At 34.8% G+C, this 113,545-nt stretch overlaps 14 protein-coding genes, 1 long non-coding RNA gene, 2 other non-coding genes and 1 pseudogene across 25 annotated transcripts; 12 read left to right on the top strand and 6 right to left on the bottom strand.

The window, feature by feature from the left end:
- Positions 1-3,437: 3,437 nt before the first annotated feature.
- LOC100251152 (uncharacterized) lies at positions 3,438-5,448 on the top strand. Its single transcript, XM_002272667.4, has one exon. It carries the CDS (start codon positions 3,771-3,773, stop codon positions 5,283-5,285), a length of 1,515 nt encoding a protein of 504 aa, XP_002272703.1. The 5' UTR covers positions 3,438-3,770; the 3' UTR covers positions 5,286-5,448.
- Positions 5,449-7,744: 2,296 nt separating this feature from the next.
- On the top strand, positions 7,745-11,550 carry LOC100259620 (probable serine/threonine-protein kinase WNK11). Of its 4 annotated transcripts, none has more exons than XM_002270732.5 (3): positions 7,745-8,486; positions 9,490-10,095; positions 10,912-11,550. In XM_002270732.5, exons 2-3 carry the CDS (start codon positions 9,592-9,594, stop codon positions 11,311-11,313), a joined length of 906 nt encoding a protein of 301 aa, XP_002270768.2. In that variant the 5' UTR covers positions 7,745-8,486; positions 9,490-9,591; the 3' UTR covers positions 11,314-11,550. The 4 variants fall into 4 exon arrangements, with proteins under 4 accessions (XP_002270768.2, XP_010657424.1, XP_010657422.1 ...); XM_010659122.3 differs by having other exon boundaries at positions 8,242-8,486; positions 9,536-10,095; XM_010659120.3 differs by having other exon boundaries at positions 8,258-8,486; positions 9,471-10,095.
- A 2,044-nt stretch (positions 11,551-13,594) lies between these two features.
- On the bottom strand, positions 13,595-14,463 carry LOC104880918 (uncharacterized). Its single transcript, XR_787015.3, has 4 exons — positions 14,386-14,463; positions 14,202-14,290; positions 13,993-14,108; positions 13,595-13,918 (listed from the first exon to the last, which is right to left on the bottom strand). It is a non-coding gene; the product is annotated as an uncharacterized LOC104880918 (long non-coding RNA).
- Positions 14,040-16,605, top strand: LOC100254502 (BTB/POZ domain-containing protein At5g48130). The gene is made up of 4 exons (XM_002270766.5): positions 14,040-14,134; positions 14,230-14,299; positions 14,418-15,581; positions 15,677-16,605. Exons 1-4 carry the CDS (start codon positions 14,040-14,042, stop codon positions 16,370-16,372), a joined length of 2,025 nt encoding a protein of 674 aa, XP_002270802.2. The 3' UTR covers positions 16,373-16,605.
- Positions 16,606-17,192: 587 nt separating this feature from the next.
- Positions 17,193-19,431, bottom strand: LOC100852993 (thymidine kinase). The gene is made up of 4 exons (XM_003633300.4): positions 19,000-19,431; positions 18,558-18,702; positions 17,895-18,016; positions 17,193-17,727 (listed from the first exon to the last, which is right to left on the bottom strand). Exons 1-4 carry the CDS (start codon positions 19,155-19,157, stop codon positions 17,448-17,450), a joined length of 705 nt encoding a protein of 234 aa, XP_003633348.1. The 5' UTR covers positions 19,158-19,431; the 3' UTR covers positions 17,193-17,447.
- Positions 19,432-23,991: 4,560 nt separating this feature from the next.
- Positions 23,992-30,722, top strand: LOC100246008 (heterogeneous nuclear ribonucleoprotein 1). Of its 4 annotated transcripts, XM_010659118.2 has the most exons (5): positions 23,992-24,453; positions 24,544-24,651; positions 24,985-25,210; positions 25,559-26,759; positions 30,105-30,722. In XM_010659118.2, the coding sequence occupies exons 3-5, from the start codon at positions 24,989-24,991 to the stop codon at positions 30,116-30,118; spliced, it is 1,437 nt and encodes a 478-aa protein (XP_010657420.1). In that variant the 5' UTR covers positions 23,992-24,453; positions 24,544-24,651; positions 24,985-24,988; the 3' UTR covers positions 30,119-30,722. The 4 variants fall into 4 exon arrangements, with proteins under 4 accessions (XP_010657420.1, XP_002272993.1, XP_059596956.1 ...); XM_002272957.4 differs by having other exon boundaries at positions 23,992-24,651; XM_059740973.1 differs by lacking the exon at positions 30,105-30,722 and having other exon boundaries at positions 25,559-26,952.
- A 1,875-nt stretch (positions 30,723-32,597) lies between these two features.
- LOC100249395 (uncharacterized) lies at positions 32,598-35,000 on the bottom strand. Its single transcript, XM_003633299.4, has one exon. It carries the CDS (start codon positions 34,060-34,062, stop codon positions 32,839-32,841), a length of 1,224 nt encoding a protein of 407 aa, XP_003633347.1. The 5' UTR covers positions 34,063-35,000; the 3' UTR covers positions 32,598-32,838.
- A 1,557-nt stretch (positions 35,001-36,557) lies between these two features.
- On the top strand, positions 36,558-36,638 carry TRNAL-CAG (transfer RNA leucine (anticodon CAG)). Its single transcript has one exon. It is a non-coding gene; the product is annotated as a tRNA-Leu (tRNA).
- A 359-nt stretch (positions 36,639-36,997) lies between these two features.
- Positions 36,998-37,078, top strand: TRNAL-CAG (transfer RNA leucine (anticodon CAG)). The gene has a single exon. It is a non-coding gene; the product is annotated as a tRNA-Leu (tRNA).
- An 803-nt stretch (positions 37,079-37,881) lies between these two features.
- On the bottom strand, positions 37,882-39,431 carry LOC100253083 (cytochrome b561 and DOMON domain-containing protein At2g04850). Its single transcript, XM_002262625.5, has one exon. It carries the CDS (start codon positions 39,385-39,387, stop codon positions 38,023-38,025), a length of 1,365 nt encoding a protein of 454 aa, XP_002262661.3. The 5' UTR covers positions 39,388-39,431; the 3' UTR covers positions 37,882-38,022.
- Positions 39,432-41,718: 2,287 nt separating this feature from the next.
- LOC100240921 (GCN5-related N-acetyltransferase 9) lies at positions 41,719-63,553 on the top strand. 2 transcript variants are annotated; one of them, XM_010659117.3, is made up of 7 exons: positions 41,719-41,867; positions 57,857-58,072; positions 58,173-58,244; positions 59,499-59,586; positions 60,565-60,697; positions 60,938-60,976; positions 63,286-63,553. In XM_010659117.3, exons 2-7 carry the CDS (start codon positions 57,898-57,900, stop codon positions 63,364-63,366), a joined length of 588 nt encoding a protein of 195 aa, XP_010657419.1. In that variant the 5' UTR covers positions 41,719-41,867; positions 57,857-57,897; the 3' UTR covers positions 63,367-63,553. The 2 variants fall into 2 exon arrangements, with proteins under 2 accessions (XP_010657419.1, XP_059597206.1); XM_059741223.1 differs by lacking the exon at positions 41,719-41,867 and having other exon boundaries at positions 57,796-58,072.
- Positions 63,554-63,692: 139 nt separating this feature from the next.
- On the bottom strand, positions 63,693-65,004 carry LOC100263177 (cytochrome b561 and DOMON domain-containing protein At5g47530). Its single transcript, XM_002273203.5, has one exon. The coding sequence runs from the start codon at positions 64,439-64,441 to the stop codon at positions 63,875-63,877; it is 567 nt and encodes a 188-aa protein (XP_002273239.1). The 5' UTR covers positions 64,442-65,004; the 3' UTR covers positions 63,693-63,874.
- A 10,654-nt stretch (positions 65,005-75,658) lies between these two features.
- Positions 75,659-77,803, top strand: LOC100258038 (cytochrome b561 and DOMON domain-containing protein At5g35735). The gene is made up of 3 exons (XM_002273234.4): positions 75,659-76,766; positions 76,908-77,162; positions 77,259-77,803. Exons 1-3 carry the CDS (start codon positions 76,158-76,160, stop codon positions 77,577-77,579), a joined length of 1,185 nt encoding a protein of 394 aa, XP_002273270.1. The 5' UTR covers positions 75,659-76,157; the 3' UTR covers positions 77,580-77,803.
- Positions 77,804-78,142: 339 nt separating this feature from the next.
- LOC100261371 (putative MO25-like protein At5g47540) lies at positions 78,143-83,811 on the bottom strand. 2 transcript variants are annotated; one of them, XM_010659115.3, is made up of 11 exons: positions 83,538-83,810; positions 82,212-82,373; positions 81,813-81,931; positions 81,435-81,509; positions 80,979-81,072; positions 80,739-80,798; positions 79,789-79,857; positions 79,277-79,375; positions 78,961-79,005; positions 78,767-78,845; positions 78,143-78,678 (listed from the first exon to the last, which is right to left on the bottom strand). In XM_010659115.3, the coding sequence occupies exons 1-11, from the start codon at positions 83,667-83,669 to the stop codon at positions 78,593-78,595; spliced, it is 1,020 nt and encodes a 339-aa protein (XP_010657417.1). In that variant the 5' UTR covers positions 83,670-83,810; the 3' UTR covers positions 78,143-78,592. The 2 variants fall into 2 exon arrangements, with proteins under 2 accessions (XP_010657417.1, XP_002270949.1); XM_002270913.4 differs by having other exon boundaries at positions 78,146-78,678; positions 78,767-78,869; positions 83,538-83,811.
- A 6,101-nt stretch (positions 83,812-89,912) lies between these two features.
- LOC100256277 (threonine--tRNA ligase, chloroplastic/mitochondrial 2) lies at positions 89,913-94,690 on the top strand. The gene is made up of 8 exons (XM_002270952.5): positions 89,913-90,420; positions 91,125-91,271; positions 91,399-91,546; positions 92,013-92,266; positions 92,422-92,799; positions 93,309-93,617; positions 93,863-94,063; positions 94,172-94,690. The coding sequence occupies exons 1-8, from the start codon at positions 90,085-90,087 to the stop codon at positions 94,430-94,432; spliced, it is 2,034 nt and encodes a 677-aa protein (XP_002270988.4). The 5' UTR covers positions 89,913-90,084; the 3' UTR covers positions 94,433-94,690.
- A 138-nt stretch (positions 94,691-94,828) lies between these two features.
- LOC100251116 (exopolygalacturonase-like) lies at positions 94,829-97,170 on the top strand (annotated as a pseudogene).
- Positions 97,171-97,765: 595 nt separating this feature from the next.
- Positions 97,766-99,500, top strand: LOC109123473 (exopolygalacturonase-like). The gene is made up of 4 exons (XM_059741233.1): positions 97,766-97,968; positions 98,058-98,366; positions 98,479-98,994; positions 99,094-99,500. Exons 1-4 carry the CDS (start codon positions 97,840-97,842, stop codon positions 99,328-99,330), a joined length of 1,191 nt encoding a protein of 396 aa, XP_059597216.1. The 5' UTR covers positions 97,766-97,839; the 3' UTR covers positions 99,331-99,500.
- Positions 99,501-101,116: 1,616 nt separating this feature from the next.
- On the top strand, positions 101,117-102,788 carry LOC132254742 (threonine--tRNA ligase, chloroplastic/mitochondrial 2-like). The gene is made up of 3 exons (XM_059740971.1): positions 101,117-101,413; positions 101,566-101,943; positions 102,453-102,788. The coding sequence occupies exons 1-3, from the start codon at positions 101,132-101,134 to the stop codon at positions 102,771-102,773; spliced, it is 981 nt and encodes a 326-aa protein (XP_059596954.1). The 5' UTR covers positions 101,117-101,131; the 3' UTR covers positions 102,774-102,788.
- Positions 102,789-113,545: the final 10,757 nt, after the last annotated feature.

Here is a 113,545-nt window from a genome sequence, read left to right as displayed (position 1 = left end):
GGGGCCCGACATGGGATTTTCTCATTGATTGATTGATTCCTATGTTTGATTGGTTTGCCTCACTCTATGACATGTATGCGATTATCATGTATTTGTGTACTAATCTTGTCTCTTATGATAACACTCAACTTGTGATTAAGGTACACCTCGTACTCGATTGTGTTTATCTATTTACTTGTTATCATGCGTGTTTTGCTTTCACATCTTTGATCATTGTTCGGTATCCACAATTAATCAATCAATTATCACGTTTGTTTCACCTTATTAGTATAGACCTATTTTAGGGACTTAGAGGGGTGCTACGGTCTTTACCGTACCTTCCCAATAAGTAACCTGACCCTTGAACACATATTTGATTTTTCACAGACCATATTTTCCAAACAAGGAATCACACTTAGAGTTTTCTTTAATATTTTGTTTTCCCTTTAAAAAATAAAACAAAAATAAGTGGCGACTCTAAGTCATTTCAAAAATCATTTTTCAAAATAATAAAAGGCGAGTTCGCCATCAAGTAGAAACATATTAGTAGAAATACGAGGTCCACAATATGATTATACAAACCCAATTTCATGATATTCATATTAATATTTTCTTTATTATTTAATATTATTATATTATATTTATATTAATTTTATATATGTATATAAAATCAAATCTTTAATGGTTAAATTCATAATTTATAAAAACAAATTATATTCTAAATGCAGTAATACAAATAAAAGTTAATTTAGGAGTGATTCATTGAGGGTATGTTTAGTTCTGAAAAGTAGTAAAGAACAAAAAAAATAGTTAAAAAAAATGTTTTATATATATATATATATTTGGTTTTAATATAGAGAGTATAAAATAAAATTAAATATAATTAAAATTAGTAAAAAATTTATAAAATTTTAAATTATTTAATATTTATATAATTAAGAAAAACAAGCTAAATGTATTTAAAGAAGTATATAAAAATAATTTATTAACTTTTTTTTTTCCTTTTACTTTTTTTTTCTATTTTCTTTATCTTGCATTTTTTTTTTTTTGTCAAATTTTCTTTGAAACCAAACATAACCCAAGAGTTTTAAATATTTCTCAATGTTTTTCTTACCATTTTTAGAGTAGAATAATATATAAAATAAAAAATGTGATTTCTTTACTAACATTGGGCATATGTTATGCCAATAGAAACTTTTTATATATAGGTTATATATATAACCTATTATCAAAAATATTTTTTTATTTATATGTAATCATTAAGGCTACGTTTGGTTGACAATATGATAGGTATATTTTAGATAACATATCATATTGGATAGAATATGAATATCCTAATATATGATTTCTAATGAGATATAATATCATTGGAATGAATATGATATTTTAAGGTAGTATATCAAATGTGAGAAAATAAAGGTTAGTCTTAAATGAGAAGTGTGAATTGAGTTTTTAAAAATTCTTTTTGAACACAACAAATTCAAGCACAATAGAATCAAAGATAAAGAGATAAAGTTAGAGAAATCAAACTCAGATTTTATAGTATTTCGGTACTTCCTTGCCTACGTCCATTCTCTTCAAGCTCTTAACCAAGTGAGGGTTCCACTAACTTGAAGTTTCAACTAAGCTTCTAACCTCTTTTATACTTGGAATACGACTCCAATGGGTTTTTACACAATCTCTTCAAGATTCAACTCATTTGAAGGCTTTAACACTCAATTTTATAAGAATGAATCTCTCAACCTAGCTCAATAATAGCTCAAATACAAATCAAAGTTAGGATGGATCACAAAGGTACACTAAAGGATATGCAAGTGAAGATTTAATGTACCAAAAAAGAAATGAGAGTTTTTAAAGCAAAAACAAGTGAGTAGACAAATTAATGCAAATGTTTTCTTGTTCATAAATGAAGTGGAGCTCTCTATTTATAGGTTTCTAACCTTGAGAGCCAAGAAAATAAAAAAATTAACAGCCTCAACCGGTCGAGGTAGGGGTCGACCGGTTCACTAGTTGTTGGAGCATTTAATGTTTTGGTAGGCTATCATTGCTTCAACAGGTCCTCGACCGAAGGTTAACCGGGAAGCAAGATACCTCGATCAGGAAGGAAAGACTACTGGAAGAGAGAGTGTTTTTTTTTTTTTGCATTTCTCGACCGGGCAAATGGAACCGGTTACCCTAGCCGGTTGAGTCAGTTGACTAATGCCTCGACCGGTTCACCATTTTGACCTCGAAAACCTATTTTTTCTGATTTTTTCTCTTCTAACACTTAAGCAAGGTCTTTAGGTAAATTAATATGCCAATTTTGAAACAATTTTCCTAAGGTACATTTGATAAAACTTGGGTTTTAATGAAACAGTAATAAAACTTTAAAGAATAAACCGAGTTTTGAAAGATGCATAAAATAATATGTAAAACTTAAGTGCACCCAGGCATTCATCTTACATTTGTTTCTTATTGTTAAAGGTCTTCCAAACGTCTTGATTTTGCATCCATTAGGTCATTTGATGTATTTTCAAATTAATACTTGATATTCTTTACAATTTAAACCAATTAGTAACTTAACCATGATTTATTATCATCAAAACCTGATTAGGAAAACCCTTGCGCTCACAAAATGGAATATGTTATATTATATTAATATTTAATTTGTGAAATGAATAAAAAATAATATAAAATATATATTATTTTCAATATTTAATATAAACATTATATCACATTCAAATGTTTTTTATTTAAAAAATGAAAATTTTTGTTATATTTAACAATATTCATGATTAGAACGTTTAAATTTTACAAATATTTTTTTATCTATCATGTTATTTAATATATAAAAATAATTTATGTATCACATATTAATATTATTTTATAAATACTTTTTTTAGTTTTTATTTTTTAATCATAAATTTAATTTATAATAAAAAAATATTTTATAAAATGAGTACATTAAAAAATAAAAAATTGATAAAAAATAATTTTTTGATACTTGAAATATTTATCTCATATATTAACATAAAATTAATGAATAAAAAATAGTAAATAATATATCTCATCACTTATCTCTTATCTCATTTTTGAATATATAATTTATTCGATTCCATCACCAATCAAACATGGAATAAGATATAATATTTCATCTCTTATTTTATCACATATTATATCCCACCAATAAAAAACATGACGTAAGATATGTTTGATTAATACAAAACATTTGGAAAAGGAAAAAAAGTACGAAAATTTTAATTTAATTTATTCTTTTGTTTAGTTTTATCATGAAAATATATGAAATAAACTTAAATATAACTAAAATTGTTTAAAACTTATTTATTTTCATTTTAAAATTATTTAATATTTATACAAAAGAGTTAAATAAGTAAATTCAATTTAATCCGATCTTTATCTAACTTGAATTTGATAATAATATAGTCAATTGGGCCAAATTGAGTTTGACTCCATGAGTCAGTTCCGTCGTCTGTCCCACGCGCTTCAAAACGCGGTCTAATAAAAAAAACCGCAACCAATCTCTCCCTAGTCCCTTCGAACCCATCAGAGTATTCCTTCCTTTTCCAATCTCCCCGTTGTTTAACCAGTCTCACAAATCCTAACCCTAGCCCTAATCGTCAACCTCGCGAGCCTTTCTTCTTCAGAACGGCATAATCAATTCTAAATATTCAATCTTTATTTCATCTGCGATTTCGGAACCAATTCCAAACCTGAAACTAGCCCTAACCCTAACCCTAAGTTCAATCTCTTGCCCTTTCTTGAATTTCTGAACCCTAATTCAGTTTTCCAACATGCTTCTATCTCCGGGCCACTCTCCTCGGCACCTTTCTTCGCCTTCGCCTTCTCTCTCAGAGAAGCCTCAGCAAAACCGTAATTCTTCTTCTGTTTTAAACGTTTCTGCGAACCCTAGGAAGGAAGTAACAGTTCTCGATGAGGATACGTACGTGGCCGCAATCGAGAAGATCGTTGAGCGCGACTTCTTCCCCGACATTCCGAAGCTTCGCGACCGCCTCGAGTGGCTGGAGGCTGTTAGGTCCGGTGACCCTCTTCGAATTCGTGATGTTCAGTTGAAGATCAGGGATCGGCGGGGCCGGAAGGCGTTGAACTGCGCGGAAACGGAGAGGAACAGATCGCGAACACCTGGTTCGACTTTTACTAGAACTTTTACTCCTTTTGAATTGGATAAAACTCCTGATGTTTCGAATAGAGAGTCGTCTGTTGCTGGGGAGAGTGCAGATGATGATTCTGAGGCTTTGCCGTTATCCCTCGATCAGTTTTTCAGGAGGTATACTAGTGAGGATAATGAGAGTTTTTCGAAAATTTTGGAGAAGGCTAATAGGAAGAGGAAGGAGAGGTATGAGTTTTTGACGGAGGGTGAAAAGGAGGATGTGAAATTGATCGAGGATGTGAAGAGGGATCGGATTACAGACGGGTATGGGACTTCGGATCAGCCGCCGAGTACTTTGGATGGGTGGAAATATACAGCAAAGAATTTGTTGATGTATCATCCTGCTGACCGAGGTGAGGCCCCATTGACCGAGGAGGAACGGGCAGAGAGGCTTAACGGTTTGACAAAGGAAGTTAACCTCACAAACACTAGGTTTCATGGTAAATTGATGGATTCTAGGCCGAAAGATGAGGATACTGTTGCAGTATTGTATACCCCCATTCCAGGTGCTACTCCTGTACCATTATCATTGTCAGAGAGGGAAGGGGATAAGTCTAAGAAGTATGATTTAGAGGATTTGAGGAAGACGCCGAATCCATTTTATGTGGAATCTAGAAAGAGAGCAGATAATGGGTATAGTTATGTGAAAACGCCCTCACCTGCACCAGGTGTGGATGAATCACCATTCATTACATGGGGAGAAATAGAAGGGACGCCATTGAGGCTGGAGCCCGAGGACACACCAATTGGTATTGGCGGTAGTGGTGATGGTCCCCATTTTAAGATTCCATGTCCTCCTTCTAGAGATTTGAAGGCACATTCATTGTCAAGGGAGGCTGCTCGGAAATTGAGGGAGAGGTCTAAGATGTTTCAGAAGCCACCATTGCCATCGCCAGTTCGAGGGGGAAGTGCAAGTCCAAGTGTAAGAACGCTTTCTCATGCAGCCCAGAAGTTTGTGAGGAATGCAATTGCCAAGTCATCATGCTCAGTTGATGAATCCCTTCGTGCTAGTTACCGAGGTGCAAGCCCTGGTATCAGTACTCCAAAAAGTGGAAGGAGTATGTCGAGGTTCGGAAGAGATGGGAGCACAAGTACCAGGTCACCCTCTGTAAGAGAGGGTTCTAATCCTCCTTGGTGATATGAATTTCCTTTTTATAGTTTCATTGGTCTTAGCAATGCTGCTGTATGTACGTGAGGGCTAGAACAAAGCCTTGCTGTTTTTTCTGTATACTTCACAATGCTTATGTTTTATTTTTGGGAAATTGAATGAAATGCAGAAAATATCCAATGTTCCATTTGAAGTTTCTTATGCTGGTCCTTGAAGTGTCTCTTCAAATTAGTAGTTCTGCCTGTATGGATGAGTTTCTTTCCTTCCTACTCATCTAATGTAAAATGAGATTGCAGAACTCAAATTCTAATTCTTTTGGATATCTATGTGGTGGATACTTTTATAGGTGTAAAATCAACATTTTTTTATTTGCATGGTTCTAGATCTATTGATTCATTCATCCATTTATGATCTGAGTAATTTAGGGGTGCTTTCATCTATGCCATTGTTTTAATGTCTCCAATACGATAGTCTGGTTACACTTGTTGGTAACATTCTTGGTGGGAAAGTTAAATTAGTTTTAATATACCAATTTGTTATCTTTACAATTTTACCACTGCACAGTCAGTCTTAAAAGTTATGGTTGCTGGGGTTGTCACTGCACAGTTTATGAACCTTTTGCATGTATCTTTACTGGTTCACTTCATTGTTCTTTGTGTCCTGCAAGCTGAGGTTTATCAGACTCTTAGTCCTCTTTCTTTGTTTGCATTATCTCTCCTTTTGGTGAGAGGTTGGATTGCTGTAGCATCAGAAATTCTAGTTTCAATAAGTGGAATGGTTCTTCCCCAAAATTGGGATTTTGATATAAGTTACAAGAGGAGGTAATTCCATAATGGTTGCTTGAAATCCTTCTTACTAGTAGTATGCTTGGCACTTTAATCTCTCTTATTAAATCTGGAAGGAGAAGAAGTTCAGGAAGATTCTATGTTGGTTAACAATTTCATTGAACAAAATTCTGGGGCCAAAATTTTAATGTGGATGGCATTTAGTGGAATCTTTTGTTTACTCAACAGGGACCCAGGTCTATGGGGTATATTTGCATGGTTCTTTAGGTCTTCATCTGTGTTCTTCCAGTGGTCTTATGGCCCCAGATATAGCTGTTCTTAAGATACCCTTCACAATTGATCAACCATATCATTGTGTAATAGTTCAGTTGTGCTAGATACATAAAACCATTTCATTTTCTCAATAGTTTAGTTGTGCTAGGTGTATTGAGTTGAACTCAGCGAAATCCTGCTCCTCATTTTTTAAACTGGTGCCTGGTTTACACTTCCCCTATAACCAATTTTGGTGCATGGCTTGTTACATTTGTAGAAGAATTTGGAATAGGTTTTATTACCTGGTCACTGTTTTATAACTTCTTAGTTAATGTATCGATTTCTGACCTAGCTGAGGCATCTAGAGTTCAGCTGCAGGTGAGCGTGTCATTGAAGTTTCCCTCAATGATCCTTCACATGCATTCACATGGCTTACCTTTAAGACTTTTGGCAGGAGCCCACTTAAAGTCTCATCCATGTTCCTCCTGAGTTCTAGTGAATAGTTAAAGCAATGACTCATTCTGATTTAAAGCTCCTGGTAAGAGTCATACACCGGTCCTACATTTTTCCGCCCTGGTGTGATTCCTAATTTCCTAAAGCTGTAAAGGGTGCCTACTAGATTGTTTGAACAGCAAAACCATGTAGAAGAGGTTTTCCAGATTCAGGGCATGCTGGAGGTGACCCATATCCAGTGGATCTCACCCTGCTCTATCCAGACATTTAATTCCCAGGCACAACCCAATGCTACACCTTTAGATGTGGAATGATCCGTTTATGTTGCCATGGCTGTTGCCAAACCCATTTTGTGTTATTTCATTTGCTTCTCTACTGCTCCTAGGACCATGTTCAGTGACCAAATACAGATAGTTCATAGTTAAAGTTAATGCTTGTCGGCAATATGTTCGACAGCCAGAAGTTTTTCCATCACCCAGAGCTTTGAGTACGACTTGATATCTTCTCCATGAAGCACCCCAGACTGTCGCCATGTGAAATGTTTCTGTACCTGAATTTTCTTTCTGTGTGTTGTTTGTTAACTGTCTCCATTCACTTTGTTAGCAATTTTTACTGAGTTGGAAGCCACTTTTATCACATTTATGCCATGAATATCTTTATGGGTGTGATTGGATTCAGGGCACGGGTGTTTGATGAACTCTTCGAAATTATTGAGGCTCATTTAGTGTGGTTCCCTTCTTGTGGGTCTCTCTTCCTTTTTCTCAACAAGCCTAGATGCAACCACCCCCTGTATTTTGATGTTGCGTGATTCAACTATATCTTGTTGACCCTTTTCATTTGATTGATCAGATCTTTTGTTGCTCTTACCTGGCTGCCATTGATTGACTGGTTTTCAAGTATCTTTCGAAGCTAGAAAAAGCAGTCAGCCATTGATGGCTTCACAAGATTCTAAAGACCCACCTCAAAAATATCTCTATTTTTTGGGAATCTGTGGCTTTTTATTTTTACTTTTTTTTGGAACTTAATATGAGGGTTAGCTTTGGATTCCAAAAAAGAAAATATAAATGAAAAGGAGAAGAAATAAATAATAGATTTAAAATTAATAAATTATTTTTATATAACCTTTGATATAAATATTAAATAATTTAAAAATATATAAATTTTTTAATAATTTTAATTTAACTTGTTTCCGATAAATAGAATATTTTTTTGATTATTTATTTACTTATTTAAATAAAATATCTGAACATAAGTAAAAGGTTTTTATAAGACTCAATAGAGGACTAAAATAGTGTGTAAAACATGATGAAAAATTAATTCCATTTTTTAATAATAATAAATAATAAAAAATGGATTAGTGAAGGAATTTTAATTTCCTAATTTTCATAGTTCTGAAATTTTGCTACCACTCATTCTATAACAAGTGCTTTATTTCCATCCAAACGACGCCGTTTCAAGGGCAACATACTTCCGATTTAACCGCAACGCGGCAATCCGCCAATCCGCCAATATAAATATAGCTGCCAAAGCGCCGCCTTTGGCATTCCACGCTTTCGCCGTAGAACACATTCGGGAAGCGGTTTCCGTGTTCTGTTTTCTCCTTTCAAAACACTTTTTGGAAACGCTTTTCGGAAACATTTTCTTTTCCCTTTCTTCCTCTTCCATTCAATTCGCAGAGATAAAATGGAGAAAGCATGGTGGAGTCTGGTTCGTGCTTCTGAGAATAACTCGTAATCTCAAGGTAATCTCTTTTGTTTAACCTGCATCGTTGATTGGAGGTTTGGATGCAGCATTATCCGAGCTTCAATTTGAGCCGTTTCTCCTCATCTTTGGCTCCGATTTGCTCATTTGAATCTCCGTGTTGTCGTTTTGAGTTGTGGTTCTTTTTTGAGTGCGAGTTTTTGTTGTTTTCTCTGAATTACATTGAAATTTTTGATATTTGGAGCTCGAGTTTCGGTTTTAGGTGGTTTTCTTTGCACTTCGATGCAGGTCTGAATATTGAAAACATACGTTTTGATCTGAGCTTTAGTTATGTTATCTTTGTTGTGTTATCATTAGGATTTTTATTTTTATTTTATTTGGATCATTTCTTATGTATGTTGCCTTTTTCTTAGTTTAAGTTGATGGAGGTTCTGACAATTGAAATTTTTGTTTGGATTTAGAATTTGCAAGTCTCTCCTCTTCTTGCTGTTGCTAGTTGTAACTGATGAAGATGTTGTTTCAGCCTCTGAATTTGAGATTCTAAGTTTGGATTGGTTCTCTTGGACGTCACAAGTCTCAACTGGAAAACTGGATATTTTAAACTAGGCAGAATCAAAGGGCTACAACTTGTGTTAGAACCATTTGTCAGACCTTCAGTGTGTGTTAGCTTTATTGATTGCTTTGAGTCAATTAAGTCTGTCACAGCATCTTCTGAACAGTAATCTTTAAGATGCCGAAACTTCTCATGAATTTTTCATTTTTCAATCATATTGGAATCTTGATAGTTTAAACCATAGATTTGAATTTGTTACATCCCTCTGTCTTCCTTGATCATGCCATTTTATCATATTAGTTTGAATTTTCTGTACCATTTTTCTGCTTGGAGTACATCTCATGAAGTTTTTATTTTTCAATCAAATTGAAATTTGCTAGTGTAGTCCCTTTAAATTTAGTATGACCAGAGTGTTTTTATTTTCTTCTCAAGTGTCATTTGATTAATTTGAATTTCTTGTACAGTAATCAGAATTGTGTTCCATTTATAGGCAATTGTTTCCAGCACGGGAGATTGGATCTTGACTTGTCAAACAGGCTGCGTTGATTTCTGGCTTTTGTCAGTGAATAGTATTTCTTCGTCATCTTCAAAGATGCCATCGGCAAGTCTCAATTCATCTGATCATGACACAGAACCATTTGTTGAGGTTGATCCCACTGGTCGATATGGCCGGTACAGTGACCTGCTGGGTCATGGTGCAGTGAAGAAGGTTTATCGGGCATTTGATCAGGAGGAAGGCATTGAGGTTGCTTGGAATCAGGTCCAGTTGAGGAATTTCAGTGAAGATAAGTCAATGGTTGACCGACTTCACTCAGAGGTTAAGCTGCTGAGCACATTGAAGAATGAGAGCATAATTGTGTTGTACAGTGTTTGGAAGGACAATGAACATAACACATTGAACTTCATCACTGAGGTATGCACATCGGGGAATCTGAGGGATTATAGGAAGAGGCATCGCCATGTGTCCATTAAAGCCTTGAAAAAATGGTCAAGGCAAGTACTTAAGGGTTTGGAGTATCTCCATACTCACGACCCTTGCATCATTCACCGAGATCTCAACTGCAGTAACATCTTTATCAATGGAAACATCGGTCAGGTATATACTTTTTGCCCAATTTCATGAGTTTTTATTCCTCTTTTTTCCTGCCTGAATTCCTTATGATTTTTGTTGAACTTTTTGCTTTTGTTTGGATAAATGTGTTTCTCCCTTTTGCTTCTCCAAGCTTACATGACTGTTCTAGTACCATAAATTTTTTTTTTTTTTTTTTTTTGTGGAGCCATGGATTCATTTTCTGTTAAAGGTATCTTATAATTTGATCCCTAAGTGGCTGTTTCAACTGGTAGGGTTTCAACTGAGACACTTTGGTTGAGGTGTAGAAAATGAATGATAGGATAGAAATAAAAAATTTATTAGGTTACTTTTGTTTCAATTAAAAATATTTTTTGGGGTATTTCCTTGAAGTGAAGGGGGCAAATCTTGGCATAAGATATTTTTCCTCATAGCTGATTGTAGAAACACCATAAATTTTCCCATGCTTCAAACAGATCATGGTTTCATCAAGGTGGAATTCAAAGAAACAAAAAAGAAAAAATTCCCATAATTTTTTTTCTGGTTGTTTTCTCTCTCTGAAGCTAATTAGAAAGACATGATAAACTTATTCCAACTTCATGATAAACATCCATAAAGAACAATGGAGTCCTACGATCCATTTGATCATGCTCCATTTCTCTCTTTTAAATTCTGAGAAGCAATTGGGAGATCTTGTTTCTTGTTCAAAAAACTTTTTAGGAACTAATTAGCTGTTGAACTGTTGAATCAAAGAGTGTCTAAGTTGACAGAATTTCAAATTCTCAGTTTGGTTTTCTTGGTCCTTATGGTTTTCAGACTTTGACTATTTCATTTGCTCCATAGGTGAAAATTGGTGATCTGGGGTTGGCAGCCATTGTGGGGAAGAACCACTTAGCACATTCAGTACTGGGAACACCAGAGTACATGGCGCCAGAGCTGTACGAGGAGGATTACACTGAGATGGTGGACATCTACTCATTTGGAATGTGCTTGCTGGAGATGGTCACAATGGAGATTCCTTACAGTGAGTGCGACAACATTGCCAAGATATACAAAAAGGTGACAAGCGGAGTAGGGCCCTTAGCCATGAACAAGGTGTCAGACCCAGAAGTGAAGTTCTTCATTGAGAAATGCATAGCCCAGCCAAGGGCAAGACCTTCAGCCTCTGAGCTCCTCAATGACCCTTTCTTCTCTGAACTCAATGATGGAGATGCTACCATCATTGATGGACAAGCTATCCAGTGAAGTATCTCAACCTAAAAAGTTCCAAAAGGTAATCCTTTCTCCATCCTTCTTTCAGATGGAAATATATCCCAAAGAAATTAATGAAACCAATCATTTCTCCACCCCTCCTAATATCCCATATCCCATGTATCCAGTTCAGTTGTTGCATATCTGTAATTGGTTTCTAACAATAATCAATTCCACAAGTAGAAATTATCCAAAGTGAATTCAATGTAGACAGTAGATATTATCACTTCACTTCAGTGATCCTCCATCTGGGCTTCATCTTCATTATTCTTTTTCTAGCTTCATCTTTGTGTGCCTAGATCTCCATCAAAAATAGCAATGATAAATGTCAAGTTGTGCAGTTAATATGAAGCCCCTTTGCAAGTTGGGATGAAAATTAATGCTCCATTTTGCCTGAAGGGGACAACTTGCTCAATTTTTACATCATAGGAACATTTTGACTGCAAGCAATAATCCATTTAGGGTCATATGATTGGCTTTTCAGAAGTCATTTTTTTTTATTTATTATTATCATTGAATGGTGAAGAGTTTTTGGGTTTGAAAAAATGATCAATATAAAGCGTTAATATAAAAGGTGAGTATTCAGTACTGAATCATGTCCTTATTGAATCTTATTCTCATTTGAATACAAAGTCACGGTACCTCTTTGGTATTATATAATTTTTTTTTAATATAAAATCAATAATAATTTGCTTTTAATTTGTTTGAAATTATAACTTCAACCAAACAATCAAGAGGGTTCTTATGAAAAGTTGAGAATCTATCTCAAAAAATTATTGGAAAAAAAAAGGGTAAATTATAAAAAATAGGTATAATGAAAGAAGGATCAAAAATCAAAAATTAAAAAGAAAAAAAAAAAGGAAAGAAAAAAAAAAAAAAAGGTTAGCATGGATATGAAGCACCAAAAGAATATAAAAAATGCACAAAGTTGAAGTGATGGAGAATGAGAATTCGGTGGAAGCAAGCAAAGCCAAAAGTCCCCACTCCAAAGCGCCCGAATTTTCAGAAGCCGTGCCGTCTTGGGTGAGCGCTTGCTTATAAAAAAAAAATCTTAAAAATAAAAAATAAAAAGCAAACAAAGCTTCATCTTCACTTCATCTCCCACGACTTGTCTTGTATTTAATTTGTTTTTTTAGTAATATTTTTCACATTTCTCTTTTCCCATTTTCCAAGCCTTTCCTTTTCTCAATGTCACTCTTTCTACACCAAACTTTTCAACTGCTTACCCACGCCCACAATCCATGCCTTCTTTTACGTGAATTTTGACTACAAATCCATGAAAAACTGTCGGTGACATTCAAGTTTTCGATCAAATTCTTTTCTTTTTTTTTCCTTTTTTATGCTATTTAGTTTGATATTAATTATAACTCTTAGTAAGAAGTGTTGCAAAATAAATTCATACTTAGGATCCCATTTTAATAATGAATAATGTTTTTTAAAATTTACAAAAAAAACCTTTACAAAATATTTATACAACTCAAATCTCATTTATTTATACTAAAATCTCATTTGTTTGTACTATATATAAATCTTGTTTTCTTATATATTAGAGCGTGTTTGATAATGATTTTAAAAAATATTTCTAATATTCCTAAAAGTTCATTTAATAGTGCTTTTTAAAAATATTTTTAACCTTAAAAATACTTTAAAACGTTTTTAAGGTATCAAAAAAAAAAAAAAAAAAGTGTTTAACAGTATTTTAAAAAACACTATTAAAAATTTAGAAAAACAATACAAGTATATTTTAGAGAAATACTTAGGAGGTGTTTATTTGTAATAAATTTGTTTAGTTTATTATAATATTTTCTTTTTATAATAAATATCCTTCTTAATAATTTACTATTATTAAAAATCATTTTTATACTTATACTATATATTATCAAAAACACTATTAAAATCACTTTTTCAAATTCTCATCAAAGCGTTTTTTATAAAAGTGTTATAGAAGAAAACAATTCATTTAAAAATAATATCAAACAAACTCTAATACTTGAAAGATAAAAATAAAACTAAATATTTCTTAAAATCATTATCGAACCCACTCTTAATCTCATATATTCATTTCATCATTCAAATTTCACCGTTCATTTCTAATCACCCAAATATAAAATTTCATAGATACTAATTTGATACCTTATAAGGTAAATTGGTAAATATAAGATCATGATGAATTATTATAGATCAAATTTGGGTTTTTTTTTAAATAAAATAAAATGAGTTTCACTTCAATTCTAATCAACATGAACTAAAATAATTTGAGGAATATTTTCTGGAATTTTAATTTATTTTTGTTGTTATAAATACTGTACTAGTGGAAAAAGCCTGGCATACAAGAATCACATGAAAGAGAGTTTGAAGAGCTCACCATTTTCAAATGTCCGAGGCGAAGAAAATTTGCATCAGAATTCAACTTCTCGACAGTCGAGAACGTTTTTGAAGCCTTAAAATGTGGATTTTTAGGCAACTCGTGTGCATTTGACTAATCACTAGAAAAATACTGCACTTGTATTCTCAAACCACCTCTGCTTTCTCCTTCATTCTCTTCAATTCCCACTGGTTTTTCGGTTTCTAGAACCCCTTCTACTCCTCGCATCGATCCCTGAACCGGGTTTCGACCATTTATGAGCATGAAAAGATGGAGAAATGAATTCAAAAGCTTGGGTTGAGCTTCACCTTTTTAGTAACTCTAGTCTTTTGAGTTCTTTCCATGAGCTATAGCTATGGAAGTTGCAAGCCCAAAATGTAGTTCAGTGGCCTCAAGTCCTTTCTCTTCTCCAAATGTTAGTGCCCTGCTCAAGATTAAGATCATTTCATGGTGAGTGGACTGGTTCTAAGGGTCGTTTAATGTGTTGCTTGGCAAGCCTTAAAATAGATTCACATACCTGGTTTTTTCTGTGGATGTTTTTGCAGGAGCCAGGAGACTGGTCTGCCAGTGTCGGTCTGCGTTCGGGTTGGAAACAGGGCCTTCAATCTGCATAAGGTAAGATGGCCATGGATTCTGAATAAAAGATTTGAACTAAATGCTTTAGGAATCGATGCTACCGTGAGTTGAATCATTGGACTTACATTCTAGTTCTCATCTGTTTTTTGATTTGCAGTGCCCATTGTTTTCGAAGAGTGGATACTTCAAGAAGAGACTGAAAGAATCAAGTGAGCTTGAGCTGCCACAAGACTTCCCTGGAGGGCCTGAAACCTTTGAGATGATTGCTCTGTTCATGTATGGTTCATCCACATTGATCGATCCGTTTAATGTTGTAGCCCTGAGATGTGCAGCAGAGTTCCTAGAAATGACAGAAGATCACTGCATTGGGAACTTGTGTGAGCGATTTGATCTCTATTTAAACCAAGTGGTCTTGCAAAGTTGGGATGACACCTTGATTGTTCTCCAAAAGTGCCAGAAACTGCTTCCCTGGTCTGAGGAGCTGCTGATTGTTAGCCGCTGCATTGAGTCTCTTGCTTTCATGGCCTGCATGGAAATTCTTGATCCAGAGAGGAGACGGGACCAGCCAGTAATTACAGTGGAGGCTTTGGCTAATCAAACTTGGAGCAGTGGAACAGTGAAGGAGATTGCCATCCAGGATCTGTGGATAAAAGATCTCATCGCCCTGCCATTCCAATTCTTCAAAAGGATAATTGGGTCCTTGAGAAGGCAAGGAATGAAAGAAAAATATGTGAGCCCCATAATCGTTTTCTATGCAAGCAAATGGGTGCTCTCCAAGAAGACACGCCAGTTCTGGGAGAACTCTGGAGGGAAGAACAAGGACAAGGACAAGGACAATGACATTAATAACAAAGTTTCCATCATCCTACAAGGGGTTCTTGATCTGCTGCCCATGGGAGAAAAGGCTAGCAGGGTGATTCCTGTTGGATTTTATTTTGCATTGCTTTCTAGATCTCTTGAAGTTGGTTTAAGAAGCGACAATAAGGTAAAGCTACAAGATCAGATCGTACCTCTCTTACACTTGGCACAAGTGGAAGATCTTCTCCTTCCAAGATGTGGAACAGACTCCATTTCTTCCAGCATAGAGCTAGCTACAATGGAGAGGATATTTTCAAATTATGTTTCGGCTAACATGGATGCAAAGCATACTCCATCAGTAAACAACTGCATTGTTGCAGAACTATGGGATGTATATCTTTCTCTAGTAGCTCCTGATCCAAACATGGGGCCTAAAAGGTTCATGTATCTCATTGAAATTGTACTAGTATCTAGCAGACAGACCCATGATCACCTCTACAGAGCAATGAACGCCTTCTTACATGTAAGTTTTCACAAACTTCATACCTCTAGATCCAATGCAGCTTTGCTCAAGTTCAGAATCTCTTATCTGTAAGTGGCAATTTTCTGTTCTTGCAGGCACACCCAAATATATCCCAAGAAGAGAAAGGAATGGTGTGCAAGTACCTCGACTGCCAGAAACTATCACAAGAGGTATGCATTGAAGCAGTGCAAAATGAGTTGATGCCGCTGCGCTTGATTGTCCAGGCACTTTTCCTTCAGCAAATGAACACGCACCAAGCCTTCAAAGAATGCTCAGACTCATTTAGGTATGCACATTGTGGAGAATTCTCTGGGAGCCTCTCAAGCTCGAGGTATCCAAATTCCAAAAGCCAGAATCTGGGAGAGAGCCCATATATGGATGGGGAACCAGGCAGTAGACCCTTGAGCTTCTTGCTACAGAAGGATCCTGTAATGCAGAGATCTGAGTTGTCAAAGAAGGATTATGAATCCACAAGCTTCAGGATTCAGAACCTTGAACAAGAACTCATGTCATTGAAGAGAAACCTTCAGTGGCAGAGCATGTCAAAGAAAACAGAACAACTTTCAAACAAATCACAGAGCTTGAAATCATATGGTTTGGATGGAAAAACACTGAGTAAGAAGAGGAACACACTTGGGCAAGCGACTGGTTGCATTGGTGCTGTGAATTTTGCTTCCCAGAGAAAGTATGCCAGTAGGCTCCTGAAGGTCTTTAGGAGGATAACCCTGTTTGGAAGAGGAAAATCAAAGAGAAAGCCAGGTGCCCCTGGCCTATGGCCCAAGTCAATGTAGCAGAATAGCCAAGGACTGAATAAATATTCCTACCTCAAATTTATTCATGTGAACAAAACACAGATAGGCAACTTATGCCTCGACCTGTGAAGACTTTATTTCAGTCACTGAAAACAGAGTATATAACAACATATATGCAAAGAAATATGAATGTACAACCATGCACACAACAGCATGAATGTATATTTGAAGGCATTTGCAATCATGACAGCACGCATCAGTGTATGTGCATATATGGGAAAGCATTAAAAGATAGTGAAATCTATGGAAAGAAGCTCTAGGTTATGTTTTTCCCACATACACCAGTTGAATGATGTCGTGGATGCTAAATGTGAAAAGTGGCCATTAACACCAACACTAGCTAGGCAGAGGCCAGAGTTGCTTCAACCCAAGGCTACAAAAATAATTCCCCACAAATGTAAATCAAACCCTTAACACTACAATGGGTATGTGATGATAACTGATAAGTTCCTGTACATTTAAGTGTTTCATCATCTTTCATGTAACCACACAAGACATAGTCGCCAAACTATCAAATCACCCTGTTTGTAAACACAAGATCGGACTTTGTAAGAACTAGCCAAATAAGAGTAGATATAACTTTGCTAATGAATTCCAAGAATTGATGGCAGAATCAATATACAATAAATGGATCCCCCATTCTTTTGGCCAAAACAATTTGCTCCTCAACTTTTCTCTCCTTGAATTATCAAGTGTTTAAAACTTTGCAGAGCAGTTTTACATCATATGAAGTCTTAATTCACTGTGATTCAGTTTGCCTCAGTCTAAAATCATCTTTTGCAGACATAAAAGAAGGTACTTAAGTGCCAACGACAATAAATCTCCATAGACATCATTCTATTCACAGAACAAGTATACAATATATAACTTCGTAAGAAACCATAGTAGATCCAAGTTCAGCATATTGTACAGATAACTGATGAAAACTATCACCAGCCCAAGAAGCTAGGCTGTAAACAAGCAGGAGATGATATTTGTGATCATCCATCACACAGGAAAACAGTGAAAAACTGAAAATATATATATATATATATTGTAAAAATAGCATTCCCTATTAGATAAATGCAGCTGCCTCCGGATGTGGGTCACTCTGAACTTTATCTTTACGAGACTCCAGGGCATTCCTTGCAGCTTCAATAACTGCTTGTCCATTGACATAGTGCTGGCGACAGACAGGCATGTAGATGTCAGCACCACCAATAAGTTCTGTCTGCATCTCTTCAATCTTCCTCAAAGTAAAGAAAGCCCGTTTGCCACAGAGTTCACATCGAGCTGTCAACTTTGTTACGGAATCAGCTAGGGGTATTACGTCAAGCACTGAACCAAAGCTCCTCCTGCCAACAAAGGTATCCTTTCCCATAAACAAGTTATAATATCCAAAGGGTTGAACAAAGAAAGAATATTGAGTACTAGGTAACAGGCACGAAGCAGTACAAAAACAAAATACACAACAATTGCAGAGCAATGTAAACCTAATCAAATAATTTGTTAGCAGCAGCACCTCAAGTAGTCACCATCCAAGCCAGCAACAATTACAGTTTTCCCATCATGGTCAGCGACCTCACAGCAAAAATCATAAAGGTCTTCAAAGAATTGAGCTTCATCAATACCAATCACCTCCAGCTGTAAAGATGTTCCGAAAATCATAATTAACAAACAATATACAAAAACAAACGCTGTGTGCAGCAAACTATGAACACTTACTATAACAATATGATAAACCATAAATCACAGCCAAAAGATACTCTGCAGTACTTCATATTGTTCTCCTAGATTACCGTACATGAACAGTATACCACAAATAACCCTCTGATTGAACTGCAGAAATCAAGGATCTGGACATGAAAGCCAAGTGCATATTATGCAAAATTTGGGCCCAACATTTTACATATAAAATGTATAGAAAATAAACCCATTACCCAAGCTACTTCCTTATCAAATGAATCTTCATTCAAAGTTCATACCCAATGTTGGGTCCTGACAATTGGGTTAAAGACTTAGTATTTGTTGTTGATAAATCTTTTTTCCCATAAATCCACAAACATTATGACAGAAAAGATTTAGTGAATTAGTGATTAAAGTGATCCAGTACACAGTTCGTACTGATATTCAAACAGAACAGAAAAGCGACCCAGTATAAATTCAAATACCCAACAACAAATACCTTTTCATAAGCCTCGGCCCCAAATTTCTGCCTAAACGATGACAGATCGGGCAAAGCCCAGCATGGAAATTTCACTCCATCATGTGTCACAATCGAATCTGTCGCATATCTCGTATCCTTGCTTGATTTTATCATAGCCACATTTCTACACAAAATTGAAAGGAAAAAAGAAAAAGAAACCAAAGAAAAACAATAACTTTTTAAGTTCTTCGCACAATTCAATTTTAATTCCAATTCAAACAAACTGTAATATGTCTCAAAATTTATGCACCATATGACCATTCATGACCTCGAATTCACATCAAATGCCAGAAAGTTAAATTCTTGAACATAAGCTTGAACTGTTAAACCATAAAACCCATTCTAAATCTACGGAATTTAAGAAAAAAGCACCCTCAACTTTTCGTTAAAATTACAAATAACCACCAAAAGAAGCCAATACCTGCCATTATTGCTTTCTGATTTGATCCGACGGAGGAGTGCGGTGGTTTTTCCAGCAAACATAGGGCCAACGATGACGTGAACCTCGCCCAGAGCGCGATGGATCGACCCAACTCCACCGGTGGAGGTAAGTGAAATTGGGGATTTGAAGGAAGACATCGAGGACACCAAACCAGGGCCTTAGAGAGATGAGAATTTTGGAATTTTGATGGGAATTGGGGAAAGGATTTGAGTTGTGAGAAACACTGAAACACTGGATTCGAGGGTTTAGACGAGGATTGTATATGTAGATGTAGAATTGTGCAGTGGAAGTTTGAACTTTGAAGGTTTTACCTTTTGGGTTTGAATGCTTTCAAAGTTTGGAGGGAAATCCAGAGGTTTTTTCAAGGGTTTTGAGTTTTGGAGGGAAATCTAAAGAGAGAAAAGGATGGGAGATGGGTGGGCAAAGGGCCCACGAGAGCGCTAAATATATAAATATTATAAATTTTGATATTTTATTTTATGAATTTTTTTTTTTCATTTTATATGTTTTAAAAAATTAATTAAATTATTTTATATTTAATTATATATGTAATTGGTCAATACAATACTAACCCAAGTTTTAACATCATATAAGGCTTTTAGATTTCCATGATTAAAAAGTGTCTTGACCTAAAGAATTTGACACCCTTCAATAATCTTCTTTTTCACAAAAATTAATAAAAAATAATATTAGCATTCGGTGCATATAATAAAGTTGAAGAATATAATGTTTTGTTCGAGAATTGACACCCTTCAATAATCTTCTTTTTCACGAAAATTAATAAAAAATAATATTAGCATTTGAAATCACGACATATAATGAAGTTGAAGAAGATAATGTTTAGTTCGATAATTGTTTCGAAAATAGTTTTATGATATTTAATAGAAAAAAGTTTATTTGGAACTTAAAATATATTTAACTTATTTTTAATATTTTTAAATATATTTTAAAAATAAATTTTGTGTGTTAGTATTTTATTTTTAATTATTATATATGTTTATATAATTATTTTTTTAAACAATCAAAAAACAAGTGAAAATAATTAAAAATAATAAAAAATATTTATAAAAGCACCATGTTTTTTGTTTGTTAGAATATAAAACTAAAAATAGTTTTTTTTTTTTTTTGGTTATTATGGCATGTTTGGTAATTGTTTTTAAATTTCATTTTTAAAAATTGTTTTTGAAACTGTTCTATGATATTTTATAAAATAAAAATCTGTTTAGAAACTTAAAATATTTTTAATATGTTTTTAATATTTGTAAATATATTTTAAAAAATAAATTTTATATTTAATATTTTATTTTTAATCATTCTACATATTTGTATAATTATTTTTTAAAATAACCCTAAAAAAAGTGAAAATTAAAATATGTTATCGAAAAACACTCTATTTTCTTTTTATAGGAACAAAAAACAGAAAATAATTTTTTATTGTGAAACGTGTTTTCCTGTTCTTTTATTTTTGGAAAAAAAACTATTTTAAAAAATAATTATCAAATAGAAGCTTAGACGTGTTTTCTAATTTTTTTTATTTTAAAAAATAAAAAATTGTTTTAAAAAACAATCATCAAACAAATCAAATTTTCTCATTATTTTCTAAGTAGGTTTTGTTAAAACAAAAAATAAAAAGGAAAAATAGGCTGATATATGAAGAGATTTGAATAGAGCAATCAAAGTCGTCGTACTATAAATTGCAATTACAAGTAAGCTAGCAATAATTATTACAACAACGACTATTCTCTCTCGCCCCTTTATCTCCCTCTTGATTTGAAGTGGAAAATGAGAAATCAAGGAAATGAAATATGAAATGGGCACGAAGGTGGGACGTGGGAGAGATGAAGATAAAAGAAGACGAGATTAACGTTAAGCTTTATTTTTTGAATGGATGTGAGTGGAAATGGAAAGGGATAATTATGTAATTTTACATAAATGATGGAGTTGGAAAGGAAAACAAGAAAAATTTTGAGATTCCAAGACAATTCCCATAACAACAATGTTATGATACATGATTTTAACTTATAATATTCTTCTCATGTTTCCGCACCCATCATTTAACGATTAAATAAATTAATAATGGTTTTCGAAAATAATTTTTTAAAACTATTATTTGATTTTATAAAATAAAAGTCTGTTTGGAAACTAAAATATTTTTAATAATTTTAAATATATTTTTATATCTAATATTTTATTTTTAATTATTTTACATCTTTGTATAATTATTTTTTTAAAAACTAAAATATGTTATTTGAAAATATTTTATTTTCTGTTTTTAATAATAGAAAATAGAAAACAGTTTTTGATTGTTAAACGTATTTTCTATATTTTTTTATTTTGAATAACAAAAAACTGTTTTAAACAACAGTTCCCAAACATACCCTCAAACATTATTCTAAGTATAAATCATTAATTCAATTTTTTTACTTACGATGTACCTTTTATGATATACAATATTCTAAAATGATGATGTAAATGTATTAAATTCTTACACCATATAAGAAAGGTAAAATAATGTAAAACTTTTGTACATCGTTAGGTAATTCGGAAAAAAATTTATAATATCATAAAAATATCGTATCTTCATCTTAAATATTGAAGGTTTAAAAACCAATCTTAATCATTAAATTTTATCTATCAGATTGATTTTAACCATATTCCGAGCCCGGAAATTGAGGTATGTTATCTTTATTATACTGTCCAATGATGAAAAGACGAAAAAATTATACGATTAAGATTAAGGGGAGATAAGAATTCGACCTACATTATTATATTGCATGTGATGTATTTGGCCGTTTCACCAACCCCAACTATTGGAAGGTTGCAGAGGCCGACCACGTAACCCACTAACACTAAGGGCATAGACTATTGTTGAAATGACGAAAATGCCCATCCCAATCATAATTTAGATGCCCTTTTCTGTTAAGAGTGGAAGGGTATTATGGGTAAATTTGTATTATAAGCCAGCTAGCCAGTGGAAAGACCAAAGTACTTTTCGTGGGAAGCACGAAGAAAGATGCTTAATTGCTACAACTCATTCCAAAGTCCAAATAAATTTACCTACTTTTATACTCAATCTAAAAATGGAAAAAAAAAACTCCAAATATGAAGAAAAATACATAAAAAAATATAAAAAATAAAAAATTTATGGGGCATGTTTTTAATGGGAGAATTGAGGAAATGAGATTTTTTGGAAGTATTTTCATTCTCCATAATAAATACAATTATATTTGATTGGAAATGTATTTGACATAAATTTTTATTTTCTTTTATTTGAAATAATTATTGCTTGGATTTTATTTTTTCCTTTCAAGAGAAGGAGAAATTCTAGAAAAAAAATGAATTTTATTTTTCCTTTTTCCTAATTCATTTTTAGTAAATTTTAGCGATTATAATGATACCAACACCCGTGTTGTTGAAAAATGACAAAAATTATAATTATAAAAATAGGATTTTGGGCAAAGAGGAATGATATTTTAGTAGGTAAATTAACATTTTAGATGACGTGAGAATCATCATACCCCAAAAAATAGATTGTTATGTGTTTTATTTGGCTTTCAAGTTCCCGTTTTGAAAAATTAATAATAACAATTTACCCAAAATACCGTAAAAAATCATAAAATTTTAAAACCTGAGAATTAAGGTTATGATTGTTTTGCATAAATTTGAAAAACCCTAATATGGGATATCAGAGTATATAACTTATGAAGTGCAGCTTGATTTATTTATTTTTTATTATTATTATTAAAAATATAAAATATATATTTATTGGTAAATTTTGAAAATATTGTACCATGCCTTCCATTAGGGGAGATCCATAAGATAATGTCAACTTAATTAGGAGAAAATAATGTTCATAAGAGTAGGTGGTGTTGGTGAGGCCTAAAAAATTGCTCATATGGTCAAGGGCTACACAAACACTATGGAATTATATACAAGAAAGGCTTAAATAAATGTGAGACCAACCATTTTATTCTATTTTCATCCACTTGCTCCATAAGGCTTATTTACAAATCATTTATTCATTTATGTTTATTTTCAAAAATAAGTAAATATATATATATATATATATATATATATATATATATATATATATAGTTGTACAAAAGTGGGCTAAAAAAAGGACAATAATCAATATAAGGTCCAAATGGAATGGATCACAAGCAACCCAAATCGAAATGTGGCACATACCACATCACACATTGTCAATGCAAAAACCTAAAAATTGGAAAAATATTAAGTCAATGCCAATCACAATAACTATTTGATTTTAAATTGCATGATTTGAAAAATATTTTCTAGTTTTTATTTGTTTAATCATAATTTAATAAAAGTGTAAATATAAAAATTGAGAGGGGTTTGAAGGCAAAAATATTAAATCACACCCTTTAAAAATGTAAAAAAAAAAAAGATGGTTTTTTTTTTAATGAACTTAAAATAAAGATATAAAAATTTGATTAAAATGAAAAATTGGGATGATTTTTACTAATTTATACATTTTTAAAATAAATTATTTACTTTATTTTATTAAAATTATTAATTGAATCAAATTTTATGAGTGTCATCATGAATAAATAAATAAAAATATATTTAAAATATTTTTATCGTGAATTTGTTACATTTAGTAACAAACAAAAACTTTGATCTCGAAATGATTTTAAACCTTTATTTGAATATCAAAATTATTATATAAAAAAAAAAAATTAAGTAATGTTAGGTATGGAAGACTCTCATCCCACCTTCCAAAATTTCTAATTTAAGTACAATCAATCTTTTTGATAAACAAAATTTCCATTAATGATCATCAAAATCACATGGATGGTCAACAAGCCAAAGTCAACAAAATAAGAGTACAACAACTCATAATCACCACACTGCAGCTTGATGAGGAATCATGAGAAAAAGGTATTCAATATCAACGGCTGAGAGTTACCAGAAAATCAGTGGGCTCAGCCATGGTGTGGGGCTCAGACACCATGCATGCATGCAGATACACAAACGCATGTAATGCATTCATACAAATGGATTTCCCCAATATGTATATAAGGAATGAATGGGAGGACAAGCCAATCCTTCCCATTTATCAGATCAAAACATCATTCATTTTCATTTCAAATTTCCTTTTTCCTTTTTTTTTTTTTTTCATTCTTCTTTTTCCCATGAACCAAACACTCCCAGATATTTCAAATCAAATTACATGCTATAATAAATCAAGAAAGGTGCCTCCACACATCGAAGCTGCTTTAATTCTGTGTTGTTTGGTGTATCTAAATTTGCAATTTGTTATCAAATCGGAATAACAGAATTGAAAGAAGAAAGCCGGGGAAAATCTGTGGGGGGCTATTGAGGAGGATGAACACGCCCTCAGTTCTTATTGTGCCTCCTCTCAGATCTTAGCTTTTTTGCAAGATTTGGCATCTGGGTGTTGTTGAATTGGTGGGTTTGGTGTGAATCTGAAACTGGGTCTTGGATCTTAGCTGAATTGGCTTGGGTTTCGGGGCTGAATTCATTGTCGGGGGTTTTCAGGTTTGTTGTTTGATCGATGAAGGATGCGATTTCGCTGAATTGAATCTGGGGATATCCATTCTGTATAGGATTTTGAATTTGTGGGGTTTGTCTAATTCTTCAAATAAGGTTCGGTTCTTACTGTCTTGTGTTGGTGTTTCCTATTTGCATTTCAATCCATTCGATAAACAACTTATGGGTTTTGGTGGTGTTTTGAAATACGGCACATGCATTTCATTCTATAGCCTTGGATTTTTATCCTGAACAAGTGATTTAATTTTATGATCTGTTTTTTTAGTTTCTGATGATTTATGTACTGTGGATTGGATCCACCGCAGAAAATGTTATTCTTGTTGAGATGAGTCTTTGATTCCAAGGAATGCTATCTGATTTGTTTTGAATTAACTACTTCATTTTTTTTTTTTTAACTTTAATTGATGAAGGATTGTTGTTGATATGTAGAAAAATGCAATCCGATCTTGGCAAGTTATTTATCGGTGGAATTTCTTGGGATACAAATGAAGATCGTCTCAAGGACTATTTTAGCAATTATGGGGAGGTGGTGGAAGCAGTAATTATGAAGGATCGGACTACCGGTCGTGCTCGTGGTTTTGGTTTTGTTGTCTTTGCCGACCCAGCTGTTGCTGAGAGAGTCATTAAAGAAAAGCATAATATTGATGGTAGGATGGTGAGTACATTTGGAATTTGGATGAATCATTTTATTATTGGGGTGTCTCTTTGAATAGCATATAAGAAAAAGAGCATTCATTTTCCCTCTTTCCCCCCTTAAAATCAGTGTTACAAGCCTACAATTATAATTGCAGGAATTTGTTTTAATCCGGTCTTTTGTTCAACTAAATCTCAAATTGATCCATAAGTAAATCATGTATCTCCCCTTTTTTCCAATTACTGCTTAATGATATTAGTATTTGTTCATGACTTGTCATTTTCTTTATTACCTTAGTTCGAGTTCAAGGAGTTGATAGCTGTCTTACTCTTTGGGTTTGATTTTCATTATTGAGTTCTGAATTCTCAGGTTGAGGCGAAAAAGGCTGTTCCAAAGGATGACCAGAGCATTCTGAGTAGAAACAGTGGTAGCATTCATGGTTCTCCTGGTCCAGGACGGACAAGAAAGATATTTGTGGGAGGGTTAGCATCAACAGTCACAGAAAGTGACTTTAAGAAGTATTTTGATCAGTTTGGGGCAATCACAGATGTTGTGGTGATGTATGACCACAACACGCAGAGGCCAAGAGGCTTTGGGTTCATTACTTATGAATCGGAGGAAGCAGTGGATAAAGTGCTGCTCAAAACTTTTCATGAACTGAATGGTAAAATGGTTGAGGTGAAGCGTGCAGTACCCAAAGAGTTGTCGCCAGGTCCAATCCGGAGTCAACTTGGGGGATTTAACTATGGTCTGAGCAGGGTTAATAGCTTCCTTAGTGCCTACAATCAGGGATATGCTCCAAGCACAGTTGGAGGCTATGGAGTTAGGATGGATGGTAGATTCAGTCCAATAGCAGGTGGTCGAAGTGGGTTTCCTCCTTTTGGTTCTGGGTATGGAATGGGTATGAATTTTGAGCCAGGTTTGAGCCAAAGCTATGGGGGCAGTGCAAACTTCAATAATAATCTCAACTATGGACGGGGATTGAACCCTTATTATATTGGTAATACAAATAGATTTAATAGTACTATTGGGTATGATGGGGGTAATGGAGGGAACTCTTCCTTTTTCAGCTCGGCGACTCGGAATTTGTGGGGTAATGGGGGCCTTAATTTTGGAACAAACTCAGCAACTTCCAGTGCTTTCACAGGATCTGCAAGTGGGACCACCGGAGGAGGTGCCTTTGGCAACAGTGGAACTAGTTGGGGGTCTTCGCTGATTTCAGCTCAAGGTGGAGGAAGTAATATTTCTAGCAATAGTGGAAATCTTGGTTATGGAGGTGGTGACAGCAGCTATGGTTTGGGAGTGGGAGGGTATGGAAGAAACAGTGGAACCAGTGTAGCTCCAACCTCATCATATGCTGCATCAAACAGTGGCTATGACGGGGCCTTGGCAGAGTTCTATAGTGGTGGTTCAGTTTATGGGGACTCAACTTGGCGACCATCAAATGCCGAGCGAGATGGATCTGGTTCCTTTGGTTATGGGCTTGGCAATGCTGCTTCCGATGTTCCGGCTAAAAGTTCTCCTGGTTATGTTGGTGGTTATAGTGTTACTAAAAGACAGTCAAATAGAGGTAACAGCTACACATTCAATATCTCGATGAAGCCATTTGTGAAAGATCTATCTCTAATTCCTTGCTGAGATTTGTCTAGATAATGAGCATATCATGCCAAAATTCAATGGTTATACAGAATTTAATATTTCTGAAACATAACCAAATTATCTTTCAATAAAGAAAACTACTGTGGCAACACTCATTTTTGGTATCCAACAATCTAGATTCCTTACCTTGCACTTCTGACTGTTTGTCTCCATGGAACATCCAAAAGACTCGTCAACCTTTTTGTATCTGTGGAGCAACTATTGCTTCCATTGGAAATCCAAACCATCTTATAACAACTTTGTTTCTGGGGCATAAATTGTGATCAAGTTTAAGAATCATTTTTGAGCATGTAGCTCAATTTGAAGGATCATGTTCGTGGATATAGTGAAATTGGGTTGTTCCAAGCTTTGACCGCGGTTGCTGGTCCACTACATCTTATACAGCTAAAATGGATCTTTAGAAAACTATTGTGAACTTCATGAATGAGGTGTGGAAATCAAACAATGTAGATGACTAGATTTAAGTAGGTCATTAAATTCATTAGCAGAGCATGAGGTTGCAGATTTGACTCGTGGTGCATTGAACCTCCAACACCTGGTGTGCTTATGTTGCTTAGCATTTTAGGAGCTATGTTCTCTGAAGTCAATGTTACTTAGATGACCATTCCTATCTCCAGGCTTGTTTTTAATAAAATAGACTACAGAACCCTCTCTTCAATTGTTCTAAAGGATTGCCACTTGTTTAAGATTTTGGAAATGTTAGAAACTTAGAGCTCTTTTTACAATTGTTATATGTAGATAAATATGATAATTTAATATAGTTACAAACTGACGGCTTGTGTTGTTATGAAAAGGGGTGGAATACCATTCTTGTCTATGAAGGTTGTTTTGGAATATTGTGTTTGAATATATTGACTCATTCGCTCACTTGCCACTGCACTGAACCCTAGAAACCCTCAAAACCCTACCATGCGTCACTTTAGGTCAAGGCATTGGAAGGATATTATCTTTTGATTGAGTTCAGTGATCCAGGGAATCAGTAAAATTTGGCCAGCTGCATAGATCCTTTTTTTTCTATGTATGGCTTCAATGCTGGTCGTGTTGTAGTCTATTGCAATTACATATGTATCTGCCTCGCCCCTAACAGTTTGCATGCTAATTACTCCTCCTTGAGGCCATTGGTCAAGTTGATGGATCTAGTAGACCCTTTCTTTCTTACCTAAAGCTGGCCACATTATCTTTACAAGACTACTTTTTATAGGTTGATGAATATGATCTGCATATCTGATAAGAAAAAAGTGAGTATAATCTGGGTAATTTTCTCTTTTTCTCTAAACCTTCCTATCAATCTCTCAAGTTATAAATAGATTTCATGGCCAACTTTTTGTTGGGATGAACCAAATTGTTTGTCTTATTTCTTGCCTCATGTCTTAATTTTTCTCTCCCTTGAGTATCATCGAGTGCCTTGTCAGTCCAATATCACAAGTCCACAACACTCCCTGGTTGATGCAGCTTCAAATGTCACCTTTGTTCCTATGCATACTTGCTCACACAGGAACTTCAATGACACAATAAATCCAAGTAACATTTGCTGCTCTAAGGTTCCTTTTCTTACTTTATGATTTTCCCACTTGACTCCATGGCCACACAGGACCTAATTATGTTTTGATTTTGGTGCCCTCTGGCTTCTGCTCTACTCTATAAATTGTCTTCTTAGCTTCCTCACAGCTTAGGTTCTAAAATCAGAACAAGAAAAGAAAATACAGGGTGTAGACATTTGATATTGTGTTTATTCTTTAGCCATGCAAATTCAAATTGAGGTTCTGTCACTAGGAGTGGTTCCTTAGCTTGTATCTGTTGAGTGTTTGCCATCTTAATATACATTTGTTGACACATTATCCAAAACTCTTTAACTTTTGGGTAAAATTGTAGATTTTTTTTTTCCCTTTTTCCCTTCTAATCATAGTATGGTCCTGGATGTTTTGAGTTCAAGCTTCCTTGTTTGTTTGTTTGTTTCTCAATTTGTTGAAATTGCGAGCAAGAGGAGGTTACATATGAGGTGGGATGTTATGTATCGATGGACTTGGTATGCATTTATGGTTCATTCCTTAATAGTTTAAGTTTTTGGGGTAAGTAGTAGTGTTGCGATATTATATCACGGTATGGTCTAGTTCCAGTCATTAACATCGAATCCCAACTCGTGGCTTGTGCCACTTCTTTGCCATCAAAATTTCTATGTGTAAATAGGAAGACAATGCTTCATGAGTTAGGCAATGTTACCTTGTTTTGAGTTCGGGGATATAGATTTGCTTGGGTTTATCATTTTAGCACTGAGTGCCTCCTGAATTATGTGATGTTTAATTTGTTGTGGGTTGGGCAATATAGGTTTGCTTGGTTTGTCATTTTAGCATTCAGAGCTTTGGGATGTATTGATCCATTTAACTGTGTTTATCATTTTTATGTCTTGGAATGTATTGATCCATCTAGCTTGGTGGACTCTTATCTATATGCTAGTTTCTCTCTCTCTCATGTATTCTTGCTCTGAAATGCTGAACTTTGTAGTTAGTGAGAAACACAAGTAAAAATAAAAAAATAGTAAAGGAGTACATTGCAGAGATAATTGTTTTAATAGCTAAAGTTTCATTTTGGGAACTTAAAGTTCTGGGTTGGAATCTCATCAATCTTGAAGCAATGTTGGTAAGCAAGTCACACCCCAAAAAAGCAATGGCTGAAACATTCATTAGTTCATTATTTCCTTTTCTATTATAAACTCTGTCAAAGAAACATAAGTTAGGCCACTAAATTTGATAATATCCTGGAACCTTGGGGGTTAAGTAGCAAAAAATTTGAATGGTTGTCTAATGCCTTCTTTGGATGATCCTTGGGTTGTTGAATGTGTTTCATGGTTTTTGAGTATCTAAAATATGCATGTTCCCTATGCCCCACTTCTTATTATGGAAGTCATTTCCTGCAGAGGACTTTAAGTTCTTATTGATTATGTCATTATGCAAATTGCTCATCAGCTAATCCAAGTGGCAGCTTACACCAAAATATTCCATGCTTTCTAGTGTTTAGAGGGAACGATCTCATTCATTTAGAACAAAGTTGTTTATACCCTCTGTGGCAAATTCAACGCAATGCAGTTTCTTTTTCTAAATATGATTTCCATAACAATAATTTGGAGCCTGAGTTCCTTTTTTTAGTTTATTTTATTTTTTATTTATTCTTTCTTTTTATCTTTGAAACATGATGACTTTGTCCCATAGTATGCGTATATCTCATGGTATTTACAAGTTACTGTTTTCACTTGCCTCAGGAATTGCTGCTTAGGACGATCATCATTGGATAGCAGGACTTTGTTGTAGGTGAAGAAAATCTGGTGAAGCAGGTGAAAAATGTGAATTTCGCACATCTCCGCCGTTAATATATTTCTGTTCAAACATGAACGAGAAAAAAGGAAAAAAAGAAAAAAGATGTCAAAAAAAAAAAAAAAAAAAACCTTATCTAGAGCTAACTGGAGTGTGTGCTTTGAAGAATTAAACTTAGAGATAGAAGTTACATGGGATTTTGTGTTAAGGATTGAGTTTTTTGAGTTACATTTTAGGTTTTTCTCTTTTTGTTATTTGAGTGAGCTGTAAAATCAGATTGCGGGATATAGTCAGAAATGTATCATGCATCTCTGGTGAGGCGGCGATACATAAAAAAGATAGACTATGATTTTTTCCTTCTTTTATTTTGCTGTAACGTCTCTGGCAAAGTTGTGGGTTATCAAGAGGAATGTTTTGTTTTGTTTTTTTTTTTCTTTCCCTTCATTGGGTTTTGTTCTTCCTCAGATTGTACCAGAGGTCTTGTTGATTTACTAGTGTGAAACGTTTGAGGGATGCCCATCTAGGGTCCCTAATAATAAGTTACCCCAATATGCTGATTCTTTTCCCATTGGAATTCTGTGTGCAACACCATCAACCTTTATTTTTGTTTTTGTCCAAATTGGAATCTCTATCAAACGATTTTCCTTTGCTCAGAATCGATCAAGGTGCCTCACACTTAAAATTTGTTGATAAAATCTCCCTAGTCATTCCGGTGCTGGTCCAGGCTCACCAATTGGTAACCTGCCAATAATGCAACTTCAGCCTTCTTGCTGAATTCATCGTTCAAATGTAGGATTCAATAGGTTTTCTTAGAATGATTCAGAAAATATTATTATTGACTGGTTTGGTGTTTGGCAAACCTAGCTTCTCAGATCTGAAAGATATTTACTATGATTATTCATATGGTGTTCCAGATCACTTGATCTGGAAAATGGTTGAGGAAATTTACTATAATATTGGGTATGTGTTATGGAGAACAGGAAATGGTTTTGGTGTATCTTTTAGGGATGCAGGAAGCAGAGTTGGGGCTTCACATTCCTTCATCTAACAGGGGCCAGACTGGTTGTCTATATTGTATTTGTCATATAGCATTTATGTCCCGTGCTGCAAATATACTTCAATCACTAGTGTCACTCAACAACATCAAGATTTTGATTCTTGTAGGAGAACAAGAGGAGCCTATGTGCTTTTAGCTCCCAAGTTCAAGCTAAGGGAATCCCTCCCACAATATGATGCTCCTATGTGCTCCATTAGGGGAATCACTCCCACAAATATGATGCTTTTGTTCGCGCTGTTAAGGGGAGACCTAATATTATGCGTATTTCAGGATTTTAGCATCTCAAGACTTATAGTGGGGTACATGATACACATACTCATCTTAGGGTTTTACCATCGAAAACATCCACCTTAGGGTTTTACAAGTAATACCTTATAGTGGAGCTTAATCATCTCCAACCTTATAATGAAGTTCAACCATCTTGGACGAGCTCATTTTTGAGGAGGGACATTATTATTACATGCAACAACACGGCCAAAGAAAGGGCATTGTATTACTCGAAATAGCATGATAGATCATCAATGATGAAGCCCTCAGTGGAAATAGAGGACTGAATTCGATTTAGAAGCCTTTTGTTTTCCATGATAGAGATGCCTCAAAAGTTAAAAGAGGGGCCATCTTGCCTGCTGCACTCAAGTCTCACTTTCTCCTTTATTTGATTCTTTGATCTTTCCGATTGGAAATGGAAGATTTAAAGGAGGGAGAGACTGGAATTTCAAAGACCCAAAAAGTTCGAAAGAGAAAAACAAAGAAAGATAAAAAGGGGATGCATTGGAACATTGCTTTTCTTGCTTTTCAGTCTCTGTGAGGTGGTTGTGATCAATCCATTCCACCCTCTTTACAGACTGTAAAACATTGCTATAATCCTGATCCTTCCCCATTCTAAAGAAGGCCTGTAGGTGATGTAATCAGAACCGTTCAATCATAGTGATTTGACTACTGAGACTAGCATTGCCCTCTAAAGAATCAGCTAAATATGTAGAAGGATGTGTGCCACTCAAGACATGACCCACAAGGAGTCAAGAACCTCTTCATCTTCAAAAATCAAATGAAATCAGTGAAAGCTCACATCAAGCTTTCAAGGACAGCATTCAAAAAGGTGTCTTTTCTGGCTGGGAAAAGGAAGTATCCATGGAGAAATATCAGTACCTTCAAATAGTATTCTCTCTTTTCTGAAACCTTGTTTTCTCCTTCTACCTTTTCCAACCCACATCAGATGCTAAATGTAAGAATGTACTGTAAGCAAGGGGCACATACAGGACAGCCCTTTCAACATTAGAGCAACCCAATCCTTGGCACTGTGAGAGTTTGAGCTTGTGCTGTCAGATAACTTGGGAATATGGTGGATAAAATATGAAAAATGGAGATGTAGGAGTGATTCAAGTTTTGCTTAACCAGGATTTCGATGTTATTTCCAGCTAAAGGATGATCATTTACATAAATGCAGTAGACAAGGCAGAGGGGCAATAGATTTATTTGCATATATACTAAGAGAGTTGTGTGTTTTACCCATTATTTAGAGAACCCCAACATACAAAAGGGAACACCTCAACACTATCCACTCCAAGAGTTGAGACCTGAGATTCTACAGCCTTGAGTCACCTCTGTGCTGCCCAACCACCAGTTCAGAAGAAAGCTCTACTCCCATAAAACACTCTTGGACTGTTGTCCTTCACTGCAGGCAAATTTTCATCCATGCTCGAGTTTTCTGAATTGTGGGACTCATTTTTGAGGTCCATAGGAAGCTTCATCTTTGCCAAGGACTCAGTGAATTGCTGCATGCTCTTCAGGTACATATCCACGATCTCTTGCTGAACCACCTTTTCTTCTGCCTCAATGTTTACACTGACAACAGGGTGTGTAGTTGCCTTTCTGGGGTCTGCTGAGAAGCCACTCTCAGCCTCTCCAACAGCTTCAATCCTTTCCTTTCTCGATGAAACAGCATCAAGATTCTGAGACTTTGCTGCTTCTGTAGTATCAGAAAAAGATTGAGAACTTGCAGGAATTGAAGTAGAGGGAGACCCATCGGTTGAAACACTCCATGGGGTAGTTTCGCTCTTCAGAACTTCAAAGGCATCATCATAATCTGTTGAGAGAACACCGGTATCTGAACCACTTTCAGAGCTTTGCAAGTCTCCTTCAGCACATTGTATCTCAAAATACTTTGAAACCATCATTTGATTTTCATTCACAATCTTAGGATCTGGGAACTCAATCTTCTCAAATTCACATGGAACTAAATCAGGTACCTCTGAGTCTTGCCCAGCTGAATTGGCAGCCAAGGAGGAGCGCAGCACATGAACTTCCAAGACTTCAGGTGAAGCTCCAGTGTAGGTGAGAGACAACTGAACAAACCCAGCTGGAGTATGGAACAACTCAGTTGAGGATAGAGGAAATTCATGGGCTAATTTTCCATTCCCAATGAGAACATCTGAAATAGGCACCAATGCAAAGCCCAGCAACTGATCTTCAAGATAATTCCTAATCCTACTCAACATCCATATCTCACATCTCAGAGATGAGTCAATTTTCTGCACATTTATCTGAATTCCCTCATTGAAGACAGGGTTTTTCCCTCCTCCATTGATGATCTGAGTTGAAACTTTTGCATCAGGATCACTGGTCAAGCAAAACTTGGCATATACATCTTGTTTATGGTATATGCATATGTTGTGGATGTCCCTTGCTTGATGTATATAGACCTCAAGAGACCCAATAAACGATTCATTGTTTCCCAACATAGTTTCCTTCCTACAAGCCCCAAAATCCCTCACTAGTTCGCCTTTCTGAACCAGGGAATCAGGTTTTGGTTTTGGAAGATGGGCGACAACATGGGTGTTTGACAACATATTAGCTGGTGAATTCCTATGATAAGAATTAATAACCCAAGTGAATTAGTATTCAGAAGCTTTTAGTAAAACCTAGAACCCAATACAAAACTACAAATTGTGATGTACTTTGGACCCCAAGCTCAACAATTAAAGCCAAAGCCTAGACCCAAAGTCTAAATTTGAGCTGAAACAAAGAGAAGTAATAAAAACCCAATACCAACACATAGAAAGTCTAATTAGAGCCCAGGATCATAGTCAAGAGGGTGAAGTCCTTGAACACCAAAAACTGCAGCTGAAGATCCAAGATTGAGCTCAAACAGAGGTTGATTATCAAGACCCAGAGCCAAACACCTGCAAAGTTTTGGTAAAAACTTCAACCCAAGCCACAGGACTGAAAACATTAACCAGAAACCCTTGGAGCAAAGATGCCAACTTGAGTTGAAACACACAGAAGAACTCGACCCAAAAGCCAAAGGCCTCTATATTTGGGACCTTTGAGATGAAATTGGGCTAAATTCCATATACCAAGTTCAAAAATAAGCAAAACCCATCAAGGCCTAATCAGAGATATGCACAGATTTCGACAAAGAAGCACTACCCAGAATTCAAGGAAGCCAATCAGGAAAAAGAGGGAAATGAAGCAAAATCCTTCCAAATGGCCAGATACTTTGAAGAAGAGAAAAAAGTGAGATATAGAAGGAAAAGTGAGTTGGTCTCTTTTTTCTTTGTCTGTTAGTACTGAACAGAAGAAAAGAATTGAGTTGAATTGATTTTTGCGAAACCCCCACTCCCCACTCTCCACCCCCTAAATCTCTGTTATCCTGAATGGAGTCAGGTGATTGGCATGAGTTTGGTACAGGCTTTAGAAAAATCTACGGAAAGAATACACCGAAACAATCTGACTCCTCACCTTCTGGAGCTGTCTGAATTTTGAAATTACAAAAATAAAAATCAGTTAAATAAATTGAAGGAAAGAAGAAGGGAGAAGGGTGTGAAAAATCGTCAAATTAAAAGCCTAAAATTGAAAATCCAAACGTAGCATATTAGTAAAAAACTAATTTGGCTTTCCGCACTTCTTTTCATTATATAAGTATCATCTTGTACCACTTTTAATAATCCAAGTGGTACTATATTTTAATTTTAGACGGCATAACATTTGATTTATTTTTTTAAAATTCTTATTTTACCGTTAGTTTCAAATGTGTATGAAAATACATATTTTTCATAAAAAAAATTAAACAAAAATACTCTTTGATGTTATATGTAAATGAAAGTATGAAATATGGATAATATATCATTTCGATAAGAAACAAAAATACTTTATTTTTTTAAATACCAATTATGTCTCTCTATATGGCTCACACCCAACCCCTTTTTTAAGAGTAACCCACTAGCCAGAAAATGGAACAGCACTAAGCCACTAAACCAATTCATTGAGTTCTTTCAATGTCTAAGGCTGTATCATCAGTGAGAAATAGGGCTTAACCTGTTGAAGATTGTTTTCAATCCTAAATGCCCAAATATATAAATGAAAAAAAAAGAATTATTGAGGTGTTAAAAAGTGATTTTAGGAGTCAGAACTCAATGATAATGAACTTGCTTAGAACACCCAAACACATCTCTAAAAATGGGGTTGTTTTCAGAATGATTTGGCCTAGTGTTTGAGGCCACAGACCCAGTGGGGAGGAGTAGAGTGGGTGGGTAGATGCTATGATTTCAGCTTTGATTCTCTTTGTAGAAAAGAGGGGAAAGGTGAGTTGGGGGTATAGATAAGGGAATGAGAATTTGGTTAAAGTGTGAGTACATCAATGTCCTATGTGGGTGCTTGTTGACAAATTGAGATGTTGAAGGCATCAACTAGTTATTGTTTGCTTATTTTCTGATTCTTGGACTTATCTTTCAACATATGCGTGCACAAGGATGACCATTGACACATCATTTTCCCCTTGTGATATGCCACCTAGACGAGGGTAAGGGGAGTTTTTCTACTACTTGAGGTTAATAGCAGAAAGCAGATGTATTGTCTCATCTTAATTCTTTTCAAATTTTGAAAGTGAGTGTTTGGTGGCGATTTCTGGAATTTACATCCCCTGATAGGTTTTATTAGCATGGGATTACAGATTAGAGTGTTGAAAATTATTCTTATAATATTTATCGAAAAGTCATCGTCAATAACATGATATAACACATGGAAATCAAAATTTTATTATATTATATATGAATTTCATTGTTTTGTACCTTATATATAATTTCATTATTTTATATTTCGATCTCATCACCACTAAGATTTGCAAATAGCCTAATCTACTACTAACCCAGTGGAAATCTAGTGAAACCAGTAAAGTGAAATCCACTTCAGCTCTCATGTCAAGGGTGAAGATTTTGAGTTACTACGTTTAGACATGAGATTTGATGGGTATTATCATTTTGGACCGGAGTTGTATACACACGATTTCTTTCCTTTTTAAAAATTAATACTATATGAAAGATTTTGTCCACTTTCATGAGCATCTGTCAAGATGGCCGAGTTGGTCTAAGGCGCCAGTTTCAGGTACTGGTCCGAAAGGGCATGGGTTCGAATCCCATTCTTGACAATCCAAAATTTTTCCCAAAAGGATTTTTTGAGTTCTTGATAGAAAACCCAGAATACTAAATGGATTTTCTTTTATTTTCTTGCCATTTCTCTGTACTTTTCTCAGTAACCAAATGAGTTGGAAAGTGTCTGCCAAGATGGCCGAGTTGGTCTAAGGCTACAGTTTCAGGTACTGGACCGAAAGGGCATGGGTTTGAATCCCATTCTAGACAATCCAAATTTTTTCCCCAAATTTTTATGAGTTCTTGATAGAAAACCAGAATACTAAATGGATTTTCATTTCTTTTCTCGCCATTTCTCTGTAATTTTCTCAGTAACCAAATGAGTTGGGAAAGAGAAAGAGTTTCTCGATAGGTATCTGTCAAGATGGCCGAGTTGGTCTAAGGCGCCAGTTTCAGGTACTGGTCCGAAAGGGCATGGGTTCGAATCCCATTCTTGACAATCCAAACCCTTTTCCCAAACCAAGCTTTTTTGAGTTCTTGATACAAAACCCAGAATATTGATTGGATTTTCATTTATTTTCTCACCATATTTCTTTACTTTTCTCAGTAACCAAATGGGGTTGGGAAGGAGAAAGAGTTTCTGTGATGTTGGGTTCATCTGTTAGTGTAGGCTTGAGAACGTGTCTTATTTGCAACCTTGATGGCAGAAACTTCCTTGTATGATTAGTGAATAAATTGTACCTTATTTGCTTAAATTCTTACTTGCAAGGCATTGATTGAAGAGTATGATTAAGAATTTGTGGAACAATTTTAGTATTCCATTTCTTTTCTCACCATGTTTTTTTTATTTTCTTAGCCACCAGACGGGGTTGGGAAAGAGAAAGACCTTGTCCTGTTGCAGTTTCCACAACTGTGGCGTTGGGTCCATCTGCTGGAGTAGGCTTGAATATGTCTTATTTGCAACTCGGATAGAATATTTCTCCTTGTATATAATTCATCATTTGTGGAGAAATTTTACCGCAAAATAGCAAGAAAATCAAAATTTAGAAAAAGTTTTTAAGTTTATAATACCAAACCTTGTCAGCAAGCTGGGACAGCTCTCCAACCCTTTTGTCTTAATCTGCTTGAAGTCTCATTTGCAAGGCATTGATTGAAGAAGTTTCCTGGTATGATCATTAAGAATTTGTGGAAGAGTCTCACCTTAAAATAGCAGAAATTTCAAATGAAAATACTACATTTTATTGCATTTAACAGATTTAAAGGATGAACATAGGTTCTTAGAAATTAAGAAAAGAACAAAACTGGGTCTAAAAACCAACACATTTTTTTGGCTATAAATATGATCCATGAAAATGTGAAATCAAAATGAACCTCACACAGAGGCATATATGAACAACTCTGTGTTTCAATACAATTACTGATAATGATTTCTCAATGATCAACTCAACCCATTCTTCCACTTCCTTTCTCTGATCCCCCAATTAGTCCTTCTCTTCTCATAGTCTCTTCCTTGGCTTTTCTACAAAAAATCACCCAACTATTCACCTCTGAAGCTATACAGATTCCAATCAATGTCGCCAGACTCAAACAGTAGGCTAACTTAGCATAAGATCTGCTTGATCCCATCACCTCAAACCCCTGAAAAACATTCACAACTCCCAGAACCACACAAGCATACCCCACAAAATGGTGGTATGATTTCCAGTACTTCCTGAACTTGTTGGTAGTTTTAGGCCTAAACAGTAGAGCAAGTGTCTGAAGGCCTCCCAAGCAAAATGCCCCAAACCCCAACTTGCGGTGAAGCCCGTAGACCACTCCCGGCGACATCTCCCCAAGCTTAATTCCAATGGCGAACCCCACTGTCCCAAGGAAGAATCCTGAGAGCTGCACCCCAGCGTGCGCGTAAAACCAGGACGGCCCCATTGACTGTATGTGCCTAAGGTAGCGGGCAGAGAAGGCGCCAAGGGGGAGTAGAATCCCCCAGGATATGGCATTGATGATCCCATGGGCGATCTTCAATGTTTGGATGTTGTCATGTGTAAAGCCAGTGGAACCAGAGAGGATATCAATGGTGGCGGTGGACAGAAGGTCGTTAATTGTAGTAGGATGGATTGTCGGCGAGTAGCCTTGGACGTAGAGGCCTCGGTTCCAGACATGGTGTATTTTGGTTCTATTCGGTACGAGCTTGAGCGTAGCGTAGATTTGAATGGCGGCGCCGTTGTGGACAGTGGCCATTCTGCCGCCATACATGATGGCGGAGGAGGAGAGAAGGTGGAGATCAAGGGGGCGAGAGAGGAGAGGGGAGCGTTGGAGCTTAACAGTGGGGTCTAACACATATGGCAGGACAACAAGCAGGCCCGTGTTGGGGTCTGGATAGGCGATCAAGGCATGGGTACCAGTCATTTCTGCTGAAGTTGGGTTGATGCCCCATCCAACCCAGCCAGTGGGTGAAATGAAGGAGCCAAAGAAGACAAGGTCTAGAGTGGCATTGTGGGGGTGAAAAGTCCAAGCAATGGAGGCTTGTTGGGTGGGGAGTGTCATGCATTTTTCAAAGGTTTTTGTGGCAGTGATAGTGGTGCAGTGGGCAGAAATGGCCTGCTGTGGCCCATAACAGATGAGAAGGAAAAACAGGTAGAGGAAAAGCATTGCTGCCTGTGGAAGAAGAAGAAGAAAAAGAAGAAGAAGAAAGAAGAAGAAGAAGAAAGAAGAAGAAGAAGAAGAAAGAAGAAAGAAGAAGAAGAGTGTGGCCTTAAAGGAGGAGAGGAGGTAGCAATCTTTTGTTAACATATATGCGTGGCTTGTGGGCATGTACTAATGCTGTTTTTGAATGATGGGTGAGTGAGGAGTGAGTGGAAACTATGAGTGATTGTGTCATTTGTATGTGCTTAACTTTGAAGCCAAGGCAATATGGAAGTTGGGGTTGGTGGGTGTGGAAATGAATAGAGTAGAAGTTTTAGGGTTTCATTGTGTATATATATATATTGGTGTAAGGAAATCATGGAATCTTCGGCTGTGTTTTTAAAAGCATTTTTCTATTTATTAAAAAAAAATAATTGAAAAACATGTTTTGAAAATTATAAAATAATTTTTTGTTCTTAACAACATAAATTATAGTGTTTTTAAAAAATATTTTTAGTTGTTTTTAATGGTTTTCTAAGGCCTATTTTAAAAAATAATTATACAAATATAAAGAATAATTAAAAATAAAATATTACATATAAAAGTTATTTTTAAAACACATTTGAAAATATAGATCACAAATTAAAAACATTTCAGATTCTTCAACAAACTTTTATTTTACAAAGCATCGTATGATAATTTTTAAAAATTATTTTAAAAAAACACTTCCTAAATAAATCTGTAGGACCTATTTGATAATTGTTTTTTTAAAATAATTTTTTATTCTTCACAAAAAACATTAGAAAACTAAAAAAAATAGAAAATAGTTTTTAATTCTTAGATAATATTCTTTAATTATTTTTCAGTTATTTTTTTAATCATTGTTTTAAAAAATAATTATACAAATATAAAAAATAAAATACTGCATATAAAATTATTTTTAAACCATATTTAAAAATAAAGAAAACAAATTAAAAATATTTTAAGTTTTCAAACAAATATTATTCTAAAGAACATTCGAAAATAATTTTTTAAAACTATTTTTGAAAATAGTTATCTAATATTACTTAGGTTTCAATGTTTTTTTCTTTTGGCATATGCAAATCATGGAACCTTCAATTTCATTTGATTTGTGTTGTTTTTTTTTTTTGGCAATTGGAATATTGGTTAGTTTGGTGACTAGGGTTTGTGCTTGGCTTTGAAGCTAAGTGATATAGTAAGTGATGATCCCATGATATTGTCTACTTCCCACTACAAAGTAGGTGATTTTATCATGGATGAGTACCAATCTAATAGATATTCTCCCACTAATGCCCTTTTTTTTTTAAATTTTTTTTTATTATAAAAGATTATTAAATTAATATGACATAAACTTATGATTACATCTTAATATAAACAATAAACTTAACTTTCTAGTTGCACCTTAAAAGGATATCAAGGAGTGCACTAATGTTATCATTTGGAATAAACAATCATCACCCACAGTCAACCACATTTTTCAAAATTACTTTGAAGTTCTTTTTCTTTCCTTCTCAACCAAAAGCTATAATTTATCTCAATAAGTATGAAATAAGCCCCATTTAGAGTTTATTTCATTTCATTTTATTTTTCTTTTAAAAAACACTCTTAAATTACAAAAAATAAAATAAAATAAAATTGAATAGTACAATAAAAGAAAAGTTTGTTATATGAAATGATATATGTGAAAATTTTAATTTGAATCGTAAAATTATGTCCCATACTAGACTGAAGCATAAACGGATCATATCAAGTTGAATAGTACAATTAATGAAAAGTTTGTTATACGAAATGATATTTGCAAAAATTTTAATTTGAACACTTGAAGTATATGGTAAAATTATGTTCCATACGAGACAGAAGTATTAACAGATCATATTAAGTTACAAACATATGATATTAAGGTATAAAAAATGGATTATGAAACAAAGCAATGAGAACAAAATAGAAAGCAATAATGTATTCTTCGGTGAGATCGGGAAAAGGATTAAAACTCCTTTTTAACATTCTTATTAATTTAAATACATGTTTTTATATATTATTTTAACTAATATTTTTAATAGGTTTTTAATCATTTGAAATTTAAAAGTTATTAATTGTAAATGAAATTAATAAAATAATAATTATATTAATAACTTTTATAATTGAAAGTTTTAAAGAAAGAAAATATATGATTAAAGGAATAAGGTAATACTTATTGTAAACCCCCGTTTTTGGGTTACATTTGCAACTATTCATTTTTGCCACGTGTTAAGATTTTGGATAGTCACGTGTTGCCCCAAGATTGGTCATTGGGAATTATTGTAGTGGGTTGAAGGAAGTGAGGGAACGACACGTGTTATGGGAATATTCAGAAACGTTTTTGGAGATTTGAGAGAGGGTAGGTTGTTAGAGACAGAGGAGCGTTTTTGGTTGCGGGAAGGGAGGGTGCTTGAGGGGCGAAAGAGTTTTGAGCAGAGAGGAGAACATGAGAGGAAGGAAGACCTAAGAGAAAGAACCGGAGAAAGAGAGAGTTGCAGGCAGCTGAGGGAGAGAGAAAGATTGAGAGAAAAATAGCTTGGTGGAAGAGGAAAGAAAAACATCTAGAAAGTAAGAGAGGATAAAGAGGCGCTTCAGGTTGAGCAGAGGAGGAACTTATCAGTTCGGTCAAGGTATGATTACAACATGTTTTATATTTTCTCATTTCAGACTTTTATATCCTGTTTCCTGCTGATTGTGGGTTCAACTTGGTGCATGAATGTCAAGATTGATTTTCATGCATTTTTGTTGATTCTAGGCTGGCTTCTTTAGCTCCATTTATAAATAACTTGTGCATTCCTCTGTTCATGAACAACTTGAATATGGATCCATCACTGAATCTGATTTTCGGAGATCATGCTCTTGCTTCCTTTTGATTCCACTTATAGCCAGCCCATTGATCTTTATGAAATAGAGCTAGGTATAACAATATTGTTTTCATTTGTATATGCTCTGCTTTTCTTCACATTCTCCTCTGTTTCTAGTTTTTTTTTTTTTGGAGTGTTGGGTATCATGTTTGGACTGGCCATCTTGATCGGGGTGTCTCCGAGAGAGCTCAGGTTGGTTCAATGGGTTCAACTGTGTCTCCTCCCACTTCTACTTAGTCATCTATTTTACTAGTAGTTGGGATTCCCCTCTCGCTTCCAAGGTCAAAGCAGTTGGCTCAAATCCTCATCGGTTTTCATTCCAAAAATCTTAGCTTGAATACCATAGTGTTTGGTAAGGTTATATTTCTTGAGTGGGTGATTGAGCAAAAGCATCTGGAGGTTAATAATGGAGATGATAGTTTTAAAAAAGGGCATCAGGTGGATTGGGTTGTTCAGTTGTTGATATTTGCCAGGTAAATTCAAAGAAGCGTTTGTGGGTGCATGAATGGTGTTGGGTTTTCTACTCTGTATTCAACATGCACCAAATTTGTCTACTTACACACACCTTACTGCAATCCTGCATTGTCAGATGAGTTGATCATTCTCAAAGCTCATGCCCTGCAGAGAAATCAGAATTCCCAGTAGAGTCAGCATCGCACACCATTGTGGTAAGTGAGGTCCCATGTTGACTTGCTTGATACATATACCTTGAAGATTGAGTCAGTGGACCCAATTGGAAAGACCTGTCTTGTACAAATGAACATAAGCCAAGGAGGCCTCCACTGGACTTACCTTCATTGCTTCTCCGTGGGAGGATAGTTTGCATTGGCACGTCATTGGGGCCCGCTGTCATAGAGCTCGTCATTGCAGAATTAATGTACCTGTAGGAGGGTGATCCCATGTTAACAGATGGAGTTTAGGAAGCACTTGTAAAATCTTTTGCCAATCAAATGAAGTTTGCTTCCACTACATTGAGTTTTGTCTAGGAGATATTTACTGTAGGGTACTCACAGCTATTCTCCATGATAGAGAATCTTCTTAAAAGAATTTCTTGTGACATAGAAGTCAAGGGGGTTATATCAACCATCAATTTAGAAGGAAAAGATCAGATGATTGTTGCCATTGAAATCTTCTAGACATCTTTCTTGGCCCTTTGTTTGGGTCGCCCGTTAGATCTTGTCAATACTGTATTCCCTGTGCCCAGTCGTGGAAGTGTTCATTCCAAAGGACATATTGCAAGAATTATATTACGTATTTAAGAAGAGATTGAAGTAGTCCAGTTGGATGGTCGTTTGATTCTTTGTGTCTTACGTGAAATTGGCAAGGCTTTGTTGCTACTTGCACAAATAGCTGAATACCAGGCATCTACTAGCTCCGAAGCACGCCAAGTAATTGACTCTGCAACTCCGTTCACCACTCATATCCCTAATCCGCAATACCCATCCATCTAACCCATCGCCACACTTTCACCTTGAACCTCATTCACATGCCCAACCAGCTGCCCCACTACTCATTTCTCACTCATGCACGCAAGAATCATGCATCCATGGCCACCATTCACACCCACCGAACCTATCTCCACTTTTTTCACTACCCATAACTCCATTCAACACCTATCCCTATAAACCCGTTTCTTCCATCACCCATTCCATTCATTCTCTATTCATTTATTTTCTATCTTCCCACGAACATGGAGTCTTATATGAATAGCCATCCTCACCTCTCTATCCTTCATACCTACCAAATTCATAATCATACCCATTTTTTCCATCTTGTGTACTTATGAAACTTGATACCATGCTCTCTAGCTTCAACTTATTCCCCACACCGCACCCATTGATATCAACTCCTTATCACCATGCTCGCCAACCACCTTTCAGGGTTCAAAGTATCGGCCGAGTCCGGTACAACTCGGCCGAGTCGTATCCGCCTCGACACATGCTGCGACGAGACCGATACCAGATACAGTATAATGCACGAACTCAGCTGGGAATCGGTAAAACTCGGCTGACTCGTCTGAGTTTCCGAGTTAACTCGGTTAGGTTATAGAGAATTTTCAAATTTTATTTCCAATTACAATAAAACATCATAACATTTTCATAAAAAAAAAAAATCAAAGATTACCCTTTCAAAAGCAAGCACATATTCTGAAATTTTAAACCATCAATGAGAAGATTAAAGAAGACGAAGAAGAAATAATCCAACCCATGACCCGTTCGAAAATAAGTGGAGAACCATCGAAGGATGAGGGCATGATTTAGGATTTACTTACCTGATTTTCCTCAAAATCGAGCATTACCAGAGGGTGGAGCTTTGGTGTTGACGGTGGTGACTCGTCAAGTGGACTGGATCTTTCACCGGCGACGTCGACGAGACAACCCCTTCACAATCAAATTGCTTCCCCTCCCGTGTTGGGTCTTGCATGGTTGCAAATTTGCAATTGCAGGTGGTGTTGTGGGTCTTGACGGCAATTTCTAGGGACGGGATGATTGAATGCGTTTGTCCAGGCAAATATTAGGGCTACATTCATTTGGCTAATTATGGGCTGAGCATGGGCCAGCCCATTTTTTAACTATTAGCTGTAACTGGGCCGTTCTCTGATTTATGTCATAAATCTCTTCATCTTCATCAAATTTTATAACTCGGAGATTTTTATTTCACACTCCATTTAATAAAGTTTAAGTAAGTTTCAAGTTTCACAAATTTAATTTTTAAAAATTATATATTCTATATATATATATATATATATATCTTCTTCCCTTTTCTTTTTTTAAGTACAAATTATTTATCCTTTTTATTTTCATTTTAATTTTTCATCATATTTATTTTTACAAATTAAGTAAAATGTGTCTCAATTATATATTAAAAATGTTATTTTTTAAAATTTATTCTAAATAAAATATTATTAACAATTATTTTTGTAAAGTGTTATTATTTATTTTTAACAAAAGAATTAATTACACTTTCATAAAGATATCATTATCCATACAATGTATAATAATCAAATTAATCGTATGTCATTTAATAAAGTTTAAGTCGGTTTCAAGTTTCACAAATTTAATTTGAAAAAATTAAATTAGAAGTTATTGAAAATGACAAATAATTTTGAGCTAAATGTGAAAAAAAAAAATTGTTTTATTAATTTTTTCAACTTATTTAATTATATCTATTTTTTTTAATTTATATAACATTTTTTATAATTTTTTGAAATTTCTAATTATCTTATTTTGCGTATCGCCCGATACCGAACCGAGATGCCGAGACCGATATGCCTCGTGGCCCTCCGAGTCAATGACCGATACCGTGACTTTGAACCATGCCTTTCACATCTCTCATCTTTTATGCCTACCAAACCCAAATCTCATAGACTTACCCAACCAGGTCCCTCCACCGTTCATTCCCACTTATTCATTTTCTATCCTACCCAGCGGCTGCATCTCCACAGCACAACCTTTCAATGGCTTCAGAGAAGGAACTCTCAAACCTAATGAGAGACATCAAGGTTTAGAAGCTCGTCCTTAACATCTCCATTGGTGAAAATGGAAATCACCTCACTAGAGCAGCTAAGGTGTTGAAATGACTTAATGGCCAAACCCTTGTTTTCTCTAAAGTGAGATACACTAGGTAGTAGGCCAGATGAAAATTTGGGCTGATCTCATGGATGTTCTTTTACATGCACTCAAAAGAGTTGTTCTACAAGGAACTCTAGAGGTGGTGGAAATCTCAAGACTAAGAAAATATTTGTTGGAGAGTTGCCTCCTACCCTGATTGAAGAAGGATTTCATCAGTATTTTGAAGCTTTTGGTCATGTGACCAATGTAATAGTAATGTATGACTAGAGTACCCAGTGGCCTCGTGGGTTTGGATTCATTTCCTTTGACACTAAAGATGCAGTTAATAGGGTTTTATACAAAACTTTCCATGATTTGCATGGTAAGTAAATGAAGGTTAAGCGGGCCCTTCCCAAAGATACCAACCCAGGTGGGGGAAGCCGTTCCATAGGCGGTGGTGCAAGTGGGGTTGTAGGAGGTTATCATGGCTATGGTGCTCCTGGGGGGGGGGGGTAACCCAACTACATATGATAGTCGAATGGTTATGTACAACACCCAAAATTGTGGTATCTATTTGTGGGATACAAGGACAAATTCAAATGCATGGACATTGAAAATAATTCTTGAGGAAGATTATGTGTCTTTTTTAGTAATTAGTCCATGTGGGAACTGGTTTGTATCAGGGTCTTTAAGGGGCGTGCTTACACTATCATGCCCTAAGACTCACTCCAAGGGCATGACAGTCATTTTACATCTCAAACTCGAAGGCTTAAAATGTAGCATGACCTAAACAATCATATTGTAACTGGAAGTAACCAATTACCAAATACCTGTTCAGAGTAGCGAAACAAAATTCTAAAATCTTCAAACTTAACTTTAAAACTAAGCATCCATAAACCAAAATCCATTATCCAATAGATTGCAAACTCAAATAATTCAAGTGCTAACAAAATTTTCATAATCTCCAAATCTCCACTTCAAACTATCAAAAAAAAAAAAAAATTTAAAAGCTCAATATCTAAATAGCTTTCAAAAAAACAAATAATCCAAATGAACATAAACTTATAAGCTAACAATGTCCAAAAATAACATCCTAAGCAAAATTCTAATGATAACCATTTCCTGACCTAGCCATCACTCCTTGCTCGAACTAAGGGTACTTGAAAAAAATTATCAATAAAGGAAATGAGCTCAAAGCCCAATAAGGAACATTGATGCAGTCCATGGATCAAATATTTCAAGTTCACTTGCAAAATATGAGATATTATAACTAATTATTTTCATAAACCTTTAAATCAATTTTTCCAATACATTCAAAACTTTTAATTGTACACTTTCATTTCTGAATCAAACATTTTCATATCAAATTCAATCAAAATATTCAAATTATTTATTTACTCTGGTCATCAAACATCAAATGGTGCCCAATTAGGTGGGACTTTTCAAATAGGTGGTTAGCCTCAAATTGTTCCTTTAAGGTGGACGAAACCAAACATTACTAGTACTGGTAACCTCTAATCAAACCCTTAGAGGTCGGGGTCCAAATCAATTATATTCCCCACCAAGAAATGTAAAAGTAAACTATTATATCCCGTTGACAAGGGCCAAACAAACCAGAGTCAAACACTTATTTCAATTATTCAAATTTGCAAAACATAATATTTCCACATTTCTCTGTTGTAAACAAAATATAAGGTTCTAACATACTTTTCATGCAAAATATATTTGATCCATGCATAAAACAAATAATAACTCAAAATGTTTCCAAATGATGTATATAAAAATTTGTTTCTAAAAAAAATAATAACTACATTAATTTCCCTTACCTTAAAAGAAGTCTTCAAAAACTCTGGAGAAAAATAATCCTGAAAATCTACTTTTCACCTAACAAAATATAAGAGAAATAATCATTACTATTTATCTAAAATTATAGGTTTGACAATCCTAAAATTTTAGGTATTCAAATTAATGTTTTTAATTATGAAGGATAATTTAATCTATTCCTATTTTAAAAAAATTAATAAATTTCTAATCCATGTAAAACTTAAATTTTATTTTCAATTTATTTCTTGGGACACAACATAATTTAATTAAACTACAATTTATTTCACTAATTAAATTTTATGCTACTTATTAACTTAATATTTATCATTAATCTAATTATAATACTATAAGTTTAACTAAATTGTATTTCACTTTGTTTATTTATACATAATTTATTCTACCACTTTCATATTTTCCAAACACAACTACCATAACACTCACACAACTATCATTGTAATATATCTGTACATACCATCCACCCACTCACACACTCCACATACATGTTTTTTATTATTATAAATATTATTATTTTACTCATTCCTCTATCTTTCAGTTCCCACACATGCGCAACTTTTTTTTTCCACCATTCTTCTATCTTCCAGTGCGCACGCGTTCTCTTCTTTTGTTTTTTTTTTCACAATTTTTCTATTTTCCAGTGCACATGCGTTCCTTCTTTTTTTTTTTTCACCATTTTTCTATCTTCTAGTGCACACACATTCCTTCCTGTTTTTTTCCCCTAATATTTTCTAATCTCTTCAGCCACAAATAACAATATATTTATTTACTTTTTTTTTATAAATAAAATTAACCCTAACCTAAAATCGAAACCTTCTAAATTTTTTTTTTTTTCATCTAAAAAAAAACTTAAGATCTCCCAATTTCCAACAATAAATCAAAATCTTAAATTTTCACTATTTTGATATTAAAACAATTAAAAATAAAATAAACTAACCCTAATCTAGATTTGGGTTTTCCAAAAAATATCTAATGTGCTTGAAATTAACTAATGAATCTAAAATATTAATTTAGGGGTTAGAATCTTACCTATAGAGATCTGTTCTTCAAACCTTGAAATCCGACTCCAACCTTACGTTCTCTAGAATTCTGCGAACAGGAACGCTATTCAGAAAAGAACAGGAAGAATATAATTTTTAATTTATACCTGTATTTATTCGTAAAATTACATTTTTACCCATTTTCCATTTTATTAAATTAATTAATTAATTAATTTAATTATTATTAATAATTTCCTAAATTACACTTAAAGAAAAAAACTTTGGCGTTACATCATCCCCTCCTTAACAAAAGTTTAGTCCTCTAAACTTGACATACCTAAGTCTTGAAATAATTGAGGATGCTTTTCTTTCATCTCTTCTTCTAACTCCTAAGTGCTCTCTCGGATACTATGATTGCTCCACTGGACCTTTACCAACTTGACAACAACATGTCGTAGTACCTTATCCATCACATCCACAATTTGAACGGACACCTCTTTATAGGTCAAGTCTTCAGAAATTTGAAGAAGCTCCAACTCCACAACATGAGAGGGATCATAAATATATTTCCTCAAAGTCGAAACATGGAATACATTATGAATCTTAGATTGACTTGGGGGCAAGACCACTTTATAAGCCAAAATGCCTACTCTTTCTAATACCTCAAATGGTCTTACAAAACGAGGACTGAGTTTCCATTTTCTTCCAAATCTCATTATAGACTTCATAGGTGAAACTTTCAAGAAAACATGATCATCCACCTCAAACTCCAAATCTCGTCTGCGATTATCAACATAACTCTTCTGTCTACTTTGTGCTACTTTTAATATTTCCTTAATTAAAGAGACCTTTTCAACAGTCAATTGCACAAGTTTAGGCCCCAAAAGTTTTTTCTCTCCAACACCATCCCAACAAATAAGAGATCGGCATCTCCTACCATACAACGCCTCAAAAGGTGCCATCCCAATGCTAGCTTGAAAGCTATTATTATAGGCAAACTCCACTAAGGGCAAATAATCATCCCAATTACCTTTTAGGTCCAAAGCATAAGCTCTCAACAAATCTTCCAAGACCTGAATTACTCTATTTGATTGACCATCAGTTTGCAGATGAAAAACAGTACTAAAACTCAACTTAGTACCTAATGCTTTCTGTAAACTATGCCAAAATCTAGAAGTGAAACAAGATCTCTATCAGATACAATAGAAATAGGTACACCATGCATTCTCACAATCTCCTTAATATAAAGAGAAACCAAATGATTCATAGAAAAATTAACTTTCATAGGCAGAAAATGAGCAGACTTTGTCAATCGATCAACAATCACCCAAATCGCATTATTGCCCCCTAAGGTTCTTGGTAACCCTGTCACAAAATCCATAGTAATATGTTTCCATTTCCACCCAGGAATAGGAAGTGGTTGCAAAAACCCTATTGGTTGTTGATGCTCAGCTTTCACTTGTTGACACACCAAACACTGAGCCACAAATTGCGCAATATCTCACTTCATACCTGACCACCAATAATTCTGTCTCAAATCTTTGTACATATTTGTTCCTCCTCGGTGGATCGCAAGCCTAGAACAATGATCTTTCTCCAAAAGCTCTCTCCTTAAGTCCCTATCATTTGGGACACAAAGGCTAGTTCTAAACCTCAAAATCCCATCATCTGATAAAACAAAGTTAGGCTTACTGTCCTTTTTAACCTCTTCCATAAGTAGCACTAAATTCAAATCGTTCTTCTGTAAGGCCTTAATTCTCCCAACTAAGTCTAGTTGTACTCTAAAGTTCGTCACAAGAGCTCTCGAGTCCAAAACTCTCATATGGATTTGTAAACTCCTCAAATCTTCCAATAATTGCCTCTGACAACCTCTAATAGCTGCTAAGGAACCAATAGATTTCCTACTCAAGACGTCAGCCACAACATTCGCCTTCTTTAGGTGATTCTGAATAATGCAGTCATAGTCTTTAAGTAGTTCAATCCACCTCCTCTATCTCATGTTCAATTCATTTTGGGAAAATAAATACTTCAAACTCTTATGATTTGTGAATATCTCACAAGTTTCACCAAAAAGAAAATGTCTCTAGATCTTAAGTGCAAAAACCACTGCAGCTAACTCCAAATCATGAGTAGGATAATTTCGCTCATAAGACTTCAACTGTATAGAAACATAAACTTTCCTATGTTGCATTAGAACACAACCCAAACCCTGACGAGAGACATCACTATACACCACAAACCCTCCTGTGCCTGAAGGAATAGTCAAAATAGGAGTTGTCACTAATTTGTTCTTTAACTCTTGGAAACTACGTTCACAATCATTAGACTACTCAAACTTAACCCCTTTCTGAGTCAACCTGGTCAAAGGTAGGGCGATCTTAGAGAACCCCTCAATAAACCGCTTATAATAACCAACCAGTCCTAAGAAACTTCGAATCTCGGTCACAGTATTAGGTCTCCTCCAATTTGACATAGCATCTACCTTTCCAGGGTCAGCAGAGATGCCATCTTTAGTCACCACATGCCTAAGGAAAGAGACATTGTCTAACCAGAATTCACACTTATTTAGTTTAACATACAATTGCTTATCTTTAAGAGTCTGCAACACAATACTCAAATGGTGCTCATGCTCCTCCATACTCTTTGAGTACACCAAAATATCATCTATAAAAACCACCACAAACTGATCTAGATAGGGCTTGAATACCCTATTCATTAAGTCCATAAAAGCAATAGGTGCATTAGTCAAACCAAAAGACATAATGAAAAACTCATAATGCCCATATCTAGTTTGAAAAGCAGTCTTGGGTACATTTTCACTTCTAACCCTTAACTGATGATAACTAAACCGAAGATTAATCTTAGAGAACACACATGCACCCTGAAGTTGATCAAACAAATCATTAATCCAAGGAAGGGGATAATTGTTCCTCACCGTCACCTTATTCAACTCTCTATAATCAATGCAGAGTCTCATAGATCCATCATTTTTCTTTACAAATAAAACAGGAGCTCCCCAAGGTGAAACACTAGGCCTAATGAAGCCCTTATCTAACAACTCCTGAAGTTGAATCTTCAACTCCTTAAGCTCCATAGGTGCCATCCTGTAAGGGGCCTTAGAGATAGGAATTGTCCTTGGCGCCAAATCAATGGTGAACTCCACTTCCCTCTCTAGTGGTAAGCCAGGCAGATCCTTTGGAAAATGGGTATGTCTTCCAACTTTAAATCATTTTCCTCATTCACAACATAAGCCAAAAAGCCTTTACAACCTTTCTTGAGCAAAAAACTAGCTCGTAAGGTTGAGATCATATGCAGTGGTTTGTCCACATGCTTCTCCTCAAACTAAAATCAGGTTGACCATGAATGCTAAACGTCACTCTTTTCCCAAAACAATCAATAGATGCATGGTATGAAACTAACCAATCCATCCCAAAAATCACATCAAAATCTTGAAGGTCAAGAAGTACTAAGTCAACTGTCATCTCTCTATACTTAATCATCACACAACAATCTCTAAGTATTTTATTAACCACAACAAAATCTCCCAAAGGAGTAGCAACAAATAAATCAAAGTCCATGTTATCAAACGACATACCTAACAAACCAACAAAAGATACAAAAACAAAAGAGTGCATTGAACCAGGATCAATTAAGGCTCTAGCAAATAAGGTGTGAATTCAAAAAGTACCTGTCACTACATCAGAAGTAGCCTGAGCATCTCTATGAGTCATAGCAAATACCCACCCTTGAGCCCTGGGTTTCTGTTTATCCTATTTATTCTCCTCCTTAGGCTTCCTAAATACAAACTTCTTACTCTCTGGACAATCTCAAACCGTATGTCCCTATTTTCCACAACCAAAGCAAGCTCTTGTCTCTCTATAGCATGGCCTACCCCCATGCTTCTTGCCACAAGTAGGACAAATCCCATCTAAATTTTGTGCCGCTTTTCCTTTATTCTGATTTCTACTTGGAGCAGACATTTTCTATGCTTGGTTACCATGAGCACCATCATTTTTATTTCTCTTCCTTTGTTGTTCCTTATACTGGTGAAGTTCTTTATTATCATTCTCTGTAATAAGGGCTCTGTCTACCACCTCTGAATAAACATTAAGCTTCAAAATTGATATCTTATTCTTTAGATAAGGCTTTAGTACATCCTGAAACTTCAATGTTTTTTCCTCCTTTGTAGCAATCAACTGTGGGGCAAAACGTGATAGTTCAGTAAACTTAGCCTCATACTGGGCCACAATCAAATTCCCTTATTCCAAACGGACAAACTCTTCCACCTTTTGTCGTCGAACACTACCAGGAAAGTACTTCTTATAAAAAGCCTCCCTAAACTGACTCTAAACAATAGGCCTCTAATCCTCCAAAAGCCTCTTAGTCATGCGCCACCAATGGTCTGCCTCTTTGTTTAACATAAATGTTGCATAAGAGGCTTTTTGCTCATCAGAACAATCAATGACATCAAAGAATTTCTCTATTTTCATAATCCAAGCCCTGCCTCTATTGGATCTGAAGTACCAGAAAAGTAAGGGGGACCCAACTTCTTAAAGTCGTTAAAGGAGCTACCCCTAGTAGATGAGGATTTTCATTGACCATTACTTCCAGTAGCTCTAGCTTGGCGCTCAACCAAGCCAAATAAAGTTCCTAAGTATCTATAAAGCCCTTCAGTACTCATAAGGGGCAAAGCCTCAGATGGAGGAGGTATACCATCATTAGCCCGACTGTTTTGGGAAGATGCAGGTCTCCTTGGTGGCATGGTGTCCTATACAGCAACAGGTATAACTAAATTAGTCACTAAGACGCCAAATAAGCAAATCAAAATTATAAAGAATAAAAGGAATCGAACTAGATGAAGTTGAAACTTAAACTAATGCATCTCTCATCTATTCCCAAAGGTAAACTAAACAAGTTCTCATCAAGATCACAACCTAGTGCTCTGATACCACTTTGTCATGCCCCAAGACCCACTCCAAGGGTATGACGTTCATTTCACACCTTAAACTCGAAGACTTAAAGTGTAACTTGACTCAAACAATCATATTGTAACTGAAAGTAACCAATTACCAAATACCTGTTCAGAGTAGCGGAACAAAATTCTAAAATCTTCAAACTTAACTTTAAAACTAAGCATCCATCAACCAAAATCCATTATCCAATAGATTGCAAACTCAAATAATTCAAGTGTTAACAAAATTTTCATAATCTCCAAATCTCCACTTCAAACTATAAAAAAATATATTTAAAAGCTCAATATCTAAATAGCTTTTAAAAAAACAAATAATCCAAATGAACATAAACTTATAAGCTAACAATGTCCAAAAATAACATCCTAAGAAAAATTCTAATGATGACCATTTCCCAACCTAGCCATCACTCCTCGCCTGAACTAAGGGTACCTGAAAAAAATTATCAACAAGGGGAATGAGCTCAAAGCCCAATAAGGAACATTAATGTAGTCCATGGATCAAATATTTCAAGTTCACTTGCAAAATAGGAGATATTATAACTAATTATTTTCATAAACCTTTGAGTCAGTTTTGCCAATACATTCAAAACTTTTAATTGTACGCTTTCTTTCCTGACTCAAGCATTTTCATATCAAATTCAATCAAAACATTCAAAGTATTTATTTACTCTAGTCCTCAAACATCAAATGGAGCCCAATTAGGTGGGACTTTTCAAATAGGTGGCTAACCTCAAATTGTTCCTTTAAGGTGGATGAAACCGAACACTACTAGTACTAGTAACCTCTAACCAAACCCCTAGAGGTTGGGGTCCAAATCAATTACATTCCCCACTAAGAAATGTAAAGGTCAACTATTATGTCTCGTTGACAAGGGCAAAAAAGTCATTAGTCAACTATTATATCCTGTTGACAAGAGCCAAACAAACCAGAGTCAAACACTTATTTCAATTATTCAAATTTGCAAAACATAATATCTCCACATTTATCTGTTGTAAACAAAATATAAGGTTCTAACATACTTTTCATGCAAAATATATTTGATTCATGCATAAAACGAATAATAACTCAAAATGTTTCCAAATGATGTATATAAAAATTTGTTTCTAAAAAAATAATAACTGCATTAATTTCCCTTACCTTAAACAAAGTCTTCAAAAACTTTAGAAAAAAATAATCCTGAAAATCTACTTTTCACCTAACAAAATATAAGAGAAATAATCATTACTATTTATCTAAAATTATAGGTTTGACAATCCTAAAATTTTAGGTATTCAAATTAATGTTTTTAATTATGAAGGATAATTTAATCTATTCCTATTTTAGAAAAATTAATAAATTTCTAATTCATGTAAAACTTAATTTTTATTTTCAATTTATTTCTTGGGACACAACATAATTTAATTAAACTACAATTTATTTCATTAATTAAATTTTATGCTCTTTATTAACTTAATATTTATCATTAATCTAATTATAATACTATAAATTTAACTAAATTTTATTTCACTTTGTTTATTTATACATAATTTATTCTACCACTTTCATATTTTCCAAACACAACTACCATAACACTCACACAACTATCATTGTAATATATATATAAATATGTACATACCATCCATTCACTCACATACTACGCATGCCCCTTATTATTAATAATATTATTATTTTCATCCACCCACTCACACACTCCACATGCATGTCTTTTATTATTATAAATATTATTATTTTCCTCATTCTTCTATCTTTCAGTTCCTACACGCATGCAACTTTTTTTTTCTACCATTCTTCCATCTTCCAGTGCACACACGTTCTCTTTTTTTTCACCATTTTTCTATCTTCCAGTGCACATGCGTTCTTTTTTTTTTTTCCTAATATTTTCTAATCTCTTCAGCCACAAATAACAATATATTTATTTACTTTTTAAAAAAATAAAATTAACCCTAACCTAAAATCGAAACCTTCCAAGGAATCTTTTTTTTTTTTCATCTAAAAAAAAAACTTAAGATCTCCCAATTTCCAAAAATAAATCAAAATCTTAAATTTTCACTATTTTGATATTAAAATGAATTAAAAATAAAATAAACTAACTCTAATCTAGATTTGGGTTTTCCAAAAAATATCTAATGTGCTTGAAATTAACTAATGAATCTAAAATATTAATCTAGGGATTAGAATCTTACCTATAGAGATCTGTTCTTCAAACCCTGAAATCCGACTCCAACCTCACGTTCTTTGGAATTCTGCGAATAGGAACACTATTCAGAAAAGAACAGGAATAATAGAATTTCTAATTTATACCTAGGGTATTTATTCGTAAAATTTCATTTATACCCCTCTTCCATTTTATTAAATTAATTAATTTAATTATTATTATTAATTTTCTAAATTACCCCTAAGAAAAAAAACTTGGGCGTTACATAGACTTTGGGATTTGAGGTTCTTGGTATCTGTTAACTCCTGGCAGTATTTTCTTGTATGCCCCATAGAGGAAATATGCCTTTTTGTTCCTCCATGTCACCAAATGCAAAGATGGCAAAGAATATATTCTCTTGAGAACATGCCCAACATTTCCTCAAATTTACTTGTGGCAATGGCTTCACAACTTTCAGAGGCAGAAGAAAATGAGCATGTTTTCACTAGCCATGAATGTTAGAATCAGTTGCGTTCAATGGGAGATACAAAAAGCTTGCTTCAATATATGTTCAATTTTGTTGCGGACACAAGGTGCCAACTATGGGGGAAGGAATTAGAAATCAAAGAACTGAAAGAACTTGTAAGTCTGCTACGACAGAGTGAATTACAAAGAAAGGAAGTCGAGAAGGAGCTAAAATTGAGAGAGCAAGATGTTGCCATTGCACTGGCTACACAAGCTTCTGTTGGCAATGATCAGGGGAAGTCGTAGAGCTCATTGAAACACTTTGCTGATGAAATGAGTGGTCCTTTGTCCCTAATGTCTGTTCCAGCACAGAAACAACTTAAATATACAATTGGAATTGCTAATGGTTTGGTCAGGGAGCGGGCAACTTTTATAGATCATGCATGAAAAAGATGGCACAAATTGGACCATTGTCAATGAAGAAACTAGTTGTAATAGGACAAGTTGGGAAGCTATGGATATGGAAAAGAAGTCATTACCAGTGGCTATTACAGTTCAAATGGAAGTGGTAGAAACCATGGAGACTCTCATAATGGATTAGGCACAGTGATGAAACAATCATGAGGGCAAGGCCCCGTCCACAGGTTCTGATAAACAAGCTGGGAAGCCATGGAAATGGAAAAGGAGTTGTCAACAATGGCTTTTACAATTCAAACGGAAGATGGCAGCTGCAATCACCAACCTTACAGAACAAACTCAATGGCACCTCGGGCCCACAGGCACAATCCCAGTTTACATGGCTATTCTTCCTAGGCCCATTTTCAAATCCCATGCCCTTCAAAACTGATTTTTGAAAATCCAATTTCTAAATAATTCAACTCTTCATTCTTCTTTAGTGTTTTAAGTTCTAAAAATTATATTTTCAGTAAAATTGGTTGTCATTTTCTCTTTGGCAAGCCTTTTTAACATCTTCCATGATTTTAAATGTTTTAAAATAAGCGTAAATAAATTTCATAATTTAAAATAGTGGAATTCATGAAATTAATTTGTGCAAAAATAAATTGGGCTTTGGTGGGGGCCCAACATGCGTGATTTTCTCATTAATTGATTGATTGATTGTCATGCTTGATTGATTTGCTTTGTGACATGCATGAGACTATTCTGTGCTCGTTCACTGACCTTTGTTTTCCATGAAGCAATCAGTTCACTACCCAGGTACACTTTATGCCTTTCTCGTTCATTTGATTATTTTTAAATTGATATTCATTTGGTATTCATGTTCAATCAATCAATTGTCATACTTGCTTCATTTTTATTCAGTAGAGACCCATTTTAGGGGCTTAGAGGGGTGCTACGGTCATTACCGTATCTTCCTGATACGTAACTTGACCTCCGAACCCATATTTGGTTTTTCACATACTACATTTTCCAAATAAGGAGTCGATTTTCTTTCTTATTTTGTTTTTCCTAAAAAAAAAAAAAAAAAAAAAAAAGTGATGACTTCAAATCATTTTCTAAAAAAATAAATCTTCTTCAAATAAAAAACGAGTTCAATATGGGGTCCACACTTATATTTGAGAAAATAACTTTTATAAGACATTTTAATTTAAGATAAAGATTAAAAAATTATTGAAGGTTATTTTTATTTAAAATAAATTATATCTAATATTTTTAAAAGATGAATATTATTTTAAATTGACATTTTGAATATCCCTTTTAATAAAATAAAAAAAAGCTTGATTATTGGATTTTAAGGCGAGTCAAAGCCAAACCCACCGAGTCCATAGCTTCCGGCAATAACAGGGTCATTTCAGGAGCAACTCAACTCGGTGAGGAAGGGCGAGAAAGAGAGAGAATGAGAGCCTGTTTGGAGGGGAAAAAAGTGATACTGGTTCCGTACATGAAGGAGCATGTCCCCAAGTACCACCAATGGATGCAAGACCCGGCTCTCCTCCAAGCCACCGGGTCGGAGCCCCTGACCCTGGACCAAGAGTACGAGATGCAGCTCTCCTGGACCCAAGACCCCAACAGTTCCATCTCTTTCTATGTGCTCATCCTTTGATCTTTCATCAGATAACCTGAATTGGGTTATCTCAGTTTCAAGGTTTCAAAATGGGTTTTCTTTTGCAGAGCGAACTTTCATTGTTTTGGACAAGGAGATGGTTGATGGAGACTTCATCCAAGGGCATCCCCACGTGGAGGGTCAGTTAGATTTCACATACTTTACCTTCTAGGAATCTATTTTGTTTTTCAGGGTTTGTCCTGTTTTTCTGTGTTTGGAATTGTGGTCATTTTTATGGTGTTTTTGCAGTTATGATTATTGGTGCTTGTAGTAGGGATTATGGATGGATTTCAATTGGATTGGTTTTCTTGTGTCATGCTTCTTTAGAAGTTAAAACAGTTTAAGAATCTTGGTGTTTCCAGTCTGATCCGTATGTGCAATTTTGTTTGGTGAATTTATGTTCTAATAAATGTTATGGGTTTGATGATTACTGTGTGGAAGTTTTCTTCATGCTTATAACTCACTATTTCAACATTTGGTGGCATTTCAAAGCACTAACCCGAAATTAAGAAGTAGAGACCATATAAAAATTCAAGTCGGAGAAAACTGCAGAAAATATGGAGGGATGAAAATTTCATTTTGAATTTAGCTTAGGAGCTAAGAAATTTGACAATTCTATGCTTTGGAGATACACACAAAATGGGGATTACTTGCAATATATATAACTGGAATCACATGGAACAAGGGAGAAAAATGAACGTCAACTGAGGAAAGAACTACTATGGCACAGAGTACATGTCACCAATGAAGTCCAAAAATCCCCTCGTAATTCCATTCACCCTGAGATACAGAAGCACAAACTACTGAAACTCCAAATGGTTTTTTAATAGGCAAAGATCAAATGTAAAAAAAACACCTAACAAAAGAGCTCACAAAAGTATACACAGTATATTCAAAGGTGCCAAAATGCCATATAGAGCGAAGAGAGACACAAAAAAAAATACTCTTTCCCTACTTAGAGCTCAGCTACTGAAACACTGAATGTTATCACTCTCCAATATGTCCTGCTCCTTTCCTTCCTAAGTGTTTAAGGGAAGCATGATGGAGCAGCTCTCTACATCTCTTGCTGGCTTCTAGTTAGAAACTTTGTACACCATCCAGATAACAAACTCTCAGTAATGCACCCCCACCAGCTGAAACAAAAGCAACCATAAATCTGAGGCTACCAAATAATGCAAAATTAAATGGTTCACTGTCTTCTCATCCCTCTGGGGCATGCAACCCCAGTCAGTGAGGGTATTATCTGAAAGTTTTTTATCTTAAATTGTTGTGGTTCTTGTGGACCATGGATGCCCCAGAGAGCCAATAATTTGGCATTTTTTTTGGGTTAAACTTTCTTGTAATAACATGCTATTTCATCTATCATAATGGACTAATAATATGCCTCTTTTCAGCCATGGTTGGTGATGTCAATATATACATGAATGACTTGGATGATTCCCAAATGGCAGAGATTGAAATCATGATAGCTGAAACCAAAAGGTAACTGCCCTTTCATTTTGTTTGATGATATGTAAATGTCCTCCTGGGAGGCCTGCTTCTTGTGTCATTGCCAGTTTGTATTTTTTTTCTTTTCATCATTTTGATGTCTATACAAAGCCATTTTTATATGGAAACACTGACTTCTGAATTTTTTTTGTTCCTGTCATTAGTTTTGTTTTATTTTGAACTTAGTGCAGAGGAAGTTATAAAATAAATTTGAATTTATTTAATGAACTCAAAAAAGCAGCAAGTTCAGTTTATCAAAATTTATACTCGAGCTTAGACATTTGTGGTTGCGAGCTTCCCTGTTATTGCACTAGTCTGTCTAAAGCCTTTCAAGTGAACTGCATGTTTTATGTTTCTGTTACATTTCTTGAAATTTTTTTTTTTTTTTTCCCTATGAAGTATGCTTGGTCCCATTTTTTTGGTTTGGAAAACTTCGTTGTTTAATTTGAATACTGTGGTCAAACAACACTTTGAAAGTGCATCTGTGTTTTCCACACCTGCCTCTAGCTTTAGTGTCAGCATCATTCTCAATGCTTCTTTCTTATGGATGATCACACCAAACTGTTGAAAGTGTTATTTTCCATTTTGTGTATCTTTCAGTCAGGAAATCACAACAATATTCACTTTTTCTGTAGTCCTAATTTTGCATCCAACGTATCTTATCTCGGTCTCAAACATTTTTTAAACCTTATATCCTAATTCATCTTTTTGTATTTCTGATTTTACCTTAACCCTTTCTTCAATTTCAACTTACATCATGTAATCTGTAAGTAGTTTAGAAGAAGGTGCCTGTGGTGTAAACAGCCCATTCATCTATAGAGGCTGGCTCAAACATGATATATCATATATTCTATTGTAACTGAAAAGAAGTCCTTTTGGCTAATCTCTCTTTTTTCGTTTTTAAACTTATAAGCACTCTTGTATATAGTTCCTTAAAGCTAATTTTGTTATATCTTACCCTTGCTAGCATAGCCGTGGCAAAGGACTTGGCAAGGAAGCAATCCTGATGATGATGGCCTTTGCAATTGAAACCCTTGGAATCCACGTGTTCCGTGCTAAAATTGGAGAATCAAATCAAGCTTCTCTTAATCTGTTTAGAAAATTGGTCTCTCTCTTTCTCTGTCTGTCTATCTATCTATCAATCTATCTCTTTCTCACACACACTCTTTCACATGCACATATTCTCATCTCAACATGTTCATGACAATGTTAGTTATTAATTAGATTGAAAAGGCTTCCATGCTCTTGTGGGCAGGTAAGGAGGCACGTAAGTGCTTTTATGCATCCATACTTGCATCAACTTCTTGTCATTATGTTGACTAAATGCCATGTATGGTTTGTGCAGGGCTTTGAGGAGGCTTCCTACAGTGAAATCTTCAAAGAGGTAAGCATAGTTATTTTATGGGTATGAGAGATTGTAGCCATAACATCAATTGCACATTCTTTTGTGTTAATGGGTGGTGGTCCATGTGGAAGTGGGAGATGCCAGACTCCCTCACTAGATCTAATCTAGAAAGTATCCTCACCTCAAAATCAACCTGAAAATTGTTAGTGGCATTTTGTAAATGGGAGTTTCTCCTAGGGATTAATTTGCATGCAGAACAAGCTGTCAGCCTATACAATTTATTTTTTTTAGATAAGTGAGTGCAAATATATTACTAGGCAAAAAACCACAAAGCATACAGGAAGTATACAAAGAAGCCTAAGCAAAAACAAGAGAACAAACACTCACCACCCCTTAGGGAACGGCAAGCCATTCCAAAAAACCTAAAAGCGAAGAGGACTCCTCTCCCATATACACCCTAGCCCAACTCCACAAGTTACAAACAAAAGAATTTTTTAACTTCTGAATAGCTAGAGAGCCCCCCCTGAAAGCTAATCTATTTCTCTCCTTCCATACCGTCCAAAAAATACACAACGGAATGGAAGTCCAAATCATTTTCCTCTTTCTCCCCACAAAAGGGCCCCTCCAACTAACTAACATCTCTTTGACTGTCTCTGGGAACACCCAATTAGCCCCAAACAAGGCCAAGACAATCTCCCAGAGAGCCCTTACAACTATACAGTGTAAAAGAATATGATTTACATTTTCCTCTTCACAACCACACAAAAAACACCGATTTGGAAGATGCCAGCCCCGTCTTTGAAGCCTGTCCAAGGTTAGGACCTTCTCCCAAGTAGCCTCCCAAGCAAAATTGTATTGTATAGTCAGCCTATACAATTTATTAAGTTCTCAATAAACTCATGTTAAATCAAAATGAAGAAAAGAATTAAGATCCAACATCTAATGGGTCCCATTTAGGAAGTCAAGCTAATTAATAATCAACTCAATATGATGATTCCAGTCTTAGTGAGGATGCAACTTGTGTCAGTTGGGTTGGTTTGGTACCAACCTGCCCCAACCCAAATGAATAAACGATTAACCTGAACTTAACCTGACCTATTACCCAAGGTATTCAACTTCAGCTCAACCAACCTGATTTAATTTCGGGTTGAGTTCAGGTTAGGCTTGGTTATGGGTCAAATTCAGGTTAAGTAGGGTTCCATTGGCCTGGTTTGAACCTGCCTGCATTGGCTTTTTTAACTTTATCTTTAATATATTTATATCAAAATTTAAATCGTAAATGACATTATTTCTACATAATAACAAAAAAGAAAAATAAATCTATTAACTTTGACATTTTTCCTTTACTTTTCTTTTGAAAAGCATATATATGAAGAAACTTAAATACATTATAAATTTTACAAAATATTAAATCGGGTTCAATTAAGGCTTGGGTTGCCCAAACCCTTTGCTCAAGCCCAACCTGAGTATTAAAAAAGCTTGCTCAAACCCATCCAAGTAGATCAAGTTGAGGTTGGGTCGGACCAACCTGTCCAATATGCACCCCTAACTCATAGGTATGATCAACTTTTAACTTTTATGATAGGTTATATTTTCAGAATGCATTGGAAATAGAATGTTCAGAGAGGTGGTTAAATGCTTCAAATCAAACTGTGTTTTTAGTGCAATGTAAATACTATCGGCATTTATCAAATCCATAGTTTTAAAAGGTGCAAGGCACATCTAAGGTGCAAGGCACATCTAAGGTGCAAAAGTCTCCAATAGCTTAAATGCAAGGCGCAACACAAGGGGCGACTGAGTGAAGTGAAATGCGACCTATGATACACGTCAATTTTGTAAAATATGATTCATAAGCTAATCCGATCAATAAAAAATTTAAGATTTGAAACATTTAAAAGAATCATTCAACAAAAAAGTAATGAAATTATATAAATTTCAGTATATAATTAGAAATTTCAAGAATAAAAGTGTTTAAAAAGGAAGAGTAAAGCTGACAAGGCACACCTTTTCAAGAAGGTGTGTATCTTGGCAAGCAAGTTGCTATAACTAGGGAGTGGTGGCACCTTGAGCCTAGGCGTGCTTAAAGTGCGCCTTTTAAACTATGATCAGATCATGGATACTATTTTTTTCCTTTATATTAACATGAAATGTGAACTTCATGACTTGTGCATGCTGGATTTATATGTAAGTCAAAACTCGCCTCAAACCATTGGCCTTGTGATTCCTGATGATCCATAAAAATAAACTTTGCTGTTAATAGATCTTTAAGGTCAGATGGCATGTAGCTCATCTGTCCTCTGCATAGTTCTATTTGTTTCCCATTTCTTTTTACTTGTTAAATTTGACAGGTAACGCTGGAGTTGCCAATTACAAAGCCTAAGCATGAGGAGCTGCTGGGTTTAATTGGTAATATGGTTACACATATGTAGTCCTCGAAAGCCCACACTATCATGTTATGTATCTGTATTAAAAGAAACTCTTCTCTTCATTTACCTTATTTGCTTATAAAAGCTGAGTTTATTGATACTGAAACAATTTTCCCTTCAACTTGAATGTAAGGGCTTTAAGTTACTTCTGAAATTCACGTGAAAAAGCATCACAGTAGTTTGTCTTTTACAATGTCTGAGTACTCCTTCTCATCTTTTTCTTTAGATGATGTAAATAGGAACAATTGTATAGTTTATAGGGTAACATATTATTGGAAGAAGTGCTAGTAGTTCATGGTGAGACGTGGAAGAACAGAAAACACAAAATATAATAGCCAGTCACTTGATATAAAATCCACATAAACATTGATGATGCTGATGATGATACTGATAATGATAGGGATAATTGAGATTTATATGAAAAGACAGGATACACATGATCAAACTAGTGGAATATAAGGGTGCCAAACTTGAGCCAGGGACAGTAAAGTTCCTTCTCCAGTATTTGTTCCTATCGTGACAGAAAATCCAGTTTTTCCATTGATTGAATATTTGGCCCGGATGTTGAATGCATCTGAGGGATATTGTCTGAAACTGAATTTCCATCTTGCCAGACATGGTTAACAGTAGTTCCATTCTTCAGTGGGCCGACAATGGCAAAGATAATCATCTCATTGGTTGAATATTCTGCTCTGATGTTAGAGACCTCAAAGCTGAGAGCTCTTGGTTGCATTGAAGGGTTGTAACTGTTTATCTGTGTGGTGTAAGCAGTCATGCTTCCATTAGGGTTGAGAAAAGCAACAAGAGCCTCTGAGCCAACCATGCCTGTTCCAGTTGGGTTGATCGCCCATGCAATCCATCCTGGAGAAGTTGGAGTTGCCCTGTATGCAATGTCAACTTTTCTGGTGGATGCAATGTAGTTCCAGTGGAGATGGGCCTGCAGATATGGAAGATCTTTGCATGACTTGAAGATTTTGGTCCCTGAAAAGGTGTAGTTTGAGCAGCTTTGAGCAGAGGAGATAAGGAACAGGGAAATAAGAATGCAAAATAGCAAGATGGTTTTTGATGTTGTAGCCATGAGATATTGAGTACCGTTTGGATATCTAAGGCTTACGATTAACCAAACTTTTTCTCAGTTGATCAGGAAGGGGAACTGGAAATTTGGGGCTGGTTTCAAAAGACACTTGAGCCAAAACAATTTATTAATGCTGAGTATGCATAAAAAAGAACTAATGTCAGCCCTTTTCTTTTGGTAAATGGAAATGAGTTCTAAGGAGGCTGGAAGGTATAGAAATTCCTGTTTGAAAATCTGATTCTTGGGTGTGTTGAAGAAGAGTACCCACAACCCACAAAACTAGTAACTCTATGGGTAGAAAAAGGGCTGCTGGGGCTGTGGATGAGATGATAATTTTTGAAAGTTTTTTCAAATGATCAAGGTATGCAACTCTCTTCTTGGTTAGAAGAACGCTTCTTCTGCGTGTTCCTGAACTAGCCTAATTTTGAGGGAAGAACTTAAAAGGACTTCCGAAAAGTCTAACTGTGGGTAGGGATGTGAATTGCAAGGAAAGTAGAGAAATACACTGTGCCTTTAATAAGAGAAATAGTGACTGGGAAGCTAGATGAAGTCTGGAGTTGTTAATTGGTTCAATATGTTCTTTAATATCACAGCAATTTTAGCATAGGCAAAGGAATTCAAAGTAGAGTAGTCATGAAAGTTTGCTTCTTCATGGTTGTAATGGGTAAGTTTTGCATGACAGTCTTTCCTTCTTTCCTTTCTCCTTTAATCTACTTTTCCAACCTAATACCAATTCAATAGCAAAGCCCAGTCCAAAAAGTCAATAGTTCTAGATGAACCAACAAGAAACCCTCAGTGATCATCCATTGATTCTAGAGATTCAGAAGAATTTGTTTGAGTAGCTTGTTCACCCAGGGATCATCTTTATCTTGTAATCTCTGTTAGTCACATAGTTAGGTTTGATTCTGAATGGTTTTACGTATAAAGGAGTATCATACATCCTATTGAGATTTGGATGCTCAGAAACAAAAAAAATTGAATTCAAGCATAAAAATTATATAGCTAAAGTTGTAAACTATATTCCTGTGTTACAACCTAGTCATTGCTTCCTCCATTGACCTTAGTCTGATCAAATTCTATGATTTTCGTATGTTCTAAGGTCTTATGAACACAAATAATGTGATTAAGGGAGATTGAAACTGGGAGCAACTGATTGATGACAAGTATACATGTAGCTGATAGGCTAGAGAAATCTATAGGACGTTAGGTGGTATATTGAAGAAATTATATTTATGGTTCATCTTCAAACAATAAATGAACAAGTCAAAATAATAAAAAAGGAAGCTTGTAAGAGCATGAGATTAGGTGAGACGCATAGAAAAAGGAGGTGGCTGATGTTTGAATGCTTCAGACTTGGGATTGTGACGGTGGAAAAATTATTTCAATTTTTTGGGTACTTGTGGCTGCCACAAGCCTGGACAATGCTAAAAAGTCTAGAAAGATGGCTGAGTCCCTTGCTAGGTTCCATCACCCATGCCGGTTTAGTTTGGGCTGGTATTGTAGAAAAACAGCTGATTTTGGACTTGAATAGGATTCTTAATTCAAACTTTTATTTAAGCTTGCCACGGCAAATGGGGAAAAGTGTGGCAAAATTGGTTGTTTACGTGCATATTTTCACAACTTTGCCCGGTTTGAAATGTTGAATTTTGGGGAAAACAGACTGACTAATTGAAAAAATTGTAAAGTTCTGTGTTCTTATTCTAACAGGGATCAATGATGCAACTGGGAAGACAGGAAACCAAGCAGGAAACTACTTTGCTGCTGGGGGAAAATGGAGTCTGCAGATGAAGTCTTTGTTACGACCCGTGAAAGGTGGATTGTAGTTTCCTGAACATGATTGCAGTGGTGAAATACAAGACCTTTGGGACGTGACAAAGGCAGGCGACCCACAAGCTGAAATTTGGAAATTTTGGTCATGGTTGGATGGGACTTGTATGGGAAAGTAGGTGTCTCCATAGAAGTTTTATAGAAGAAGATGCTTTCTTTGCGGGTTAAGGTTGGTGGGAATGGATTAATGGAACTTTTATCTCTTTTTCTGGGTAAGAGAATGGGCGCCCCTTTAGGCTTTAACTGGACTTATTGTTTGTGCTTTTCATCTTCCTTCTTTAGGAGAAAATCTCCTTAGCTAGTCTTCTCTCTTTTAGTCTCTTAGACACTGGGCCACTCCTTGGGCTGGTGCAACCTCCAGAAGCTACCTCTTTGTGAGGATGTGACATGGGAATCTTTATCTTCCCGACTTGTCCCAGTATAGGAAAGGGGCTTTTGTATCTCCTCACAAGGCTTTTGTGCACCGGCCTTAGGGAGCTATACGTACAGAAAGAGAAATGCTCACACTGCCGTCTTGTAGATGGCCAATCGTTGCCTAATCTCTCGGTCCCCTTCTAAAGCCCCCAAGACGCAACTCAATTATAGTGTCCTCAATATTTAAGTGGTGTAAGGTAGAAGAACGGACTCGTATCGCCCGGGATTTGCTATATCTGCAACCTTTAGTATCATGATTAAAGGATAATGAAGAAAATGTGAAAGGGAAATCTTTTTGTTGCTTTGATGATTTCATCCTCTGATCATCCAAGACCAAACACAATCTGGATTCCATTGCATGGTTTGTGTGTGGGGTTTTTATTTTATTTTTGTTAGGCCATGAGTTGGGCATGATGGAAGCAGAGGAGCAGTTAGGGTTCTTTATTTTTATTTATTCTTTGATTTAGGCTGGAATCCATGAACCCCACGTATGGGTCATCGACTCCTGCCCAAACGGGCCAATGTCCCTGAAATACTGAAATGTGGCAGCCTCGTGAGGGCCCGTCGACCTCAACACTAGCTAAAACCAAACAGACCCTAATTTCTGTGGTGGTTGAACTCATAAAAAGCAATATTACATATTCCAAAGTGATTGAACGCGCAAAGTCCTTGAACTTACAAAGTTATCTTACTTTATTTATTTATTTATTTTATATATATATACTTTTATAATGTTTGAAAATCAATATTAATCGATTAAATTTAATAATAAAAAATAAATTTTAAACCAGATTTAAAACCCGCCATATTATAGAGTTTTATTTTAACGCACCCATCAAATGTAAGATTTGTTATGGGTTAGTGAAGGTTGGTAAGATCCCATGTTAGACTCCCTCATAGCGTTTGTCATGGAAAGCATACTACAATGAGTCATCTCAAAGAGAGAAAAAAAAAAAAGTATATATATATATATATATATTCAACTCATTAAAGGGTTTGAGCAAGTGGGGCTTGGACTGCACATTATATATATTTTTTAATTTTTAATTTTATTTTATTTTTAGGGTTCTGGCCTAGACATGTGACACGTGGCATGAGTAAATAATTAGGCCACAATCCTTTTCTTATGATTCAATTTTGTTTCATTCCAAAGATAATGACATGAGAACCTTCCCATGGGCTGATGCAACCTTTGCATCATGCTTGCCTAATCACAAAAAACGACGTCGTTTTACATCAAACTCCTGCTGTTGGCTTAAGTTTATGAAAAATCAAAATCATACCTCACGTAATATATACCATTCCACCATGTGGGTGGCTTGTAATAGAATATGGTCATTTTTAGATCTCTGAAAAAGTCTAAGAAAAAGAAACCAATAAAAAAATGGAAATGAAGAAAAAAAAGAGACGTAATTCTTTGTTTGAAATGTTTTAAAAATTCGTTAGATGATGATTTTAAAAATAATTTTTTATTTTTATAATATTTAAAAATAATATTTTTTAATAAAAATTTTCAAGTATTGAAAATATTGAAGAAGACTTTGAAAATATTTTTTAAAGAATTATTTATTAATTACTTTTTCAATAATTATTATTAATAATTTTTAAATTTAAAATAAATGTTTTCTAGATTTTCTCAAATGTTTTAATTCATAAAACACCTTTTTGGGTTAAAACTACTTTCTAAAATTATTGGAAAACCACTCTTGCCTTCCTTTCACCCACAATCTCTCACACCCAAACCCCCTTTTTACATGAGAATACTTGCTCTATCTGTCAACACTTGCAAGACATATATAGCATCTCACCAACCACCACCCAAAATATTGGAACACTGATTTGGGCATGGCTTCAGATCTAAGTTTCAAGACTTCAGAAATAAGTTGGAGATTTTTTATTAGCTTTTATGCATGATTTTTATAAACTTATGATATTTATCACAAGCTAAATTTAAGGTTCTCCTTACAATGAATCCTAGAAGTAAACAAACATTTCTATACAAAGTCTTACTAGGACACAAGTTCAAGCACGGCAAGTGGAACCCCATTCATTCCACTAGACTTATAATATATTACTTGGAACTTAAGGGTTTGGTCTGCATTGGCATTTGGAATTTGACCAAACCCAAAAGCGGAAACAACCAAAAGGAAAAGGTCTATTCCCTCACCAACTTACAAGGCTCTTGTCAGGGCCTTGAACATCTTCTCATTTTTTGGAAAATGTTAATGGCCCGACTTGATCTGCCATGGGAACCCACCTCAGTCAACACGTTCATTTTCTATCATTTGTTTGTTTTGAAGGAAAATTCTCACATTTGACATTTGTACTTTTTGAATCGTACGTGTTTCTAGAATATTGATTCCACTTTGTTGGACCCACATAGATTTGTGGACAAAATTGGGTTTTAAGTCTTTTGATTAGGACGGCAACGATAGTATTTTGTACATGAATCGATTATTATTGTATTTTTTTTTATTGAAATTAAACACAATAATTTTCTGCCAAAATTGATCTAGGTTGATGGGAGATGATGATATAATATTTTGTATCTAGATTAATTATGGTATTTTGTAGTGACATGGATATTTTTGTATTATTTAGGTTCAAGATAAGATAATGATCAAATTTTGTATTTAAATCTATTTTATATTTGAATGAAGGTTTTTATGTTAAGATTATCTCGTGGTCGGGCATGATGACTTTTGTTAATTTTTTTTTTCTCTTTTGTCATCGATGACTACATGTTAGGAAAGGAATTGGGATTGAGATATTACATGATGATATATTGTATTAAAATCATGATAATATCTTATACCTTTAAATGATTTTGTACAAAATGAATTTGACTTCTGGTATGACGTATAAATTTTGTTGTTATCAAATTAAACGAAATGATAGTATTTTATTGTTAAATAAATTATGTCAAAGTTAATTTAGACATCAAACTTGACAACTTCATTATTTTCTTTATAATAATTTTCAATATAGAGTTAATTATGTAACTTTTTTTTGTTTTTTTGCCTTCATTTATCATACCCCATTACCATCTTTTCTATTATGTTAGAAAAACCTAAACCTAGTTAATGATAAGAGTAATATTTGTATTTAATTTTGATTTTGCATCAAAATGGATTTGATTCAACAAATTAATAGGAATGATATTATTTTATATCTAAATGAATTTATCAAAAGTTATATGGGTGTATGGTGTGAAGACTTTTGTTTTTTTTTTCTCTATTTTTCTCTTTTGTTATTTATAAGTACACGTTTTTTTTTTGTTTTTTTTATAATTATTTGTTTTTTCCTCTCTCTTTCTCTTTTGTTATTTCTCATTTATTATTGTATTTTTGTATTAAATAAATGTTAAAAATAACATGTATTTTGTATTTAAATTGAATATAATATTTTTCCATCAAAATCGATCTAGGTGATGGGAAATTATGATGATATTTTGTATCTAATTAATTATAGTATTTTGTAGTGAAATAGATATTTTTTGTACTATTTGGGATTTAGGATAAGATAATGATAGTATTTTGTATTTGAATGAAAGCTTTTGTATTAAGATTTTGGGTGTGATGACTTTTGTTGTTCTTTTTTCCAATAGTTTTCTACTTATGATTGATTATATAACTTTGGTTTTTTTTTTTTTTTTTTTTTTTTTTGTCATTTGTGACTATTTGTTAGGAAAAAAAAATTAGGTTCGAGGATACTAAGATGATTGTATTTTGTATTAAAATCAATGATAATATCTTGTATATTTAAATGATTTTATATTAAAATAGGTTTAAATTCTGACGCTAACAAGTTAAACAAAATGATAATATTTTGTACTTGAATAAATTTGTATCAAACTTGATTCAGGTGTATGGCGTGACGAATTCATTATTTTATTTGTGATAATTTTTTATATAGGTTTGATTATGTAACTTTTGTTAATTTTTTTTCTTATTTATCATCTATGGTAACATACTTTTCCTAATATGATATGAAAAAACAAGTTACTAATAATAATATTATTTTGTACTTCATTGAATTGTGTCAAAATAAATTTGGTTCAACAAAATTAACCATGATATTATTTTATATCTAAATGAATTTGTAACGAAACTTATATAGGTTTAGGGTGTGAAGAATCCAGTTTTATTTTTTTCTCTTTCTTTTTGTTACATGTTATAAAAAAGTATGATATAATATTTTTCAATCAAAACCGATCAAAGTTGATGGGCTATAATGATAGTATTTTGTATCAAATTAATTATAATATTTTGTAGTTAAATGGATAATTTTGTTCTATTTCAGTTCAAGATAAGATAATAATAGTATTTTGTACTTAAATATATTTTGTATCTTAGTAAATACATTTATACTAAAATTGATTCAAGTTTAAGAAGTGACAAATCGATAGTTTTCTACTCGTAATCGATTATGTAACTTTTGTTATTTATTTATTTTTTCTCTTTTGTCATCTATGACTATATGTTTGGAAAGGAATTGGGATACATGATATTACGATGATGATCGTATTTTGTATTTAAATAACTGATAATATCTTATATACCTAAATGATTTTGTATCACAATTTGCATTGGTTCATTGTAAAAAATTATTTGAGTTTAGAGCATGAATCAAAATTTTATTTCTTTTTTATTTTATTTTAGGTTTTTTTTGTGTCTTTTCCACCATTTCTCTCTTTTGTATTTCTGACCACATGCTATAATTAAAATTCAATAAATTGATGGTAATAATAGTATTTTATACTTAAATGATTTTGTTTCAATGTTGATTTTGGTTTACATGTGAATTTTTTTTCTTAAAATGAACAAAAATAATATATAGTATTTTGTACCTAAATAAATTTGTGTCAAAACTAAATTAGATTTAAAACATGATAACTTTTATTAATTTTTTTCATCAATAGTTTTCTATGTCGATAATGTAATTTTCATTAATATGTTTATTCTCTTGTTATTTATGACTATATATTTTCCATAACGACATGTTGTGAAAAAAAACAAACTAATTCCAATAATAAAATTTTGTACTTTGTTAAATTTGTATCAAAGTGGACGAAGGTTCACAAGTAACATCTTTTGTTATTCACAAAATAATTATTAGAATGATATTATTTTGTATATAAATAAATTTTCGTAGAAATTTATTAGAGTTTAAGGATGGCGGTTTTTGTTTGTGTTTTTTTTTCTTTTACTTGGAATTATGCTAACCTTTTTCTCATTTGTTATCTACAAATACATGTTTTTCATAACTACGTGTTATAAAAAAAAACTTTACAAATTAATTATAATAATGGTATTTTATATTTAATGAGTTTATGTTAAAATTATCAATAAATTAAAATTAGAATTATGATATGCCAAATTTGTGTCAAAATTGGATCAGGTTTAAAGCATGACAACTTTTGTTTTTTATTTTTTAGACCGGGTTTAATGTATGACAACTTTTGTTTTTTATATTTTTAAATCATCAATAAATTAATCAAAATATGGTATTTTGTACTTAGTCGAACTTGTGTCCAAAATGGTTCATGTTTAAAGCATGACAATTTTTTTTTTTTTGATAGTTTTCTATTTGGAATTTTGTTTTTGTTTTTGTTTTTTTTGCTTTCTATGTTTTTCATAACTACATTTTACGAAAAGAACTCTTCAAATTAATAATAATAATAATAATAATATTTTATACCTAAATGCGACTCAAATCGATGTGAGTTCAAGTGCAAAATCTTTTGTAACAAATTAATGAAAATACTTATATATGATACACCTAAATAAATTTGTGTCAAAACCGATTCAAATTTAAATTGTTATAACTTTTATTATTTTTTTTTATAAAATGTTTTCTATGCTGATTATTTAATAAAATGTTAATTTGTATTTTTGTTGTTATTTATGGCCATATGTTTTTCATCACTCCATGTCATGAAAAACAAATTTGTGGCAATAATAGAATTTTGTACTTGACTAAATTTATGTCAAAGTAAATGTAGGTTCATTAGTAACATCTTTTGTCATCTACAAAATAATGAGAATGATATTATTTTGTATGTAAATAAATTTTTGTCAAAATTTATAGGAGTTTAAGGATGTCAATTTTTGTATATTTTTTTTTTCCCTTTTTGATAGTTTTCTACTTTGAATTTTATATTTTCTTTTTTATTATCTATAAATACATGTTTTTCATAACTACATGTTATAAAAAAACTTGACAAATTAATTATAATAATATTAAACTTTTGGTTTTTTCTTGATAATTTTTATTTTATTTTTCATTTTATCTTATTGGGGTTTAAGGTGAAGATTTTTATTTTTTGTCTTCTTTTCTCTCTTAATGGTTTTATGCTTGGAAGTTTGTTTTCTATTTTCTTTTTTGTTATCTATGTTTTTCATAACTACCTTTTATAAAAGAATTCATCAAATTAGTGGTAACAATAGTATTTTATACCTAAATGAAGTTTCAAATCAATTTGGGTTTAACCGAAAAATCTTTGGTAACAAATTAATGGAAATACTTACATATCATATCTAAATAAATTAATGTCAAAATTGATTCAAATTTAAACTACGACAACTTTTATTATTTTTTTTACAAATAGTTTTTTATGCTAATTATTTAACCTTTGTTAATTTGTTTTCTTCTTGCTATTTATGGCCATATATTTTTCATCTATCTATGTCATGAAAAACAAATCGGTGTAGGTTCACTTGTAACATCTTTTGTTATTCACAACACAATGAGAATGATATTATTTTGTATGTAAATAAATTTTTGTCAAATTTCATTGGAATTTAAGGTGTGATAATCTTTTATTTTTGTTTTTTGTAATTTTTTTTCTCTCTTGATAGTTTTTTGCTTGAATATTTTGTTAATCTTTTTCCTCTTTTGTTATCTATAAATACATGATTTTCATATGTGTATATCATATATAGATATATACAAAACACAACAAATTAGTATTAGTGATAATAATATTTTGTGCTTAAATGATTTTATCTCAAAATTATCAATAAATTATTCAAACTTGTGTTATTTTGTATTTCCAAATCAATTTGGGTTAAAGCATGTGACAACTTTTATCATCGACGTATACATACAAGGAGCGATCATAGTTTATCCCTAAATGAACATGCGACAAAGTTGATTTGAATATCCATCGGGATAAAATTTGTTATTTCTATAATTACTTATCCCTAAAATTATCTTGTGTCAAATTTGATTTGAGTTAACTTGTGTGACACTTCTTATTGTATTTGAATGAATTTGTGCCTAAACGGAATAGAGTTTAGGTGTGAATTCTTAAGGCTATAGGTTAAATATTTTAATATATGACTTAGGTACCAAATCATAATATAGTGGCACAAGGAAAAGTTCATTCCCACCATACCATTCTAAGTTGGTCATAGGCTTTGATTCATGTATGTCAAAATTTTTTAATGGCCTATGTAATGAAAATGAATAGAAAATTGGTAATGAGAAGAATTGAAGAAGTTGGTGGCTTCTTCATTTTCAATGCCTTGCACAACATGTTTTTTTTTTTTTCTCTTTCCCCCACTTTTAGAAACTTACCTTAAAAAAAATCTAATGTTAGGGCTGTTGGTAAACTAACATTTTCTTTCCAAAAAAAGTATACATAGATGGATTTTGATTAGGTTGGTCCAAAGTAGAGATGATGATCATATTTTATTTGGTCTAACCCTAAAATTCTCTTTAGAATAATTATTTGAATGAATAGCATAAGAAATTTTTATTTTGCAAATATTGACATATTCATATCATTGCATTTGTGCTAAGAATCAAATCAATATAAATTATTTTCTTTTTAAAGTGGGATTTAGTGAAATAAAAATTTTGAATACTCAATAGCTTAATATGATTATAATATGAATTTTATTAAATTTATTGATTTAAAGCTTACCTTTTAAATCTTAATTCAAGCATTGAGGCTATTCATAAAATGAACTTAAAATGAGGAATGAATAAAAAAAAAAGGAATTATAATTGTATAGAAAAAATATCAGAAGTTTAAATTTTTTAGATAAGTGATTTCTTGAACTTATTATAAGTTATAATTAATATGCTTAATGACTTAAATTAAATAATTTATTTAAAAAACTATTTTTTAATTTATTATAAGTCATTTTATTAAATGCACTTCACATGCTTAATAACCTAAACTAAGGTTACATTAACCAATTTATTAAGTGGGTGCCTCAACATTACTCCAAAAATTAAATAAGAAAAAAAAAAAGGGAAAAAGACAATTTGCTTACTATATTTGCATAATTCCTAATCTGAAAAGTAAATGTATTCATTTTCTTAAACTTATTAAAATCTAAAGTCTCGTTTTATTCTTTTAAGAGATCGTGCTTCTTAAAGGAGTTAAAAAGATCGATGAAGCTTTTCTCAACAAAGTTTGAGGTGCCTCATTTATGTACAAGTTCTCAGAGACTTTTAATTTTAGTAGGAGTTGTTAAAGACTATTGTCTTGATGTTGCATTCTCTTAGAAGAGATCATCCTCAAAGGAGTTCAAAGAAGCAGATGATGTGAGTCCCAAGGAAATTCAAGATATGTCCGTTAAAGTGCAAGTGTCCCGAGGAAGTTCAAGGTATGTCTATCAAAATGTGAGTTATGAGGGTTCCTGATTAAAGAAATCGATAATGTTTGTTATAAGGAAATTCAAGGTATGCCCATCAAAATGTGAAAGTCTCGAGGAAATTCAAGATATGTCCGTCAAAGTACAAGTCACAAGAGATCCCAATTTTATTAGGGATAATAAAATGGTTCAGGTAACATGCTTGACAAAAAAAAAGTTGGTAAATTAAATATCTTTATTTGATATTCACTTTAATCCACTTTGTAGCATTTCCCTTCTATGAATCTCTTAGCAATTTTATTTTTTATTTTTATTTTTAATTTTACATTTTTATTCTGATTTTGATAGCGTTTAGCACACGGTAAAGCACCGTGTGGAATGAGCATCTCCATTTTTCTCGTGTCATTTTTCAATAGATTTGGTGGCGGAAACATGAGAAAAAAGTCAGAATATGAACTAGTTTTAGGAAAGTTGGACAAAGTAGATGTGAACACGAGGAGTAGTTGAAGGTGCGTGGCCCCACCGCATACTACAGAGTTTCAAACTTTGAAATTTCACAGGTGCCTACACCTTCTCGCCTGCTTCCATTACTGCCCTCTCTCCCTTACGGAGGCCGTGTCAATATATAGACACAGCATTCAATGGAGAGAACCAGTCAACCACCCCAACTCTTCTCCAACAATCCTTCTATATATATATTCTTTGAGGGAACCCCTCTTCTTCATTCATCACATTGAGCTTGTTCTTCAAGTACCCAAATTGAGAAAACACCTCAGGGACCTGTTTCAGTGCCATCTGAGAACACCCAGATTCTGAAAGGTTGTTTTTGTTGAGGTTTTGGCCTCTGGGTATCCTTGAATTCAGCCACCATGGATGGGTCTTTGAGAATTTTGTTGGTTTCATGTGCTTTGGTTTCTATGTTGGTATCATCTTCTGCTCAGACATGTGGGAGCTACACCTTCTCCAACAATAACCTCTATACCTCTTGCACTGACCTCTCCGAATTGGGTTCTTTCATCCACTGGACTCGCCACACAAATGGAACTTTGGAAATTGCATACAGGCAGCCTGACTTTTCGTCGACAAATTGGATTGCTTGGGCCATCAACCTGAATAGTACAGGTATGGTGGGGGCACAGTCTCTTGTGGCATATGTGAACTCCAGTGCCCCCTATGCATACACCTCTCCGGTGTCTAGTTATAGCACTACGTTGGCGCCTGGTTCTTTGAGCTTTTCAGTACCAAAGATCGAAGCAGAGAACAGCAACGGTGAGATGATCATATATGCCACTTTGGAGCTCTCCTCCAGCCTTACAACCGTGAACCAGGTCTGGCAAGAAGGTCCTTTGAGTGGAGGCACTCCTGGTACACATTCCACCACTGGCGAACATGTTCAGTCTATGGGCACTTTGGATCTTCTTTCAGGACAAACTAGCACAGGAGGGTCAGCCACATCTTCAAGAGTGAGGAGGAGAAATGTAAGTGATTCAATCTTTTTTCTGAGTTAACCTTAGGTGATTGAAGGAAAAAACAGAAACCTAATAACCATTTCCATTATCAATATTTGATCTTCATATCTATGGGATTTGATTTTAACTGTGATGGGGTTAATCTTTCAGATTCATGGTGTGTTGAACGTTGTCAGTTGGGGCACCTTGATGCCTCTGGGTGCCATGATTGCAAGATACATGAAGGTTTTCCAGGCTGCAGACCCGGCATGGTTCTACCTACATGTTGCTTGCCAGTCCTCAGGATACATAGTTGGTGTGGCTGGATGGGCAACCGGTATAAAACTTGGCAGTGATTCTTCTACTGTTCAGTATGACACCCATAGGAACGTTGGCATCACCCTTTTCTGCCTTGGAACCCTTCAGGTACCGAATCAATATGGTGAATTCTTCGGGTTTTAGCACATTCTCTGTACTTGTCTTGTATGCAGCCTTCTAAATGAACTTGTGTTTCACATACAGTTATTTGCTCTGCTCCTGAGGCCAAACAAGGATCACAAGTACAGACTCTACTGGAACATCTACCACCATGCCATCGGATATTGCATCATTATCCTGAGCATCTTCAACATCTTTGAGGGCTTTGACATCTTGGATCCTGAGGAGAAATGGAAGAGAGCATACATCGGCATTCTCATATTCTTGGGATTCTTTGCAATTATGCTGGAAGCTGCTACATGGTACATAGTCATCAAGAGGAAAAGGGAGAGCTCCGAGAAGTATCCACAAAATGGCAATGGAGTGAATGGGGTTAATGGACATGGTGCCAGGACAGTGGTGTAGAAGATAGATTAGAATGTATCAGGCTGCGTTTTTCACATGGGTGAGGGACTGGGTTTCTTGATTGGTAGCCCCTTATGTCGAGGGAGCTCATCACTTTGTTGTGTTAGGCTATTCTTTATTCCAGTAGGTTTTGCTCTGTGTTTCAGTGTGCTGTTTAGACATGGATATAGTGTAATTTTTCTCGTATATATAAATACACTCCATGTTCTTTTTTTTTTTTTCCAGTTTTTTGGTCTTTCAATTCATTGGATTACGGAAGTTTTGTGCGAACTTGTCTCCTGTGATAATTTCCCAGAAGAAAAAGATCATTTACTATGAGCACAATCTCAGGCAAAAAAGAGTGACAGAGCAAATGAATTGGATTCCCAAGCTGAAAACTCAAATCATTAATGCAGAAGAATGGAGAAATATAGAAATTCTACCCGTTACCCTTGTCTTGACATGAATCCACTGAAATTTTTTCACAACCTGGGGGAATCCTCGAGTGTTTCGTGCAGTTTTGAACCTGCACTGCAGAAAATGTGATTCATACTACTATGTTTAAACACCAGAAATGCTACCTAAATCCAAAATGGAATCAAATATCACAAATCAAATCATGAAACTTAATCAGTTTCATAATCAAATTTTATTGAGCCACATTCAGTATTGAATAAGGATCAGGATTCAAAACATTGGGAGCTTTGTATGTTATAGAGCCCAAAAAGCCAACTTAATCTCAGCACAGAGTTAGCAGCAGCCGGATGCAGCACTTGAAGCATCCATCTGCAGGATTCTCGTTGTTAAAGAAGGGATAAGGTGATGTAGTGAAGCAATTAGAAACATTAAGACACAGGTTTCATGGTTTGATTAAGGTAAACAAGATAATGTAAAACAATTTCTTTTCAATTTACAGTGGGATCAGTCTATCATTTTACGCTTTCAAAGAAAATAAACTAGATATAAAGAGCGAGTATCCAGTTGCATTCTCTGGATGTACAATGACTAAATAGAGAGACACGATCTGCTTTTGTCTACTGCACACCATCATCAGCCCGTGGATTCAGATTAGTGATCTCTCTGATGACTTGAGCTTTGTCTGCTTCAAATTGGTCATCCTCTGCAGAGGAGAAGAATTCAATTTGTACTGCCGTACAGAGAATAAAATAATGAGCATTATGGGTTTTGAATAAGAAAATGTTTTCTACCTTTATCAATGTTGAAGTCGCCAAAGAATCGTAGGAGTTTGCTTCTATTTGTGACAAGTATGCTGACGATTTCAGGAGGCTTATTTTGATTTGCAACAAATAGCTATCAGTAATAAAAATGAGAGAAGGAAACTTTAGAATGTGATTAAAATAAAAAAAGGCACTCTAAAACTGAGTCAAATTTCATATGACACCTTGAACACATGAAATGATTCCAACTGGATTGCCTTGTTTGACTCCTGAAAAAAGTGTTCAGAAGAAGGGAATTTGAGTGGAATCTATGCAATCAATATAAAAGGATGTGTGTGTGTGTGTGCAGAAAGGGAGAGAGGGAAGAGAAAGAAGGAAACTTGAGTGAAATATATAGTCGTATTGCAAGTGTATGTGTGGAGAGAGATGGAGAGTGTGTGGAGAAAGAGACAGAGTGAAGGAAAAAAGGGAAACTTTAGCGAAATATTTGCAGTCATATTGCAAGTATATGTGTGGAGAGAGAGAGAGAGAGAGAGAGACTCTTAGAAGATTCATCAGGATCCTCATGTTATCCAGTGAGCTCACATAGCGGATCATCACAGCAGAATTTGAACGATCTAGTAACATATCTCCCAACAGCTGAAACATGTTAAACCATCAGAAAATAATTGTGCATTAGTTCTTTTATAAAACATTTGAATCTGCCATTACCCTAAACACATTTAAAGTCAGTTTTATAGTGCTTTTAGAAAGCACTTTTAGCATAAAAAATGCTTTTGAAGAAAAATAAGGTTTGGAAAAATTAGAAAACACTTTCAGGAAGTTGGAAAATCACTTGTAGTGCTTCCTTGAGAAGCACTTGGAAGGTGATTCTTCTAAAAAACTTTTCTAGAGAAAGCTCATCCACTGAAAGCAATTCAAATAGAAACAATGCCAAACACACTCTTACTAAGCAAGTGGAGAATTCACATAGAAAAATTTGGATACATTGTCATGGCAATGACAACACTGACCAATAGTTCCTACATATAGAACGTAAAGAAGTTATATACCTTGACGGCATGTCGCCTGGTAATATAATTGGGAGACTGCAGCAACTGTGAGTTGTACTCTCGAAAAAACTGGAACCAGGAAACAGTTAGAGAAGTTTCAACAATGATTAATTGTAAGTAATATATATAAAAGAAGAGAAAAAGTAGCTCGATTCTAAAGTTGTCTCACTATGCAGGCAAAGAAGAATGTGGCCTGCAATGATTTCAATTATCAATTCTTCATATATTCATGATAGGCATACATTCCAATAAATGGCATCAGTGCCCCAATGAAACCATTATTATCATGAGCATAAAATAGAAAAACCAGCCAATAAAGAAGAGCAAGTAAATGCAGCTCTTCAAATTTGAGGAAAATGGATCTTATTCTCTGATATAACTAAATTGTAACTTCCTATTAAGCGCTTCTTTCCAAAGATAAGAAAGTAATTTTTAAACAAAAATTTCCTTTGCTAGATTATTTTTAAAGTACAAAAAATTGCATTCTAATAACAGTGCATTTCAAAAGATAGAAAGTACTGGACTCTGTGACAGTTGTTACAATTGTGATAATAGACTTTGCCCAAGTCCCTTTATGTTATGAGCTGTCATTACCTTTCTCAAACAAAGAAACCATCCTCTGAGGTTTTTTCTTTTTTTTTAGTTCATGCTCTTTGGTAGTTTAAACAGCGAATATTTATTTCCTGACAAGAAGTTCACAATGGGAGATTTAACCTCTATGAAATCGGATCAATCCAAATAATAATATGCAGGAGATGCAAGTGCCAGGGTAACATAGCCGAAAGAGAAAACTATCTGTTATATAGTGCCTCACATACTGTTGGTACAAGCAGCCATACATAAGAACCAAGCTATTTATCAAAGTTCCATGTGAGATCAGATGCTTTCCAATGTAGAGAAAGGCAAAACATTTAGATATTCCATTTAGATAATCAAAGTATGATACTCACCCAGTCAAAGTTTTTGGAAAGAAATTCAGCAACAGTAGATTTATGCCTGGTCAAAAGCTCCTGCAGAAATTGGGACAGTGTCAGGGTTCAGTTGGTTTACAATTTCAGGCACAAAAGTAAAATATAATGAATGAAAATTAACAGACACCAAAAGGAGGAAGTGACTTTCTAAAAACCACTAAACAAAAGCTATGCCAAGCATTTAAAGAAGAAAATAGAATGCTCTCAGGCTAACTTAACCTTAAAAGTTGCTGCGGCATCTGATGCAATTTCAAAAGTTGGGTTTTGTACATAATCAAAAAACTTCTTCATCTGTGCTGATTCCAACACATACCTGCAAGTGATCCAGAAATTAAATATGTGGACACAATTTGAACTAATTAGTAACTGAGTATAGTTTACCAACAGAGAGAGGTGGAATAGACAATTCAGAGCCAGCTTAAAAGAAAGAACTTCTTCACTAGTACCTATATGCTCTAGGTGCTGATTTCCATTTCACTAACTCATGAAAAGGTCACAAACATGCATGAATAAATATAAGACTACTAAAAAATACAGGCAGTAACTGCTTGGTGAACTATGAGATTGAATGTAAGGTTCATAACATCATTCAAGAGAGACAGAAAACAATCTGAACTGTAGCTACTTATCAAAGGACATCTACAAGATTCAATTTTACCTTCTTAATATGCTTACCTTGCAACACTCTGATAACGTATGTACTCCCTCAAAATTGCACCGTAAGATAAAGCAATCTCACTGTCTTCATAACTAAACAAACCACCTATTAGTTGGACATTGAAACATTATATCCAACCAAATAAAGAGCATATTATTCATTGAACACCAATATAACCCATCTTAAAAGATGAATTACTAATAGAAAGATTAATAGAATGATATTCATCCATCACTGATAAAAGGCAGAAAACACATTTAAGAAAAAAATGAACTCCAAGTAAAACCTTTTAACTTCTGACCAAAAAAATAAATACAGCAAAGAGTTATGGATTTTTCTTTGAGAGCATTGTAGCAAATATATGGCAAAATAATTACCCAAAATAAATAGCTTACCCAGGTATCAGTATATTTATTACATCTATGTTATTTTCCAAGTACTCAGCAGCAATCAACCGTGAATTAACCCGTTGCCTGCTCAAATTTGTAATCACACGAGTGGCATTTTGACGTGCCTGAAAAGGAAGAACCCCATTTTTTCATGAAACACCAAAAGAATGAGATACGGTATAATAATGAATACCATTTCAACCTCCACACTTAAATCAATTCCCAATCCTTAAGGTAAGTGTACAAACTGACATAATATTAGGGAATTGTCCTAAAATTTAGAATAGATGAGTTGAAAATAGAAACTATAAAAAAGAAAAAAGAAAAAAGAATAAGGATAGTGCCTAACCCTGGTGTTCTTTATTAATAAATCGCAGCTTGACCAAATAATAGGATAATTCTTACCCCTAAGTCCAGTTTTGGAAGACAAACAATCAGAAGGCGGATTGTATCCTCTTTCAAGAACTCCAGGGTCAATTGTGTACAAGCTTCCAAAACTGGCTCTGCTCCATCAATGCCATAAAGAATTGTCCTTATCTCCAGGATGCATTTATTGAGTTCAGACACCTGCAAAGAAGTTAAGATGTCAACACAAAATGGTATGTATTTGGGCAAACTGATGAAGAAATGCACTTGATGAGAAGCTAAAAGCCCAACTATCAACAGTATATTGCACTAGGGGATTTCCAATCACAACATGAATCTGCAACTAAGTTCCTGAACTTTCTGATGGAAGAGACATAAAATTTCAGTCCACAGTGACAAACTTAGAGTTAAGTTGAATCATGTCACACATAATAAAAATGTGCAGTGTTAAAGCAAAAAATGCAAAACCAACTACAAGAAGCCAGCATAAACATTTCATCCTTAGAAACATGGTGCACAGAGATAATTTCTTTAATGACAAAATGTGTGGCATAACCAATATACTGAGGCCGACCCATCATATTATAAAAGAAAATAAGAAGATCAACCACGTACCAATTTGACATATTAATGAGACAAAAACGAATGCACACAAGAATTTGTGTACATCATTGGCAAGAGAAAGGTAGAAAGAGGGACTGCAATTTAATGAACCTACGAGGAGGCATGACTCACTATAAACTTTGCTTCTTTGGGAAAAATTATACTCATTTTAAGTTTCTAAAGCAATAAAAGTACTTCACAAACTCTAACCTAGCAACATAGTTACTTTAGATACAATAAGGCTAGGCTCAGAATTTTGAAGAGTAATGCATTTTTTTTTCAAGAACAAGACAATCAGTTTCAGAATACCACATTGCCCATGCTCAATTTTGTTCAACCAATATATAACAAAATAGCCCAAAGTCTGCCAGCCACCCAACTGTTTGTTTCCACTGAAAATTTCCCCCCTTAGATCATTCCAGAAAAGACTAAACTTCATGTGTGAACAACAAAATTGCTACACAAATTGCTTCTGCGAGCAGACCTAATATAAATTTATGAAAACTCAGCATTTCATTAAACACTTGTGTGATTCAACATTGCTCTAATTAACGTGGAACCTCAAATTAAACAAACAAAACAAAAAAAGCAAAATGCTTCAGTTTTCCGATGGAATTTAATAAATTAAATAATATATCATCTAGAATTTTCAATACAAACAAGCACAAAGTGAATTTTTTTCCACACAATTTAGGCCAATGCCAACAATCTGGCTTCAAGAAGAATTTGTAAATAATTGAATAAAACGTCACAAGATTCAACCTTTTCTTCCCGCTGTTTTTCCCGCTTCTGTTCCCGGGTTTGGGCGCCGCGATCAATAAAGATTAGAAGCTCACGCATGTAGCGGACGAGCTCGGCTGGCGTGCGCGGCTTCGACTTGAAAAGCCCTTTCATGGTGGAACAGCGTCGTTTGGCGGGGGAAGAATTCGTGGAATGGATGGACAATTATTAGGGTTTATAGAATGAAGAGAAATTGGGATGCTCCGACGGTTGTTTCTGGCCTTCCAAACGGTTATTTTCGCATTTTAGAGCTGGTTCGTTACAAATTTAGAAAATGGTGGCTGCGTTCTCGTGCATGCCCCTCCACACGCCTCCTTTACTCCACGTCATCGCATGATGTGGCATATGGTTTGGGTGATGTGCGCGCGTTTTTTTCCTCTTTTTTTTTTAATTATTATTTCAAAATTGAAAAAACTATATTAATCTAATCGATTCAATTTTAGTTAAAAAAAAGTTGAGTTAATTAATATATGGGTTTCACTATTATACCCATTTTATATCTATAAAAAAAATACAATAGATCATGTAAGAGAGTAATCCTAGTTCTATTATTTTGTACCATCGTGACAATATAAATTTTATCATATACTTTTAATGATAAAAATGGTAGATTTGATGGATAATTTGGTATTTAAATTAATTAACTTAATTTATATATGAGTTTGGAAAAATGATGAACATGTTATAAAACATTAATTTTGTATCACTATGGTAACTTATGGATGATCATCCATAAATATCTTGTGCAACTCTTTATGAAATTGTAGGACCTCTAATGAAATTATATAGAGTTTCCCCGTGCATTCTTTTTTCTCTTTCTTGCTTTCTTCTTCTTTCTTTCACTTTGTTTTACAACACGTTATCAGAATGAATGGTCTTTACAAAAAAAATAAAAAGATTTTTCTTTATTAAGAGAAATAGAAAGACGTTCTTATCTTTAAAGAAATATAAAAACTTTTCTATCTTCTTTCTTACAAAAAGGTATGTAATAAACTTATATCATGATTTTCTACTTTATTACCATTTGACACTCTATTTTCATTTATCTTATTTGAATGTATAAATATGTACAGTCCCTATAACCTGATAAATTATAAATTATATGGTAAATTCATAACTAGAAGTTATGAAAAATATGTACAATTCCTATAACCAGAAGTTAATGAGAAAAATTACAAAATTACAAATATATGACAAGAAGTTATGTATATGATCCCTAATTATTTATTTTTAATTATACGGTATAACCGTAAGTTATACCAAACAATATTATATAGCTAGAAAGTATAAAATAAATAAATAAATGTTCATAGTCTGAACTATGTGTAAATTTATTTAATAAAAGTTTATAACTTGAAGTTATGCACAAATCTACTCAATGAATAGTTCATAGCTTAAAGCTGTGCACAAATTTATATAAAAAACAGTTCATAGTTTGAAGTTATATACAAATTTAAATATTTTCTTATTCTGACAAAATAATCACGATATGAAACTATGAAAAATATTAATTTTTAATTTCTTTAATTTTTTTTAATTATATTGTGCAACTAGAAGTTATACATAAATAATTCATAACCTGAAGCTATGTACAAATTTGAATATTTTTTTGTGTTGACAAAATAATCATAAGTCAAAGTTATGAAAAAATATTGACTTTTAATTTTTATTTTGTACTCACTTATTTTTCACAATAGGAGTTATGCATACAATTTCTAATTCTCTTGTATAACCAGAAGTTATACAAAACAAAATTGTCAATAAACAACTATGTACCTAGAAGATACATATTTTTTTTTTAATTTTGTTATATAACCAGAAGTTATATAAATATTATTATTCATAACCCGAAATTATGAAAATAAGAAAATTAATATTCTTTGTGCTAATGAAATGTTATGCCAAAGTTGTTAATATGTACTTTCTTATAGCTAGAAGCTATAGAGAATAAAATTGTTAACTAACAATTTTGTACAACTTTATGAAATTTATATAACCAAAAGTTATAATGAAATATATTATAACTTGAAGTTATGATAATAAGTATATAGATAATATTTACATATTATCAAAAGATTAATATTATGTATATCAAGTCATACAAATAGGTAAGTATTTGATAGTTTTTATGAACTCGTATTATTATATGTTGTACTATTATTAGTAGAATTTTTTTTTTTACATATAAATGTGGAATTTTGAATTGCATGAAAGTATGATATTTTTGTATTAGAGGTGATCGTTTGGAATATTTTTTTATTCTAGTTGTTTAATACACAATAATCTTTTGATTTAGAAAATTGAGATTTTTTAGATACAAGTGAAATATATGACTTGGTCATATGATTAATAAATTGATTTTGCATGTCAATTTTCTTTAAGACATGTTTTTATGATTCAAATTTTTTTGAGTTATATAAAATAATATATATTATTGCATGTGGCCACATGTGGTATTTTTATTAATGCAATAATTTCATTATCTAAAAATAATTTTGAAATTACAATAGGTTCAACTATTGTTTTCAATATATTATGTTATATCTTTACATATATGTTCAAATGGATTTGTAGTATTTCAATTAAAGTTTTGAGACAACAAGATACTTTAAATCATTATTTGTTCTCTTGAAATTTTGATTTATGAATTAATTTTTGCACATTGATTTAGATCATAATAATATTTTGAATAAAATTATTGATCTATCACTACAATTAGTTTGATTATTGAAATATTTTCTCGTTAGTTCATGTATAAATTGCTCCACACTTACAAAATCAAATGTGTGAAATTATTTAAGAAATATATAACTTTAAATTATCTTTTCATATTTGTTTTATTGTGTTATATATGCTTTCATTGCTTTTACACGACTTATTAAGTCATCATTGACAACAAATATTTTATCATTGATAACAAATATTTTTTCATTGATTTTAACTCTTTTTCTATGATAATATTTTTTCAACTCTATAAAGATGAAGTCTTTATGACAATGTTTTATGACTTGTTACTTTGATGAAACTTTTGTCTCTTTTATTGCACAACATTGATGATAGATAATGTTAATACTATATCAGGTGATAGAAACCTGATTAAATGCTCTAGAAGAGCTTATACAATGTCACTAGTAGTATTTGATTCCATGTGAATGACACTTTATACGATGCAAGATTTAGAAGAATCTTGTAAGACCAACTTGGTCCACTGGGGTAAAAGGTCATATGAATGTACATTATAAAACCAAAAGTTTTTATTTAGTAATTAGTTTACCTATACACTTAAAAGATAGAATGACATATTGTGCGGATTATCATTTTAATGAGACAAATTTCTCACTGCCAAGGAGAGAAGAGCCAGTTCCAGAAGAACGACATTTTGAAATGCATTGACTTTGACTTATCTTGATCCTCGTACCAATTAATGTGAATTGGAAGTTTAAAATATTATTTATTTGCAAGAACTTGCAAATCAATTACCAAATGCCTTCATTGATGCAAAGAAAGTGACAAAATTATTTTTATTGACCTAGAATACTCCAACATGGATTGATGTCCTTGTAGGACAGTTAATAAATTAATCTAAGATACGCTTGAAGCGTGGTAGACCTGTTGGCTCAAAGGATGTAACTGTTAGACAACCACACTGCACACACTGGTTAGTTCATAAGAAAATAAAAGAAAACTGGAAAAAAAAAAACAGAGACTTAAGGAAGAAGATTAGACCGAGTCTTGTGGAAAACACAATCTCCTTAAAACAGATTCGCCTTCTCCACAGGTGCTTTGAGAATCGCAAGGCGTCTGTCTACCAGGATAAAACGATCTTCGAATGGCAGCAACAGCACTCTGCAGCCACTCCGGCGAACTGGAAATTGTTCAACTCTATCACGGACACAGAAGGAAGGAACTCTTAAACACTCTGACAATACTCCAAAATTTTTCTGTACTTTTTTGAAAGAAAGTCTACCACTATTTATAGACTTCAAGGAGGGAAGAACACAGACAGGTTCAGAAAGCCAAAATGAATTTGGCTTCTTGAGACTCTTAGAATTCTGGAAAATTGAATGAATTTACTTAATTCAATGGATTTACTTAATTTCATTCATCCCCTTTTTCCAACAGTAACTCCCCGGAAGAGGAGAACCCAAGAAAAACTTGGCACTCTAAAAAAGACCATCAAAATGACTGATCGGTTTAAAATTGATAAATCTATAGCCCTAAAAGAGGCACATATTGAACAAAAAGCCATTGAAAAGGCACATGTTGACCAAGAAACCCTAGAAAAGGCATAGGTACCTAAAGATTGTGAGGTCTCGGTAAGTTATGTATACACGACAGAAAAATAGGATTAAAATAATATTATTATTAACAATATTTTCGCATTCCAAGTGGCTTTCGGTATCATAAGAAATGATGAAGATCCTGAACCACGAAATGTGGAAGAATGCCGACATAGAAATGATTGACCAAAATGGAAAGAAGTTATGTAGGCGGAGTTAAACTCATTAATAAAACGAGAAATTTTTGCACTTGTAGTCTAAACACCTGAAGATGTAAAGCCCGTTGGGTATAAATGGGTATGCAATGAGAATAATGAGATCATAAGATATAATACGCGATTAGTAGCACAAGGTTTCTTGCAAAGACCTGGTATTGACTATGAGGAAACATATTTTCCCGTCATGGACGAAATCGCATTTTGTTTCTTAATTAGTTTGACAGTCCCAGAAGGACTAGATATGCGTCTCATAGATGTTATTACCACATATTTATACGGATTCATGGATAATGATATATACATGAAAATCCTTGAAGGATTTAAATTGCTTGAAGCAAATTGTACAAAAGCCTCGTAGCATGTACTCAATCAAGTTACAATGATTCTTGTATGAATTAAAGCAATCTAGACGCATGTGGTACAATCGCCTTAGCAAATACTTGCTAAAAGAAGAGTATATGAATAATCCTATATGCCTATGCATTTTCATTAAGAAATTAGAAACCAGATTTGCAATTATTGTAGTGTATGTTGATGACTTAAATCTTGTTGGAACTCCTGAAGAGCTCACAAGAACAATAAATTACTTGAAACGGGAATTTGAGAATTTTTTTTTTGTCTCAGCCTGCAAATCAAGCATTTTCCAGATGGAGTTTTAATACATCAATCAACATACATTAAGAAAGTTTTGAAGTGTTTTTATATGGATAAATCACATCCATTAAATTCTCTGATGATAGTTCCTTCACTTAAAGTGAAAAATGACATTTTTTGTCCTTAAGAAGATAATGAATAATTACTTGGCCCATAAGTACCATATTACAGTATTATTGGTACACCGATGAATCTTGTAAATTATACACGACCATATATTGTATTCCTTGTTAATTTACTTGTGAGATATAGTTCTACACCAACTCAAAGACATTAGAATAAAATCAATCATGTACTAAAATAACATGAGTCTATGTTATTCCAAAGGATCAGAATCTTAATTGTTTGAATATGTAGATGTTGACTATCTTTTAGACTCCCACAAAGCTCGATCTCAAATGAGGTATGTATTTATATATGGTGGTATGACAATATCATGGAAATCAATCAAGTAAATAATGGAAACATGCAGACTACCCTCCATAAGAGGTAATGCTACCAAGTTAATAATGTTGCATGTGTTGTACAGATTAAATAATGATACATTAAGGGTGATAGAATTAAGCATATATTGCCCAAGTTTTTTACTTTCATTAACTCCAAAAAAGTGATGAAATTGCTATTCAACGGATAAGATCAAGTGACAATTTAGTAGATCTACTCACAAAGACATTATCAATTGCAATACTTAAGAAGCTCATTGGAATACGTCGACTCAAAGATCTCTATGCTGTGCTACTAGAGAAAATATAATCATGTCAACATAGGGGGAGCTATTTGATAAAGAATATCACTACCACTATACTCTTTTTTCTTTTGTCTAGGTTTTGTCCTATTGGGTTTTACTGGTAATGTTTTTAACGAGATAGTTATAGTAATCCAAAAGAATATTGTACTATTTTTCCTTCACTAAGGTTTTTTCTATAGGATATTTCCTAATAAGGTTTTAATGAAACATATTCTTATGATATCTAAGGGAGAGTGTTATAAAATATGAGATTTTGAACCACTATAGTAACTTGTGGATCATCTTGTGTAACTTCCTATAAAATGGTAGGATTCCTAATGAAATTATATAGACTCTCATGCATTTTATTCTTTCTTTCTTGCTTTCTTCTTTTTACAATAGAACAATAATTTTAGGCACCCATTTATTAAAAGATAAGGGTAAATGAATTTAAGACGGGAGCAAAACGGTGCGTTTTGGTAGATTTACTATCAAAACGGTGCGTTCGACGAGGCTAATGTTGATACTTTCGAATTTCTCGTTGTTTCTCAGTAACCAAACAGAGGGGCACAAGTCACATCCAACTCGTTCACAAAATCTCTACCACACAAAACCCACCGTTTCCTTTTGAATGAGCCCTAGCCTCAGCCATGTTGCTAGTTCTTCACAGAATGGCCGCTTCTCATTCTCTCTTCGCCTCCTCTCTCAAACTCACTTCGAACCAACTTCTTCATCATTATCGATGTCCGCTAAAGCGTATCGTTTCGATTTCCGGAGGATTCAGTCGGAGCCGAATCAGGGTGCTGCCGCTTTATCACAAGGCCCATGGACTGTCCACTACATCTTCGGCCGTGGCCACTGATTCCACTGATTCCACTGATTCTGCGGTTTTGGCTGATGACAAGGGCTTGGGCGAGGCTCCGCCTGAAAAAATTGTTCTTCCCACCAATGAATCGTCTGAGCGTCTCCTGAGGATTCGCCATACGGTAATCTTTTATTTACTTATTTATTTGTTTGTTTTTTTGTCTAGGGATTCTGTTTGGTTGTTGAGAGCATGACGGAGAAGAAAAGAAAAAACCTGAAAAGTTAGAGCTTTGTTTGGTGTTGAGGAGAAGTGAAGGTGGAAATTTAATTAAATGGTGGATAGTGGCTGCTTTGTTAGCTTTTGGGTGGCATTTTGCAGGAGAGGGTGTTGATTTAGCTCATTGTGTGGAAATTATTTGATAATGTTGCTTAAGATAAGTTCTGGAATTTCAATTTTCTGGAATTTGACAATCTTTCCTTTCACTAGGGATTTGCTTGGTTCTTTTTGTGGATTTTGAGGTTTTAGGAAATTAAATTCGACTCCAAATCTATTGGCTTGTAAAGCAATTAGACACTGTAAAGCTCCAATGCCATGCGGTCAACTACAACTTTAGGAGTTGGCCCAACTCAGTGACAAGGAACTTCCGTGGTTTTGTTTTTTTTGCAATCCAAACAAATTTTATCTTGAAGTCTTAATTTTTTTGGATACTTGAACCAGAGAAAATGTAAAAATCCATCATCAACTTTGCTTAGTAAGTTTTAGTGCTACATATTTTATTTTTGAAATTGAATATTGGTGCATATATGGTCGGTTCTGTCACAGTTTTTTTGGCTGTACTACCAACTTCACAAAATTCACTTGTTTTATGTTTATACATGAATACAGTGTGCACATGTAATGGCTATGGCTGTTCAGAAGCTCTTCCCGGATGCAAAAGTGACAATTGGTCCATGGATAGAAAATGGGTTTTATTATGATTTTGATATGGAGCCTTTGACAGATAAAGATTTGAAGAGGATCAAGAAAGAGATGGTGAGTACAATTTGTTCACAAGTATCATTTATGTCATTTTTTATAGTGTGGAAGGTCGTGAACTTGGAAAAATATTCATTAGCCGGTGGTTTCAGGGTCTGGAATTTATTTGTTACGTCATCTGTAGGATCGCATCATTGGTCGAAATTTACCACTGATTAGAGAAGAAGTTTCCAGAGATGAAGCTCAGAGAAGAATAATGGCTGTCAATGAACCATATAAAATGGAAATTTTGGATAGCATCCAGGAAGATCCCATCACCATCTATCATATTGGTAAGGGGATTAACATCTTTTGCTGTATGGACATTAACCTTGAAGGCACTGTTCAATTTCTCTATTCAATGGCTATGTGGTGGATTCACATCTAATTGCTTATTTACAGCTATACACACACACACAAACACTCATAACACTTAAACCCATGAAGATATGTACTTAAAGGAGGAATCAGAGAGTTGTTCCTTGTTTATGCTAGGTTGTGTAATCTGAATTTTTGCGTTGTTTCTTTTTCTTTTTCTTTTTTTTTTCCTTTTCTGTTAATTTTTTTTAAATTTTTGGAAAAGTAAATATATAATAAATGCTTTCATCTCTGCATTGTTATTTCACATTGTTTTCGTCTTTATCTGTATTACTTGTTTAATTTCTTCTTAAGGTTCCTTTGGCATACCTAAGTTGATCAAAATATACCTATTTATTATTTTTTATTCTTCACTTGATATTTTATTCTATCACTTTGCAGGTGGTGAATGGTGGGACCTTTGTGCTGGGCCTCATGTTGAATATACTGGAAATATTAACAGGAAAGCTGTTGAACTTGAATCTGTTGCTGGTGCTTACTGGAGAGGGGATGAGAAGAAACAGATGCTGCAGAGAATCTATGGCACAGCATGGGAGAATGAGGAACAATTGAAAGCATATCTTCACTTCAAAGAGGAGGCAAAACGCCGGGATCACAGACGCCTTGGACAAGATCTTGATCTGTTCTCTATACAGGTAGCTCCCTATTGGACTTGTACCAGAATGGTTTGGAGTGAGGATTGATAAATCAGTTTTCTTCTTCTTTTCAATTTTATTGTTGGATTGCTCCTTATCCACTAGTATGAATTCATTCCTTTAATATCTTAGGCTTCTTGATGAAACTTCTGCAGGATGAAGCTGGTGGAGGTCTAGTGTTCTGGCATCCAAAGGGTGCCATTGTTAGGCGTATTATAGAAGATTCATGGAAAAAAATACATATAGAACATGACTATGATCTGCTGTATACTCCACATGTTGCTAGGGCTGATTTATGGAAGACCAGTGGCCATTTGGATTTCTACAGAGAGAATATGTACAGTCAGATAACAATTGAGGATGAACTCTATCAACTCCGACCAATGAACTGTCCATACCATATTTTGATTTACAAGAGGAAGCTACACTCCTATCGAGATTTCCCAATCAGGGTTGCAGAGCTGGGAACAGTGTACAGATATGAGCTATCCGGAAGCTTGCATGGCCTTTTTCGTGTAAGAGGTTTCACACAGGTACATTATCTAATCTCAGATGCATGTTTGGAAACTCAGACTATACATTTGGATGTTTTTGGCATTGGGTGTTGTATTCTGGCATGTTCTATAGACACCTTGGGTCATAGACGTTCAGGTTGTGGCCCTGCCTTTGGGTTTTATCATGATTTAATATTAGGAATTCAGCATACTATTGAGTAGATTGTACAGGGCATTATATCCATCACTTAGTCCGTCAATGTGGACATGTTTTTGGGATTTGACCCATCATTCAACTAGTCCTTCTAATGAATAAGAAATTTATCTGGCCCAATTGGTTTGGAAGCAGTGAGTGTTCAATGTAGAAAATATCACTCATGGAGCCTGTGAAGAGGTGGCTTGTAACCCCTTGATGTGTGTTATATGTCCTATACAGCAGGGGAGATGCATCTTTGTTTTTTTCTTTTGTTGTCTGCCAAAGTCACAATACCGCATGGTCTTTTGGGTAAAACCTTGGGATGACTATTTTTATTTTACATTTCTTGCAGGATGATGCACATATATTTTGCTTAGAAGATCAAATCAAGGATGAAATCCGGGGAGTCCTTGATCTCACTGAAGAAATATTACTACAATTTGGTTTTAGCAAGTATGAGGTGAACCTCTCAACCAGGCCAGAGAAAGCTGTGGGAGCTGATGATATATGGGAAAAAGCAACATCAGCACTTAGAGATGCTTTGGATGATAAGGGGTGGAGCTATCGAATTGATGAAGGTGGTGGTGCCTTTTATGGTCCTAAGATTGATCTCAAGATTGAGGATGCTCTTGGAAGGAAGTGGCAGTGCTCAACTATACAGGCAAGTTATTAATTCAAAGTTGCCCAAACGTTGATCTGGGGTTAACAATTGAATTAGACTGGGAAAGAACTGTCATTTATACATCCCAGTCTCTCTTGTGCAATCCCAAAGTTCTAATGAAGTGTTCAGATCAAGACAGATTGGATTTGTCATTTACAAAGGAAGTTTATGGAATTGATTCAAATTGAATGAATCATATACAAATGTATAATTGACAAATGATTTCTTTTTGCAAATTTATGCAGGTTGATTTCAATTTGCCACAGCGATTTGACATTACATATGTTGACTCAAACTCAGAAAAGCAACGACCCATCATGATCCATAGAGCTGTTCTTGGATCCTTGGAGCGATTCTTTGGAGTTCTCATAGAGCATTATGCTGGGGATTTTCCACTATGGCTTTCTCCAATCCAAGCTCGGGTTTTACCAGTGACGGACACACAGGTATTCTCAGCTTCTATTGTTTTTTTACAAATTTAGTTTCAGACATTTTCCTGAGAACTTGTGGCTATAATCTTTGCTTTGAGTAACAAATTCCATGTGTTTACACAGCTTGAGTACTGCAATGAGGTGACCAACAAACTGAAAGCTAATGGTATTCGGGCTGAAGTTTGTCATGGTGAGCGCCTTCCTAAGCTCATTAGAAATTCTGAGAAGCAGAGAATCCCATTAATGGCAGTTGTGGGCCCCAAAGAAGTTGAAACACAAACAGTTACAGTTAGATCTAGGTTTGGCGGGGAGCTTGGAACCATGATAGTTGAAGATTTTATCAGCAGAACCAAGTCTGCTACAGAAAACAGAACATCATTTTAAAAATGCAAAAAGCTTGTCATCGAATTGGATGGGTATCTGCGTGCCAGCAAAACTCCCCATGGTACTTATATTCGAGGATTTGTATACCTGAAATGTTTTCTTATATTTATTCTTGGATTCTTGATTAGTTGTTATCAAGATGAAATCATCTTCTCTTTAGCTTCCAGTACTTTTTGTCAAGATATTTTGTTGAATTTTTCTTTCTTTCTTTCTTTTTTTTGGCTGAAAGTATAAAGTTGATACCATTCTTGTTGCTTCTGTTATGGTGTAATGCGGTTCCCACCTTTATGTTTTCCTATAGTCAGTTTCTTATGTCTATTTCCGGTACCTATTTCGGTATTATACATGCTTGTAGGATTGAAAAATCTAGTAAGGAGAAATGAAACGTATAATTGAATGACAGCAGCTTGAACCACCTGATTGCCTGCATTAATCACATACCTGCACTTCCCTCAAAATTAGCTTCCTTGAATTAGTTGCCTTGTATCTCATAGATAGAAGCTTCTTCCACAAAAACTTATTGGAACTGATCCAACATGAGGCAGTCAATCTGGGGAGGAGGGAAGGTGGGGGTTGTGGCGTGGCAGTTGGAGGTGGTGGAGGCAGTGTTTGGGGATGGTGGCAGGGTGGGGCAGTCATTGGAAGGGGTGTCAAGGGTTTGAATCTATAGGGCTGCCCTTTAAAGCCACAAGTTGTAAGTGCTGCACAGTTTCTTGATACCGAAACATCAGAAAGAGTAAATTCTATTAGGTAGGTGAAAAAAGTTGGTGTTCTATTGGATAGGCTCAATGCCCATAAACCACAGATACTGCCCATTACTCCATAAAAGATCTTTTTCCACCTTTATATATTTAAAGCGACCACAAGGCTCATCACATGGCCTTCACCTATTAAACCCGTAGGATAATAGTTGGCTGGCTTGAACCAGCGTTTTTAGGTATAGAGGCTTCCAACATCAAATGCGGACTCATAAAATCCAGAATTAGTACAGCTTGTTCACGACCATTGCGAACACAGTGTCCTTGTCCATCATGATTTCTCAAATTGTAGAGAAATCAAAGATGAAACTACATAAAATTAGGCTGAAGATTTTGTGGAGTTGTGAATCTTCAATTGCACTATAAATGCCTGAAAAGATGTAACTTGATTCAAACACACAAGCTAAAAGATAGATGGGTCCGAAAATGGTCTCAGCAGCTATTTTCTTATTGTTCTGGCAAGCATTGGTCATTCTGATTTCAACGTGAAAAAAATATGGAGCAAAGGCAGATGGGAAGTCAGAGGATTGCCAGGTGAAATGAACGAACCTTGTTATTTTTTCAGGTGCAATTTCAACTTCTAACTCTTTGTTATGTTCTGTAAATTTTCCATGTTCTTAGACAGGCTTTCATGAGTGCCTGGAAAGTGGCATGCACATGCACAGATCCAAGCACAGTTGTGGTATCAGGAGGAACCTACGTGGTCGGTCCAGTGCAGTTTCAAGGACCATGCAGGGCTCCCATGGGGTTTCGGGTTCAAGGAACCTTGAAGGCTCCAACAGACCTCAACAGGTTCGAATTGCAGGATGGTTGGGTCATTTTCCAAGACATTGATAGCTTGATAATCTCAGGAGGAGGAACATTCGATGGCCAAGGACACACTGCCTGGGGTCAAAACAATTGTGCCAGAACTGGAACTTGCAACCTTCTACTTGTAGTATGTTCTCCATGTCCCAAGCTAATGTAGTTCTGTATTCATGTTTGTTGTTTTGGTCTTGTGTCTGCTTTCTTATCGAATTTTCCGTTGTCTTCGATTTTGTGAACAGAACTTATGTTTCACTAAGGTCACCAATTCGATTATTCAACACAACTTCCCTGAACAGCAAGCTGTTTCACATGGACATTTTGAACTGCTGGAACATGACTCTTCAGTATGTCACCATCAATGCAACAGGGGATAGCCTAAACACTGATGGAATCCACATGGGGCGCTCAACTGGGGTTAATATTTCGGATGCAATCATCAAAACTGGAGATGACTCTCTCTCTATTGGAGATGGCAGCCAACACATCAACGTGGAAAAAGTAACCTGTGGACCTGGACATGGCATCAGTGTTGGGAGCCTTGGGAAGTACCACAATGAAGAACCTGTTGTTGGAGTTACTGTGAAGAACTGCACCCTCATCAACACAATGAATGGCATTAGGGTTAAAACATGGCCGGATTCTCCTGCTAGTGTTGCCACTGACTTGCATTTTGAGGATATTATCATGAACAACGTCGGCAATCCTATTCTTATCAATCAAGAATACTGCCCATATGATCAATGCCAAGCAAAGGTACTAGTCGCTCAATGTAGTAACAAGAAAGGGAAAAAAAAAAAACATCTTATTGATCTGATGATTTCTTGGTTTTAGGTTCCCTCGCAAGTTAAGATCAGCGATGTGAGCTTCCAAGGCATTTGTAGCATGTCTGGAACGCAGGTTGCAGTCGTTTGTAGCAGAGGGGTGCCATGCCAGACTGTAGATATCAGTGACATCAACTTGACATAAAAGGGAAAAGAAGGCCCTGAAATATGTGAACCAAACACAGCTTGGACTCATGCTTGCTTGCATGCATGATGAGTTGATTGGTGAAATATAGTTTTACATTATTATATTTTTTTGTATGGCTTACTATTTGATAAAGAACAGAATAGAACTATAACAATGTGAATTAGCCCTATGTGCAAAGATGCTTCACTCCAGTTTATTTTCTCATTTTTGGGCATCCCATAAGAGGCCATTTTCACAAGATTGAGACAACACATTGGCTTTAACTTGATATCAGAAAAAAAAAAAAAATGATGCTCATAGCCAAGAATTCTAGATTTGGTAATCTTTCAGGATATAATTAATTAAGAACCCTAGAGTTAGAGGGCACAGTATTAAAACAATTTCCTAATGATCAAAGTATATTGTCAATCCAGGTTTCCTTTGTCTGATGGAAAATCAAAAAGGATTTTGGAGATAAATCTGCTCTTTTTTAAATGGTGATGCATTACAGAGTACCCATCACAAATCTAATGGACCCTGGGCCCTGTTTCTCAAAGGCTTGTGAGATATTGACAAGATTTCCTATATAAATTAGGAAAAATGTTGATGTCTACTCTTCTCTGCAATGACAGGTTGTGATTGGCTGAAATAAAACCGAAAAAAGGGTTTTGAGGAATGAGAGTTTGCCATGTGAGGCTAAATAGGAAGGAAGTTGACTCCAATCATCAGGACCCAATGAACACCATAAAACTTGGTTAACTAAAATTGGATGTATGTTCTGGTGGTGTTGAGCTTCTCTTGTTACAGTATAAATCGGTTTCAAAAGAATGGGGATTCACCATTGTTGCATACAGATTTTACCAGACAAAGAAGAGGGAAACGGAAAACATAGGCATGAAGTTGAATATCGCAGCAATCTCTCTTCTGTTATTGCTAACATCTGTCGCAGAAGTGTCTGGTGATACATATTTTGATGTTACCAAATATGGTGCCCAGGCTGATGGAAAGACCGATATTAGCCAGGTGAAAGACGATGAGATTATAATGAGGTAATACGATTAATCTATCATGAATCTATGAAAAACTTATTTGTTTGTTGAATGTTTTCCTAGGCCTTACTTACAGCTTGGGAAGCCGCCTGTGCCTCGCCTATTGCAAGTAGAGTTGTGATCCCAGCTGGGATATACGCCTTAGGCCAAGTAACCATTGAAGGCCCTTGCAAGGCTCCTATCAATCTCATTGTCAAAGGCACTGTGAGGGCCCCAGTGGATACCAGCAGGTTCAAACCTCAAGCTGGTTGGGTTGCTTTCCAACACCTTGACCAGTTCACGTTGTCCGGCTATGGGGTTTTTGATGGCCAAGGACAATCTGTATGGGGTCAAAAATGTTCCAGAACCAAATATTGCCACCAGCTTCCTATCGTAAGCTCATACATACATAAATATCAACGCTTGTGTGCTTCATATTGTAAGGACACTAACAATATAAGTTTTGGTGTTTCTTTTCTCGTGTTTTGGATATGAAATACTACAGAATCTGAGGTTCAATTTCCTAACCAACAGCATCATCAAGGACATAACTTCAAAGGACAGCAAACAGTTCCATATAAATGTATTGGGGTGCAGGAACATAACTTTCTTCCAAGTTGCAATCACTGCACCAGAAGATAGCCAAAACACAGATGGAATTCACATTGGACGGTCGAGGGGGGTCAATATTACTCATTCAACCATACAAACGGGAGATGACTGTGTCTCCATTGGTGATGGCAGTGAACAAATTGACATCACGAAAGTAAACTGTGGACCTGGCCATGGCATCAGTGTGGGAAGTCTAGGATTGTACAAAAATGAAGCACCTGTGATTGGCATTAGGGTCAAGAACTGCACCCTCTCCGACACCACGAATGGTGTCAGGGTAAAAACATGGCCTTCTTCCCCTCAAGGCACTGCAACTGAAATGCATTTTCATGACATTGTCATGAATAATGTTTCCAATCCTATAATCATAGATCAAGAGTACTGCCCTCATAACCAATGCAACTTACAGGTACTTAAAAGAGGAAATGGAAAATATGACTCAATTAGTACTACATTTCTTCCCCCCACCCCCATTTTTAAAACTTCATTTTCATTGCCTTGTTTTCAGATTCCATCGCGCGTTAAGCTCAGCAATATTAGCTTCAAGAACATCCGGGGCACAACCTCAACTGAGCTTGCTGTCAATCTTGTTTGTAGCAAGGGAGCGCCATGCCAAAAGGTGGAGCTTGGTAACATCGACTTGAAATACACAGGACCCGAAGGCACTGCCTCTTCCCAATGTAAGAACGTTGAGGCAACTCTATGGGGCACACAACAGCCAAAGACTTGTGCCCAAGCTGCTTAAATCTTCCATCAGATTCTGATCAAATCCAAATAAAGATTGTAGTGCTTCTACTACATATATGGCACCCTCTACATGCCAATTCGCATGCTAGTCGATTGGTGAATATATAACCGATTTTAAGAATGTAACAGTACAACAGAATCTACATAAATTCATGAAACATTTGTTCATATACTATTGAAGCTATGTTCTTGATCTCGTAACAAAAGATGTTTTCACCATTTAATCATTCATTTTACATAGGCATTCATATATGGAAGAGGATTTAGCTACCAACATACACACTGAAGCTTCAATCTAAACCAAGTTCATACCATAAATTTGGTATGTGCTTGGGGTGAGGTGGAGCTGAGAAAAATCTGTACATTACTTTCCTTTCGAATGTGCAAGTATTCCAAAAATCAATTTGAACCGCAAGGATGAAACCAATTTCCATTTCAATTGTAGATGAGAATCTGACTTGGAGTTCTGATTCCAGTAGCAGAAATCTCCGATTTGTGCAAGAGAGAAGTTGGAATTTTGATTTGACAGGGAAAAGGAGAAAAACATATATATTTGGATTTGATTTCTGATCAAGAATCTACTTGAAAATTGATTTGAAACCCGAGTTCCAAATTACTTGTGTTTTAATTTCCAAATTATCTTTACACATTGAACACAACCTTTTAAGACTTCTACACATGCACTTGAAATACTTGATCAATATTCCAATCAACTCAAATACATGAGGATAAATGTGGAGTATGTATGTATTGTGAAATTAGAGAACAAAATTAAGGGTCTAGAAATGTGAGGTCAATTGTTCTTTTGTCAGAATTTGATACATGGATTACCTACATTATCCAAAACAAGTACTGTTTCCCATATATAGTTATTGGATTTTGAAAGGTGGCAGAGATGAGGTGGTTAAATAGTATGATGCCAAGGTATGAACGATGTGGTTAAATAGTCTCCAAGTGGAGTACATTAGGCAGCTGTTTTAATTAATTGTGACGGATCAAAGGAGTCATGTGCATCAATGAAAGATGATTTTGATGTGGTTAACACACAAAGAAATGGAAAGAGAGAGGAAGAAAGAGAGAGAAGAAGAAATATTTTATAAAAATATTATGGGGAAAAGTGTCAAAATGAGGTAAAATGTGTAATTTTCGAACCATTCAGATTATTTTTCTTATGTTATGCGTTCAAATATTTCTCTAAGGTTCAACAATCGACTAGAAAACGCATAAGCATGAGGGGGTAGCTGTATATATAGTAGAAGCAGTACAATTTCTTCAGACTTTGAAAGGCTTAATTAGGCACAAGTCCTTGGCAGTTGCGTGCCCAGTAGATTTGGCTTAATGTTTTTACATTGAGACATGGCATGGCCTACCTTTCCATTGTATTTCAAGTTGATGTCACCAAGCTCCGCGTCTTCGCAAGGTACTCCCTGGCTACAAACAAGCTTGACTGCAACCTGAGTTGAGGTAGTGCCCCGGATGTTTCTGAAGCTAACATTGCTGAGCATAATGCGTGATGGAATCTGGAAACAATGGAAAGTTAATTTCCAGACCGATGAAAATGAAAGGAAAAAGAGGGAAAATAAGAAATAAAAATGGCAATTTTCATTCCCTTTAAAAGTACCTTCAAATTGCATTGGTTATGGGGGCAGTACTCTTGATCTATGATTATGGGATTGCCAACATTATTCATGACAATATCTTCAAAATGCATTTAAGAGGCAGTGCCTTGATGGGAAGCAGGCCATGTCTTCACTCTCACGCCATTCTGGGTGTTAGTACGGGTGCAGTTCTTGACACTGATGCCAACCACAGGTTCTTCATTGGGGTACTTTCCCAGACTTCCCACGCTGGTGCCATGGCCAGGTCCGCAGGTTACTCTTTGCAACAGGAAAGCTGTTGAACTTGAATCCGTTGCTGGTGCTTACTGGAGAGGGGATGAGAAGAAACAGATGCTGCAGAGAATCTATGGCACAGCATGGGAGAATGAGGAACAATTGAAAGCATATCTTCACTTCAAAGAGGAGGCGAAACGCCGGGATCACAGACGCCTTGGAATAGATCTTGACCTGTTCTCTATACAGGTAGCTCCCTATTGGACTTGTACCAGAATGGTTTGGAGTGAGGATTGATAAATCAGTTTTCTTCTTTTCAATTTTATTGTTGGATTGCTCCTTATCCACTAGTATGAATTCATTCCTTTAATATCTTAGGCTTCTTGATGAAACTTCTGCAGGATGAAGCTGGTGGAGGTCTAGTGTTCTGGCATCCAAAGGGTGCCATTGTTAGGCATATTATAGAAGATTCATGGAAAAAAATACATATAGAACATGGCTATGATCTGCTGTATACTCCACATGTTGCTAGGGCTGATTTATGGAAGACCAGTGGCCATTTGGATTTCTACAGAGAGAATATGTACAGTCAGATAACAATTGAGGATGAACTCTATCAACTCCGACCAATGAACTGTCCATACCATATTTTGATTTACAAGAGGAAGCTACACTCCTATCGAGATTTCCCAATCAGGGTTGCAGAGCTGGGAACAGTGTACAGATATGAGCTATCCGGAAGCTTGCATGGCCTTTTTCGTGTAAGAGGTTTCACACAGGTACATTATCTAATCTCAGATGCATGTTTGGAAACTCAGACTATACATTTGGATGTTTTTGGCATTGGGTGTTGTATTCTGGCATGTTCTATAGACACCTTGGGTCATAGACGTTCAGGTTGTGGCCCTGCCTTTGGGTTTTATCATGATTTAATATTAGGAATTCAGCATACTATTGAGTAGATTGTACAGGGCATTATATCCATCACTTAGTCCGTCAATGTGGACATGTTTTTGGGATTTGACCCATCATTCAACTAGTCCTTCTAATGAATAAGAAATTTATCTGGCCCAATTGGTTTGGAAGCAGTGAGTGTTCAATGTAGAAAATATCACTCATGGAGCCTGTGAAGAGGTGGCTTGTAACCCCTTGATGTGTGTTATATGTCCTATACAGCAGGGGAGATGCATCTTTGTTTTTTTCTTTTGTTGTCTGCCAAAGTCACAATACCACATGGTCTTTTGGGTAAAACCTTGGGATGACTATTTTTATTTTACATTTCTTGCAGGATGATGCACATATATTTTGCTTAGAAGATCAAATCAAGGATGAAATCCGGGGAGTCCTTGATCTCATTGAAGAAATATTACTACAATTTGGTTTTAGCAAGTATGAGGTGAACCTCTCAACCAGGCCAGAGAAAGCTGTGGGAGCTGATGATATATGGGAAAAAGCAACATCTGCACTTAGAGATGCTTTGGATGATAAGGGGTGGAGCTATCGAATTGATGAAGGTGGTGGTGCCTTTTATGGTCCTAAGATTGATCTCAAGATTGAGGATGCTCTTGGAAGGAAGTGGCAGTGCTCAACTATACCGGCAAGTTATTAATTCAAAGTTGCCCAAACGTTGATCTGGGGTTAACAATTGAATTAGACTGGGAAAGAACTGTCATTTATACATCCCAGTCTCTCTTGTGCAATCCCAAAGTTCTAATGAAGTGTTCAGATCAAGACAGATTGGATCTGTCATTTACAAGGGGAGTTTATGGAATTGATTCAAATTGAATGAATCATATACAAATGTATAATTGACAAATGATTTCTTTTTGCAAATCTATACAGGTTGATTTTCCACTATGGCTTCCTCCAATCCAAGCTCGGGTTTTGCTAGTGACGGACACACATGTATACTCAGCTTCTATTGTTTTTTTACAAATTTGGTTTCAGGCATTTTCCTGAGAACTTGTGGCTGTAATATTTGCTCTGAGTAACAAATTCCATGTGTTTACACAACTTGAGTACTGCAATGAGGTGACCAACAACTGAAAGCTAATGGGATTCAGGCTGAAGTTTGCAATGGCGAGCGCTTTCCTACGCTCATTAGAAATTCTGAGAAGCAGAGAATACCATTAATGGCAGTTGTGGGCCCCAAAGAAGTTGAAACACAAATAGTTACAGTTAGATCTAGGTTTGGCGGGGAGCTTGGAACCATGATAGTTTTTTTTCGGTTTTAAGGGTATGGAAACAAAGGATTATCCCAAAAGACAAACAAAGAATAAAATGAATAACAAGAAAAACTTATCAGCTGAGGTATGACAAACACTGTCTTTAAAATAGATCCACCCTACTCAAAGACGAACTCGGTGCACTGGGGTACCAGTGGTTTACCTCCAAGATTTAATAATCAGATCTCACCTTGAGTGTACTTTGTAAGCGAGACGTGTACAACTCGGGTTCTGAAAAATTCCTCCAGATAGATGTATGAAAGACTCTCTGAAAAACTCTCTGAAAAATTCGTATTCATATTTAGAGAGCGAGGGGTGATCTACTTTTATAGGCTACTAACACAGTCCCAATGAGACTCTACTTGTAATCAGAATATGACTCAAAGTGAACGAGATTTTACTTATAAGTGGAACGAGACTCCACTAGTACAATCCCAATAAGACTCTTCCTAAAAAATAAAATACTAATAGAATAAGATAAAATAAAATAAAATAAAAATAAAAATAAAAATAAAATTATTTTTTAAGTTTTTGTAAAAATTAGCCAAATTCGCTAATACACTTTTTTAGATTTATAGCCCTTCTACAATCCCTCATAGAGTGTAGATGTGAAAGAAAAAAAAATGGAGGAAAAAAAAAATCCAATGCATCAGTACTAGTGCCTAAAGGCTATGAATCAGTCTTAGGACAAATAAGTATTGAATCACAAAATACGGTGAAAATAAATTTATATGAACTAGTGTTTCTTGATGGAACTCAAGAAACTTTTATCCACATTGGTTTTCTCAACTTCACTACCAGTTGTACAAAACGGGTTGGCACAAATAGGCCATGCGCCCTACTTGGATATTCATGAGAGCTCTAGAGAATCTACCTAAGTTCTCATAGGTAGGAAGCGACCCCACCTCCACTCTCACATAGGTGAATCCATCAAGTATGTTATGCATTTAAACATACAATCCATAAGGAACATGGTATTTGTGAAACCAAGGTTTGGTTAATCTTGATTTTGATGATAATAAAACAAGGTTTAGAACTAATGATCATATTTCAAGTGTGATTAGGCAAGACGACTTCCAAAGTGACAATCCAAAGACAAATCAAGCCAAGGAGAAATCATGAAGAAAAAAGACCACCTCAAAGAGAAGAGTTTTTCAAGACCAAAGCTTCTTAAGATCTCTTTGTAAGGTTGTTGGTGCACTAGGACTTTCATGCATTTCATTATTTATTTATGCACCAAAATCATCCAAGAGTAATATTGTTTTAAATATCTTAAGGATTGGATGATTTCATATTTTGAACTAAAACCTTGTGTTAAATGATTTTCAAACTTGTGTTAAAAGGTTTTAAGTTGAAAAAGGTTGAGTGTTGAGCCAAAAGAATGGCTCAACCGGTTCAACTGGTCGACCGGTTATGCTCGTCCGGTCGAGGACCGGTTGAGGGAGCCAAAAAGTTTCTCTCTCTCCCAGTGGCTTACTCTTCCCAGTCAAGGTTGAACCTCAACCGATTGAGGTCCGGTTGAGGTCCAACGGTCACTTTTCCTAACGGCTAGTCAACCGGTCGACCCCTAGCTCGATCGGTCGAACCCCCAACGGCTAGTATGACTTTTTTCTTCTATAAAAAGGCTCCAAACTTCATTGTTTCATAAGCAAAACCTTCCCAAGTCATTCTTGATTATATTTGAGCCTTAGAAGAGTATTTTTGAGTGCACCATTATTCCAAATCTTGCATATCTTTAGTGCACCATCCAATCCTAGTTTCTCTTGTATCATTTGAGCTTAAAGTTCTTGTGCTAGGATTTTTGAGAGATCATTTTATTTGTAAACCTTTGAAAGGAAGTTTCTCAAGTGTGAGGTATCACTTGAGGGGTTGTTCAAGAGTGGGATATCTCTTGAAGAAGTGTAAAGGGTACTTGGAGCCAAAAGTCCAAGAGGGTGAATTGGAACCATAATCCAATTGTAAAGAGATTGAAAGCTTGGTTGAAGCTTCAAGATAGTGGAACCCTCACTCGGTTAGGAGGTTGAGGAGAGTGGACGTAGGCAAGGAAGTGCCGAACCACTATAAACTCTCGTGTTTGCACTCTCTCTTCCCTAACTCTTTTAAATTATATGCAATTGTGTTTAGTTTGTTTATTATATATTTGCATATAATTGTCTCTTATTTTTGCATAGTTTAAATTTGTGAAAAAGAGACCATCACCCTATTCACCCCCCCTCTAAGGTGATTACCATAGGTTGGATTAGCCTCAAATTCCTAACAGTATTCATTAAAAGTAAACACTCAACCTTAATCAATGCAGAATACAATCTATCTACACCATAAGGATAGAATGTCATACAATTAAAGTTGATAGAGCACCTCAAGTCAACAAGTGATTTGTTATTACCCATATGAACCTACTTCATGGAGTTTCCATTCTAATAGGTTGGGTTGCCACCACTCTTGACTTTTGTAATAGGCATAAGCCCCATCCCCCTCGATGTTTCTTCCACTAGTTTCTTATTTAGTGGTTTGGTAAAAGGATTGGCCCAATTCAACTCCAACCTCACAAATTCTAGGGATATAACCCCTGTTTCAAGCAATTGCTGCATAATATTGTATCTTAGGTGTATATGCCTTTTTTTCCCATTAAATATTTTACTCTTAGCCTTAGCAATTGCGACTTGGCTATCACAACGCATAGACACAGACGGGGCTGGTCTCGTCCATAAAGGGACATCTGCTAAGAGGTTTCTAAGCCACTTAGCCTTAGAACTTGTCTTTTCTAAGGCAATAAAAGCAGCTTCCATAGCATACCGAGTAATGCAAGTTTGCTTGACAAGCTTCCAAGAAACTGCACTTCCACCAAGGATGAAAACATATCCACTTGTGGGTTTTATCTCATCTAAATCTGAGATCCAATTTGCATCACTAAATCCTTTAAGGACACTTGAAAATCCACTAAAGCACAAACCATAGTTAATGGTGCCTCTCAAATACTTAAGGACTCTACGAACAACAGTCCAATGGGTCCCAATTAGGACTTTGGGTGTACTGACTCAATCTACCTATTGCATAAGCAATGTCAGGCCTGGTACAGTTCATTAGTACATTAGGCTCCCTATGATTTGAGCATACTCTATTTGGGCAATACTATGTTCTCTATTCTTCTTTAGTTGTGAGCTGAGATCATAAGGAGTTGACATTGGTTTACAATCAAAGTGTTCAAACTTCCTTAGGATCTTTTCAACATAGTGCTCTTAAGAAAGTTTAAGCACATTAGGTGTTGTAGTTATTTTAATTCCTAGAATCACCTCTGCCTTTCCTAGGTCTTTCATATCAAACTTAAAACTTAGGAATTTCTTGGTCTCACACACAACCTTTAGGCTAGTTCCAAAGATTAGCATGTCATCAACATAAAGGCAGATGACTACACATGTGTTATCTTCATACTTGATGTAAATATACTTATCAGCATCATTCATGGAATATCCATTAGTTACTAACACATGATCAAACTTGTTGTGCCACTGTTTGGGAGTTTGTTTTAACCCATATAGTGATTTAATAAACTTACACACCTTTTTCTCCTTTCTTGGTACTACACAACCCTCAGGTTATTCCATATAAATTTCCTTTTCCAAATCCCCATTCAAGAATGCAGTCTTAACATCCATTTGGTGTATCACCAAATTATGAATGGAAGCTAGAGCCATCAATACTCTAATTGATGCTATTCTAGTCACAAGGGCAAAAGTGTCAAAGTAATCTACATCACTCCTTTGTTTAAAGCCTTTGGCAACTAAACGAGCTTTATAGTTCTCTATGGACCCATTTTGTTTTAACTTTCTTTTAAAGATTCACTTACAACCAATAGTCTTTGCACCAAGAGGTAAATCTACTAACTCCCATGTATGGTTATACATGATTGATTCGATTTCACTGTTAATGGCCTCCTACTAGAATGGTGCATTAGGAGAAGTTAAAGCTTATTTGTGGGATCTAGGGTCCTCATCTAATAGAAAGGTGTAGAAACCATCTCCAAGGTTTGTTTCTTTCCTATCTTTTTTACTCATTCTAGGTTCAAATTTAGAAGGTTCAATAGACTTGTCTTTACTTGTTTTCTAAACTTGTTGTTCACTATTTAGTTTCATAGGAAAGATGTTTTCAAAGAAACCTGCATTCTTTGTTTCTAATATAGTATTGATAGCTACAAGAATGTTTATAAGAAACCTATATGCTGCACTATTCTCAGCATAGCCGATGAACATTGCATCAACGGTTTTAAGACCTAGTTTTCGTTTTTTAGGTTTAGGGAAAAGAACTTTAGCTAAACACCCTCACACTTTCAGGTATGCTATATTAGGTGCATAACCTTTCCACAATTCATAAGGAGTTTTACCAGTTTTATTGTAAGGTATTCTATTTTGAATATGACATGTGGATAGGATAACTTATCTCCATAAGTTCAAGGGTGCTTTGAAATTACCAACATTGAATTCATAATTTCTTTTAAGGTCTTATTTTTCCTTTTTGCTACTCCATTAGACTCAGGGGAATAAGGAGGAATAGTTTCGTGAATGATCCCATGATCTTCACAAAAAAAATTAAAGAGGTTGGACTCATAGTCTCCTCCCTTATCAGTTCTAAGCCTTTTAATTTTCTTACTTAATTGATTTTCCACTTCATTTTTGTACTTGACGAAAGCATCTCTTGCTTCATATTTGTTTCTCAAAAGATATACCCTTGTATACCTTGAGTAGTCATCTATGAAAGTTATGTAAAATCGTTTACCACCTCTAGTCATTATATTTTTTAGGTCTCCTAAGTCATTGTGTATTAAACTTAGTAAATCTGATTCTCTTTCAACTGATTTTCAAGATTTTTTCGTGGTTTTAGATTCTACACAAAATTCACATTTTCCATGGTTTTCTAAAGACAGTTTAGAGATTAAACTCAATTCAACCATTTTCTTCATATATGAAAAGTTCACATGTCTTAATCTACCATGCCAAGTATCATAAGAAGCAACTATGTAAGTAGAAGAAGAAGATGCATTATTATTGATAATATAAAAAACATTCAACATAAATAAACCCTGATTACAATAGCCCTTCCTCACAAATGCATCATTCTTTGTTAAAACTATTTTATCAGAGTCAAACAAGATCCTCATTTCTGCTTTCCCAAGCAGAGATACTGACACCAAGTTCCAACGGATATTTGGGACATGAAGAACATCACTGAGGGCAAGCACTTTTCCAGAGGTTAGCTTGATGAGAACTTTTCCTTTGCCAATCACTAGAGTAGATCTAGAATCACCCAAGACCACATGTTCCTCTCATTTTTTTTATAGTGGTATAGGAAGTAAATGCACTTCTATTCCCACAAATGTGCTTGGTAGCCCCAGAGTCTACCACCTAGTCTTTCATATTGGTGACCATGCTCACCTTAGAGGAGATTACTGCTATGATCACCTCTCCCTCTGCTAGATTTGCCTTTGAATTGGACTTCTTAGTTCTCTTCCTATGGTGACATTGAGCTGTATGGTGTCCAGGTTTGCCATAGACAAAGCATTTACCCCGTTTTTTAATAGTTAAGTTTTGGACCTTATTTGATGCATTGGGCTTGGTCCTAGAGTTTTGCTTTCTGGTTCTATTGTTTTTGGGTTTAGGTTTTTCTTATACTACATTAATCTTAGAAGACAATTCCTTAGCTTTCTCAACATTGTCCCTATTTCGGTTTCGTTCCTCAATCCTAATATGGATTATGACATCTTCTAGGGACATTTGTTTCCTTTTATGTTTCATGTTATTTTTGTAGTCTTTCCAAGACTCTGGAAGAGTCTCTACTAAATAACCAGCCATAAAAGATTCGGGTAATTTAATGTCTTCAATAGCTAAGTCATTAATCAACAAGTGGTAGTCATGGATTTGAGATGATATATCTCTATCCTTGATCATTTGAAAATTTCTAAAATTCCTTATGGCATATTTATGAGTTCTTGCATATTCCAAAATATGTTTTTTATTCATTGCATCCCAAATTTCTTTTGCAACTTTAAATTGACAATAAATATAAAAAAGTTCATTAGAAAGAGTACTCAGAATAACATGCCTAACTTGTTTATTTCCAGTTTCCTAGGTTGGTAATAGATGAGAACCATCTTTTGGTTTTAGGTCAGTCAAAATGTGTCCCAAGTTCACTACATCAATTGCAAAGAAAACCTTTTCCTGCCATCTCTTAAAGAATGTCCTGTTGAAGGGATCAATTTTAGAGGTGTCAGGACAGGTGTGAACTAGGAAGCTTCCATTAGGAAATATTTCAAGATTGTTGGTTTTAAGGGTATGGAAACAAATGACTAGTCCAAAAGACACAAACAAAGAACAAAATGAATAAGAAGAAAAACTTATCGGCTGAGGTGTGACAAACACTGTCCTTGAAATAGATCCACCCTCCTTGAAAGCGAACTCGGTGCACTAGGGTACCAGTGGTCTACCTCTAGGATTCAACAATCGGATCTCGCCTTGGGTGTACTTTATAAGTGAGACGTGTATAGCTCAGGTTCTAAAAAATTCCTCCAGATAGATATATGAAAGGCTCTCTAAAAAACTCTTTGAAAAATTCGTATTCATATTCATATTCATATTTAGAGAGTGATGGGTAACCTGCTTTTATAAGCCACTAACATAGTCCCAATGGGACTATACTTGTAATCAGAACAAGACTCAAAGTGAACAGGATTCTACTTATAAGTGGAATAGGACTCCACTATCACAATCCCAATAGGACTCTTCCTAAAAAATAAAAGACTAATAGAATAGAATAAAATAAAATAAAAATAAAAATTATTTTGAATTTTTGTAAAAATTACCCCAATTCACTAAAACACTTTTTCAGATTTACACTATTCCTACAAGTTGAAGATTTTATCAGTAGAACCAAGTCTGCTACATAAAATAGAACATCATTTTAAAAATGCAAAATGCTTGTCATCGAATTGGATGGGTATCCGCGTGCCAGCAAAACTCCCCATGGTACTTATATTTGAGGATTTGTATACTTGGAATGTTTTCTTATATTTATTCTTGGATTCTTGAGTATAGTTGTAATCAAGGTGAAATCATCTTCTCTTTAGCTTCCAATCCTTTTTGTCAAGATATTTGTAGACCCTCCATTTTGTTCCTTTAGAACATGTCTTTAAGTTCACTTCTAGTGCTCCATAGTAGTTCCTTGGTGGCCCATTGCTACTCATACTACTTTCCTTTTTTTTTTTTTAGCCACTTTGGAGACTTTGGTTGAGGGATTTATCTAACCCCATTGTGACTCTTAGCAGCTCTAATTTAGACTTAGAATTTTTCTTCATTTTTAGGATATCTTTTAAGTGCACTTTTAGGATAGCACACTTAGGCATGTTTAGGTCACTTAGACAATGTCCTGATCACTTTAGGTCACTTAGACATTGTCCTAAACCACCTAGGCCCAGTAAGACACATTAGACCTACCTAGGTCACTTAGGCCCACTTAGGCACGCTTGACCTATTAAGTACACCTTAGGTCCATCTAGGTTCACTTAGGCTCATTTAGGCTACTTAGACCCATTTGGACACCCCTAGGCCCCTTAAGACTCATTAGGCCCATCCAGGTCACTTAGGCCAACTTAGGCCCACTTAGGCCCACTTGTCCCATTAGACATTTTTAGCATGACTTGTATGACTTGCATGGTTGCATGGCTTGTGTGGCTCAATTTTTATTATTTATTTATTTTTATTTTTATTATTATCAATCACTTGTTTATTTTTATTTGTTATCTTCATTTTTATGTTACTTTTCTTATTTTTAATTAACTTATTTATTTATAATTGTTTTATCATTTTCTAATTTATTTACTTATTTATTTATTCATTCGATTATTTAATTTAATAAATTTCATTCTTTTGCAAGGAAACTTACCATGGGAGTTTAAAGAATGTGGGACTATCATAGGAAGATGTTTTGGGGGAGTTCAAAATTTTGAGGATTTGTTTTGGTGCGAAAGATATGGAGATGGCATAGGAGTGTAAGGAAAGTGAGACTCTCCTTGGAAGGCGTTTTTGGGAAGTTTGAAATTTTAAGGATTGGTTTTGGTAAGGAAAATATGAATATTGAGGGGATTCTTAGGAGAGGAAGACACAGTTTGAGAGGGATTTATGAAGACTCATGGCTTTGAGAGGGCTCTTGAGGAAAAATCCATGGCTACATGCGATTTATATATATATAAAAGGATTTGAAGCAGAGTGGACTTTGGATTGAAGGTTGGAAAGAGGAATCTTGTTTTGGGAAGAGTCTTCATTAAGAGAGGTAAGATCATGGCTTCAAGAATGAATCTGGGCTGCATATAGAAAGTGGGCAATTCACGGCTGAAGGAAACACATTCGAGAGCATATGAAAAGAAGATTAGAGGGGATTTTAGATGGTGGGCATCTTGGTTGATATGTGGACTGGATGCATTGGGAGAGCATGACGCATCATCAAGGCTGCAAATTTCTTGGGATGACTGCAACTCATGCAAAAGAGGAATTCCTCTCCCATATAGACGACTCAGTGAAATTGGAAGAGCATCACACACTCCCATTGATAACAAGAACATGCACCAGATTGAGAGGCACCACGACAATCGCATAAGGAGAGCACAACATACACAAATTTTTTGAAGAAAAAAAACAGCACACATTCCCAAGTTTTAGGGGATGTTCAACCACACAATTACTTTTTCTTAGGGGCCCACACGTTCTCCACCATGCACCATGAGAGGCATTAATTGATGGGGCATCAAAGTTGATCACTTAGGAGCCACCAAAAATTTTTAAGACTTTGTGGGCTGCAATTTTGGAGAGCACACACAACTGCACATTTGGAAGACGCAACAAGTTGCTATGGCAAGATGCACAAGTGTGAGATCTTTTTTCTCCATCACACATGGGATCAGTGGCTACTTTGAGAGCATTAAGGGATATAGAGCTGCACCAATTGGATTCTCTCTAAGGAACATGCACAACCCACATAAAAGAACAATCGCACCACTCACACCACTCACACCAACACGATTGCATATATATTCATGGAAGATCAATTTTATTTTTAGGAACGGGAAGATTGGAGAAAGAAGGAAAAATGGGAGAAAAACAGGGATGGGGGAGACTCACGAATTTTGGGAGAGAGGATTTTCTCCATGGTTGAAAAGACGGGAAAACAAAGCCTATGCACAAATTTTTTTTCCAAAGATTAAAGGCAGGCTACCACTTTGTCATGAAAGAAGAGGTTGCTACTTCGTCTTTAAAAGGGAGAGATCCTGATTTCTAAAGATACATGATGCACAGGCTAGATTAGAACGGGCACATATAGCCAACCGGAGCAGCAAAGATTTTGAGGATGATACATAAAAACTGAGACGAGACACACCATGCATTGTGGAGAAGACAAAGCCACCAAGCAGTTGCCTTTCTCCATAAAATCTTCACTCACTCACTCATAGAGCAGCTATATTCTCCATATAAGGACAACACACATTCACCATTGAGAAGGCTACAATCCACACATTTTAAGAGTCTTCACCACATACCATCGGAGAGATATTTTCTCTAAAGCACCGACACGCAGCAACCTGAAAAGGGAGAGAGTCCATCTTGGGAAGAATACCACATACACAAGCTGCCACTTGGAAAGACTCTCCAGGCACACCCCAAGGATGAGAGGATAGCCGTATAACCCATAATTTTAGGATCTCCATGTTGGCTGCATCGTTGAGAAACAACCTACCGCATCATGAAAAAGATAGGAAGCACACACAACCACCGATTCCAAGAAGGTGGCAGCCCATTGCACTTTGCCAAAGATCATCACACACACTCTCATAAGGGATCCCACAAAGAGATAACATATAAGAAGAAACAATCCACCCAATGTCCACATACAATCAGTCCACAGGTCGTTAGAAAAGGTAAGTTAAATCTTATATATTTTTCTGTTGATTCATTACTTTGGATTAAAAAATTAGGATTTTGTTTAGTGTAATTTTGGTTCATTATTTTGGGTTAAAAAGTTGGAATTTTATTTACCTTCGTTTCGTTTCATTGTTTTAGATTAAAATCTTAGAATCTTGTTTAGTTTTGATTCTTTGTTTTAGTTTAAAAAATTA

This window comes from Vitis vinifera, chromosome 12, assembly GCF_030704535.1.
Source record: "Vitis vinifera cultivar Pinot Noir 40024 chromosome 12, ASM3070453v1".
In the NCBI taxonomy this organism is placed as follows: domain Eukaryota; kingdom Viridiplantae; phylum Streptophyta; class Magnoliopsida; order Vitales; family Vitaceae; genus Vitis; species Vitis vinifera.
Note: the sequence above shows the minus strand (reverse complement) of the source record. Positions and strands in the feature narration are given on the sequence as shown.

Coding starts and splice junctions, on each gene's coding strand:
- LOC100249395 (XM_003633299.4), bottom strand. CDS start 34,062: ATGTTGTCAAACACCCATGTTGTCGCCCATCTTCCAAAACCAAAACCT.
- LOC100261371 (XM_002270913.4), bottom strand. CDS start 83,669: ATGAAAGGGCTTTTCAAGTCGAAGCCGCGCACGCCAGCCGAGCTCGTC. Junction 81,510..81,812: donor ATAAATATACTGATACCTGG/GTAAGCTATTTA, acceptor TGGTTTGTTTAG/TTATGAAGACAGTGAGATTG. Junction 78,679..78,766: donor CGACTTCAACATTGATAAAG/GTAGAAAACATT, acceptor TCTCCTCTGCAG/AGGATGACCAATTTGAAGCA.
- LOC100253083 (XM_002262625.5), bottom strand. CDS start 39,387: ATGCCCACAAGCCACGCATATATGTTAACAAAAGATTGCTACCTCCTC.
- LOC100240921 (XM_010659117.3), top strand. CDS start 57,898: ATGAGAGCCTGTTTGGAGGGGAAAAAAGTGATACTGGTTCCGTACATG. Junction 59,587..60,564: donor ATGATAGCTGAAACCAAAAG/GTAACTGCCCTT, acceptor TTGCTAGCATAG/CCGTGGCAAAGGACTTGGCA. Junction 60,977..63,285: donor ACAGTGAAATCTTCAAAGAG/GTAAGCATAGTT, acceptor TAAATTTGACAG/GTAACGCTGGAGTTGCCAAT.
- LOC100256277 (XM_002270952.5), top strand. CDS start 90,085: ATGTTGCTAGTTCTTCACAGAATGGCCGCTTCTCATTCTCTCTTCGCC. Junction 91,272..91,398: donor AGAGGATCAAGAAAGAGATG/GTGAGTACAATT, acceptor CGTCATCTGTAG/GATCGCATCATTGGTCGAAA. Junction 92,800..93,308: donor GTGTAAGAGGTTTCACACAG/GTACATTATCTA, acceptor CATTTCTTGCAG/GATGATGCACATATATTTTG.
- LOC100263177 (XM_002273203.5), bottom strand. CDS start 64,441: ATGGCTACAACATCAAAAACCATCTTGCTATTTTGCATTCTTATTTCC.
- LOC100251152 (XM_002272667.4), top strand. CDS start 3,771: ATGCTTCTATCTCCGGGCCACTCTCCTCGGCACCTTTCTTCGCCTTCG.
- LOC100258038 (XM_002273234.4), top strand. CDS start 76,158: ATGGATGGGTCTTTGAGAATTTTGTTGGTTTCATGTGCTTTGGTTTCT. Junction 76,767..76,907: donor CAAGAGTGAGGAGGAGAAAT/GTAAGTGATTCA, acceptor TTAATCTTTCAG/ATTCATGGTGTGTTGAACGT. Junction 77,163..77,258: donor TCTGCCTTGGAACCCTTCAG/GTACCGAATCAA, acceptor TTTCACATACAG/TTATTTGCTCTGCTCCTGAG.
- LOC100852993 (XM_003633300.4), bottom strand. CDS start 19,157: ATGTCTTCCTTCAAATCCCCAATTTCACTTACCTCCACCGGTGGAGTT. Junction 18,703..18,999: donor TCAGAAAGCAATAATGGCAG/GTATTGGCTTCT, acceptor AATTTTGTGTAG/AAATGTGGCTATGATAAAAT. Junction 17,728..17,894: donor TTGGATGGTGACTACTTGAG/GTGCTGCTGCTA, acceptor CTTTGTTGGCAG/GAGGAGCTTTGGTTCAGTGC.
- LOC100254502 (XM_002270766.5), top strand. CDS start 14,040: ATGGAAGTTGCAAGCCCAAAATGTAGTTCAGTGGCCTCAAGTCCTTTC. Junction 14,135..14,229: donor AAGATTAAGATCATTTCATG/GTGAGTGGACTG, acceptor ATGTTTTTGCAG/GAGCCAGGAGACTGGTCTGC. Junction 15,582..15,676: donor CAATGAACGCCTTCTTACAT/GTAAGTTTTCAC, acceptor CTGTTCTTGCAG/GCACACCCAAATATATCCCA.
- LOC132254742 (XM_059740971.1), top strand. CDS start 101,132: ATGCCAACCACAGGTTCTTCATTGGGGTACTTTCCCAGACTTCCCACG. Junction 101,414..101,565: donor TTGACCTGTTCTCTATACAG/GTAGCTCCCTAT, acceptor AAACTTCTGCAG/GATGAAGCTGGTGGAGGTCT. Junction 101,944..102,452: donor GTGTAAGAGGTTTCACACAG/GTACATTATCTA, acceptor CATTTCTTGCAG/GATGATGCACATATATTTTG.
- LOC109123473 (XM_059741233.1), top strand. CDS start 97,840: ATGAAGTTGAATATCGCAGCAATCTCTCTTCTGTTATTGCTAACATCT. Junction 97,969..98,057: donor GAAAGACCGATATTAGCCAG/GTGAAAGACGAT, acceptor ATGTTTTCCTAG/GCCTTACTTACAGCTTGGGA. Junction 98,367..98,478: donor ATTGCCACCAGCTTCCTATC/GTAAGCTCATAC, acceptor GAAATACTACAG/AATCTGAGGTTCAATTTCCT.
- LOC100246008 (XM_059740973.1), top strand. CDS start 24,989: ATGCAATCCGATCTTGGCAAGTTATTTATCGGTGGAATTTCTTGGGAT. Junction 25,211..25,558: donor ATAATATTGATGGTAGGATG/GTGAGTACATTT, acceptor CTGAATTCTCAG/GTTGAGGCGAAAAAGGCTGT.
- LOC100259620 (XM_002270732.5), top strand. CDS start 9,592: ATGCCATCGGCAAGTCTCAATTCATCTGATCATGACACAGAACCATTT. Junction 10,096..10,911: donor TCAATGGAAACATCGGTCAG/GTATATACTTTT, acceptor TTTGCTCCATAG/GTGAAAATTGGTGATCTGGG.